Source organism: Schistocerca serialis, chromosome 10 (genome assembly GCF_023864345.2).
Source record: "Schistocerca serialis cubense isolate TAMUIC-IGC-003099 chromosome 10, iqSchSeri2.2, whole genome shotgun sequence".
Lineage (NCBI taxonomy): Eukaryota > Metazoa > Arthropoda > Insecta > Orthoptera > Acrididae > Schistocerca > Schistocerca serialis.
In genome coordinates this window covers 185,433,062-185,577,240 of record NC_064647.1, presented here as the reverse complement: position 1 = coordinate 185,577,240, position 144,179 = coordinate 185,433,062, and the positions used below count along the sequence as shown (strand labels likewise).

Sequence of the window (144,179 nt, the reverse complement as noted above, 5' to 3'; positions counted from 1 at the left end):
GACCTGGAGACACTGGAAAGTTTCAGATTTATACTGGTTAGACAGAGATTTAGGAACCATATTGTAAATTGTAAGGCATTTGTGCACTCTGACCACAATTTATTGGTTGTGAGCTGTAGATTAAAAACTGAAGAAATTGGGAAAAGATATAAAATTAAGTAGATAATATCTGAATAAGTTGAAAGAACCAGAGGTTGCTGAGATTTTCAGAATGAGCATTGGGCAACAGCCATACCATAGAAGACGAATGGGGAGCTTTATGAGATAAAATAGTGAAGGCAGCAGAGCATCAAATAGGTAAAAAGACAAGGCCTAGTAAAAATCCTTGGATAACACTAGAGATATTGAATTTCATAGACAAAAGGAGAAAATTTAAAAATGCGGCAAATGAAGCATGCAGAAGAGAATCCAAATGTTTTAAAAATGAAATTGACAGCAAGTGCAAAACTGCTAAGCATGAATGGCTAGAGAACAGATGTAAGGATTTAGAAGCACATTTCGCAAGGGGAAAGATGGATACTACCTGCAGGAAAATTGAAGAGTGCTTTGAGGAAAAGAGATGCAGCTGTATCAATATTAAGAGCTCAGATGGTAAACCAGTTCTAAGCAAAGAAGGGGGAGCTGAAAGATGGAAGGAGTATATAGAGCGTCTATACAATGGAGATTAACCTGAAAGCAATAATATAGAGTGGGAAGTGGATGTAGATGAAGATAAGATGGAGATATGATACTGCGAGAAGAATTTGACAACACTCTGAAAGATGTAGGCGAAACAAGGCCCCAGGAGTAGACAATATTCCATCAGGGCTACTGATGCCTTGGGAAAGCCAGCCATGACACAACTCTTCCATGTGGTGTGCAAGATGCATGAGACAGGCAAAATACCCTCAGCCTTCAAGAAGAATGTAATAATTTCAATTCCAAAGAAAGCAGTTTCTGACAGGTGTGAAAATTACCGAACAGTCAGTTTAATAAGTCATGGTTGCAAAATACTAACACAAGTTCCTTACAGAAGAATGGAGAAACTGGTAGAAGCAGAGCTCAGTGAAGATCACTTTGGATTCCAGAGAAATGTAGGAACACGTGAGGCAGTACTGACTCTATGACTTATCTTAGAAGGTAGGTTAAGGAAGGGGAAATCTGCATTTATAGCATTTGCAGACTTAGAGAAAGCTTTTGACAGTGTTGGGTGGAATACTTTCTCTGTGAAATTTTCTATGTTACTCAATATGTTCATTGAACGAGCAGTAAAGGAAGCCAAAGAAAATTTTGGTGTAGGAATTAATTCCAGGGAGAAGAAATGCTGATGGCATTGTAATTCTGTCACAGACAGCAAAGGACTTGGAAGAGCAGTTGTACTGCTGAAGACCACCACCTTCACCACCACCACCACCACCACAACAACAACAACAACAACAATGTTGTCTGATAGTTTCACACCTGTTAACTGTATTTGCAACCAACAATGTTTTCCTACGTTCTCTAAAATATATGGTCACAGTTTAAGCCCGCGATCAAAGTACTACAGTACACTGCCTGTCAAAAAAAGTGAAGCACGAAGAATGGGAGGAGGAAATGAAGCTTAATGTGTTGAGAGGCTTTCTGATGTTTTTTCAGTGATTATAATATTGAGAACTTTGCACTATGACACAATTTATCTGTATGAAGTTGCACACTCTTTGCCCTGGATGCACACATTGATTCAGTTTGGAAAGGCATCGTAATGCTGTTGTATCCTCTCCTGAGGCAAGCTGGCTTACAATTGTTGTGACTCATGAGAGTATCTCAACATCCGTCAGTTCATAAAAGCATGTGTACGTATGGACGAGCATTGTCCTTTTGAAAATATCACTGATCACTTCATGCTAACATGTCCCAATATTACTAGTGAGTTACAACAAAAACACATCAAAGATAACTTCATATAGTGTGTGTTAGACTTCCATCACCTCCTATCAGAAAGTTAGTTAAGCACAGTTGACGAATGTTTGTGGTTCGTCTTTTCTTAGTGTTTGTAACTGCAGTAGCATTGCTACCAGTGAGTGCATGTAGCACCTGTGAATAATTGCTGCCAAATTTCCACACTTACTAAGACTAAAAAGAGGCAAGTATCGATGATGTTCATGGATTATGTTCCTCATTAATAAACTTATTTTCAGACTCTGCCATATGCAGTGTATCCGTAGTGCTGGAAAGGGGGAGTGCAGGGTGCATCCTATAAGCCATCTGTGGATCTTGTGAATGTTAATATATTTTTTCATATCTGATTTTTACTGCAGCATCAAAGCTTTCTGACATAGCCTTGTCTGTAATTCTGCAGCATTTTCCCTGCTGGCATGGAGGAAGGGAACAGAACTGGTGGTAGTGGCAGCGGCAGTCTGGGCACCATCAAGGAGGATGCATTACATCTCGAGCAAAGCTGCGACATCTCCAAAAGCACATTTGCACATCTTCAGGACCTGAAGGAGCAGAAACACATGGGAAGTCATGAGTTTCTGCATTCTTGCAGTGTGTGTCGTAAAATATCTAAAAATAATGGTGGCTTGGAGAAGCATTCATGTGTTCACACAGAATGTCCCTGTAAATGTGAATTGTATCACAAGGTACACACAGCTTGTAGCAAACTGAGGAGACACTCACAGGTGCAAACAGGCGAACGTCCGTACACTTGTCGTGTGTGTCTCAAGACATTCACAGAAAGAGGTCACCTCAAGAGACACTCACAACAGCACAAGGGGGAAAGACCCTATTCTTGCAACATATGTCAAAAGAAATTTGCATATAGCTACAGCTTCAAGGTCCATGTATGTTTCCAAACAGGTGAACGCCATGAACGCCCATACAGTTGTGATGTCTGTCAGAAGAAGTTCACGAGAAGTGGCAACTTAATGAATCACTTGGCAGTGCATGTTGGTGAGTGTCCGTACAGCTGTGATGTCTGCCACAAGACATTCAAGCAAAATGTGAGCCTGATGCGACACCAGCAACTGCATGCAAGGTAATCCCCTTTTGGCTGTAACATATGTCATTGGAGATTAAAGACCAAACGTTGTATTAAGGTCCACATGGAATCCCACATCTAGTGTACAAGAAGACATCCTTAAGTATGCTGATTTACTATACAACTTTATCCTTTTCTTCCAAAAATGGCTGTTCCTTTCTGTTTGAGTAACAAAAGAGTGACTGTGTTAATGGTGCAGTAATTGCCTTAAACAGAAATATAACAATCTGTTGCTACCATTCATGTGTCAGTGCAGTGGCATACTTTTTATTGCACGTTCCTCTGATAAGTTAACAATTAAATTACAAGTGCCTTTTAACTCGACTGGTTGTGGGATGTTGTATCAGTTTGATGCATTACACTACAGGACACAAAAACTAGATAAAGTTACCCTCTTCCGAATATGAACATGAACCGTGTAAACACTCCACAGTATTAACAAGTGCATTTTCCATTTACAGACTATGCTTATGATATTGGTCATTGATGAATACGCAGCACCCAGTAACATGTTCACTCACATTCAAGCATAGTTTGCAACCTGTGTCTTTCATGGCGATCCTGCCGTAGTGTGATATGCACTGAATAGCATACTGTTTTATGCCAACACCAGATAGATTACCCACAAAATGTATATGATTTTGTGATTTTATGCATTTATAGAGGGTGCAGCAAAATGGTGTTCCTTATTTCAAAATAAAGTTTCAAACAAACATAGATACAAAGAAAATAATTTAATTTGTGTACAAAAAATACTATGCCATTTTACATTAGTTGGTTTTAAAAATTATGTCTGGTAAATGGTGTTCTCCATTGTTGCCACATTGATGAAGCTTTTACGAGAAGTTATCTATAGTTCTTCTTGCCATTTCCTGGATGTTTGCCTCCTTAAGTGCTCGTAGGGTTATGAGGTGATGGTTGTAGACATAGCATTTTATTGTCCCCAAAGAAACATTTACAAGGTGAGTAGACATAGCATTTTATTGTCCCCAAAGAAACATTTACAAGGTGATAAATAAAGTGACGCTGGTGCCATACAATGTTTCCTCAAGAAAGGAAAAATAAGGTATAGGGAATGCTGAGAAATGTGAGCTGTGGCTCTGTCTTGGAACTAGGCTTCTTCTCCTTCATAGTCCCCAACAAATTGGTTCAACTTAGGTGGAAGGAAGGTCTCTGTCATGTGACATTAGTGATTTGAGTCAACCGTTACTGTTACATCATCCTCTTCAAAAAAACATGGGCCCCACACAGCAGATTGGGGAACACTGCACCAGACTGTCGCTTGATGACTGTCAGTCTGGCCTGGCAACGGAAGACAGCAAAACAAAAGATGAAATTTTAAATTTAGCATTTGAGAAATCCTTCACGCAGGAGGATCGTACAAACATACCGCTGTTTGAGTCTCGTACAGATTCCCGTATGGAGGACATAGTGATAGACATCCCTGGGGTTGTGAAGCAGCTGAATGGGTTGAAAATAAATAAATCGCCAGGTCCTGATGGGATTCCAATTTGGTTTTACAGAGAGTACTCTACTGCATTGGCTCCTTACTTAGCTTGCATTTATCGTGAATCTCTTGCCCAACGTAAAGTCCCGAGTGACTGGAAAAAAGCGCAGGTGACGCCTGTATAGAAGAAAGGTAGAAAGACAGATCCTCAAAATTACAGACCAATATCCTTAACATCGGTTTGTTGCAGGATTCTTGAACATATTCTCAGTTCGAATATAATGAATTTCCTTGAGACAGAGAAGTTGCTGTCCATGCATCAGCACGGCTTCAGAAAGCATCGCTCCTGTGAAACGCAACTCGCCCTTTTTTCACATGATAACTTGCGAACCATGGATGAAGGGTATCAGACGGATGTCATATTCCTTGACTTCCGGAAAGCGTTTGACTCGGTGCCCCACTGCAGACTCCTAACTAAGGTACGAGCATATGGGATTGGTTCCCAAGTATGTGTGTGGCTCGAAGACTTCTTAAGTAATAGAACCCAGTACGTTGTCCTCGATGGTGAGTGTTCATCGGAGGTGAGGGTATCATCTGGAGTGCCCCAGGGACGTGTGGTAGGTCTGCTGTTGTTTTCTATCTACATGAATGACCTTTTGGATAGGGTGGGTAGCAATGTGTGGCTGTTTGCTGATGATGCTGTGGTGTACGGGAAGGTGTCGTCGTTGAGTGACTGTAGGAGGATACAAGATGACTTGGACAGGATTTGTGATTGGTCTAAAGAATGGCAGCTAACTCTAAATATAGATAAATGTAAATTAATGCAGATGAATAGGAAAAAGAATCCTGTAATGTTTGAATACTCCATTAGTAGTGTAGTGCTTGACACAGTCACATCGATTAAATATTTGGGCGTAACATTGCAGAGCGATATAAAGTGCGATAAGCATGTAATGGCAGTTGTGGGGAAGGCGGATAGTCGTCTTCGATTCATTGGTAGAATTTTGGGAAGATGTGGTTCATCTGTAAAGGAGACCGCTTATAAAACACTAATACGACCTATTCTTGAGTACTGCTCAAGCATTTGGGATCCCTATCAGGTCGGATTGAGGTAGGACATAGAAGCAATTCAGAGGCAAGCTGTTAGATTTGTTACTGGTAGGTTTGATCATCACGCGAGTGTTACGGAAATGCTTCAGGAACTTGGGTGGGAGTCTCTAGAGGAAGGGAGGCATTCTTTTCGTGAATCACTACTGAGGAAATTTAGAGAACCAGCATTTGAGGCTGACTGCAGTACAATTTTAGTGCTGCCAACTTACATTTTGCGGAAAGACCACAAAGATAAGATAAGAGAGATTAGGGCTCGTACAGAGGCATATTGGCAGTCATTTTTCCCTCGTTCTGTTTGGGAGTGGAACAGGGAGAGAAGATGCTAGTTGTGGTACGCGGTACCCTCCGCCACGCACTGTATGGTGGATTGTGGTGAAGTTCCATGTGGGTTTTCTGCTGGCAAGTAATGGAAATTTTGTTTATTTACAAAAGAAGAAATCAAAACAGCACCACAGGGTATATTGTGAAGAATTTTCTCACAAACAGCTTTGTGAGATTCCAAATCTCTCTCACCTAGTTGTTGGATAACCATCAGTATGTATGGGTGCATGTGCAGATCACTGTGCAGAATTCTTCTTACACTCCTATCAGACAGCCCCATAGCAGCTGCAGCTTTAAGTGATGAACACTTTTGGAGAGTGCTGGACAGACACTCACACATCATATTTTCCTGTTCTTTGTGATCTGATGTCAACCATTAGATTTTCTTTTCAATTTAGAACTTTGTACTCTAAAAGTTTGATACCCAAACTCAAATAGTTTTTCTGTCAGGAAAGGAATAATATCAGCCAAAATCAAACTGAATGCAAAACACTTGCTGTGTAATAATCACAGAACCACCATTACAAATATACTCCTCCACAACAAACACATTATGCTCACATAGCCACACCACAGCACCTGTAGAAAATGGTACTTACAGGTATGCTGCTGTCAGTAAATACCTCCTTCACATCAGTATCCCCACAACAACTCACAAAGTGGTCTCTTCAATTTGTTACTGTATTCTCATGATAAGCAAATTGTATTTATACAGCCATCACATAAAATTCTTGAATACGGTAATTTACAACAGCTTTTCAAATAAGCAACACATGGCACTACAGGCTTGTCAGGCTGCACAGTTTGCAAAGGCAACAAAAATGTAATTTGTGTGTCAAGCGTTAATGTAACATGTGTGTCCCCATTTTTGTCATGAATATTGTCTCCCTGAATAAAAAATGCACGAGGAAAGATATCAGTTTACCATAGTAGTTCTACAAGCATTTCTAGAAAAGTTGTAAAACTTTTTGTGCTGTCTTTTGTCAAATTTTTTCAGTTCATGTCTTCAGTACCAAAAAACTATGTCTAAAATAATTTAAATGCAAATCATGATCTCAGACACATTTCACAAGATCTTTTTTTTTAACAGAAGACATTGTTAACCCTTCATATGTAAATGTACAGTTTTTCATAACAAGTTATTCTTAACTGAGTTTAACAGCATACTTCACAATTTTATTGTCAGTTAGTTTGTCAATATGTAAATTATCTCTTTTAGAACTTCACCATTTGTAGCTGACAGATTTAATGTCCTTTTAAACTATCATAATGATCTTTAGTAGGTGCCAGGGAGCAGTTAGCAAACCCCCTAGCAGCAGTAACTGTGGCAGCAGCAGCAACAGCAGCAGGTCCAACAGCAGGGCTGCTAACACTGCCCTCACCTGGAAGGTCTACAGATGCAGTTTCAATGGCTGCCACAAAGCGTATGGCAAGAGTTCGCATCTGAAGGCCCATCTTCGGATACACACAGGGGAACGGCCATTTTCGTGCACGTGGTCTGGTTGTGGCAGGAGGTTCACCCGCTCGGACGAGCTGACGCGCCACTCTGTCACCCACACTGGCGAGAGGAACTTCTGCTGCCCAATCTGTGACAAGAAGTTTGTGCGCAGTGACCACTTGAGCAAACATGTCCGCAGGCATCAAACTTACGACCCGTCAGAACTGCGATGGCGACTACCACCTCAAAAGGCGTGCACCATCAATTCCACTGACAGTACACCATCTGAGGTGCTGTTTGATGGAGTGCCATCACCCTAGCATCTTCCGTGTGCTGCAAACCTTCTCTGAAGTATTTTAGAAGTTTATAAGTTTGCAGTGACTAAAATGTGACTGGGGATGTAGACTTAGAGTCCTCCAAAAACTTTAATAACGCTCATTTTACCCTAAAAAAGTGGAAAATCCAGTATGGAATGTAACAATACCAGAGAAGGAAAGTTGCTACTCACCACATAGCAGAGATGCCGAGTCACGATAGGCACAATAAAAAGATTCACACAATTAAAGCTTTTGGCCATTAAGGCCTTTGTCAGCAGTAGACACACACACACACACACACACAACACTCTGAGAGCTGTGACCACACTGTGGTGTGGTCTCAGCTCTCTGAGACTTCAGATGTGTGTGCAAGTTTTGTTTGTGTGTGTGTGTGTGTGTGTGTGTGTGTGTGTGTGTGTGTGTGTGTGTGAGTGCGCGCGCGCGCGCGCACGCCGCCTGCGCATGTGTGTATGCGTATGTGTGTCTACTGCTGACAAAGGCCTTAATGGCCAAAAGCTTTAATTGTGTGAATCTTTTTATTGTGCCCATCGCGACTCAGCATCTCCGCTATATGGTGAGTAGCAACTTTCCCTCTCTGGTATTGTTATTTTACCCTCTTTTCTTTTGATCATCTCTCCCTCTATTGCAAAGTGATGGGGCCCTACTGTCTTCCCTTAGGAACCAATTGAGAGAAAACCATGAAATGATACTGTTGATAAATGTCTATTACTAATAGATGTGTTAAAGTACTAGATTTATACCAGACTCATGTGTTCTCCCAGTTACTCCATTGTGTGTATTCATGACATGTGACTTGTTATAAAAACAATTTTTATTGTGTGGAATTAATGCATGAAATGTATTGTCAGCTGTCAGTATATGAATGTTACTCTTTCAAACATTTTGACTGGAAGCTCATTGGTACAATTCAGTCACTGTGTACATTATTGTGTATATACTTGAAACTTAGGCCTTACTGTCTTTTTATATTAGTGTAGTTAATCATGATTTTTCTGACAGTGGGGTGTAAGGACTCAGTGTAATTTGGTTGGTGTATTTGAAATTGTAATGTGGTTGCATAGGCCTGGACATGAAGTCCATCAGTCTTGAACATGTAGCCATGATCAAATTGGAGGCTACATACAGGGTGAGTCATAAATGAGGAATATGCGCAGCAAGTGATGGACTATTGTTATTTTTTTCTTCATGATGTCTTGTGTGTATGAAACAAAGGAAATGGTGAGCCATTTCATGAGAAATTGACACACCTCATGATCATGACATGTTATTCACACAGATGCATCACATGATGCACCAATGAGCTGATTTTATATGCCAGCATTTGAAAGATATGAGACAGAACAAGTCCAATTGTAGTGTATGTAGAACTGTATCAGAACTTGTGAACCACACATTGCCAGTGGTGACAGAGCATGCAGTCCCATGTCAGGAATGTTTGTCCTGTAAAACGAAAAAGCGATCATTGGTGGAAGGAAAGCCATGGTGTTCATGATGTGTTTATGACAGCACTATGCTGTTCACTCTGGCCGATACTTGCCATGCCAACAGCTGCTAATGGACATATCACAGTGTTACTACCATGGCAAGTTTCACAAATGAGGAGTACGCCCACAGCCACCTCACCTGTGGGTTTGAAGATGGAAGAGCTGACATTGCCAAACAGCTATATCATGAGAGGTTTCCTAACCATTACCATTCATCCACAAAAACATTTTACTCTGTAGATAGGCACTTGAGGGAATATGGAGCATGTGTAGCACCTCCAGGATTTAGTGACAGGGCCAACCATCGATGTACAGTGTGGATGCCTAAGAAAATGTGCTACAAACTGTTGCAGAAGACCTAAGAATAAGCACCAAGTCTCTCAACACTGTGGTCAGAATGTCACAGTCTGCTATTATGCGAGTACTGCACAGAAACCATTACCACACCTTTCACATGCAGAAGGTACAAGCATTGTCACTGGGAGACCACCAGAAAATTCGTCGTACAAAGTCAGAGGCATGTCCAGCATTTTTCATGAACAGTACTGTTCACAGTTCAAACGTATTTCATGAAGAAGGATATAGTGAATTCGCATAACTGGCATGAGTGGGCAGAAGGAAACCCTACAACACACTGGTTCAAGGGAACCAACAACAATGTGGTGTCAATATCTGGTGTGGTATTATCAATTGGTGTCTCATAGGGCTACAGGTGCTACCATGAAGGCAGACAGGAGAACGATATCTATGTTTCCAGGATGCTACTTTACAGGAATTGTTGGAAGATGGGAATTTGGTCTCTTGTATGAACCTGTGGTACTGCATGCTTGGGGCCCCGCTCACTTCAGTGGCACAGTGTGACATCACCTGGGAAGTTCCTTCCCTTCCAAATGGATTGCTCATCGAGGCCCTTTAGTATGGCTAGCTAGATCACCAGATCTTAATCCATGGGATTTCTTTTTGTGGGACCATCTGAAATATGTTATTTATGAAGGATGGATTGTTGATGTAAACAACCTTCAATGCAGAAAAAAACATGCCACTGATGTTATGCAAAGAGATATAGACATGATGGATCATGTTCAGCAATCATCTCTGTGAAGAGTCGAGCTTTGTCACATACACCATGGTCATCATTTTGAATAACACTTACGAAATGCCACTGCAGCTTCTGGTCATGTGTATTTATGTTAGTTAGATTTGCACAGTTTTATTATATTTGTTTGGATTAATTGAGACATAACTGAGTAGTCATTGTGTATTCTGATTCCTTGTACTCATTTCTGAAGACCAAATCTAGGATACAAAAACCAAACAATAAAAGATGCATACACACTAATACAGTTCCTCCTCACTTTCCTTTCCTTATGCCAACTACCCACAATACGTATTACTGGCTGGTGAAAACAGAACAAGATAGATGTGGAACTGTCATTGCTTGCATTGTCACACAGACCATCACTTGATGCCACATGCCTTGCCTACTAATCAGTGGCATTGAGTACCTACAACACTCACATGTTGTGTGGTGTTGCTGATCTTTCCTCTTGGCCTATGTTGGCACTTAGGAACACCCAATAGCCTGCCTCACATTTCTCGATCTTATAACATTCAATTGCATTGGCATTTACTGATGTAGGGACACGGCAAAAATGAATTCTTTTGTAGCCCAATGTATGACATTTTGTACAAAAATTTTTCCCCATCTACGACTCACCCTATATATAATGCAAATGGATTATTTGTGCTATGTTGAAAATATCAGTGATGGCATGAATAGATGTGTGTAAAATGTTGTGCATAAATTGTTATCCAATACTGAATCAGTTAGAAATGCTTGTTGTAATACTGTGTGGCTATAATTAAACTTTCCCTATTTAATACGTTATAACATGGAAACTAATTACCATACGAGTACCAAAATTTGTAGCGTTAATGTTCAGGGCATGGGGTGCATGATTTCCATGTATCACAGCACCACTGTCCAGTACCAACTATGGCCACGAGGTACCATGATCAGTCATCATGATTCATAGTCTCACATATCTGACCAGTTGCAGTACACTTTTTGACATATCAACATGAGCTAGGACAAAAGGAGCAGGCCATTACTGGAGAAGCTCTATTATCAAAACAACAACAATTCTGCAGCTGTGCTTCGAGAATATCGCTGGCTGAAAGAATTACGGAAGGGTCCTCCTTGTCCACCTGCTGTGCAGAGCCTAATGAAGAAGTTTGAATCAACTGGAGAACTGGCATTGCTCTGGTAAGAGGCCGATGACTGGTTGCATGAAAGGTGGTTGATGGAATCACTGTTGCTATGGCAGACAACACTGTGCAATTCCCGATCGTCAGGCAGTGTGCGTACTGTGTCACAACAGTTGAACATCCCATGCCCCACTGTTTGGAAGGTGCTTTGAACCATTATCAAATGGTATCCGTACAAGATCCATATTGGATGGCAGCTTGCACCACAGGGTGCACAATGACGTGTTGACTTCACTCTCCACTTTCTCACAAGGATTGAAGTTGATGAGGGCTGGCCCTGGACCATCCTATGGACGAACAAAGCTCATTTTTTTCTGATAGGTGAGGTGAACACACAGAATTGCTGAGGGTGGATATCTTCACCTCCAGTGACTGTGCATGAAGTTCCTCTGTATGGTGAATGTGTCACTGTACGGTGTGGCTTCACAGCTACGTTCATCAGTGGCCATTCTTTTTTGAACAGGTTGGCACTCAAGGACCAAAGACAAGCAGTGTTACTGTGATATGCTTTGCCAGCCTGTCATACCCACCCTGCAGGAGAGAAAGGCATTGAACTCAACAGGTTTCATGTAAGATGGGACCCCACTGCACACTGATCATGAAGTTCACCTGCTTCTCCGAAACACATTTGGAAACGATCGAATTACCAGTCGATCATTACCAAATGCGTGGCAGGCATGATCACCTGATCTCACTCCCAGTGATTTCTGGTTGTGGAAGTGCAGCATATCAGGAGAGGTAGCCAGCATACCTACAGACATACTTTGTTCTGCTGTGCAGAATGCAATTTGCTAAAAGTTAGGAAATTGTGGACATGGGACATGGGTAAATTGAAAGAACTAGAGGTTGTTAGAGTTTCATAGGGGTATTGGAAATCTTTGGAGTGAAGCAAGGGACAAGAATACAATAGAATACTGAGCAGTAGCTTCCAAAGATGAAATAGTGAAGGCAGCAGATGTTCACACATGTAGAATGACAAGACCTCATCAAAATCTTTCAATAATGCATGAAATGTTGAATTTAATGATGAAAGGAGAAAATAAAAGTGAAGCTGGCAGGGAATACAGACATTTAGAAATTGAGATTGACAAAAAATGCAGTACCTAAGCAGGAATGGGTTGGAGGACAAATGCAATGCTATAGATACATGCATGACTAGAGGAAAGATAGAAGCTGCCTACAGGAAAACTAAAGAAAAACCAGTACTAAGCAAACAAGGGGAGGGTGGAAGAAATATAAAGAGAGGCTATATGAGGAAAATGAACTTAAAGGCAATATTACAGAAAGAGAAGAGGAATCAGATTGAGATGAGATGGAAGATATGATACTGCAAACGGGATTTGTCAATACTGAAAGACCTAAGGTGAAACAAGGCCCCTGAAGTAGACAACATTCCCTCAGAACTACTGATATTCTTGGGAGAGAGAGTCATGTCTGAACTATTCCACCTGGTGTGTAAGATATACGAGACAGGGGACATACCTTCAGGGTTAAAGAAGGATGTAATACTTCTAAAGAAGTCAAGTGTTAACAGATGAGAATATTACTAAACCATCTTTGAATAAGTCATGGTTGCAAAATACTGACAGAAATTTTTGCAGAATAATGGAAAAATTGGTAGAAGCTGACTTTGGAGCAGATCAGTTGGGGTCTGGAGAAATTTTAGAATGCGTGATGCAATACTGACCCTATGATTTATTATAGAAGACTTAAGGATAACAGTTCATGACCATAACATAAGAAGTGGACATACAATTAATATGCCATATCTAGGCTTGCAAAGACCTATAACAGCTACAAATATCTTGGTCCTGTCTACTTCAACAAATTACCTGAAAATGTCTACACAGTGCCAGTAAATAAATTTAAAACTAGTCTTTCGAGGTGGATCAAAAGTAAAGTAATTTACTCTGCTCAAGAGTTCCTTGAGTATGTGACAAATGACCCACTTTCCTTGTGAGAATGAACTATAAATTAACTGCAAACCATGCATATGTCACACTGTGAACTATTTCATGTATTTATTGTTAATTATTTGTTGGATTATTTATTTGTCATTCACTGAACTACGTTGTTCATTTATCTTGTAATTGATCTATTAGGAAACTTCTTGTTATTATTTACATTTGCACAAACATGTATTGCATCCATCCTGGATTATTATATTGTAGTTAATAACATTTGTCATGTCAAAGTTTATATTATTATTATTGTTATTATTATTATTATTATGTAAATATGCTCAATGGTGGAATAAAACATTTGTATAAAAAGAAGAAAGCAAACTTACATTTACATTTTTTGTACATTTAGAGAAAGCTTTTGTCAGCACTGACTGGAATACACTCTTTGAAATTCTGAAGATAGCAGGGATAAAATTGAGGGAGTGGAAGGTTATATACAACTGGCACAGAAGCCAGATGGCAGTTATAAGAGTTGAAGGATATGAAAAGGAATCAGTAGTAGAAAAGGGTGTGAGAAAGGGTTGTAGCCTATCCTAGAAGTTATTCAATCTGTACACAGAGAGAGCAGTAAAAGAAGCCCAAGAAAAATTTGGAGAAGGTATTAGAGTTCATGGAGAACTTTGAGGTTTGTCAGTGGTATTGTAATTCTGTCAGAGACAGCACAGATCTTGGAGGAGCAGTTGAATGGTATGAACAGTGTCTTCAAAGGGTGATAATATATTAACTTAACAAAATCGAAACAGGGTAGTGGCCTATAGTCAAATTAAGTCAGGTGATGCCAAAGGAATTAGATTAAGAAATGAGACACTAAAAGTAGCAGATGAATTTTGCCATTTGGGTAATAAAATAATTGATTACAGCCGAAGTAGAGAGGATTTAAAATGCAGACTGGTAATGGCAAGAAAAGCATTTCTGATGAAAAGAAGTTTGTAAACAGCAAATATAAATGTGTTACAAAATAATTTCTGAAGGCATTTGTCTGATATGCCAATCTACAACTCTACTGAATAATGCTGAAGATTGATTGGGTAGAACACATAACTAATGAGGAGGTACTGACTGTAATTTGAGAGAAAAGAAATTTGTGGCATAACTTGAGTAAAAGAAATGATCGGTTGATGTGACACATTCTGAGACAACAAGGAATTGTCATTTTAGTATCGCAGGGAAGTTGGAGGGGTGAGTTAAAATTGCTGAAGGAGATGTTTGTAGCAAGTAGCTTCAAATGGGTGTGGGATGCAGTAGTTATTCAGAGATGATGATAGCATGGCCAGCTGCATCAAACTGGCCTTTGTACTGCAGACCACAACAGCAACAAATAAAAAAGGTTTACCCCAAACACGTAAGTAGTTTTTATTTTTGCACAGACTTTTCAAACGCCCCTCATATGCACTGATATGTGACGTATTGGCAGATTAGAACTTTGGGAGGTAGGAGACAAGGTACTGGTGGAAGTAGGTAGTTCAGGCAGTTGAGTATTTGCCCGTGGAAGGTAAAGGTCCTGGATTTGAGTCCCATTCCCACACACAAATTTAATCTGCCAGTATGTTTCCTTTAAAAATGGTTTTCAAAACATTCATGCAACCCACTATAGCATACTACACAGCTGTGTAGGACCAAGATATTTTGAATGTGTGCAAAGAAACACAGAAAAAATGGTTACAGGTGTGCTCGATTCATGGGACAGAGGTAAGTAATTGCTGAAAAAGCTAAATTGGCAGACACCAATTATCTCGTGAAATTCTGTTTAAAAAAGTTTCAAACTCTGTTTTAAGTGAAGAATCTAAATATATACACATTTAACTGATAGCCAAACACAAAATGCTATAAAAGGTTGTCGTTCAAATGTAAGTAGGAAACAACGCAACGAAATTAAAACAAATGTGTGCAGTGGCTCAATATGTACAAATAACGTCTCACGTAAACAATATCACACTTGTACAGTGTCATATGTGTTGTAACCATGGCTGGGACAGTCGTGGGGTTGCCAAGAGCAAAAGCACAGTGGGACCAAATGGGAGCAGCCCGCGAACATTCAAAACAAACGGGGAAGGACGGACATGAACGACAGACGACCGAGCAAGACCAAATGAACAACAACACACAAATAGCAATGGGGTCACAAGCGAAACCTCACAAATACACAATGTCCACTCGTACATGGAAACCAAGTAAACACGCTGCCTGTAGGCGAGATGACGATAGACTAACGCGAATATCAGACTGCCTGCTGAGCGAGATTCAGGAGCTTAAGTACCTGATAAAGTACATTGTTATTGGCCGCTGGGACTACGTGCTCCACTGTAGTGCCCTCACATTATCTGCAGGCCAGGAGTGTGCACCCAGCCACAGCTTATGGCGCGACAGCTGGAGAGACCTCTAGTGGTAATCGAGGTCCATGCCACCTGGCGTGGATTCGAAACCCGAGGCACTTGGTACCAGATCCCTCCCCCCTGAAACTTGCACATAGGGGCGGAAATGCCCTGGACAGTGCCAAGATGGTTGGCAGATGGGAGAAGACCCAGGCTCATCAACTGCTGGTGGCCTGGAGGAAGGGATGTCCGAGGTGTCCATGAAGGCAGATCCAGAGGTCAGGGCGGCAGAGGGAGTTGCTGATCCACCTAGGGATGGGGTAGGCTGGCTGCAGACCCGCAAGGAGGCAGCAACTGGGGGCAGTGGCGTCAACTCGAGAACCACGTCTGTACCCGAAGGAGGTAGCGGAGGAGGAAGCGGCGGTGGGAGTCCTGCGGGAGCACGCAGGTGGAGCTGGTTATTATGGTGGCGCTCCAACCCTTTCGACGTCTACACCGATGTCACACGCCACCCATGAGCCACAACGACTATGGTGGGCATCCAACCCGTCTTGCTCCCGTACACGTGGGCCACACGGCTGTTCCAGGGGTGTAATGCTGAGAGGGCCGGGAGTGGGGGTGGGAGAGGGATGGCATCACCAAATGGAGCGGGGTCCACGGCTGTCGCCCATGGAGGAGCTCCACCAGACTGCAGCCGTCAATTGGTGTGGGGGGATAAGTGCTCAAAAACAGGGTGAGAGCTGATGTGGTTGGAGACGTGTCAATTACCTTCGCCAACTGTTGTTTAAATGTGTTGTCAAGCCTCTCCACCACGCCATTGGAGGAAGAGTGGAAACGCAGGCTACGGATGTGTTTGATACCGTTGGCCTGACAGAAGTTGTGAAAGGATGATGCTGTGAATTGGAGGCCATTATCGGAGACCAATGTGTGAGGGCAGGCCCTCTAAGGTGACAACCTGGGCCAGGGCTGTGAGTGTGGCCTCCGTGGTGGTGGACGCCATGCGAATGACATATGGGTTTTTGGAGTAGGCATCAACGATATGTAACCACATGGACCCCAAAAATGGGCTCGCAAAATCGAGATGGATGCGATCCCAGAGCCAGCAAAGCACAGGCTAGGGTGCAAACAACTGAGGGGGACTTGCCTGGTGAAGTACACACACAGTGCACCCACAGACCAGGCGGTTAATATCACCATCGATGCCGGGCCAAGACACATGCCAGTGAGCCAAAACTTTCATGCTGGACACACCCCAGTGCACACAGTGTAACAAAGTGAGCACTTGAGGCCACAAATCCAGAGGGATGACCAACCAATGGGCATCCGACTCCTGGCTAACAAAAGGACATCATCGACCATGGAGAGCCTGTGGGTCAGGTGGCGCCAGGGGCTGAAATCGGTCCACATCTGACGAGTTATATAGGAGGGCCACCCATGGACCACGTAGCAGAGAACCTGCTGCAAGATAGGGTTGTGGCGGGTAGCCGCAGCAGTGTGCACAGCCATAAGAGGCAGACAGTCCAGTGCATCCCGGCGGGCGGAATCAATGTGAAAGCAGAGAACCTCCTGTTGGTCAAACGCAGGATCAGGGCCTGTTTGCAGACGTGAGAAAGCATCTGGATTAGCATGGTGGGCGGTAGGCTTATACCAGATGGTGTAAGTGTAATTTTGTAAAAATAACGCCCAGCACTGGAGATGTTGAGCCGTCCACTCTGGAAGGTGAGAATGGGGTCCAAAAAGTGTAACTAAAGGTTTGTGGTCCGTCAGGAGGGTCAAATTTCTCCCATAAAGATATGTGTGAAATTTGTGGATGGTGAACACGATCGCCAGGACCTCTTTTTCAATCTGGGAGTAGTTCCGTTGTACTGGGGTCAATGTCTTAAGACGCATAAGTGATGGGCTGTTCGAAGCCATTGGCATTCTGATGTGTGAGGATGGCCTCAATGCTGTATGTCGACAACCAAGGGGTGGTCCGGAAAGAAGGGAGTAAGGCAAGGGGCGGACTTCAGCATTGCCTTTAAATGGAGAAGAGCCTGGTTACAGGCAGGAGTCCAATCAAAAGACACACGAGATTGAATGTTTTTTTAAGAGAAAAGATTAAAATCGATCCACGGGAAATGGTGGGAATCCTTTTATTGATTGTTTCAAGCATCATCTATGTCAAGCTTATTGATGAAGCGGCTTGTGAAAGACTTCTACAATGATCACGGAACGGATATCATTTCTGTCATGCCGACGAGAATGTTGGTGCGGTTACAGTCGACCACACGGTAATGGGGATACGCACCATACGGGTCTCTGAACTTCCGTTTGAGGTCCCGTCTGAACATTTTGATTGATGCCTTTTGACCATACGGTACAGGTCTATCCCATGTGGCCAAAAAAGTGGTCGAGTTTTACCACATACCCCGTCTTAAATGGGGTGAGACAAATACGAATAGAACTGTGAAAGCATGTCCCCTCTTATTTGTAAATAGGGGGTTGTCAAGTGATTATAATCTATGATGGGCAACCTTGCACTTGCTTGGGGTGAGGGAAAGGAGGTCACGTCCGCTCGGAATGCCTCCAGTGATGTTTAGCGCAAATCCCGCGGGTCGACGTTCAGGCACCACAACAGATGACTGTATTACCAATGACCTTTATGAGGCCCTGAGAGAAGAAGTGAGGGAGATTTCTAATGGTTGCCAGCAGCTGCGCACTATAGAGAACATGGACACTAACAGATTGGAGCTCCGGCCACCGGTTCAACCATGGCAGACACAGGACCCCATGCAAGAGATGCAGCTGACGGTCGCTCCAGGCTCAACCATGGTGGCTGCCAGTGCTTCCACCAACAGCGTGATAGAACAAGCCCAAGATGGAGGATATGCAACCCAAACAGCCAATGTGGAAGCAAGGCAACGGAAACAGCGTTCGCCGAGGAGAAGAAAGAAATGTCGACTGACTTCTGCTGACGGGAGCCATAGTCCTGAGCGGACTGTTGTAAGATGTCTAACTGGAGCTGCTTCTGCTGCATGAGCTGCTGCTGTTGCTCCAGAAGACAGATCAGCTTCGCCTCTTTGTTCCGGTTGTGGGGTTGCCGAGAATGAAAGCACGGTGGGACCAAACGGGAGCGGCCAGTGAACAAATAAAACAAATGGGGAAGGACGGACACGAACAATGACGGACAACTGAGCAAGACCAAATGAACATCACTCATGCACAGAAACCAAGTAAACATGCTGTCTGTAGGCGAGATGTCAATAGACTAACGTGAATATCTGCTGAGCGAGAGGCAGGCGCTTAAATATCTGATAAAGTACATTGCTATTGGCTGCTCGGACCACATGCTCCACCGTGGCCCACTCACATTATCCATGGGCCAGGACCACGTGCCCAGCCATGGCTTACGGCGAGACGGCTGGAGAGACCTCTAATGGTAATCGAGGTCCATACCGTCTGGCGCAGATTCGAAACTCGCAGTGCTCGGTACCAGAATATGCACCAAATGTGAATAGCAAACAATCAAATGAAACTGAAACAAATCAGTGTTATGATCTAAATAGTCCTAACAGTGTTGCAAATATCACAAATGAAAATGCTGTAAAAATGCAGTGGCACTTTTCCAAGTACACCGGAAAAGGAGAGGAAAAGTACATTACGACAATGAAGCACATTCTCCTTTGAGTACTGAAGGGGAAAAATATGTTGAGACTGTGGCTCAAGAACACAAGCATTGATACAAATGTGCACTTCTAAGTACCAAACAGAATTATCTTGCACCTGGAAATTGTTTTGTTGTTGTTGTGGTCTTCAGTCCAGAGACTGGTTTGATGCAGCTCTCCATGCTACTCTATCCTGTGCAAGCTTCTTCATCTCTGAGTAACTACTGCAACGTACATCCTTCTGAATCTGCTTAGTGTATTCATCTCTTGGTCTCCCTCTATGATTTTTACCCTCCACGCTGCCCTCCAATACTAAATTGGTGATCCCTTGATGCCTCAGAACATGTCCTACCAACCAGTCCCTTCTTCTAGTCAAGTTGTGCCACAACTTTCTCTTTTCCCCAATTCTGTTCAATATATCCTCATTAGTTATGTGATCTACCCATCTAATCTTCAGCATTCTTCTGTAGCACCACATTTCGAAAGCTTCTATTCTCTTCTTGTCCAAACTATGTATCGTCCATGTTTCACTTCCATACATGGCTACACTCCGCACAAATACTTTCTGAAACGACTTCCTGACACTTAAATCTATACTCGACGTTAACAAATTTCTCTTCCTCAGAAATGCTTTCCTTGCCATTGCCAGTCTACATTTTACATAAAACTGAAAACAGATGATGCAGCAGGAAGGTTCAAAATTCAAGGACTAGTAAAACCAAATGCAAGCCAAGTTGTTGACAGTGTTGAAGAAGAATGCAAGAATCTATCATCAAACGACTATGCAGTGATTATAGGAGGTGCTAATGATGTGTATCACAATGAAACAGTTGTAGGAACAAAAGCACTGAAAGAGTCACTGGGTAAGCTAACACATACCAATAGTGGCTAAAACACCTCACCGTTATGATCTAATAGAACAATCATGTGTGAACAACGAAATTAAAAAAGCAAATAACATCTATGATTCAGTATGTAAACATTTCAAAAATGTAACAGTGATTGACATGAATGATATTTGAGACTGCTGCCACACCACAATTGTGCCCCTTGGCAAACCGTGTCACTGTAACAGAGCTTGTCATACAAGCCATGGTCAGCATCTAAATGGCGTAGGAAAGTCACTTCTAAGCAAAAAAATACATGGGATTGTAAGAGAAAAATTAAGCTCTGCTAATAAAACAATTTATAGGCTTCAGTTCAAAGATATGGTACAGGGAAACCCCCAGTAGTGACCAATTCTAACACAAGTTGGATTTGGTCACAACAGTTTTCAAGGGACAGTAAAGATAATGCAACAGAAAAAGCAACAAGTATTCCTCCCAGTAACAAAAACAATTTAATGTTATTTCATGTTAATGTACAATCCCTAAGACATAAAGTTAATGAGTTACAGTACTTGGCAGACAAAATTAACTGTAGCATACTGTGTATTAATGAACATTGGTTGCATGACTCAGAAATAGATATGTGTGTACCTTATGGCTACATATTAGCCACAAAATATTGTAGAACAAATATTGCACATGGTGGAGTTGCAATCTACATCAAAGAAAACTTAAATCTGCAGCATTCAGTGATAGACCTACACAAACATTGCATTGAAGGTGTATTTGAAGTAGCAGCCATAGTACTCACCAGCCTCTGATGAGGAAGTTCTTATAGAAAAATTAAGTTCACTAATCAAATTATTCACTAAACACAAAAATCACAAAATTTTTATTGCAGGTGACTTTAAAATAGATATAATGGAAAGTAGAAAAAATGTAAATGACATGGTTAACAACCTAAAGGCACTAAACTGCTACTGTATAAATGAAAAACCTACTAGACTAGATGCATGCCTTGACAATGTAATTAGTAATGTAAATCAGGATCAACTAAAGCATGATGTGATTAAGTTAGAGTTATCTGATCATGACGGGATATGGGTCAGAATGGGCAGTATGAACCCAGAGAGAACTAAACAGTTAGTCACTTTCAGAATACTAAAAGAGAGCAATATTGTACAATTGAAACATGAACTGAAGGTGGTAGATTGGCCAAATACACTACACAATATAAAATATCTTGAGGAATGTTTCTCTCTGTTTCTATGTATCATTAAAAATGCAGTGGATAGTCACTGTCCACTTATCACAAAAAGTTGCACCTCTAACAACAGAAAAAAACCTCAGCACTCTAACAAGTGGTACACTCCAGAGCTCAAGCAAATGAGGACACTGCTACTTATATGAAAAAATAATAGTGATAAAAATGAGGAAGCCAGGAAACACAATGTGACCCTCAAGAAGTTGTACAAATATGAAATAAAATCACCTAAATGTAAAGTAAATGATGAATATATTGCAAGCTCAAAAAATGCCTGTCAAGCAGCTTGGAATATAATAAAAAGTGAAATTAATATGAGCAAACATGAAGCCACAGTGCCTATAGATTGCAACATCCTTCACGAATATTTTATAAATTGTGCCAGCTCTCATTCTTCTTCTTCTTCTTCTTCTTTTGGTAAAAATAATTCTGATAATATTTCAGCTGCTGTAACTCTTCTTAAACAACAAGCACCAGCAACCAAGAAATTCTCTTGGTCAAAAATCACCTCTGGCCACATTATCAAATCTATAAAGAAACTTAAAAACTCAAAAACAGAGGACTATTATGGGCTTAGTAACAGTATTGTTAAATACATAGCCACTGCAATCTTAATGTCACTAACATATCTGACGAATCGCATACTTGAAGAAGGAATATTCCCTGAATGTCTGAAAATGACAGTTACACTCCCAATCTATAAGAAAGGTGACAGAAAAATGCCAAACAATTATAGACCTATATTAATAGTTCCCATTATATCAAAAGTAATAGAAAACTGCATACATATCCAAATTTACAATTATTTTGAAAGTAATAAATTATTGAGTAAGAACCAGTTTGGCTTTCGATTTGAACTATTGACAACCAAAGCAGTTGAATGCCTCCTTAGTAATATATATGAAGGATATGAAAACAAGAAACTCACTTGTGCTACACTGTTAGATTTAACAAAGGCCTTCGACTCAGTCACACATGAAATAATGATTAAAAAACTAGAACATTAGGGTATTGTAGATAAATCATTACAATTTTTTCAATCATTCTTAAGCAACAGGGTACAATTAGTAAAAACAAACTATCAAAAGTTAACACCCATGAAAGTAAAGAGAGGAATTCCACAAGGCTCAGTGCTTGGCCCTTTCCTGTTCATTGTTTACATCAATGACTTCTCAAATTATATGCCATGCAACAATGTACTGTATGCTGATGATATAACACTAATAACAGATGGAGAATATATGCAAGACGTCATAGAATACAACAAAGTAGTAACTGAAATGAGCAGTGACTGGTGCAGAGCCAACCTTTTATCAATAAACAAATTGAAAACTGAATAAATTTACTTCACCCTGAAACCAATTGAACAGAATACAAAAAAGTCAAGTTACTAGGTTTACATATAGATCAAAAACTTACATGGGACAGACACACAAATTATCTATGTGGCAAACTTGCTCAAACTCCCTTTCTATTACACAATCTGAGACACGTTATCAGTAAAAATCTGCTAATCTCCACATACTTTGCTTTTTTCCATTCACAACTGCAATACAGGGTACTTCTTTGGGACAACTTAGTGGGTTCAAGTACCATCTTCAAGTGGCAAAAGAAAGCAGTCAGGTGCATTTTCGGACTAGCACCAAGACAAAGTTGCAAAAATCATTTTAAAGAACTAAAGATAATGACACTACCTAGCATATACATTTATAATTGTTTAATATATGCTAAAGAGAACATAAAGAACTTTAATTTAAGATCTGAAGTGCATGTTCATATTACTCGAAATAATAGTATCATAGACCTACCATACACAAGGCTGACATTAACACAAAAGAGCCATAAACACCTTAGCTTGAAATTTTATAACAAACTCCCAAAGGCTGTGAGCGAACTACCAATGAATAAGTTTAAGCAAACAATAGAAATGTGGCTCAAATGTACGCCATATTACTCACTTGATGAGTTTCAGAACAGTGACACAAAAGAGATATGCTACATGAAACAAAAAACTGCCATATGAATTATACCTGTATGTTTGTGACAGTAATGTACCAACAAAGACATTTTACATGGATACGTAAGAAGTACCATAAATATATCTTGATACTGTCTCACTCCCTTCCCAACCACTGATTCCCTTTCGTGCCCCTCGACTCTTATATCTGCCATCTGGTTTCTGTACAAATTGTAAAGTCTTTCGCTCCCTGTATTTTACCCCTGCCAACTTAAGAATTTGAAAGAGAGTATTCCAGTCAACATTGTCGAAAGCTTTCTCTAAGTCTACAAATGCTAGGAACGTAGGTTTGCCTATCCTCAATCTTACTTCTAAGATAAGTCGTAGGGTCAGTATTGCCTCACGTGTTCCAATATTTCTATGGAATCCAAACTGATCTTCCCTGAGGTCGGCTTCTACCAGTTTTTCCATTCGTCTGTAAAGAATTCGCGTAAGTATTTTGCAGCCGTGACTTATTAAACTGATAGTTCGGTAATCTTCACATCTGTCAACACCTGCTTTCTTTGGGATTGGAATTATTATATTCTTCTTGAAGTCTGAGGGTATTTCGCCTGTCTCATAAATTTTGCTCAGCAGATGGTAGAGTTTTGTCAGGACTGGCTCTCTCAAGGGTGTCAGTAGTTCTAATGGAATGTTGTCTACTCCCGGGGCCTTGTTTCAACTTAGGTCTTTCAGTGCTCTGTCAAACTCTTCACGCAGTATCATATCTCCCATTTCATCTTCATCTACATCCTCTTCCATTTCCATAATATTGCCCTCAAGTACCTCGCCCTTGTATAGACCCTCTATATACTCCTTGCACCTTCCTGCTTTCCCTTCTTTGCTTAGAACTGGGTTTCCATCTGAGCTCTTGATATTCATCCAAGTGGTTCTCTTTTCTCCAAAGGTCTTTTTAATTTTCCTGTAGGCAGTATCTATCTTACCACTAGTGAGATAAGCCTCTACATCCTTACATTTGTCCTCTAGCCATGCCTGCTTAGCCACTTTTCACTTCCTGTCGATCTCATTTTTGAGACATTTGTATCCCTTTTTTACCTGCTTCATTTACTGCATTTTTATATTTTCTCCTTTCATCTATTAAATTCAATATTTATGCTGTCACCCAAGGATTTCTACTAGCCCTAATCTTTTTACCTACTTGATCCTCTGCTGCCTTCACTACTCCATCCCTCAAAGCTACCCATTCTTCTTCTACTGTATTTCTTTCCCCCAGTCTTGTCAATTGTTCCCTTATGCTCTCCCTGAAACTCTGTACGACCTCTGGTTTAGTCAGTTCATCCAGGTCCCATCTCCTTAAATTCCCACCTTTTTGCAGTTTATTCAGTTTTAATCTACAGTTCATAACCAATAGATTGTGGTCAGAGTCCACATTTGCCCCTGGAAATGTCTTACAATTTAAAACCTGGTTCCTAAATCTATGTCTTACCATTATATAATCTATCTGATTCTTTCTAGTATCTCCAGGATTCTTTCATGTATGGAAATGTCAAATCTATAAGTTGGTACAGGAGATGAACAAGGAATGCTCTATGGTGGGAAAAAGGGCATAGCTGCATCTGAGCAGAGTCAAAAGTGGCACAACTCCAAAAAATGTCATTTACTTCCTGAAAAAGACCATTCCTAATCATGCCAGCTTTATTGCTGAAAAGCTTGAAACAAATGCTGTTAATAACAGTTTCAAAGTTAGTCTTAACTTTGAGCTTATAAATAAAGTAATGGCCAAAAATGTTATGATACAGTTTTTTATTCCAGAGAAGACCAATATTCCTGTGAAATAAGCTTTTATGTTACAGACAGACACCAAGAGCAACTAAGTTTAAAGGAATCATATACTGCTCAGAATGTCACTCCAATAGTTATAAGCAGTGCCAATGAGGAATGTCTTAGAACTAAACTTGATGTATTATAATTTTTTCTAGAAGAAGTGAAGCCAGATGAACTATCTGTGTGAACATTGGTTATCAACACAAAGAGCTGATTACTGCAACTGTATTGAATACCTAAATTTGGTAAGTGCATGGAACAGTGAATACCTAAGTCTGGTAAGTGCATGGTACAGAACAACTTCTGCCTTTGGTGATGTATCTTTATATACCAACAGAAAATTCAGTGTTAAAAAGTTGACTTAAAAAGGTTTTGTGTGGACCTAGGTTTAGAACAGGTTGTTTTGGAGTTATTAGATCTTAATATAATTGTTTTCTCATAAGGAACCTCTTGAATGCAAGGTAGAAAAATACCAATTATGTTTACAGCATTTGACGTCCCACATATTGTCTACCAAGTAGCCACAGTACTGGCTGCTAAGGGCAACAGGATGTGGGACTGGAGGTATCCAATGGTGAACACAGCATGAGGCTATGGGGTGTAGCTGAGCTGATTAGTCAACGGGTAGCTCACAACAGTGCTACAGTACTAGTGGTGTGGATACAAAGCAGAGGAATGGCAATGACAAACAAAGCAAACATTGCACTATATCTGCAACGACAGCTACTGAAGTTTCACCAGAAAGGAATCCAAGGGATTTTTCAGAGCAAGAAAGAAGAGGCAGATGAAATATCTGCAAGACGAGTTCATGGAATGTGAGGTGTCATATATGCTCGACTGTATGGACAATGTACATGAGGAGTACAGTACAGTGATGATGATACACACTGAGACAAGTGAAAGTGATATTGAAACTGGTGCCATGTGGTTCATCATCCTTGTCAGACAGAGAGACACAAATCCAGGCTTCGCAGAAACACAGTAAAGGACAATCGTTTCCAAGGAGCAGGTGTTAAACATAATTTTGTACGTGGAAGATAATCTGCAGCATAATAAAAAAACAATTATGAACAGATTTTGAATAAGTCCACAGCAATATAACCATGTAGTGGATAAGAAAAACTATGGATAATCAAGGGAGGACAAGGGACACTTGTTACAAAAACTGGCATTTGAATGTTTCAAGCATGCTGGTACCATTTACAGGATGTGCTTGATAGTGACCTACCATGTTACACACATCTACATCTATACTCTGCAAACCATCATGATGTGCATGGCAGAGGGTACAGCCTACTGTGCCAGTTTTAGGGTTTGTTCCCCTTCCATTGACATACAGAGTGCTGGAAGAATGATTGATGGAATGCCCCCCCCCCCCTCTCTCTCTCTCTCTCTCTCTCTCTCTCTGTCTGTATTTGTGTGTGTGTGTGTGTGTGTGTGTGTGTGTTTTGTTTGCATGCAGCAATTATTCTAATCTTATCCTCACAACCCCTATGAGAGACATATGGAGGGGATTGTAGTATATCCCTACAGTTATCATTTAAAGTAGGTTGTTAATAGACTTTTTCAGGATAGTTTATGTCTATCTTCAAGAGTCTTCCAGTTCAGTTCCTTTAGCATCTCCATGGCATTTGTGATGGGATGGCTTAGTCTCACACTATCCTTTAAACAATCAGTCCACCTACCTGGATACGTTCCAGGTTGGCTGCCCCTTCACTCTGTGATGGTAGATACTGGTTTAGCCGACAAAAGCAGCACTGACGAAAATTCGACTACACCATAACTCCAGTCACTGGAAAATGCCTAACATTTCCTTTAAGTTAGTTTATTGTCCTTAAAACATGGAAAATGGCTATCAAGTCTGTATTTAGTATCCCAACACCAATTACACAATGTTATTGATTATACCTGTTACAAGTTCATGTCTGAAAGCAGCCAGATGATATTTAGTATGACCCGATATTTTCAATGTCCTAAACAGCCACTGACCTAGAACCACTTGTGAGTAAACACATTCAGTTACTCGGTAGGCTGCTTGTAAAGAATTTCTTGCCATAATGTCTCATAATATGCACAAAACACGCCACACAGAGTTTATGTACAACATAAAATGTTCTCCTAAAATCTCCCTGCGCAGGAGAGCTTCTGTAAAGTTTGGAAGGTAGGAGACGAGATACTGGCAGAAGTAAAGCTGTGAGTACCAGACGTGAGTCGTGCTTCGGTAGCTCAGTTGGTAGAGCACTTGCCCGTGAAAGGCAAAGGTCCCGAGTTCGAGTCTCGGTCGGGCACACAGTTTTAATCTGCCAGGAAGTTTCAACAGAGGTGATGCTTGCCTTGACTCTGTGATCACAAACCTAAATACTTGGAACAATAAGATGACTGTAATTCACCCAATGATTTCTGATCACAGAGTACTGGTCATGGAAATTTACACAAAAAGAGCTAATAATCAATCAAACTGTTTCCTGCATTCTAATTATGTATTCACAAAAAGGGCCATGAACAAGGAAACATTAAGTGCTTTTCAGACAGCATTATCTGCAGTAGAGTGGCAGCTCGGATACAAGTAATGGCAGTGGTTAATGCTTTTAAAGAGTTCTTTCAGACGATCGAAACCAAATTTGACTATATCTATCAACCAAAAACCAGAAAATGTTCTACAAACATTTTACAACACAGGAAAAATGGCTGAGAGAAAAAAACGTGGTATACTAGAAAACCAAAAAACATTAAAACCCGTTATAGCCATTTCAGTGACTGTTTTTTCTTCGCCAATGAAAAAATTTATTTTTGTGTTTTTCTTGTTCAAATGATTTATCTCAACATGTTCACTGAAAAAAAAAGAAATTACAAACATGGTTTTTGAAAAACATAGTGTTGTCATTTGACACCTGTGTCACTATAGGTACATATAACTAAAGAATGCGGTCAACAACTTCTTGGTAAAGAAATAATTAGTAAACCATTCAAGTGACTAAATTTATTGCAACAAATTACTGAATATGAAATTTTACAAAACAATTGTTATTTTTGTTCAAACAAAGTGTTATATGGCATTTGGAACACTGAACTCAGCTTCTACCAATGCATTTTTCTAATTTGCATCTTTGCTCCCTCCCTTCAGTGTAATGTGGCCAATGAGAAAACCTGTCATATCTGGTATCTGAAACTGGCCTCACCTCTCTCTGCAATGTTTTTACTGCATCCAATGTGGATTCTTCATCTTCAAACTCATCCTCAATCAACAGCGGATGTCCTCTTTTCCTCAAAGTGAAGCTGTTTTCCTTCTCCATTATCATTAAAGTTTCAGCTCCCTGATTTCTGAACTTCAGCAGATCCATTTTCTCTTTACATCCTTTTCCTTTGGCATCCAGACCTCTCAGCTATTGTAACAAGAGCTGCATATGGAGAAATTGGCCATATGAAAAATTACTTTTACAGGCCACTTCTTAGTTTTCATGCATATTCTGTACCGAGAGATCAAAAAATCAATTTTGTCAACATTGCCCATAAATGAACAGTAATCCCTTATAATGGCTGGTCTTGTGACCTTCAGATGTTGCTTCTGTGCCACATTCCACCTCTTTCCTTTATCGATAATGTCTGCACTCACGTATGAGGAAGTGAGAGTAACACCACTATTATCGGGCCAGTGAACAACACAGAGATCTTCTTCTGTGGTCACACAAACATTGACAGACCCTGTTCCTTCCTTCTTCAGTTCAGACTCGGATTTCAGTGGACACTTTTGTAACCAGTTTGCTCTGATGCTCCCATTGAAAAAGATCTTCTTTTTCAACAATTCATGCACCAGTGACATAGATGTAAAATAATTATCAAAATACAGTTTGTACCCACAGCCTTGTGGAATACGTTCACTCAGTTACATCACTATGGAACCACCAAGGCTCAGGTGCTTGTGGTCACTTCAAATTCCCATACTTTTATCCTGATATTTTTCAGAATCATATACATCCCAGAAACACCACAGTGAACAAAATCTTTTGGACCAACAGGGTTTGGTTTACCACAAATAAATTGCTTCATTACATTCCTTCCTTTGAAAGGGATCATTTCTCATCAGTACTTTGTCTTTCTTCTTGTATCAGACTGGTACAAATTTCCCTGATTCTACTTACCTGTAGCCTTACCTTCTTGCAATATATGTGCAATCTGAGAAATCTTAATGTACCCATCAAAACATGTACCCCAATCAGTTTTTGTATTTGAGAGTTGGTAAATTTCACTGGCACTCCATTTTCCTGCACTGAATATAAATTTATTTGTTGCGAAAGCAGTTCCAGAAAATCATCGGTGAACTATTCTGAAAAATATTCAGCAGGACTTCTTACTTCTTCATCAGCTGAAATATCTGGACCACTGGAAGTAGTGCCAAGAAATGTAAAAGACATTTTTTTCCATATGAAGTTACTGTGCGGCTGTTCATTTTCTGCTTGTGAAACTAATTTCTCAGGTTCTAGAGTGTCTCTTTCATGTTGTGAGGTCTGGCACTCCTATTGTGCTTCTTCATTCATCACATTTGCTGTATCTCCAAGAGTTTCAGGTCCAGACTCTTCACTGTCTGAGAGCTCTGAAAGTTCACTGGCACTCAGCTATAGTAGAATCTGCTCAATTTCCTCGTCAAAAAGTTTCACCATATCAGAGTCTGAAAAATTAAAATATTTACTCATATGATCTATGTGATGTGTGAAAATAATCAGAATATCAATTAAATATATTAAGAATGATTATCTTCCAAAATTATTTCAACTGAACATTAAAAATAATACCTACAAAAACCAGAATGTCCATGCCACATGAACGCAAGTCATCACAATGGCGTCAAATGACAACAACCAGATTTGAAAAAAATGTAGCTAACAACGTAACAAAAAAACATCACACAATAACCTTACCTTTAAGAAACTTGTAACACTTTTGTCTTCTATAAATTGTCGACAGTACCAAAACAGAAAGGAAAAAATGGAAGCATGTTCCACACATTACAGTACATGTAACACAGCATGACGAACATTCAACTGTTGACTTCCCTTTTCAAAGGAGATGAAGGTGCTCACGCCTTTACTAGATTGTCGTCATCCACCAGCAGCATGACAAAATGTAGACATTCTGTGTTTCCAATCTGCAATCGGTGAAACATGATGGTGTCAACTGAGAACATGATGAGCGAAAGGGCTACTGCTATTACATGATCATTTCAAAGCAGCAACAGATCCTTGTGCAAAGGAAATGTTTTACAGCAAATGTTTACAGGCAAAACGTCTTTGTAGGAAGGACACAGAAGAAGCCAAAAAGAAAAATAATGACAGGTCCATTGAAGGAGCTATCAACTCACACAAGGAAGCCTGGGACCTGATCAATGAACAAAGGAAAAAACCCACCTCTCTATTAAGCTTGTGCAGTTCAGATAAGTTCAACAATTATTTTATTCACATTGTGAGAAACACTGTAGGTGCAACCCCTGTCTGGAATATAGACCCTGCAGCTGCTGTAAGAAATGAAAACAGATGTGTTAGGTGAAATGGAGAAATAATAATAATTATAATATAATGAAGACTGCAAAATCTTAAAAGTCTTCTGACAGTCAGGATACATATGGGGTGTCCACTTATGTCCTCACAAAAATTATCCATGATATTGCTGAACCATTAACTATGGTAAGTAATAAATGTCAATCTGTTGTATTTCCGGTCTTGCATGGACAGTACCAGCTAATTATAATGGATGACCCAGGCATGGCAGCAAGCTTCAGACCAATATCAATAATTCCTTTTTTTGCTGAAGTCACTGAGACTGCAGTGAAAGGCCAAATCTCAATTTACTTTGAAATTAATGAACTTCTCTCAGATGCACAGAAAGGGTTCTATAAAGGCAAATCTACAAAAGCAGCAGCACTAAATCTTTGAGATAGAGAGAGAGCAGGGGGGTCCAGTTCTCCGTGCAAATTTCTGTTCTGGTTGTTCCGCCGTTTATTCTCATGATGGCTGATGGTGTTACGGACAACATTTTCTGTCAGTTGGTCGAACAACAAGAATCATTCACTATGGTGTTGCACCACCAATCACAGGTGCTGGACAATCAAACTCTGGTACTTCAATCATTGGCTTCTGTTTTGTCAAGTCAGCATGCTTCTCAGTCTGTGTCACCTGCTGTTTTGCCCTCCGTGTCTCCCATGGTTTATCTGCCTCCGTTTTCTGCACACAGTGAGTCTGTTGAGGAATGAGACACAAATCTGCACCAACACTTTCAGGCTTTTAGGATTACTGACACTATTTTACATCATGCCTTGTTCCTTGCATGGATACTGCCAACAATGTAACAAGTCCTATGTCAACTCGCCCCTTTGCAGGATCTGTCTCTTTAACGTTTGACCAAATGTGTGAACTACTTTCAAAATTCTACCATAAGCACACCCACATTATTGCATCACAGGTTGCGTTTTACCGATCGAACATTGGTGGCCGAGCTCCATGGGTTAAGTCGTCCTCGTCATTTTGTGTCTGGTGCGCATAAAGAGCTGTATGCTGATCAGTAGGTGACAGATGCTATAATCCATTTAGCTCCAGATCTTGAGGGATGAGAGCATGACCTCCAGGGTGAAAATCCACCCCTGTTTGAGGTTTTAGCTATTGCACAGCCATTCAAGGTGTTGTACGCTATGGATCACCAAATTGAGTCATGGTGTGAGGTATCAGCAATTCAAGCCTGCTCCACATCAAGCTTCAGATAGTTCATGGGTGGAAGACACAGTCACGGTGGTCTGCACACCATCACAGCATCAATGCGGCAGGCCTCGCACCCAGCAGCAGCGTACCAACAAAGTATGCAGGCCAGTAAACAGAATTCCACATTCCCGCTCTGCCCTTATTGTTTCAATAATCCTGAGTGCCCAGGGGGTCCAAATTCTGGACTACCTGTCGTAATTACAACAAAAGAGGTCACATTGCTTCTGCTTGTAATGCAAAAATTCAGCACAATGACCCTGATGAAGATATGGATGTAAATATTGTATCGGCTATTTCTGATGTGCCAAACAAGCTTTTCGTTGATGTTATGGTTTTTCATAAAGTTTTGCACATGCAAGTGGATGAAGGAGCTGTGGTAAGCTTGTTAAACTCATAAACTTATATGGACTTCAACTTCCCTCCATTTCTCCCTGTGTCACGGAAGTTAGGAAATTACAATAAGCAGAGTATTCCTATTCTCTGCCTTCGTGAGCTACAAGTCTAGCCTGATCACTTACATTTCTTGTTGTAGATAATGCATGTATGGAGAATCTTTTTGGATTAGATGCTTTTAAGTTTTTTGGTTTTACTATTTAAGATGAAGTGAATTTATTGTCTGAGCAAGTGCCATATACACAGATAGATGCATTATGTTCTGAATTTTCCCCTTCATTCTCTCCTGGATTGGGGTGTCCCAACAATTTTCAAGTGCACATTACCATGAGACCTCCTGCTTGGGCTCATTTTTTCTGGGCCTGTCCAGTTCCAGTGGTACTCAGGGAAAAAATCAAGGATGATGTAGATCAGCTCACGGAATCTGATGTTGTTCAGCCTAATGCATCAAGTGAGTGGTCTACCCCCTTAGCTTTAGTAAAGAATCCTTTGGGCCGGTTATGCCTATGCAGTGATTTTAAAGTTTCTGTGGATGCACAATCTGTAGTGGATACATACCCAATACCGCACCCAGACGAACTCTTTGCAAAGTTATCAGGTAGTCAATATTTCTCAAAAATTGACTTGTCAGATGCCTATTTACAACTCCCTTTAGATACAGAGTACAACATATGTTAGTTTCAATACCCCTTTCAGATTGTACCTGTACTTGAGATTGCCTTCTAGAGTCACCAGTGTTCCCGTCCGCCCCCGGTAGCTGAGTGGTCAGCGCGACAGACTGTCAATCCAAAGGGCCCGGGTTCGATTCCCGGCTGGGTCGGAGGTTTTCTCTGCTCAGGGACTGGGTGTTGTGTTGTCCTAATCATCATCATTTCATCACCATCGACGCGCAAGTCGCCGAAGTGGCGTCAAATCTAAAGACTTGCACCAGGCGAACGGTCTACCCGACGGGAGGCCCTCGTCACACGACATTTCATTTCATTTCACCAGTGTTCCCACTATTTTTCAATGTTTTTTGGAACAACTTACAGTATGTGTGCCAGGTTGTGCAAACTATTTGGATGACATTGTAGTTTCCGTTGCATCCACAGAGGAGCAGTCACAAAATTTCTGTACGCTTTTTTTTCTGTACTTGAAGTATACTGACATTTAGGAAAATGCCAGTGTTTTCAACCTTCTATCATTTATCCTGGGTTTGAAGTTTCTTGCGAGGGTCTCAAATCCCTGCATCAACCTGTTTCTGCTACTGTGTTTTTTCCGTGCCTTACATCAGTCAGAGAACTTGAGGCTTTTCTAGACAAAGTCACCTACTACCATAAATTTTAGTGTGGGGCAGTGACAATCACACAGCCGTTACACGCATTGCTGCTCAAAGGGCATCAGTGTCATTGGTTGCCAGGTTGTGAAACCATGTTTTCCACGATTAAGACCATGTTCCAGTCTTTGTCCTGCTTAGTGGCATACCAACCAGACCTCCACTTGGCCCTTGCAATGGACGCTTCCAGTACGGGTCAGGGAGAAGGGGGGTTAAGTGCTCATAGATATCCCAATGTCTCCAAGTGGCCTATTGCTTATGCCTCAGAAAAGCTGACGTCTGCTCAAACTAGGTACGCTCAGGTAGGAAAGGAAGCTTTGGCCATTGTGTATGCTGTTAAGAAATTCCACATCTTTCTCTGTGTTACCAAATTCCACCTGGTCACCAGACACAAACCATTGGTCTTCTTACTCAGTCCTTCTGTGTCATTACCAGATAAAGCAGCACATCACATTTCTCATTGGGATCTTTTCCTTTCATTCATGTTACAACTATGAGACTCATTTCCAACCTACCAATCAACATGCAAATGCTGATGTACTGTTCTGCCTGCTGGCAAGTCTGGGCACAGGAAGTGATCAGGAGGAATTGCTTTGTTTCCACATTGATGTCACCACACAGCAGATGGTAGACAGTTTTCCTGTAAATTCAGATCCCATTATACACCAGGTCATAACATTTGTACAACTCGGTCTGCCAGATACACCACTTTCTCATGTGCCTGACCCCCTCTGTAATTATTACATCTTTCAACATTGATTCTCTGTTATGGATGGTGTTCTTCTTTTGGACACGGATCACATGGCCACTTGGGTGGTGATCCCCTCAGTGCTTCATTTAGAGGATCTCCACTTCATACATGCAGACTGCTGGGGTGTATCATGAACAAATGCATTGGTCTGTCGACATGTGTTTTGGCCCAGCTTGAACAGTGACATTACCCAACTGGTTGCATCCTGTTCACAATGTATGATGCACCAAGCAGCTCACTAGGTGTTACTGTCTCCCTGGATGACTCCATTGCATGCGTGGGCCTGAATACATGTGGATTTTGCTGGCTCCTTTCTCAATGCTTATTGGCTGTTGGTCATTGATGCATATTCTCATCTCCCATATGTCGTTCATTCAATAATAGCCCACAGTTTTCATTACAAGTGTTTGCAGCATTTTTTGATTCCCATAGTATCCTTCACATCCTCGCCCCACTGCTCCATCCACATTCTGAGGTGCTACACCTAGAGCGAACAGATGAAAAAGTATGTTGCCAACTCTTCATCTGGCATTGCCTTAGATCAGTTACTCTTCTCATATCATTTCATGCCATTTGGTGAGAAGTGATCAGCAGAGCCACTCCATGGGCAGCAGCCAAGGACACTGCATCCTCCACCTAGACAACAACTAGTGCAGTGCCACTCCTCTTCCCTCTGGGAGTGGCTATCTGGGTGCACCGCTTTGGACTTTACCCTAAATGGATTCCAATTGTCATCAGCAGTTGCCCAGGCAGCATTTTTGCAATATCCACATGGAGGATGGTCTCCACTCGAGGCACCATGGTCTGCTTTACCTTTGCATGAATGCATGGGGGTGCCACCTGATGTCACACCAACACCTCTGTGCCCATCCATGTCGAGTGTTGCATCACCTGCTGCTGCCAGTTCTCCACTCACACACAGGCAAGTGAATCTATCCTAGGTGGTTGAACCAGCAATTTCTCTATTGCTTCTAACACCACTGTCAGGGATTCCATCATCTGTTCCTGAACATCAGCACCACGAGCACTATCACCAGAGCAGATACCTGAGGTCGACATGGAAAGAGCCCCAGTGTCACCAGTGTTGCCATATGGTTTGACATAGGAAGGTGGCCACACAATGTATCCATGACCAAAGCACTTCAGACTGTACACTCCCAATACAGAGCCCAGTGGATGAGAAGTACAATCCTCTAAGGGTACTGCTACAGCTATTTGTGTGTGTAATTGGCTCCTGCTGAAAGTTACTTAAATAGTGTTCAAGTTGTTACTGCTTCCATGGAATAAAGTTGTGTTCAGTTTACTGGCTGTGTTGTACTTATACCTAATTACAACAGTCACTGGCATAAAGCACAGTTTTGAAGACGCTAGCACTGAAACTTCGTGACCTTACCTTACTGATAACCTTCAGATCTTATCTGGAAAACAAAAAACAGCTAGTATCAGTCCAAGGAGCACTATCATCTGAATGGAAATTGGAATATAGGGTACCACAGGGACTGATAATGGGTCCCCTCCTGTTACTAGTTTTTATAAATGACTTAAGCTCTTGTAATATGCAGACAATACAACTTTATATTCAAAAGGTATCAATGCCAGCAAGGCTCAAGAGGAAGCAGATGCTTTGTTTGATGTAACAAAAGAAAGGTTTGTTATAAACAAAATGAAAATTATGAGGAAAAATGGAAAAATTGATATGTAAACTCACTGACAGAGGATACCTAAACTGTGCAGGGATTGTGAAACTTCTGAGGCTCATGGCAGACAGCAAACTACATCTACATCTACATACATACTCCGCAATCCACCATACGGTGCGTGGCGGAGGGTACCTTGTACCACAACTAGCATCTTCTCTCCCTGTTCCACTCCCAAACAGAACGAGTGAAAAATGACCACCTATATGCCTCTGTACAGGCCCTAATCTCTCTTATCTTATCTTGGTGGTCTTTCCATGAAATGTAAGTTGGCGGCAGTAAAATTGTACTGCAGTCAGCCTCAAATGATGGTTCTCTAAATTTCCTCAGTAGCGATTCATGAAAAGAATGCCTCCTTTCCTCTAGAGACTCCCACCCGAGTTCCTGAAGCATTTCCGTAACACTTGTGGTGATGATCAAACCTACCAGTAACAAAGATAGCAGCCCGCCTCTGAATTGCTTCTATGTCCTCCCTCAATCCGACCTGATAGGGATCCCAAACGCTCAAGCAGTACTCAAGAATAGGTCGTATTAGTGCTTTATAAGCAGTCTCCTTTACAGATGAACCATATCTTCCCAAAATTCTACCAATGAATCGAAGACGACTATCCACCTTCCCCACAACTGCCATTACATGCTTGTCCCACTTCATATTGCTCTGCAATGTTACGCCCAAATATTTAATCGACGTGACTGTGTCAAGCGCTACACTACTAATGGAGTATTCAAACATTACAGGATTCTTTTTCCTATTCATCTGCATTAATTTACATTTATCTATTTTTAGAGTTAGCTGCCATTCTTTACACCAATCACAAATCCTATCCAAGTCATCTCGTATCCTCCTACAGCCACTCAACGACGACACCTTCCCGTACACCACAGCATCATCAGCAAACAGCCGCACATTGCTATCCACCCTATCCAAAAGATCATTTATGTAGATAGAAAACAATAGTGGACCTACCCACACACTTCCCTGGGCACTCCAGATGATACCCTCACCTCCGATGAACACTCACCATCAAGGACAACGTACTGGGTTCTATTATTTAAGAAGTCTCCGAGCCACTCACATACTTGGGAACCAGTCCCATATGCTCATACCTTAGTTAGGAATCTGCAGTGGGGCACCAAGTCAAACACTTTCCGGAAGTCAAGGAATATGGCATCCGTCTGATACCCTTCATCCATGGTTCGCAAGATATCATGTGAAAAAAGGGCGAGTTGCGTTTCGCAGGAGCGATACTTTCTAAAGCTGTGCTGATGCATGGACAGCAAATTCTCTGTCTCATGGAAATTCATTATATTCGAACTGAGAATATGTTTGGGAATCCTGCAACAAACCAATGTTAAGGATATTGGTCTGTAATTTTGAGGATCCATCCTTCTACCCTTCTTCTATACAGGTGCCACCTGCGCTTTTTTCCAGTCACTTGGGACCTGACGTTGGGAAAAGATTCGCGATAAATGCAAGCTAAGTAAGGAGACAATGCAGTAGAGTACTCTTTGTAAAACCGAATTGGAATCCCATCAGGACCTGGCGATTTATTTATTTTCAACCCATTCAGCTGCTTCACAACCCCAGGGATGTCCATCACTATGTCCTCCATTCGGGAATCTGTACGAGACTCAAATGGCGGGATGTTTGTACGATCCTCCTGCGTGAAAGATTTCTCAAATGCTAAGTTTAAAATTCCAGCTTTTGTTATGCTGTCTTCCGTTGCCAGGCCAGACTGATCAGTGAGTGACTGGATGGAAGCCTTTGACCCGCTTACCGATTTTACATAAGACCAGAATTTCCTTGGGTTTTCAGCAAGATCTTTTGCTAAGGTATGACGGTGGTAGTGGTTGAATGCTTCACGCATTGCTCATTTTACAGCAGCATGAATCTCTACTAATTTTTGCCTGTCCTCATTCTCCGATCTTTCTTGTACCACGAGTGCAACTGCCTTTGCTTCCTGAGCATTCTCTGAATTGTGATGTTAAACCAAAGTGGGTCTTTTCTTCCGTAACCCACTTTTTCAGCACATACTTGTCCAATGTGTGATTTACAATGTGTTTAAAATTTGCTCATAATTCTTCCATGTCCATTGTACCGGAAGTAAATGAAGTCGATTCATTTACTAAGTGGGATGCTAACAACTGCTTATCTGCTCTTTCTAGTAAGAATACTCTCTTAGCCTTTTTGACCAACTTTTTAACTTTCATAACCATAGTCGTAATGACAACATCATGATCACTAATCCCTGTCTCAACACTGACACCGTCGATGAGATATGGTCTGTTCGTAGCTACCAGATCTAAAATATTTCCATTACATGTTGGCTGTCGATTTAGCTGCTCAAGACAGTTTTTGGATAACGTGTTCAAAAGTAATTCACACGAAGGCTTGTCTGTACCACCTGTAATGAATCCATAGACATCCCAGTATATACTAGGTAGGATGAAGTCGCCTCTGACTAATATAGCATGATCTGGGTACTTCTGCGATACAGAATGTAGACTCCCTTCGAATGATTCTAGAACTGTCACAGTGGAACCTGGTGGCTGGTAATAACACCCCACAATTAACTTTATTTCCCCTAGCCCTGTTAAACGTGTCCAAATAACTTCACAATCATACTCTACTTCGACCTCAGTAGATACAATATTTTTGTCAACTGCAATGAAGACACCATCTCCTACGGTGTCTAATCTGTCTTTCCGATACACGTTCCAACCCTCACTGAATATTTCAGAACTTCTTATCTCAGGGTTCAGCCAGGTCTCAGTCCCGAGAATAATTTGCGCGCCACACGCTTCCTGGAGGGGTAAATTCAGGAACTTTATTCCAAACACTCTGAAAATCTTGATAGCTGAGGTGTCTTTATACTGAGCGCGTCCTGATTTCCCTGCCTGCAAGACCCCAATGCACATGTGTGTGACCAACTGTCACAAGCCATATACCTCATGAGAAAACTGAAGCATGTGATAACTGATCAGCATCTCCTAATAGTATATTATTCATTGTTTCACAACCATATAAGCTATGGCTTGTTACTATGGGATGTCCACCCCTGGTAGCTGAGTGGTCAGCATAACATAACATCAATCCTAAGGGCCTGGGCTCAATTCCCAGCTGGGTCGGAGATTTTCTCCACTCAGGGACTGGGTGTTGTGTTGTCCTAATCATCATCATTTCATCCCCATTGACGCACAAGTCGCCAAAGTGGCGTCAAATCGAAAGACTTGCACCCAGCGAACGGTCTACCCCATGGGAGTGCCTTGTCACATGACATTTACATTTTACTATGGGGTCACTCTCAGGGTGCAAGAAAGTATTATTACTCCAAGAAAAGAAATAAGGATCATAACGTCAACTAGGAGTGAGGAGCACTGCAGACCACTATTCAGAACATTGGGAATAATCACTATTTGTAGTCACTATGTCTTTTGTACACCTTTCACACTAAGGAGCATCTACATTCCCTTAGCAAGAGGCATGACATACATGACCACAAAAACCCGTAACAAAGGGAGCATAAATGCACGAACCTGTCGACTGTTCAAAACAAGATATAGCTTTTCGAACACTGCCCTGAGAATGTTCATGTCAATACCCATGGGAGTGCACATTCTCCCATTGGAGATGTTTTACTCCACCCAAGAATTTTTTTAGTGTGAAGAAAGTGTTGTATTTCCTGAACTTTTCCCAAATCAAGTGAACCTGTCAGAGAACTCAAATGTCAATAGCAGCTTTAATGTATATATAGTAAAATGAGAGAGAGCTACATACAGCTGTACTTTATAATTAAATGATGGTGGCATCTCCTTGGGTAAAATATTATGGAGGTAAAGTAGTCCTCCATTTGGGTCTCTGGGTGGGAACTACTTAGGATGTCATCATCAGGAGAAACAAAACTAGCATTCTACAGACTGGAGCATGGAATGTTAGATCCCTTAATCTGACAGGTAGGTTAGAAAATTCAAAAGTGAAAGTCAGTAAATGGAAGTCAGACAGTGGGAATTAGTAAAGTTTGGTGGCAGGAGGAACAAGACTTCTGGTCAGATGAATATAGGGTTATAAATACACAAGTAGGTTTAATAATTAATAAGAAAACAGAAATGTGGGTAAGATAATATGAACAGCATCGTGAATGCATATCATAACCAAGAGAGACATGAGGCCCACACCTACCACACTAGGTCAAATTTATATGTCAACTAGCTCCGCAGATGAAGAGATTGAAGAAATGTATGATGAGCTAAAGAAATTATTCAGGTAGTTACGGGGGACAAAAATTTAATTGTAACTGGGGGCTGAAATTCAATAGTAGGAAAAGGAAGAGGAGGCAAAATAGTAGCTGAATGTGGAGAGGGGAAGGAATGAAAGGGTAAGCCACTTGGTAGAATTTTGCACAGAGCATAATTTAACCATGACTAACACTTGGCTTAAGAATCATGGGAGAAGGCTGTTTATGTGGAAGAGACCTGGAGACACTGGAAGGTTTCAGATTGATTGTATAATGATAAGACAGAGATTTTGGAACCAGGTTTTAAATTTTAAGACATGTCCAGGGAAAGATGCAGGCTCTGACCACAATTTATTGATTATAAACTGTAGATTAAAACTGAAGAAACTTCAAAAAAGTTTGAAATGAAGGGATGAAACCTGGATAAGTTGAAAGAACCAGAGGTTGTGAGTTTCAGAGAGAGCATTACACAATGATTAACCAGAACAGGCAAAAGGAATACAGCAAAAGATGAACTGGTAGCTTTGGGAGATGAAATAGTGAGGGCATTGAGGATCGAATAGGTGAAAAAGACAAGGTCTAGTAGCAATACTTGGATAACATGGGAGATATTCAATTTAACTGGCAAAAGGAGAAAATATAAAGATGCAGCAAACTGAAGCAGGCCACAGGTAATAAAAACATCTAAAAATGAGATTGATAGGAGGTGCAAAATGGCTAAGTAGGAATGGCTAGAGGACAAATGTAAGGATTTAGAAGTACGAAGTATATATCACTATGAGAAAAATAGATACTGCCTACAGGAAAATAAAAGAGGCCTTTAGAGAAAAGAGAAGCAGCTATATGAATATCAAGAGCTCAGATGGAAAATCAGCCCTAAGCAAAGAGGGGGAAGCTGAAAGGTGGAAGGGTATATAGAGGGTCTATAAATGGAAGATGAACTTGCAGGCAATATTACAGAAATGAAAGAGGGCATAGATGGAGATGAGGTGGGAGATATGACAATGTGAGAAGAATCTGACAGAGCACTGAAAGACCTAACTCAAAACAAAGCCTCAGGAGTAGACAACATCCTGTGAGAAATACTGATAGCCTTGGGAGAGCCAGCCATGACAGACTCTTCCATCTGGTGTGCAAGATATATGAGACAAATTAAATACCATCAGACTTCATGAAGAATATAATAATTGCAATGCCAAAAACAGCAGGTGCTGATGGGCGTGAATATTACCAAACTATCAGTTTAGTAAGTCATGGTTGAAAAATACTAACACAAATTCTTTATGGAAGAATGGAAAAAACTTATAGAAGCCAACCCTGGGGAAGTCCATTTGGATTCTGGAGAATTGTAGGCACACGTGAGGCAATACTGACCCTACAACTTCTCTTACAAGGTAGGTTAAGGAATGGCAAACCTACATTTATAGCATTTGCACAGTTAGAGAAAGCTTCTGACATGTTGACTGGAATAGTCTCTTTGAAATTCAGAAGGTAGAAAGGAGAAAATACATGGAGTTAAAGGCTATTTACAATTGTACAGATACCAGACAGTAGTTATAAGAGTCAAGGAGCATGAATGGGAAGCACTGTTTGAGAAGGGAGTGAGAGAGGGTTGTACCCTGTCCCCAGTGTTATTCAATCTGTGCATTGAGCATGCAGTCAAACCAAAGAAAAACTTAGAGAAGGGTATTGAGGGAGAGGAAATAAAAACTTTGATCAGTTTACTCATGTTGAACTCGAAGGGACAATCTGCAGTGATGACTTAGGAGAAGGACTTCTTAGCTCAGATTTCTATAAAAAAAAATTTATTGTAGATAACCGGTTTTGGTAAAACAAAGTTACCATCTTCAGACCTTCATAACGGGTACTGATACAGAGGACCACAACCAAAAAATTAAACCGCTTATGTCGTCACTCAGCAAATGGTTCAACGAGAACAAACTGATTATAAACATACAGAAAACGACATACATCAACTTCAGACTCTCATCCCAAAAACAAGAAATGCCTGATGTGATTCTAAATAACCAAGAGCTTATGTGTGTGGACTCTGTCAAGTTTCTTGGCATATGGCTTGAAGGAAATCTTAAGTGGGAGACTCACACAAATTATATCTCAAAAAAGCTCTCAACTGTGTGTTACATTTTAAGGATACTCAAAAAATCAGTAAAAAAATCTGTTCTCATACATGTATATTATGCTTACTTCCATTCTACATTACAGTATGGAATCATATTTTGGGGGAACTCACCTGGAGGTAGATATATTTTCAAAATGCAAAAAAAGGCAATACGCATAATATGTAATCTAAGGCATAACGAATCATGCAGACAACATTTCAAAACAAATGGCATTATGACACTGCCCTCTGCTTACATTTATAGTATCATCTCATTTGTCAAGTCATACCTGTTAAACAATGACTGCACACTAAAATTCAATGGAGATATTCATAACTATGCAACAAGGCAGCAATCTGACCTACATATGATTCAGTCCAGAACTACCTGCTACCAAAAAAGTGTTTTAAATGTTGGGATACAAATATATAATAATTTACCCAATGAAATCAAAGCAACAAAGAACCCAAGAGCCTTCACACATAAGTTAAAAAAATATCTCTTGGACCATTGCTTTTATGCAGTTGATCATTTTTTTTGAAAGGGGTTAAAAATGTAAACAATATGATAAATGTTCAATTAGGTCTGAAAATTATATACTGTGCATGTCTATGAAATATACTGGATTATTATATACTGTGCATGTCTATGAAATACACTGGACTACTTTATTATTACATTTGTATTGGCTGTTTGTATTTTACCATACAACATTTGTATTTACTGTTTTGTTAAAGATAGCTAACTTCCTCATTGCAAAATAATATAAAATCAATTTATTAAATATTACTTGCAAATATGTTCCCTTGACCTGTCCAATATCGTATGTACAACCTTACAATTCTATGATTTGTATTAACTGTTTTGTTTAAGATAGATAATTTCCTTGCTACAAAATAATGTAAAAATCAATTTGTAAAAATTACTTGTAAATAGCTCTCTTGACCTATCCAATATCATATGTACAGCTGTACAATACTATGATTGCCTGGATTAATAAAAATACAACACAATAAAGATTATTTTAAACATGTTATGCCAGCTAAGCAGAAAATCTTTCCATTGAATTTCTAGGTACAAAAAACATGAAATGAGCGATGTGTTGGCGCAACAAAATTACAATTTGAGTAATTTTAATTTTGATGTGCCAATGAATTGCTCATCTACCATTTTATCTACCTGAAAATTTAATGGAAAGATTTTGTGTGTAGCTGGCACAAGATGTTTGTAATAACATTGATGACAATCTGAAGACTGTAATTTAGTTTTAACAAAATTGGTTAGACCTATCTACAACAAAATTTTTTTATAGTGGTCTTGGCTAACAAGTTCTTCTTCTCCTAAGCAAAAACTTTTGAGGTTTGCTGATGACCTCATAATTTTGTCACAGACAGCAAAGGACTTAGAACAGCAGTTGAATGCAATGGAGTGTCTTGAAAGTTGGATGTAAGATGAACATCAATAAAACCAAAACAACGATAATGGAATGTAGTTGAATTAGATCAGGTAGTACTGTGGGAATTAGATTATGAAACGAAACAATTAAAGCAGTAGATGAGTTTTGCTATTTGGGCAAACAAAATAACTGATAATGTTCAAAGTAGAGAGGATATAAAATGTGGACTGGTAATGGTAAGATAAGTGTTTCTGAAGAAGAGAAATTTGTTAACACTGAATGTAAACTTAAGTGTTAGGAAGTCTCTTCTGAAAGTAGTTGTATGGAGAGTAGCTGTGTATGGAAATGAAACATGGATGATAAATGAGTTAGCAAAGAATAAAAGCTTTTGAAATGTCGTTCTGTAGAAGAATGCTGAAGATTAGATGAGTAGATTGTGTAACTAATGAGGAGGTACTGAACAGAACTGGGGAGAAACAAAATTTGTGGCGCAACCTCATTAGAAGAAGGGATTGATTGATAGGATACATTCTGTGGCATCAATTTAGTATTAGAGGGAATTGGGGGAGGGGGTTAAAATCGTGGAGGTAGACCAAAAGTTGAATATAGTAAGCAGGTTTGGAAGGATGTAAGTCACAGTAGTTATTTAGAGATGAAGAGGATTGTGCAGGGCAAGGGACACGGAGAGCTGCATCAAACCAGTCTTCGGACTGAAGACCACAACAAGAACAATAAAATGCTTAATCTCTTTTTTGTATTGTTACATATTATTTATATATATTAATTTTGTAACTTCTGACACAGTCTATTCAGCAATGACTGTCGAACAACAGACACTTGGTAATAAAGAAATGGTAATATGTCACCTTCCTAAGGACTGATCACATAGGGTATAATTTTTGTATACTGTTGGACTACTTGCCACTACAGTGCAACAAATCATACCGCAAATGACATTTTGTTGATCACTGTAGTACACTGTATGAGTAAAACTGATGTGTTGGCAAATGTGCCAACACCTTGTAGATAGAGGAGGCCGAAATGCACGCTATCTAACGCAGACGGGCGTGAATTCTGGAACAGGGTAAGTATTGAATGCTAATAAGAAAAGTATGCAGCTCCTCGAATACTTAACTTTTATTTATCCTTGTTGTGAATACAGCATTCTTGATGAGACATTTCATACGATAACTATCAAACTATGTAAGGCTAATGGCGCCTTGCTAGGTCGTAGCCATGGACTTAGCTGAAGGCTATTCTAACTATCTGCTCGGCTAATGAGCGATGCTTCGTCCGTGTAGTCGCTAGCAAAGTCGTCGTACAACTGGGGCGAGTGCTAGTCCGTATCTCGAGACCTGCCTTGTGGTGGCGCTCGGTCTGCGATCACACAGTGGCGACACGCGGGTCCGACATGTACTAAATGGACCGCGGCCGATTTAAGCTACCACCTAGCAAGTGTGGTGTCTGGCGGTGACACCACATTCCCCCCCCGTAAATCGGCGAACGGTCGTGTTATAAGGCTTCTGCCCGCCGTGGGGAGGACCCCATGTTGACGTATGCGATGAGGTGGGGAGCCTAACAACAGGCGAGGCTGTGCCACCCGCACCCGGCCATTCGGTCCGAGGGGAGCTAGGAAACGCCTGAAAACCTAGTCCAGGGTGCACATCAACATGCGGTGTATGCGCCCGTAATGAGACAGGAGGGGCCGAAGGGTCGACCTCCATTGCGTCGGGGTATCTGACGCGCGAAGACGCCATGTGGTCCGGAGTGGGCAAGAGTTCCATGGCGGACGACAGCTGGTCACGGGACGCGATCGGCGGCGCGTGACCCACGGAGGCGCTTGGCGGCTGCAGCGAAGCGTCGAATGCGGGCGGCGCCGGCGGGAGAACAGGCGGCGGCGGCGGCTGCGGCGCCGCGTCGCCATGGGGCAAAATGGAAGGCATCGTCGGTAACACCTGGGGATGAGGCGAGCCAGTAGATGGGTCCCCAGGGCGCTGACCGGACGGCACCGTCGCTGAAAGCAGACGGGGAGCAGCAGAACCCGTGCGACGACAGAGGCACAGCTGATTGAGATGCCGACGCACCTCACCAGAGGCCCCCAAAACCAAATACATCGCGCGGCCGAGGCAGCGAAGAATGCGCCCTGCGAGCCAATGCCGTGAACCTCGATAGTTGCGATAGAATACAACGTCGCCTGGAGCAAAAGCAGAAGTCTGCCGCTGCACAGGAACCTGATGCGGCGGGTGCAGCAAAGACATCAAGGTTCGATGAGGACGACCGTGGAGCAACTCAGCCGGCGAGCGACCATCTCGGGGCTGAGAGCGATACGATGACAAAAAGAGCAACAACGCGTCCTCCCGAGAATGCGACTCTTTCAACTTCAACATCTGTGACTTGAAAGTCCGGACCAATCGTTCATCGGCACCGTTTGACTGAGGCGAAAACGGCGCGGATGTCAGATGTTGAATACCATTGGCCTGGCAGAATGACTGAAATTCTGCGGACAGGAATTGTGGGCCATTGTCGGAAACAATAGTCTGCGGAAGACCTTCAATGCAAAAGATAGCAGACAATGCTTGGATGGTGGCAGAGGACGTCGTGGAAGACATCCGGACAACAAAAGGAAAATTACTGAAGGCATCTACCAGAACCAACCATCGAGCATTCCAGAATGGACCAGCAAAATCGATGTGCAAGCATTGCCAAGGGGAAGTGGCTTTTGGCCATGCAAAGACTTTCCGCGGCGGTGCGGATTGTTGTTCAGCACACGCCATGCAAGAAGAACATATATTCGTAATCGCAGCATCGATTCCGAACCAAGTACAGTGCTGACGAGCAAGTTGTTTCGTTCGCACTATACCCCAATGTCCTTGGTGAAGAAGCCGCAAGACAGAGGACTGTAACGAACGTGGGACCACGACTCTGGACTGATCATTATCAGAACGCAACAACAAAACACCACGTCGAACAAAAAGTCTCTCCTTGTGAGCAAAAAATCGGCGAACCAACGGATCCTCTATCCAAGACTTTGACAAAGGCCATTGCGTAGCAACAAAACGCAAAACGGTAGCAAGGACAGGGTCAGCAGCTGTGGCTGTAGCTACATGACGAAAATCAATTGGAAACGATTCGACCACTTCATCGGTTTCCGAATCAATGAACATGCAAGCAAGTTCGGAAGAATCGAATGCTTTATCCTCAGCAACAGGCAAACGGGACAACGCATCGGCGTTTCCGTGCGTAGCAGTGGACCGATACAAGATATCGTAGCGGTACTGCGAGAGGAAAATAGACCAGCGAATGAATTTCTGCGCTGTACGCGGAGGTACAGGCTTGTTCGGATGAAAAAGCGATGTCAAAGGTTTGTGGTCTGTGATGATGGTAAAGTGACGACCATACAAGAAATCATGGAACTTAGTAACACCAAACACGAGAGCCAAAGCTTCTTTCTCTATCTGTGAGTAATTTCTTTGCGCAGACAAGAGCAGTTTGGACGCAAAGGCAATAGGGCGATCATGTGATCCATCTTTGTGCGCAAGCACAGCACCGATCCCGAAATCCGATGCATCTACCATCAACAAAAGGGGTTTCTGGGGATCGAATGGTGTAAGGCAAGTATTAGAAAGCAACGCCGATTTCAACTGGCGAAAGGCGCGTTCGCATTCCGTCGTCCAGACGAACGGAACAACTGTACGGCGTAAGCGATGAAGCGGAGCTGAAATCGAAAAGGCATTGCGCACATTCACTCACACCTTGTGATTCCAAATCGTGGAATGTTGTTGCGACCTTATCACGCAATGCGTGTGGAACATTGCGCGCTCTGAAAAAGTTCGGTTGTGCGTTGACTTTCAGTTCCAAATGTGCTTCATAATTCTTAGCGCAACCAAGGCCCGGTGCAAAAATGTCTGCAAATTTTTCACACAGACGAGAAACACTGTCTGAAGGCACAGTCTGATTCACTGATAGGACCTGATTTACAATAGACATGTTAAACAACTGAAATAAATCTAAACCAAACAAGTTCACTGCAGTAGAAGAACGAAGAACGTAAAATGACACAAGTTTTGTTTGTCCCTTATATGTTGCAAGAAGGGTGCACTGTCCTAACACAGGGATAAGCTGTCCTGAATAACTTTTTAACTGAACATTTGGGGCACGCAACGGAGGTTTGCCCAGTTGTTTGTACGTGTCGTGATTGAGCAATGAAACTGCAGCTCCGGTATCAAGCTGGAATGGTATGACCTCGCCATTAAAGTCCAAATCTTCAAAATGTTTATTGTCCTGCTGACGACAAGAGTGACTGTCTCATGCAATTTGAACTGATACAGGTACAGCAGCACTTGCTAATTGACGTGATTTCCGGCGACGTCGACGCACACGTTTTGTGGGACGAACACAGTCACTGTTAGAGAAAGTGACACTGGACGAAGTGGAATTAACTACATGAATGTCCATGGGCGAAGGTTCACGAGCCTGAGTGTCCTTGGGTCGATTCCGGCACGAAGCAAAGGGCCTGGAATGATTGTGATCGTCTGATCGGAGCTTTTTCTGGCAAACACTTTGAACATGTCCTTTCTTATTACAGAAAAAGCAAATAGCTTGGCGTGACGGGCAATGTTCACGCGAATGTCTAGTAGCACACCGCGGGCATGATTTCACTGCATTTGTGTGCTGGCGTGGCACACCTGGTTTAGAGCGTGGCGGCAGCTGCGAGGACGTGCGCGAGGGCAGTTTACTGGGCCGCGCAGCGCACCCGGCGGGCCAGTTAATGTTACACACGGCTGGCGAAGTTTCAAAAGATTCCTGAGCACAGTCAAGTGTGTCTTGCCTATCCAATATGTCTATCACTTGTTGAAGGGAGGGATTAACTAGTTTCAAAATTTGTTCCCGTATGCGAACATCAGAAACGTTCTGTGCTATTGCATCACGCACCATAGTATCTGAATAAGGAAGGCCACAGTCACATTAAAACGCACAATCCCTAGTAAGGCCTTGCAAAGTTGCAACCCACTCCCTATTAGTTTGACCGGCCGTACGTTTTGTACGAAAGAACGTATACCTTTTTGCAACGACATTTACTGTTTCTTTGAAATAGGCGTCCAAAGCCGACAAAATTTCTTTGTAGGACAGAGTTGCTACGTCGCGTCGGGGAAACAATTTCACTATCACACGGTACGTTTGCACGCCGACACAAGACAATAAGTGAGGCTGCCGCTCGTTACCTTGAATTCTGTAGGCAGCGAGATGAAATCCAAACTGGCGTGACCATTCCGTCCAGGATTCCACGTCTGGGTCGTAGGGCCTAAAAGGCGGTGCAACTGTGAGTTGTGGCTGCGGTAGCGGTGAAGCGGCGGCTGCCGCATCGGTTTGAATGGCACGTTGAACCTGGACGAGCTGTCCAAGGGCATCCAATAACGCCTGCATCTGCTGATTCTGCAAGCGATAAAATTCGGACAGTACATCTGGCGAAGCCATGACACAAGTAAATGTAAGCAATTAGAAAGAACAAGACTCTTTCCGTTGTCTCGTCGCCAATGATGTGTTGGCAAATGTGCCAACACCTTGTAGATAGAGGAGGCCGAAATGCACGCTATCTAACGCAGACGGGCATGAATTCTGGAACAGGATAAGTATTGAATGCTAATAAGAAAAGTATGGAGCTCCTCGAATACTTAACTTTTATTTATCCTTGTTGTGAATACAGCATTCTTGATGAGACATTTCATACGATAACTATCAAACTATGTAAGGTTAATGGCGCCTTGCTAGGTCGTAGCCATGGACTTAGCTGAAGGCTATTCTAACTATCTGCTCGGCTAATGAGCGATGCTTCGTCCGTGTAGTCGCTAGCAAAGTCGTCGTACAACTGGGGCAAGTGCTAGTCCGTATCTCGAGACCTGCCTTGTGGTGGCGCTCGGTCTGCGATCACACAGTGGCGACACGTGGGTCCGACATGTACTAAATGGACCGCGGCCGATTTAAGCTACCACCTAGCAAGTGTGGTGTCTGGCGGTGACACCACAAAAACTTTGTGTTTTTGGAATATGCAAGTATAAATATTATATCCACAAACATTGGAACACTGAAATTAAGATGGCAGTTGCTCAATTTGTCACTGTGAGCCATCCACAGCGTGTGCAGGGCATGTGACTTAGTCAGCCAATTACAGTGAGCATAACTGACATGTTCCAGGCAGCCAATTACAACGTAACTTTTCTGTCATGCACGCACAGCCAAATTAATGTAATTACATTATGATTAAAGAAACAAGCAGAGCTATGCCTTCACATGTAATTTCAGTTGTCACAAATATTGCCTTTTTTTTTTTAGGAATGTGGTCAGGCTGAGATGTAAGAGCACAGTTTGAATTGCTGCAAATAAATTCCTATTCTTGTTTGCAAGAAATACTTTAGCTGCTTTTTCCAAATATTTACGATTAGCGAGAGTATGTTTAGGTTGGACATGTCAACACAACTTAAATTGCTGGGAGTGGGACAGTTGACATTTATATTGTTTGATATTGCGAACATTTGGGTGATGTTCTCCGAATACACCGCAATTTCCTGGAATGTTGCGAGGCTGTTTTTGGTAGTTGTTTTTTCAAGTATTTCACAATTTCTGAAGTTGTGGTTAGGCTGGAACACAAGAACACAACTTGAACTGCCCCTAAAAGGCTGGGTGTGATGACAGATTAATTTGTAGCGTAGCCAATTGTCTAGGTTAGGATCGAAGTTAAAAGTTTGGTTGTGAGTTGGCAGAGCCAACAAATGCAGAAGCAAAAAATCTGGTTTTGGTGACAGACTGATCTGTAGCATAGCCCTAGGTCTAGATTATTTTGGGAAGAAACAATTTGTTTGCGAGTTGGCGAACCTAACGACTGTGAAAGCAAAGCGCCTGCTTGTAGCACAGTGACAACGTCAGGGTATTTGACTACTTTCTGGAAATCGTCTCAAACGGTTCAATATATCGTTTTAGCTCATAACATTTCTTTCCCTCATGAATTTCAGTACCGATGTATAAATAGGAAATGTAATTAATTTGAAAGCTCGCTATAACGCTTCATATTTGAGCCATGTGATGTCTCTGACGTCACTGGCTAGCAAGCTGTTCCGTGAAGCTCACTGACAGTGGTATCTTGTTTTGGAATTTACGTTTCGAAAAATGGGTTACAAATGGTGTATGGTATCAAAGTGTACAAATACCTCTATAAAAAATCCTGAAAAATTATTTTTGTATGTTCCAAAGAATGAGAAGATGCGTAAAATATGGTTTACAACTCGCTCGTAGAGATCCAAATGAGATAGCGGTCTCGACGTGTGTTTATTTCTGTGAGGATCATTTTGATGTAAGAAAACGCTCCATATGAAACTACTTATCCTATTAGTTGTCTACGCCTTTGAAGTATTATCCCGGTTGCAAAGGTGTAAAGTATAATTACGTACAGGTTAGTGTGTTTATGTTTACTTTTGCGAAGTAGCTCGTCACGATATGATACGCTAACCATATATATCTAGTTAAAAGTCGTTCTCTAAGCTACAAATTTCATATTGTTTTGTACCACCATAAAGTATTAAGCTGCGCTTACAGCCGTCAGTTTTAATATTTACAGCACTGATGCATTACTTCCGTATAGTACCTTATGGTTGATTTGCGTTTCCAGAAACGCATTTTCGAGAGCATCTGATGGATTAAACTACTGAAATTCAAAGTTCATAACATGCATCCGATGAATCAGATACGGTGGCCTAGTCCAAAACTATTACTGCGAAATGCAGTTCAGCAGTGAGGGAAGTAATTCATCTTAGGTCACATTCACAACACGTTTTTAAAAAGTAGTGTTTTCAGGTAGACATCGTTGTACTGGCGTATTGGAAAGTATTTCGCAAAAGTAAATAAATAATTTACAATAGTATTACTAACTAATCACGAACCAGTTATGCATTCAATTTAACGATATCAGTAAAGGATTTGCTACCAGACTAGAAAAATTCATGTGGTCTAGTGTCATTTGTAACTGAAATTTCATATTACAGCTAGAAAGGGATGTTGAAAACTTCTACCAGTACAGATTGGGCTTCAGTAAAAAATTACTTTTGGTGAAAGGAGTTTTGCCATCGAAATTACACTGCCAACAAAATCGCAGCAAAAGATTCAGTGATTGTAGTACATCCAGAAGACAAAAAAATTGCTTTGTTCGAGAATGTGAAGCAACAGCTCAGTCAAGTTCAGAAAATGTGATTGCTACCAGTAACGAAAGTGTTGGTATTGAGGTGCAAAATGGTAATGAATTAGTGTCCATAGTTAAATGACGAGTTGTTAATATAATAGTTGCCAAATTGTTATAATGTGTGAATTCTTATAATTTTTCATTGCCTATTGTGTTTCAAGTAATGTATAAAGAGAAAATATTTTGTATTTTCAGAATCCTGTAATGAAATAATAGCAGAACATTCTGCAGCGGCTAATAAACGTATAGGCCTTCAGATAAATTTGGAACCTTATTGTAGAAGCAAGTCAGTACCGTGCCTTTCGGGGAAACGACCGTCTTTACTTTCCATTCCACTAAAGGTATGTTGCAGCACCGCTTTGCTAGGTATTTAACAGCGCTTTCCGGCTCTTTTCTCTGTCACAACAACGAATGGCATTCCACTTTTCACGTACCACTTCGAACAACAGTTCTTTTTCGCATTGGAGTACACGCAGCTTAAGGACCACGTACAGTTCCGTCACTTATTTTTGTAAATATGAGTGTCAATCGCAAAGAACACTACCATACACGAATCAACAATAGGTTAACAATGGGTACGGCGCACAATAGTTGTAAGGTTGGCAGAGGGAATAACATTTCGGAGCACCGAGAAGCCAGCCGATTTCTTCTAAACACAGAGGGGCCAGGTAAGAGTGCGCGATCAATACAATTTTTACGTTACTTTTCGACATCCACTTTATTCCTCTTTCATGTCTAGTATTTTCGTCGTTTGTGTATTGGCGGATTGAAAAAGTGATGTGATGGCTGGTTACTCCACGTGTCACAGTCGACCACAGTCAAACATGTTAGACTGTGGTCTGACACTATGCTGCGATACGCTTCCTTTCTTCGGTTTGTTGTGTTACTGTACATTGGCAAGAAGTGCGATACCGGTATATAAAAACACAATCCCAGAAAGACAAAAACAATGACGGCGCACAAAGACATTTAAGCATTCATTCTTCCCAGTTTGCAGTGTGTAAGCCTGGATTTAGTACTATGGGGAGAAGAGATAGTATAACAACGAGACTCTTCCCGTTAGCTTCGCGGGCGTATGCTAGTTAACTTTCCTAATATTGTGTGACCATGTTTTGCAAAACTGATTAGTTAAAACATGGCGCACAAGCCCATCAGATTGTGTTTGTTTTCCATGGACCATCCTGCTGGTTTGCCTTCATGTCATTAAAGCTACATTTGATAATGGAACCTAAAGCGAATTTTTATCATTGAAATCTTGTGTAGTAATACAATACTCCTTTCTTAAGATGTATATTTTTCGACACACTACATGAATGTAAATTTGTATCATTGTAGTCTTGGTATAGCAACACCATACCCCTTTCTCAGAACATATGATTTCCGACTCTACAAATGCAACATCATCTAGCAAATGCTGTTATCTTATCGACATATGTCGGTTGCGGGTTGGACCTCCCTCGTATCACACGCAAACAAAACGTAAACTGTCAGATGCTGTTGATGTTTTCATGTGGAGGTTAAGAAAATTAGAAGGAATTTTTCAGTGAGAACTACTGATTTACGTTCCAAAACAATTGGCGTTGGAGATGGTAAGAAACAATGTCGAATGAGTCGTTGAGGTTTATTCGCCAAACTCTAGTGGTCTCTCTCTCTCTCTCTCTCTCTCTCTCTCTCTCTCTCTCTCTCTGCGTTCTCGTAATTGGCGCTTGCCGCAACAATTAATAATTTGCTGTAATCGTATCGAAGACTGTAATGCTTCAGGTTTGTATGATAATGATAACAATGAAAACTAATAAGAGAAATTCGATTTATAAGCCTGTAGGCTATACTTTCTAAGGAGGTAATGCTTTCTACACCTAGCAATGAGTGCTTAAAAATTTTGTATTTCGTGTCTCTTAATCTATTAGACATAAATTGAATTAGATGATGGGGGCAGTATTAACCCTTTGGCATAATGTAAACATATACAGTAAAATGAAATGTGCTCGAGTATAAAAAACTGATTTATTTTCGTCTCTTTGCTTTTTAATGAAGACCGCCAGTGTGTTGCAAAATTTAACACAAAAATTATTCACATACATTTACAAAAAAGCTTGTTTTGCTCATTTATGGTGAGATGTGTTGCTTCTTTGGTGGTTAGCAGCTGTCAGAAAATTCTAAGGCTGTCCTGATACTTAAATTAACACACTTGTTTGTAAATACTGGGGTTGTTTTTGGAACATGAAACTTCTGAATGGAGGTGCTGTGTTTCCAAGGAAGACTGTGTGTTGGCATACAGTGACTATGTTCTGAAGTGAAATAATGCTTTTAAATGCAAGTGGTAGAATCACAAAAGTATTTGCCTGTATAATATGTTGCAAGGAACTAGAAAAAGCCACAGTAGAGAGGAAGTTGAGGTTAACTGAAATTCAGGTTTAATTGGACCATCACATTAATTAACAATTCAAGAGAGAAAATTGTTTTTTCATGCCGTAAATTTGACCATATACCATATGCCAGGAAGACAAGAGATAGAAAGAAATGAAAATCAACTGTTCTTACCTGTTAGATGCAGCAGCAAAAGACAGAAGATGAAACCAGTTGTCAAAAAAGCATCCAGTCAACAAAGTAAAGCCTTCAGTCAAATGCCAAATATTGGAAGAGGGCAGTAGCGATGCTCATTATGTGAAATACATTGATTCCTCGGATACTGATATGTACACAAGTAGCGATGAAAATGTTGGGCTGAGGTTTACAGGTGTTCTGCCATCTTACATTTCCCGGGCGATCCTTTGTAACGTTTTATCAAATGTTGAAACAGTGAAGGAGAAGATTTCATTGTAATCAAAGCACAAGGGAAAACTGCCGTGAGTGATCACTGTTAAGTTGCTCAAGTATGTAAGATGTACGATGATGGCTACTAAGTAAAATGTTTTACTAGAGTTGTTTCTACTACAATTTGAAGCTGCAGATGATGATGATGATGATACCTTTGTTGCTTCAAATAAAGTAACTGCCAGCCATGGCATTAGGGCCCATTATGAAAACATGATTTGGCTCTAGATTGACATTGCTAAATTCACTGTGCACTAGTTTAGTTATTTCCATGATTTTCATTGTTAATATACTTATAAAGGTGTATTTACCATCATTATTAATGTTGTTGCAATAAATTTTTGTATTTAGGACCCTGCAATTCATTTATTTAACAGAAGGGTCCTTAAACCCTGACATATGGCCCAGTTAACTCAGCCCAGGGTTGCCACAAGTTCTGGAAATCAGGGAATTTCTTATTTATTTATGTATTTATTTTTTTACTGAGATGTCATGCATTGTTGCTGGCTGGGTGCAGCTGAGTACGAGAGTTGCTTACCTACTCCCCCATTCTTACTGCTTCTCCCCTGTCCACCACTATGGCCAAAAATTTATTTGTGAGTGTGTGGTTGTCTTTTCTGTGCGCCTGTCTGCGGGCCTGCTAATCTGAAGCCCATCATTTCCCACTAATGTGCAGACCTGCCTGTCAGATATAGTCTCCTGATCTGCCTGCAGGTCAGGTCTGTTTGTGGGTGATTTTTGTGGTTCATCCATGGACGCAGGACTGCAGTCGTCCTTGGCAGGTCAGAGGCCATGGACGATGGTTTCCAGGAATTACGACCATGTCACTGCAAGTACATTGTACAGTGTGGCGTTTTATAGACATTTTATTTATTCTTGTACATTTTGACAATTCAAAAGTATATATATATATATATATATATATAATGTGTGTGGATGGATATGTGTGTGTGTGCGCGAGTGTAACCCGTCCTTTTTTCCCCCTAAGGTAAGTCTTTCCGCTCCCGGGATTGGAATGACTCCTTACCCTCTCCCTTAAAACCCACTTCCTTTCGTCTTTCCCTCTCCTTCCCTCTTTCCCGATGAGGCAACAGTTTGTTGCGAAAGCTTGAATTTTGTGTGTGTGTATGTATGTGTCTGTTTGTGTTTCTATCGACCTGCCAGTGCTTTAGTTCAAGACGCCTACTTTTTTCTGAGGTTATTTCTGAAATCAGTTAATGTATTTTAAATCTGCCATACGAATCCAAGGAAATGCATATTTTTGTCACCAAATGTGTTTCGTTTCATTGGAATAAAATAACATAATTGGTCATGATGAAACATACATACCATTTGGATGCTTTCTCTGTCTAAAAACAGAACATTGTGAAAGATGTTGATGTTAGTACTTAAGCATTTTGCTCACATGTTTAGAAATGCAGAAGTCATTACATTTTTTTGTCAACTTACGTCTTTACGTACCATTGAGATCTCAATACTTGTCTGGAAATCAGGAGAATATCTGGGAATTTCACTTGGAGAAACTTGGGGAAACCCTGCCAGCCACAGAGATGAAACGGTCCAAACGTAGGGTCAAAGTTCTTCTCCAGTCCTATAAAATCTGTGTTAGATAATAAAAAAATGAAAGTTAGATAATAAAAAAATGAAAGTGCCTATAGTTTTTGTACATGTTTTCCTCCAGATTCACGAATAGAGGTTTAAAAAGACTCATTCTTTGAGTAAGGTTTCAAGGGAAGAAAAAATATGTTAGTTTAACTCCAGCTTCTTCTACCATCCTGGACACACATGTGCTGCAAATGTTTCAGGTAATTCTTAGAGCAAAACAGACTGAACTTAATCTTTGCAAGTTTCATTACGGGATCTTTATATAATTTAATTTGTGTCGGTAGTTTTGTAAATTATGTTTTTTGTGATACTTTCATTACCCAACACTGGATTTAGGTCTTCATTCTGTTTTATTTTCACTTTTTGCATCAGCTTATCTTCATTTGCATTGCCATCGTTTTAATACTGAAAGAAGAGTAGAACTCTCTCAATAGTTGTACACAAGGATTTCTTTGCATCATTTGCAACTGCATGGCTTTGGTCGCATTATCTGTTCATACCATGTATATAAATGAGAAACAGTATGAGACCTTTCTTTGTGTCCAATACTAAACTGATTTTGTGATTGAAAATGACTGACATCAGTCCTGCAATCTCTGTTCTGTTCCAAAACATTTTTTGGTTTGTCCTTAGATATCAAATGCATCCAATTCTAACTATGGAATTCTTTTCTGGGGATCACAGATACAAACATGGACACAGTTTTCAAACTGCAGAAAATTATTGTAAGAAAAATAACTAAAAGTAATGGTCGAGCTCATTACAAAGAACTATTAAAAAAACAGGGTGTCCTTACTGCTCCAAGTGAATCTATGTACCAGCCAGTTGTGTATATTTGGGAAAACATTAACAAGTATTTGACTAATAGTCCTATACACAGTCGCGGAACAAGAGTCAGTTTGGACTTGCATTTACCAAGGAAAAACAAACAAAATTCAAAACAGGATTTTTTCTATCAGAGAATATAATTGTACAATAAATTGTCCAAGAAAATGAAACTTTTTCTAAATATATGTTTAACTTCTTACTTTTATTTATTTATTTTCAGATAGGAAGTCGTACAATCTGTGTACCAAGTTTCATGTAAACATTCCTCTTGCTAAGACATCCACAACTGTTATTCATCACCAATGATAAAATCTGCTACATTTGTAAAAATTGTATTCCTAAAAGGGAAAGCATAACTCAAATTCAGGACCTTTGTCCCATCTTCAGGTGCATGTGAAAAATTTTAAATCAATAACAACACCCATCCACATTTTTAATGCAAGAAGAGCTAAACAGAATCAATAGGAATCCATTAGGAAAAACCCCAATATATAGATTAAAATATGAATCCATACAAGGTGCATAACTGAGTTAAAAATAGATAAAAATGTGTTAAAATAGTGCATCCCTAGTACAGGGCTTGAAACAGGAGATCCTATTTGATCCTTGGCCTGTCGGAAAGCCCCTTGTACAGCAGGACCTGCATAAATAGAGAAAGGTGCCTGGGAGATTCCATGGTGACTCATGTTATATTTTGAAATCAGTGCTTTATTATGTTGGCTTTTTGTCAGTCTATAAACCGATATTTTCTTTTGTAAATCGTCATCATCATTATCATACATTATGTTATTCAGGCAAAGATCTTGAATTGATACTTAAGCTGGAAAGAGCATTAAAATTAAAAAACAAGAATGTAATTTATATTGTGGCTCATGTTATGAATTTGGGACACCCTATTGCTAATGTACAATTTAGGTCAAAAGTGTCCGCAAACTATGAGGATTGTGGATCTGGTTTTTATCACGGAAAGTGCAAATTAGGTTGCAGATTTCAAAAAATATTTATACTATGTAAAATATTGTCATATATTGAAAAAAGTGTGTCACTCAGTGTTATGTGACTCATGTTACTTGCTACTTATTCTGGGAAAAACTTTTCCCTGCAGGCAGAGAAATGAAAATATGACACTATTTACCAAGTAAGATAAACTTAACATTAACATTTCACTTTTTTAACACTATTACTAATTACAAAAGCATGACATCTTGGGAAATAAACTGTAATTTTAATTAAGTCAGAGAACTGAAAATACCTTCCTGCATTGACAACATGACGTGGATTAATTTTCTTTATAATTTTGTCCTGTGTGCACAGAATTTCATCACATTTTGCAGGCCAGATCCACACTTCATTGCACTGAGTAGATAATAATTTCAAAAATTGCACATACTTCTCCAGCATAGAATTTACCATTATATTCTACTTTGTACCAGTCTCTAATTTTTGCTCTTTCGTTTCTTCAGTATGATCTGCAGCAGGGAAATTCTTTGGAGACAGTAGATATGTTTGTAGTACTCATATCTTGTAGTACCAGTCTCTAATTTTTGCTCTTTCATTTCTTCAGTATGATCTGCAGCAGGGAAATTCTTTGGAGACAGTAGATATGTTTGTAGTACTCATATCTTGTAGTGAAACCAGTGAATGCTTTTTATGTTTGGTACTGATGATGCTGAAGAAAATATTCAAGCCAGATTAAGTTTTACATTGATTCCTTGAATTTCATCAGTAGACATATGAAAAACATGTGCACATAATTGTGATACTTGCAGCTGCCTGAGCAAAAGCGGATGCATCACCTATTACAAATTTTTGCCTTTTTACTGCATTGCAGACTTGCCGTTTCGCAGCTGCACAAATTCCATTTTCAGGTATAGTTGACAGTACATTGTATACAATCACAGTGTCCTTGGAGTGAAAATACTAACTTGTGCTTGTACCCAGTGTGCACTTTGCACCTCATCTTGATTCTCATCTTGATTAACACAAGTGTAATTTTCAGTAAAATCAATAAGCAGCAATGCATACTTCTTAGAATCTTGGCTCAGAACCATTTCCTTTTTCTGATAATAAGATGCAGATTGAATTCTCTTTGTTTAGCAATGAAAAAGAAACTGGGGAGTTATGGAAAAAATGTATTTCACTGTATCAGCTTTAGAGCCATTTTTTTCCATCTTCCAAACATACCACAATAAATTCACAATTTCCAGCTTCTGACATGTCACCTTAATTCTGCCAACAAAACTCACTGGGTGCATGGCATATGATAGCCGATACAAATGTGTTTCTGTCATCTGGAATATTACCAAGTTTCTTATGAAGGCTGCTGATAGTGTTTATGAAATTTTCATTATATTTATACAAACATACGTTATGTGGTAGTTTGCTGCTTAATTGAACATGTGGTGGCCATATTTCCCTGTGTTTTCTAACTTTCACCCTAGTTTTAGCACTTCTTTCTTCTAATAACAGTCATTGCTTATGTTGACTCATCTGTTGTTTCTGCTTCTGATGACTTCTTCTAGTTTCATCCAGATGCTTCTTCTTAAATTCTTCATATTTTCCTTCACTTTTTAACTTTTCCCTCCTCCTTTTCTGCCTTTCTGCTGTTGTTAAGGCCATCCTTTTTTTTTTTTTTTTTTGTACAATGTTGGTTGAAATTGGGAAAATTTTAATAGTGATATTAGTAAGACCTTCACACAAAGAAGTAAATTACTGAACAAGATGAATTTAGCTCTTACATTCATCTTAATATAATAACTTAATTACAGGAAAGCAGCTCATGTTACATGGAGGTTCATGCTGTTGTATTATATTATTTATCCTCACATATAATTTGCCTGCTTCAATTTTGTACTGTTGGTGCAAGACGTGGAGCTATGTCATTGTAATGTAAATAATGATATACTAATTCTTACCTGCCAATTAGTTGAAAATTACATGAAAAACATACGGCCTTATAAAAATGATTACAAATTATGGAGGGAAAGCAATAATGGGCAACAAACCATTGTTGCTATACAATAAAAGTCTAGGCTTTTCAAACAAAATGTAAAAAGTACCAAATTTTAAACATTCAAAAATCATAAGTATGCCCTACTTTACACAGAATATACCCTATCGATTTAAAAGAGCGGAAACTGCTGTTGAATCAGATATAGAACATTGATTGCTCAACATCTCATTATAAAACTAACTATTTTAATAGGGACCTTTATCCCTTTATGTAGGTCTTCCTCTGTAATAGGCTTTCTTACAGCCCAAGGGTCAAAGAGTATCTGCTGTTTCATGCCTTGTACCAGGGATCCACCATTTTAACATATTTTAACCTATTTATGCATCATTTACCGACTCACATTGTAATGTACGTATCGGGTGTTTTTCTAATGAATTACTGTTCATTTTGTTCAGCTTTTGTGATGGTTAACAATCTTGATGGGAGCTTTTATTGAATGATGCAGATGCACCTGAAGATGGGACAAAGGTGCCAAAACCAGGTTATGCTATCCTTTTTCAGAAATGAATAATTTTTGCAACTGTAGCAGATTTTATATTTGACAATTATGTGAAACCATTCCAGATGTTCCAGAGTTTACTTTGTAGGACCCCCCACCCGCCCTCCAACCCCTGTCAGGTTAGGTGTTATCAATACTGTCATCCATCAACCAGTGATTTCAAATAATGTGGATTTGTCACCACGTAAAATATATATATATATATATATATATATATATATATATATATATATATATATATATATATATATATATATATATATATATATATATAAAGATGAGGTGACTTACCGAACAAAAGCGCTGGCAGGTCGATAGACACACAAACATACACACAAAATTCACAAAATGTGTTTGTGTGTGTGTTTGTTTGTGTGTCTATCGACCTGCCAGCGCTTTTGTTCGGTAAGTCACCTCATCTTTGTTTTTATATATAATTTTTCCCACGTGGAATGTTTCTTCTTATATATATATATATATATATATATATATATATATATATATATGAATATAATAGAGGGAAACATTCCACGTGGGAAAAATATGTCTAAAAAGAAAGATGATGAAACTTACCAAACAAAAGCGCTGGCAGGTCGATAGACACACAAACAAACACAAACATACACACAAAATTCTAGCTTTCGCAACCAATGGTTGCCTCGTCAGGAAAGAGGGAAGGAGAAGGAAAGACAAAAGGATATGGGTTTTAAGGGAGAGGGTAAGGAGTCATTCCAATCCCGGGAGCGGAAAGACTTACCTTAGGGGGAAAAAAGGACAGGTATACACTCGCACACACACACATATCCATCCACACATACACAGACACAAGCAGACAAGCCTTTACAAATGTCTGCTTGTGTCTGTGTATGTGTGGATGGATATGTGTGTGTGTGCGAGTGTATACCTGTCCTTTTTTCCCCCTAAGGTAAGTCTTTCCGCTCCCGGGATTGGAATGACTCCTTACCCTCTCCCTTAAAACCCATATCCTTTTGTCTTTCCTTCTCCTTCCCTCTTTCCTGACGAGGCAACCATTGGTTGCGAAAGCTAGAATTTTGTGTGTATGTTTGTGTTTGTTTGTGTGTCTATCGACCTGCCAGCGCTTTTGTTTGGTAAGTTATATATATATATATATATATATATATATATATATATATATATATATATATATATATATATATATATATATATATAAAAAAACAAAGATGAGGTGACTTACCGAACAAAAACGCTGGTAGGTCGATACACACACAAACAAACACAAACATACACACAAAATTCAAGCTTTCGCAACAAATTGTTGCCTCATCAGGAAAGAGGGAAGGAGAGGGGAAGACGAAAGGAAGTGGGTTTTAAAGGAGAGGGTAAGGAGTCATTCCAATCCCGGGAGCGGAAAGACTTACCTTAGGGGGAAAAAAGGACAGGTATACACTCGCACACACGCACAGTCATTCCAATCCCGGGAGCGGAAAGACTTACCTTAGGGGGAAAAAAGGACAGGTATACACTCGCACACACGCACATATGTGCGTGTGTGCGAGTGTATACCTGTCCTTTTTTCCCCCTAAGGTAAGTCTTTCCGCTCCCGGGATTGGAATGACTCCTTACCCTCTCCTTTAAAACCCACTTCCTTTCGTCTTCCCCTCTCCTTCCCTCTTTCCTGATGAGGCAACAATTTGTTGCGAAAGCTTGAATTTTGTGTGTATGTTTGTGTGTCTATCGACCTGCCAGCGCTTTCGTTCGGTAAGTCACCTCATCTTTGAGAGATATATATATATATACACCTGTGATTTCAATCAAACTTCATACATACATGACACTACTGGCAAAACAAATAGCTGGGATAAAACACTACTTGTGCAATTGGCTTACAACATTTTTTTGGTTGTTGTGATGGACTGATGGGCAGTGTAAAGTGATTTCTATTGTGCCCTGATATTGTGAAGTTTCTAATGTGATTTGAGGTATTAATAACAAAAAAATTTCCATCCAAAATCACTTATTCCTGTGGAGCTACCAACAGTTTGTCAGTTTTTGCTTTGGTTTTGTTTTCATATTAATATGAATTAATTCACCAATTAGTGATGTCATCTGTTGGTTGTTACGTGAGGCTCGTCGGTCTGCCATGTTAATGAAGTCATCAGTTCAACAGTGTTTTTTACTAATTCCTACATTGCTCCAAGCATTCTAGTGATTTGCCTAAAAGTTATCACCCCCCCTGCCCTTCATCCTTCTCTCTTTCCCCTTTCCAGCATCTCTCAGCCCTTTGAGTACTATGACTTTCCTAAAACACACATGCACACACGGGAGTCACTGATTATGTTACAAACTTTCAGGCATGAGGGATGATGGAGAAGGGTGATTGTATCAATTTGAGGTGAGGAACCCTGGTCCAGAAATGACCAAGTCAAAAGTTATAAGCTAATATCATTTTGATACCTCTGACAGTGGACCTCTTCTACTGCAGATACTTTTCTTTCAATATTTTGGAAGGAGGTAGTATATACCAAATCAAGAAAAAAATGTGTAGTAAACATGGCATCTAAGGTGCTTACCCTAAGGGCTACGAGCACGAGATGTTTCACAGTGGCAAAGGTGAAAAAGTCCTCACAGCTCATAATTCATACATTTTAGAGCTCAAGTTTCAACATTTTTTTCCCTTGTTTTGGTACATACAAGCTCCTCCCAATATATGGAAAACAAAGAGCTTCTAGTAGAACAGCTGTGTGTCACAATATTGGAGGTGAACAAGTGCTCTTTTAAGATGTGCACTGTAGAACTCATGTTGACCGGACATTTTTACCTTGTTTTGGTGTAAGGAACCCATCCTTAGAGACTGTAAAGGGATTTAGTTACACTGTGTGTGTGTGTGTGTTTCTTTCAGATAGAGAACCTCCGTTTTAATGAATCGCTGTGGACTCAGATATGTTTTCCTTAAATGGGGGTTCTGCCTAGGTACATGGAAGGAATGACATTCAAATTTGAAATTCCGAAGTAAATTTAAAACATAAATGTCAACTGTTCGAACACACAGGTTTTCATTTACAACATGAAATGTAGAATCAAATGCATCAGTTCTTAATCATAACAGACACACCTGATATTCTCCGATTACAGTGCCCTCTACCACAAATGGGAAACAGTTGTTTGAGTAAATCACACATATGAGGGTGGATTGAAAAGTTCTTGGAACCAAACAGGAAAAAAAAAAAAAAAATTACTTACATCACTGAAACTTTTTAAATTTTTCAATGTAGTCTCCTTGTAGATTAATGTGCTTTGTCAAATGATAGTCCAGTGCCTTGATCCCATCTTGAAAATGAGTTTCCTCCATGCCTGCAAAATAGTTGTCAACTCCGTCTGTCAATTCTTCTTTTGAAGTGAATCTTCGTCCACAAAGAAAAATTTTCAGTTTTGGGAAGAGATGGAATCAAGCCATCAAGCCATATCAAGTGAATAAGTCGGGTGTGGCAACAATTCATACCTTAGTTCGTGTAATTTTCCCATGGTGGCTGCACATGTGTGCAGGCGTGCATTGTCTTGATGGAAGATGACTTTCTTCCTTGCCTAACCTGGCTTTTCTTCATGTATCTTTTGTTGCAATTTGTCCAGGAGGTTAGCATAGTATTCTCCAGTAATTGTTTGCCCAGTGGGGAGATACTCTACAAACAGAATCCCCTTTGCATCCCAGAACACTGATGCCATGACCTTTGCCGCCAAAGAAATTGTCTTTGCTTTCTTTGATGGTGGGGAATCAGCATGTTTCCACTGCTTTGACTGTTGTTTCGTCTCTGGGTCGAGTAGGCACCCAAGTTTCATCTGTGGGCACAAACAATGCGACGAAGCTAGCTGCCTCCTTAAATTCGTTTTTTCATTTTTGACTAATTACTATTAACATTCGTGAGTATAATCTGCATTTTCATAAAAGAGAAAGTTTGGTCTTCAGTTTTAAAGGATATAGCACCAGATCTAATTTTGTGCTTAGTTTTGTGTATGTAATTAATTTGCTAATTCATTTTGATTATTCCTAGTTAATATCTTTTGTTATAGGGTTAAATCGGTAATTGTTTTGCAACTTAAATTCTATTGTTGACTTATAAACTAATGTAAATTCTGTAATAAAGATAAACATTTGGAAAAAGAATCACTAGGCTTTTTAAGATATTTATTTGGCTCTATTCGGAAACCTGTTAGGAAAGCCAGCTTTTAATTAATTCCAGTTTTGTCAAAAGTATTGTTTGTATAACTATATCTGTTAATTTCATCATTTAAACAAATAATTCAGCTTAAACCTAGTAGTAGAAGAAACTGTTAAAAAGGAAGAATTTTTCCATTCATTTAGGTGATTGAATGAAGTATGTTTTAATTGTAATTTCTGTAACTTTAACATCGAACAGTGTATAGTTTCAGTACCTATTATTGTGATGATATATAAAGGCCCGGTTTTTAGTCCCAAGACAGTCAGTCCACGGCCGAGTTTCAGACAAGAAACTTCTGTTGGTTAGAACAATAATAATGCATCAACTTAACTGTGAAATAAGTGTAACACAGTTAGGCCATGTATTAAAACAATGACAGTGTCTGTTCAATACATACCATATTATTCTGCAAGCACTGCATGGTTAGATTTTTTCTGCTCATAGATATTTAACAGTAAACTATTGTAGCAGGATGCTGATGTTTGCCTGCAACCTATTAGTGAGGCTTATTAAAATTTGCCAATAGTTAACTGGCCATATTAGCTGTGTATATTGGGGGGTTGTGGACAGTGAAAGTAAAGAACTGTGAAACGCTACTGTGCACCTGTCCTCTACATCATTTATAGTAGTCAGTGTTGAACTTCCACCTCCTATTTTTCGGCCAGTATAACAATGCAGTACATTGACACCGAAGACCATCAGGAAAGAAATAAAGCAGGCGAACTTCACAACCGGTGCAAAAAATCTTGTTCATTTCTTCTAAAAGGGGCCAAATATTGTTCTGGTATGTCCATTCTCATGTATTTTTGATCCAGCGTCAAGAGTTGCAACACCCATCTTGCAGATAATTTCTAATTTTTCTTTTGAAATATAATATACCCTTTCAGATGACATCTGGCAAGCGGGAGCAATTTCACACACTTTCAATCGGCGATCCTCCACGACCATTTTGTGCACTTTTGCAATGATTTCTGGAGCAGTGGCACATCTTTGCCAAACACTGTGTAGATCATCATCCAAGCTCTCCCAACCAAATTTGAATTCATGTGTCAACTTGGCAACAGTTGAATATGAATGAGAAGAATCCCCCATTGTATTCTGGAAATCGGCATGTATGTCCTCCGCTTTCATACCTTTCTTTATGAAGTGCTTAATCATTGCTCGAGTCACAATTTTTTTTCCATCTTCGCAAATCACTATGTGGTAACAACACAGAGCCATACCACCACAGCTCTCTTCCAGGAGCACTGATGTGGCATGTGTTTACAGACACAACAGTCCAATGAATATCACATGAACAACTCATTGTGCTAGTGCTGACCTCTTGTGGTGATTCCGAGAACTTTTCAAACCACCCTCTTATTTCTTGGCATAGAATCTGAATATGCAATAAAGGGGGTGGGGGATTCCCACTTGAAAATATGAAGTTGACCACGGGGGTGGCTGGTTATGTGGTGGCCAGTTGTAGCACAGACCAATGTCCTCTTTACAAATATGAACTTCTTATCTAGAATTTATTTTATTTTATTTATTTATTTATTTTTTTTTTTCATTCAGTGTTTCATTTTCGAGATATTTAGTTATCACAAATTAAAACAGTCACCATTTATACTTGATAGACAAAGTTAGTTACTTATCGCAAGTGTCGGGCTTCACACGACACTTGATTAAATAGACAGCACATGAGTAAAGGTTCTCATCTCTTTCATGTGTATCTGTTGCACAAATACTATCCACTAGTGCACTAGATTACATCCATTAGTAATACACGTTTCTCAATTTAGTCAGTTATGAGTATTGAAACTGCCTGTCTGTTTTAAGTTTGAATGTATTGCCTTTGCAGTGACATTATAGTCACCATGTTCTTAATGTTGTTTGTCACATGTTCACTATGTCACTGGTCAAAGCTGATGACCGGTATCACAATTTCCTCTCTGTCCGTTATGTCTTTCTCCAACAGAATGTTTCCATCTATTAGGGCATATATTTACTAAGTTTTATTCCAGTAGCTCCTAGTGTTCCAGAGTTACACTGATATGTCACTACATTCCCATCCCATCCCCACAAATAGAGCTGCAAGAATTGCATTATTCTGACAGTATCTTTTTTCCCTTGTGGACGTATCACTCCCCAAGACCTGTGTACTAAATTTGGTTGAAGTTTCTCCTTGCCTTTGGAAACTATGCTTTCATGTCATTCCAACATACTCATCACCTTTCCTAATAGTTCTTTGATTGTGTAAGTCTCTTAGTGTTTTTTTCCAGATATTAAGCCATGTGTAACAAATTTGGTGGCTTCAGGTGTTCTCGAGTTGCGCTTTCCAGTTGTCACTGAATGTCATCAGTGCTGTCACCGATCATACAAGCAACCACAAAAAGTGTAGTGTACCTCAGTTTGATTATTTTTGTGTCAACACCTTCTCCTCCACACTTGCCCTCCCACCTCACTCCTAAGGGTGCAGGGGTTGTCTTATCCTAACATCATGTTTCACCAGATAATAAGTTATACATTTATCAGATTTTGCTGAAAGTGTTCCAGGCATTGCCAAGTTATGGTTGTGTGTCATTTTCCCTACCCAATCTCCATAAAGAAGGGCCCTACATTTTATGAAAGCCATTCACGTGCTGTGCTTGTTCACAGTATGCTGGTAATGTGTCTCTATCAAGTTGGAGGCAACCAGTGGGGTATTGATATGGTAGTCAGTGGTAATTTGCTAACTAGATAAATTTTCGTGCCACTTTATGTAAATACAGAAAATTTAGATAGCGCCATCCGCTCTAATTCATATCTTTTGCCACTACAACAAATATTTATATTTCATACAAAATCATTAATTACATTTCAACATAAAAAAGCATATGAATATATGTAATAATTGCTGAAGTCATATTTGTAATATCGGCAATATTGTATCATAATGCGACAAAAAGAAAATCGGTCCAGATCGCGAATGGTGTTTATTTTTTTGATTGACATAGTTTATTTTTTTGATTGACATAGAATGAAAAATGAGAGAAAACTCATTGCCTTGATGGCTATTTAATCTTGGATTATTGCTGGAGTATTACACAGCTGCAACATGGTTTTTATGAAGGGAGGTTAACATCATTGACACACTGTCAGTTACATTATAGTTGACTTGGGGCATTTTTGACAGTTCCTACCAGGTAGAATTATACAGATTGACCATTTTTTTTAATAGTTGTATATTTGAGTGCTGAGATGTTGGATAAGGAAATAAGTACAGGGGGAAAGAGAGTGTCGGACTCTCACCTCTAGTGATAATCTGAAGTACTGATTTTTGACTTCTTGTTATGGATTGACAAAATACCACAACCAACAATAAACTGTGGGTTGATGAGTGACCCATAAGGCACAGCAGACACCTCTCAGAGCCTCTCACAAAGAAATCATTGTACTCTATCAACCACATATTGGTCATGAGACACTTGCCTGTGAGTTCATCTGATAGTGTGTATGAGGTGCCCTCATGACAGTGTATGAGTGGTAGTCATAAAGTTTTAGTGTTATCGTGAAAAAATAAAATTACTTAATGCAGGAATGTGTTTGCAGTTGTGGTGCACATTGGAGTCCCTTAACCACAGCACCACAAAGGCCACTAGGGCATCCAAATCAACTGTCACACAATGTTCACAAAGAAGTGTTGTGTGGTAATTCATTTTCGGCAGCTGCAGAAATGTCACAGCTGAGTCACGACAATCCAGCACTAAAGAAGTCATATGGATTGACCTTAGAGAGCTGCAGCATTTTTGCTCCTGCTGAAAAAAAGTTACTGCACAACACACTGCTTTATCAGTGCGTTGTGCTATTCTCTCTCAGTTCCTCTGGTGGCATTTGAATGTAACAGCTCATTCTTCATATGATTCCGAGAACTGATTTAGCTTACCTTTCATGCAAAATGATCTGATTCAGGTTGCTTAATTAACTGTTACATCATTAGGTAGGATCCATGTAGGTAATTTCACTTTTGAACAATGAAATATAATTTTCAGTAACATCATGTCAAGTTTCTCATCAGTCTTGCATCCATCCACTGCAGGGAACGTATAATCAATTTGTTTGGTTACAGTTAGAAGCATTCTGTTATGAACAATCAAATAATAAAACATACACCAAACATACTGATTTTATAATGTTTGAAACCTGTAACTACTCGGATTAACATACTAAAAAGTCAGCTTAATATGCAATTGGTAATCATCACAACATAATTACTGAAACACATAAAACAAAATCTTATTGATGATATAACCAAAGTGATTATTTGGACCATTCTAATATTTATTGAAATTCTATTCATATAAAAAAAAAATGTACGCATATTTGAAACCAGAAACATGTTAGGAAGATCTGGAATGGGGTAGTTATAGAACAGTTAACAACAATGTAATCAGCATTATTTATTCAAATCATTTCACTTATTTTTCCATGAAAAAGACAGATGTGTATTCGACATTGTATAGTATTTTATGTAATTCAACTGTAATCACTGAACGATAACATTTTCTGTAATAGTGAACAACTTCTGCAATAGTTATTAAGAAAATTACAATACATGATGGTGTTCTGACTGCCAGTGACTGTATATAAGGCCCATGAGGAAAAGTGTAGTACAGTGTAAGATCTTGATCAGGACTCTGTGACATAATAAATAGCACATCTGAAACAAGAACTGTCCACACTTTTATTGAGAACTGTGCAGTTCTCCTGCTCATTTTCGCTTTACAAACTTCCACGAAACAGTATCTGCAGTGGAGCATCAACAGCAAGATAAGATGGCGATGTTAATTATTATTCTGAGAAAATACTGAGTTACCTCCACCAAACTGCACATTAATGTTACGAAAAGATGATTAACTTCCAGTTTGTTTTCATTTTTGTGACAGTGTCTTTTATCCCCAGTGTAGCAGGTACGCCACATGTCCTTTGGTACTCTGGCACAGCGACACTAAAGTGTACTTGGGCTGCAGACATGTACCTGCTAACAAACAAGAAGTTAACTAAAAACTTTATTTGTTAACTTTTATTTGTAATGATGGCCAAAGTAGGGAAGATGTAATATGCAGACTGGCATAGCAAGGAAAACAGTTCCAAAAAAAGAGAAGTTTGATAACGTGGAAAGTAAATTAGTGTTAAGTATTGTGTGGAGATCTTTGCAGTGTAGCCTTGTATGGAAGTGAAGTGTGGACGATAAACAGTCCAGACGAGAGGAGAAAAGAAGCTTTTGAAAGTTGGAGCTGCAGAAGAATGCTGAGCATTAGGTGGGGAGGTAATTAGTGAGGTGGTACTGAGATTGGTAAGTGAGATAAATGGGGGAAGGGGGGAGATGAACATTGTAGAGGGAAACCAAGAATTCACTACAGTAAGCAGGGTCATATGTTGCCATAGCTATGCGGAGGTGAAAAGGTTTCTGTGGGATAATAGCTTGGAGAGCTGTGTCAGACCAGTTTACAGGCTAAAGACCACATGTTTCCTTTTTTGCAACAGTAATTAATATTTATATAATGGAAGGAAACATTCCACGTGGGAAAAATTATATATAAAAACAAAGATGAGGTGACTTACCGATCAAAAGCGCTGGCAGGTCGATAGACACACAAACAAACACAAACATACACACAAAATTCAAGCTTTCGCAACAAACTGTTGCCTCATCAGGAAAGAGGGAAGGAGAGGGGAAGACGAAAGGAAGTGGGTTTTAAGGGAGAGGGTAAGGAGTCATTCCAATCCCGGGAGCGGAAAGACTTACCTTCCCGCTCCCGGGATTGGAATGACTCCTTACCCTCTCCCTTAAAACCCACTTCCTTTCGTCTTCCCCTCTCCTTCCCTCTTTCCTGATGAGGCAACAGTTTGTTGCGAAAGCTTGAATTTTGTGTGTATGTTTGTGTTTGTTTGTGTGTCTATTGACTTGCCAGCGCTTTTGTTCGGTAAGTCACCTCATCTTTGTTTTTATATATAGTAATTAATATTTTATGTTTACCCTTCACACGCGTTACACTCATCTGAGTCAAGTTGAAAACTGAACCCAAACCGGTGGTGGATACATATGGGGGCACATAGGGTGCGCACCCCTGCTTTCGGGGCTGCTCGCATTGCCATCTGCACTGGCCCCGTCAGCCAGCCCGCACGCTATTCATTCATTTTTTTCATCAGTCAACTCAACTGAATCGAGTTATCGAGTAGTTGTACTTCCCTACGTAGCACGCATGTCCACGTCATCATATTTTATACATTTCTGTCTGGCACATAGATAGCTAACACATACCTACGAGCAAAGTCGCGGCCATTGTAGTGATCTCGATATGTTATTCTGTGTGGCAATTGTTCGAGAAAAGTCGTGAATATTCTACTGTTTTCTTGTACAGAGAACCTTCGATAGGTGCGTTACAAATATGGACTATTTGCTGAAGAGGAAGCTAGTTTACATTCAGAAGCATAAACGTCCTTAATGATTGTGATTCTGTTACGCAAGCATTGTCTGTTTGTCCTAGATCTGACTGTCCTACTTTGCACAGGCTGTACAAAATATTTGCTTGTCTAACTGCATCTATTGCTACAGCAGAAATAAGTTTTTCAGTATTGCAGCATACAAAGACGTGACTGAGGTCGACAATGGAAGAGGATCGACTTAATGGCTTAGCTCTATTGAACACTCGTCCTGACATTGATTGTCCTATTGACGATGTAATTAATCAATTTGCCAGGAAGAATAGGTACATAGAATTCATCATTTAAGGAAGAAAATCACAATTGTAACTTTTTTATATCATGATATGGCATTGTCTTGTCTATGTATATAATCAGTTTAGATTAAACTTTCGTAAACTTTGCATGTGACTTGATTATTTTTTTATTACAGTAAAAGTAAATTATTTTTTACTATGGTAAAAGATTTTTTTTTACGGTAAAAGTAAAGGTAGCTCAAGATATCTTTAGCGCCCCCCTCCTTGAGGTTTTTCTGTATCCACCACTGACCTGAACACCTTCCAACTCATAGTACTCAAAGATGGTACTGTAGTTAGTGAATGAGTGAATGAATACTGCATTTGTTAAGAGGAAATTGGATATTTCAGAAAAAATGTAGTGCCCTTTTAAGTTACTGTTGTGAGGATGGATGTGCAAGCCGTTGCTCTCACCACATCAAGGTTCTCAAGAGGTCTCCAGCTATGTTTTGGCCCCATAATGAGACACTTAAGTGTACATTTCTAGTGTTCTAACCTGATGACCATTTTAGTTCCTGCAAATAATATTTCTCACCCATTTTTAGGAAGAAAAGGTCAGTACTTTTGAGATCCCTGTTAGTACATCGTGCACTGGTGTCACCGTAAGGTGTGCACGCTTCTTGCCTTAGATGTTGTTCTTCACTGGGGTCCTTTTGCTGAGCTGCTTCCACGCTGCACCCCCCCCCCCCCCCCCCCCTTCTTCCCCTCCCCCTAAGTTCTCCTTCAAGTGCTTCATTTTAATAACACAGTACAGATTTTAGCCATGATGGCAAGGTCAACAGCACTGAAATAGACTGTTACATTTTCTCTTTTGGTATTACAATTTTAGTTGAATTTCCTGAGGGTTGAGGAACACATTACTATGCTGTTTAGTCCATTTATAACCATCATAATCTGTATTCTTGTTTCTTGCATTGTTCTTGATAACATGTTTTAGACGTTTCTGCTCTTTCCTTGCTCCTAAAAATAGTTCCTTGTGCCCCTCCTACTTCTACCAAATTAATAGTTCCTGACTGCCCTTACACATAATTTGAATAACATTTCGTGTTGTGTATTTTCAATAGACTTTAGCCACCATTTCATGATAGTGCCTCCTTATTGTGTTCTTTGTTTTCTAAATTTTTAACATTTCAGTAACATTTGATGTTGACACAAGGCCCAAACTTACCCATAATGGATGTAGGCAGGAGAATAATGGAGGTGGCATGCAATTAGTGTATGACCAACAGCGTAACCTCGAATCTCATAAAAATTCTTTTTATATAACACCAAACAAATGTGGCTCACTGTTATACAGCAGGTGAGACTCCATGTGTGAAGTTGCTAGGCATCCAGATGCATAATAAACTGAAGCGGCACTATTTCAAGGATAAAAGCTCAATTCTGCATTCTTTGCACCCAGAAATCCTTTTAAGTGTGTTGAGCTGCACTAGCATGCTTTTACTTAGTATTGTCTTACAGCACAATTTTCTGGGTATTGCAATTAAGTTGAAAGAAGTTTTCAGTATACGCAAGCGTGCAATAAGAATATTGTCTAAAGTTGAGAAACATAAGAGAACTTGTGATTGTTACACTTACATGATGATAAATTACTTCGGAGTGGTATCTGTACTTAATGACAAGGGTGAATTTAGGATGAACTCTGCAATTCACTACAACAATAGTAGTGATAAAATGACTTCCACATAAACTATTCATTCCTCTGTAGGGCTCAGAATGGAGTTTTATACTCTGATGCAAAGGTTTATAACAGGTTGTTAGTAGAAATCAGATTGGAAACCTCATAACTTGAAAAGCAGAGTAAGGGATACGTATCAGAATATTGCATTGTGTTACACAGACACTGAGTTTGCGAGTATATAGCCAGCTGACAGTGTTCTGTGTAAAGTAATTATTTTGTTTGCAGTATTGTATAAAACCAACAGCTGAGTGCTATAATGGAACAAGCAGTGGCAGTTTTTGCAGTTGCTGTTTTTCTCCTAATATGAACACTTAAAATAATCTAGAAGTAGTACCCAGAGCTGTCCGTGTGAGTACATTAGCACTAGTCATAATTTGTTGTTAGTATACGTTGTGGAAATGAGCTGCAGATGCTGTTTGTGCCTATTAATGTACAACTTGATTTATTACAAATGCCTAAAGCCTGTGTTTTATTATGTGATTTATGCTAAACAATGTGTGAAATGAATTAATAAATGACAGTTCTTTCAATTGACCGTTGCTCTTCTCTCTAATGTTGTGCTAATGTGTCGGGCCTGTTATCTGCTCACAGGCATCTACAGGAGAGGAAGCGGCACATGCACTGTCTGGCGAGATAGAAATCAAAGAGGAACCAGTAAGTATATTAATGGAAATATTCATTGTGGCTTTTCATTGGTGTATTTCTTTTTGTGCAGCCATCATTAAAATATTCAGTCCATTGTCTCCCCAACAAATCATTGTGCACAGGTAAAAAGTAGGTGTATGGATGTACACATGGCTACTGCTGTGTGTGTGTGTGTGTGTGTGTGTGTGTGTGTGTGTGTGTTTGCTTGTTTGTTTGTACCTTTGTAGGTAACTGTATGCAGAATTGAAGTTCCATAAAGGATAATAAGTTGTTGGCCTATTAGTTATGTTATTTGTGAAAAGATAACACTAAGAATATAAATTCAGAGATATCCTACTTTGCTACTTAAAACCTTTTGAACTTTAATCAAAAGCTGAGCAGAAGTATGGCAGTGCCTCAGTTTCATTCATTTCACTCGCACATCATGTTGAGTGTTCCCATAATGGAAAAGATTCTTTTGGGATGTGGCATGAATAAAGTTATACATTGACTGCAGCAGGCATTGCTGTAAAGTATACTAATACCAAAACAAGTCTCATGCTGGCCTATTAATGCTGATAATTATGAAACATACAGACCTGTGAAGCTCTCCTGTTGATCAAATAAATCTATGACCATTTGTTCTGCTCCTCCTTGTATACCTTCAATAACCTCAGTTATTCCTGTTTGAAATTTGTTCCACACGCTTTAGCGATATTCTTAGATGGGACACACTGATGCTGTTAAACAGTCTCTCTTTTACATTGCTTTGAATTCATGTTGATATATGACAGAATATTTTCGCAGGTGTTTTCAGTTAGTGCTTAATTTAAAATAACTGCATCATCCACAAAAGTCTGAAGGTACTATTAATATTTTCTGCCAGATCATTAATGTACAACATGAATAGCAAATGTCCCAACACACTTCCCTGGGGCACACCTAAAGTTGCGTCTACATCTATCCAGTTGATATTCCATCCCGGAGTTTCTTTTGCTTGATTTCAGTTTTACTTCCAGTGTTCCCCTGCAGTGTTTACAGAGACTAGTTACTAACATTCCATTTCTTCTCCCTATAGTGATCCCCTACAATTGCGTCCTCTCTGTCTAGAAATGCTCTGTCCGGTCACAAATTACATCGTAATTACCTTACTTCGTGTTACTCTGGTGCTGAGTCAAGTGCTACCTGAAGACTCGTATGTTGTTTCTGTGTTAAACATAAATTTAATTTTATAGAATTCCTTTCTGTTTTCAAGACCTTTAATTCTCATGCTGCTCTATTCTTCAAGAATCAGCTGAGAAATTTGGAAACTGAGGTTGATATAAACATAAATGTTTTTACTAAAGAGTTATTTGGGAGGGTCGGACATCATAATCCCCATGGATCGTCACCCACATCCCCCCCCTCCCTTTTCTCAGATACGCGCTTGCCCACAAGGAATATTGTTGCTTTATGACATTGTCAGTATTTATTCCTAAATTCTTGACACTTTCTACAACACCACTATTTAAGTGAATGCATTGTGCAACATTTCAACACAACACAAAGAACTTGATAGTTACATTGACCAATCTCAGCAATAGCTGAAACTATTAGTGCCTAAAATTTCTATAAGTATTACATACATAGCATCCAGATCCTTCTAGAGCAGGATGTATTTCAAATGAATTTTAGTATTGTCTTAATTGAAATTATTTTTCAGGTATAATTTTCAAAATGTTTTCTGGAAGTAATTATGTATACAAATATAATAGAGGGAAACATTCCACGTGGGAAAAATATATCTAAAAACAGAGATGATGTGACTTACCAAACGAAAGTGCTGGCATGTTGATAGACACACAAACAAACACAAACATACACACAAAATTCAAGCTTTCACAACCAACGGTTGCTTCATCAGGAAAGAGGGGAGGGAAAGATGAAAGGATCTGGGTTTTAAGGGAGAGGGTAAGGAGTCATTCCAATCCCAGGAGCAGAAAGACTTACCTTACTTTTGTGTGTATGTTTGTGTTTGTTTGTGTTTGTTTGTGTGTCTATCAACATGCCAGCGCTTTCGTTTGGTAAGTCACATCATCTTTGTTTTTAGATATAATTATGTATATAGATATTTATGTACCTAATAATTAATAATGAAGGTTGCAAATTTGGACAATATAAAAATTATCGGCTTCTTGTCATTGTATAATTGTCAGTTGAATTATTGGTAATAAAACTAGAAAAATAAAAAAAACAAATTTTGTTTGCATAAAAACTGAAGCATAATAATATTAGTTTCACTGTAAAGTGCTTTTTGACTCATTTAGTTTAACATTTGTGATTACTAATTTTTGTGGCTGAAGACTAATGTTGCTAAATGGATTGATATGAAAAATAAAATGGTGTGCTGGTGATCAAATATATACAAAATTATCTGTAAATGTGTATTGTATAGTTTAAATATAAAAATTAACCCACGTCAGGCCGAAATTTAGGCAGAATCGAATAATCAATTGAAGTATGAAAGTTCTGAGGAGGCAAGATTCATTAAAAGTGCTGAACTGCTAACCATTCTTTTTGTGTATCAGTCTTAGTGGATGTACAGCTTGCTTAATATGTGAACTGAAGTTCAAGTCTCAACCCTGAGAAATAAGGTCTTGTTATGTGCAGAATAGTATAATAATTTACTATTGTGCATGTAATTTTTTATTTTTATTTTGGGTGTCTGTCTGAACCCATTCTGTTTCCTTACCTGCAGATATTGACTGACCCCTACCAGCAATCACTGGAAGAAATTGAACAGATCTTCATAAAAGAAGAGAACATTGTAAGTATTACTATCTATTCTTTTCCACATGTGTGGTAGCATTTTACTCAGTTTGTAATTACATGGTGTGTCTTGTATTGATGTTCCTTTTTTAAATTGTGTCAGCACAAAAAAAAAAAATGATAATATACTGCAAATTAATGTATGTGTGTAAGACTTGTTCAAAAAGTGAGAGACAAGTTACTAGATTTCATGAGGTTTGTAACTGTCTTACTCACGAAGTTCTAAATTTTCCTGTACTGAAAACTGCTGTTATCACCAGTGTTATTACTAAATCTTGTGTTCATTCTTACCATTGTTAACTGTAGCTGAAGAATCTAGATGATGACTATTAACAATAGCGACTGTAATGGCGAAAACAGGTTTAGATTAGAAAGGTTGATTTAATAGGTGACAAACTTCAGTAAAATTCACCTTTCAACAGATCATCTTAAAAGAGAATATTGCATGCAATATTAGGAATAATCTCCCTAGTTGATATCCTGTAGGAATCTTAATTACTGTTACCTCAGTATTACTTTCACAACTGTCCTGTTTGGTAGGAGCCGCTCTCCATTTGCATCTGTCAGTTTGTGCCGGTGCCGAGCCGGCTCAGCCAGCATTGTTAGATTAAAAAAAAAAAATACCCTTTTATTATCAGTAATTATGGATTTCACTGGTGCACTGCTGTTTTGTAATATTGTGCCTGAGCAATAGTAACAAGTGTATAATTGTGAAGGAATAAATACCTAAAAATTAAATAGATGATGATGTGGGCTTGGTATGCTCGTAGGTTTTAACAATAGTGTTTGAACTCACATCTTGTAGGTGGCTCTATGGGAGAGGACGAAATAACGCAACAGTCGCCTAATGTAATGTAGGGGCACCTGTACTGCCCTCAGAGTTCTTGAAAATGACACACACACTATTTCTGTTGTCATATAAGGCCCCAGTGTTAATAGGAGCCCTTTACAGTGGGCTGTTCTGTGGGTGATTATTAATAAAACATTAAACCAGTGTGTCTGAGGAAACAAAAAAAATTATTTTACTTTAACTTTTGGTGTTTTGAGTTTAGAGGAATTGTTTCCTTTTCATGTTATTTCCTTCTCTGATCACATTTTTTTTCTTTTTTGTGCATCATAGCAGTTTAAATACATCCATTTGTTTTCCTAATGTTGCATACAACTCCAGTGTAACAATTTTTGTAGTCTCAAGTGTAGCTGTTCCTCACCTTTCTTCCTTTTTCAAACCAGAATCATTGTGATTTTACCATTAAGTTTAACTTGAGCAACAGGGAATTCTCAGATCCTCAACTGATTGATAAATATACACAATTCTTCAAGTGCCTCATCTTCAAAGCAACTGGTGATCATTAGCGTGTTCTGCTGTGTGCCCATAACTTTTCTGAACAGCAATTCTTTTTTCAACCCAAACCTGGGTTCTTTAGCTAGGATAATGTTTTATGTCCGGGACCACATCTGGGGACTGGTGATATTTATTATGGTGCATTATGTTGCCAAAGTATTAGAATTTGCTTTTCTTGATGGTATTGAGAATTTTTAAATTTTTGCTCATGCGGTGCAGTACTTCCACATTTGTGACTTCATCTGTCCATTGTATCCTCAGTATTCTCCGATATGCCCACATTCAGATGCCTCCAATTTATTACTTAATATTGTATAGAATTACCTGTGCATTCTTACTATTACATAAGAATACAAACAGTTACATGTCGTAATTCTTAGGCAGTGGGCATAGGACAAAAAATCTTGATATGGTTTCATTGTGGTTCTGAAATGGTTCCAAAAAGACACAAATTGCAATGAGACACTCGTATTTTTGTGTTTCAATCTGCATCTGATACTATTTGGGTGTCAGTACATTCTGCATTGTGTAAACTTCTGAAATAAGAGCTTAACAACCACAAAAATATCACTCTACATATTGTATAACATTTATAACACACAAGTATTATAAATAAGTTACTTTCACATGAGAGAGTTCACCACATTAAATTATAGGTGACATGAGAACGTATGACTCTTTTTAATACGCCAATTTTTCTACCATCAAAATATGTAGTTGCAGCTGTGACAAACATGTCATTCGTATGGCTGCGCTGTCTCCTCACAGTGGTTGATGGGATTTGTACCATCATTGCATGTAGTTGCAACTGTGATTAGCTGGTACAAACATGTTGTTCGTATGCCTATACCGTGTCCTCACGGTGGTTCCTTACAAAGAAATTCTTCCAGTTCTTGTAAAGATACTGGAAGATAACTGCAGGTCTGAAATTACGTTTTTAAAACAGACCACAGCGGCTAGGCAGTATTCAGACCTGTGGATTGTGGACACCTCATGTGACCTGTGTTCCGTGAAGTTTTGGGTACTGCTGTGTGTGTGCATAACAAGCTGCCACAATATTTCAGCACTGTCTTCTAGCCACCTTCAGGTATATATCATTGCACCAAGTTGCAGATATCTGGCAGTTCACCTGAAATTTCATAGGACGATATCGAGGGTGAGATATTGTGTGAAAAGCTTGTAAGGGTGTTACAGGGTAGGTTGTGGTTAGAAATATTGTTAAAAAATTTTATATGCTACACCATTTCTGAGTTAATTAACATTGAAGTTAGCTGTAAAGACTGTTGTGTGTGTAGTTTCAAGCAGCCCACCATATACAGTTAGTGTCAGCTGTTCTCAAGCATAAATAATAGTGCATGAGACTACTCAGCCGTTGGCTCTGCTTCAATCCTTACTGCCGCCCCGTGACCGATTTTTGTATTGTTCTCTCGTTTGGTATTTGGAAATCATAGGAAAAGCAGGTTTGGTGACCTCTCTTCTCCAGAGGACAAATTTACGTAAAAGGAAGAAAATGAGCATGGAGCACAAGCTGTACTTCCTTTCGGAAAAAGACAGACTGAAAGAATGGAAAATATGAAATGCAGAATAATATACGTAAAGGCAGCTGGGAAGGAAACTGATGTAGATTTTTTTCTACCAAGCATGTGTATGGCTAAGAGTACATCCCACTGCTCTGTTATAGGCGAGTCAAAAAAGAAAAAAAGAGTAAGCAATTTAAAGATGGATGTACAGCTTAAAAATGAGAAATTAAGAGTGTCACACCAGCCATATTATTTGAGACAGGTGATCCTGGGAGCATGATGAGTGTCTTTTTAATATAAATTTATAGTACTGTCCCAATTTCATACTACCTTTTTATGTTCCTTGAAAGTAATTTGACATTTCAATGAAAACTACTCATATTAAAATCTTTACCTCTTTGCTGCCCTCAACCTGTTGATGGTGGGGGTGGTAATGAGGGCTTTAACTGTCTTCACTTCAAAGGAGAAATGTGAAATATATGAGGTATTACTTAACCTTCCAAGATGTGCAAAAATGTAATGAGTATTGCAGCCTTGCAACAATGAAAAAAAATATATTTCAGCTAAATTTATCCCAAGATGTGGAACTGAGGAGAAAGTAGCACATACAAAGATGTCAGTGCATGTTTGCAGTTGCATTGATGGGTTTCTAGTGCATAGATTTTTGTACATCAGTTTCTGTAAGTTGCAAAACCTGTGCAAACTGATCGACACTTAATGTGGAATAAAATCTGAATATTGGGTCATCATTTAGAAGTTGCTTCTTTGGTAACTTGAAGAGCGAACCTTTCAGCTTCATGCACCCGTTGTCTGTCACTCGCAAGCAGTTGATCTTCCATATTAGAGCCACATTTTATGCCTAAATTTCTCAGGACTTCCAACCTTCCTATCACTCCATCATTGAAACATATCACTGCATCTAGTACACCAACTTTTAATGTATTTAGTCCTACAAAAACATTCTTGGGTAATCTTTCCCATATGCAATGGTTGAAACTTTCATTTGTATTCTGAGTGACCCCATGAAGACATTTACTAAGCAAAACAGCTTTACTCTGGTCTCTAAAAATTGATTTAGTTTCATTCATAACAGGCTCAGGAAGAGAACACGTATGATGGTATATTTGACCATTTCTTTTGCTTTTTGGTAACCACACCAAGATTCTGCTCCTTTAGGGCAAAGTCCGTGAACAACTTGGTCATCTGTGGACAACTTATGTAAGTAGGTGGCCGATACTGCTTTTCTCATTGCTGTAACATCATTCAGCGGTGCAGTTCGTCTAATGGCCAGTCCATAATAACTCTGAAGAGGGTCTGTTTCAGTTGCCGTCAATCTGCCTTGGCCAGACAGAGATTTTTTTATTAGATAACAACTTTCCTTTCACTTCTCTTTGTAGCTTCCTTAATCTAGCACCCATTCTCTTTTGCACATGTCCACAACACTCCAGATTTGTTACCAAGGTATACCATAAACATTGAACTCATTAATTTTATTGTAAGCTTTAGAGTCCCCATTGCCTAGGTATTTTGTATATCTAATGTTATAAATGGGCACTGACCTCTGAAATATTTTTAGAGCTCCATCACACTCCATACCTCCACTGTAACCATGATAATTCTTAGAACACTGATGTTCATTATGTTCTTTGATGTTACCATTGCAGGTGTGTAAGTACTTAGATAAGCACTCAACATCAATAACTTTTGCATTCTCCAGAGAATAAGCACTCAACGTCAATAACTTTTGCATTCTCCAGAGAAGTAGCACTTTAAACACCATTCGAGGGTCGATGTCCATGACGTTGCCATGAGCCATCAAGTGCAACAATAGTGTCCCTGAGTCCACTAATATTTACAGTTTCTTTTACTGAATGTTTCATAGATGCTTTAGACACAACTGTCAAGGCACCTAAAAATATTTTTATGTACTTGCTGAACCTACTGGGAGGAGGAGCCAATGTCCATCTAACCAAAAAATGTTTGAGCAGCCTTTTTTCCTTTTCCTATTGCATGCATTGCGTACACTAACTTCAAATTCACATAATATGAAGTATGCACTATGCACGAAGTCATTTTCAAGGTAGATTTATTGCAGGATCTACACAGAACAACTAATTTTGACGCTAAACCCTTCCTGCTACTTTGTTTTTCAGTTATTTCCAGACAGCCGACATCATCACATTGTTTCCTTTATCAAAGAAAATAAGATGCCCACATCAATAACAATAAATCCACTACAAACAGCGTCATTGTTAACACAAAAATGTGAATTACCAGGAGGCGTGCCATGTGGGAGTTTCTTCCCTGAAGAACTGATACATAGGTTACTGTCAACAGTGTGGCTTGCTTTGTTTGTGAACTGGTTACCACAGAATTTCCTTTTATTTAATTTCTTGATGCATGGCATAGTTCGTATTTATTGCACACTAAAGGATATGTACTTCCACAAATATATATATAGCACTTGGGCAACAAACTTTCAGTAACACATGGACAAACTGCTTCAGCGAAACAATAGTAAATACTAGGGAAGATAATCATTTACAGACACTAGAAAGCTGCACTGTTACCAACATACACAATGTATCATACGTATATTCGCTGGAAACAGAAAGCTCAGTTATTTTCGAAATAATATTGGTTTCTGTAACAGAAATAAAGGGGCCGTGGTGGCATACATGACCAATTTTTAAAATTTGCTATATATAGGTCATTTTTCGTTTGGAACCCTATACTGTATATATCGATGTAATCAGGAGAGACTATAGAATTTAATAAAGTCATAAGAAAATTTCGGTTTTTCCACCATTTATAAGTACCCTGTATCCTTAATACAGTCTTTTATTATAACATTTTAAATGGGCACACAACTATGTAGATGTATATTCACCTAAGCAAAGGTACTCTGTGGCTTGCTCTGTTGTCTTCCCTGATCATGTCCTCAAGATCTGGTTACCTAAGGAATGCATTTTATTTGCTGCTGAATTATATGCAATGTTTAGGGCAATGAAACAGATGAGCTGTGTTAAGACTGCTATGTTCAGAATATCTAGGACTTCTTCTTGCCTGAAAAGCCTGAGGATGAGGTGTCTTTATTCTGGGTATCAGAGCACATAGGTATTAGGGTAAAAGAAGTGGCAGATGTAACTACCAAGGAGGCATGTCATGATAATCAGATAGTTCACTGTGCCATCCCCCTACATGCTGTCACCTTGTTGTTGAGGTAGACGATCATGTGTTGATGGGAAGAAGATTGGCTGGAACTGACCGGCAGGAAGCTGAACTTCTAGTCAACTCCCTGTCTGTGGCGTACCTCCTTCCAGGCACCCAGATGGGATAAGGGCCTGTTCACTTGTCTCCACTTAGGACACATCCGTGGGACACATTGCTTCTGGCTCCAGCAGTGGGACCCTCCACTGTGCGGTGCTTGTGGCATAGGGATCACAGTACACCACATTTCAGTAGTTAGTGTGTTTTATTTCCAGACAAGAGGGCAGAGGCTAATTTACTGACATATTTGCTTTCTATTTTAACAATGAAATGGATGTGGTACAAGTTTTAAGGTTTTGTGAAGTGTCCAACGTGTTTCCTAAAATTTTCAGAATGTTTTTTTAATATGATTTATCAGTGTGGCTGGCTCACAAGGGTCTATTGTAAGTGATCAGTCAGACATTTCCATGTGTAATTATTTTAATGTCATTCTTGTGTTTAATGTGTTTTAATTGCCAGTTTTAGAAAATTTAACCAATTTTATGTAACAATGAAAATAATCTGTTATTGATAATATAATGTGAATGGACAGATAAAAAAATCTACTCACAAAGTGGCGGCAGGAGAACACAACACACACGAAAGGATTTAACTTTCACAAGCTTTTAAACCCAGTGGCTCCTTCTTCTGGTGGAAGAGTTGAAGGGGGAGGAAGGAGGGTGAAGGAAAAGGACTAGAGAGGTTTAGGGAAAGGGGTACACTTTAGAAAAGTCACCCAGAACCCCAGTCCAGGGGAGACTTACCGAGTTGGACCAGAAGGAAAGGTGGATTCCTTCTCATCCCATCCAGGAAGTGTCCCCTGACTCTGGGTTCTGGGTGACTTTTCTAAAGTGTACCCTTTTCCCTAAACCTCTCCAGTCCTTTTCCTTCACCCTTCTTCTTCCCCCTTCAACTCTTCTGCGAGGAGGCGGAACCACTGGCTCCCAAAGCTTGTGGAAGTTAAATGTGTGTGTGTGTGTGTGTGTGTGTGTGTGTGTGTGTGTGTGTGTGTGTGGGCGCATGCGCGCAATCATCGTAATGGGTAGTAAAGAGAAAACTACTTCAACTGAACATGCATTAGAATTCTTCTAGACAACTCACTACTGTTGAACATACCCCAGAAGTGTGGCTAAAATTGAATGGACTGGCACAATGGCTGTGATAAACAGTCTATTCATGTAGTCAGTGTTGTAAGGAAGAGGCAGTTACATTGTCAAGCTGCTTATTGCCACTGGTGGTTGTTAAATGCTTGGCAGGTGCCTAACCCTGTGGGTGACTGCTGATGGGGGCTGTGAGACGAAATATTACTCGTGACTTTTCTCAGTGTTCCAGTTATGACAGGCTCTGCTGGTCAGTTCTTATGAAATAAGACAGCAGATTCATGGTGGACGAGGTTCCTAACTTAGTTCATGGAAATGGGAATCTGATGTTAGCAATATTTGTTCACCAGGAGTCGTTTTCTTTTTACGTAATGTGAAATATATCGTAAATATTTCAATGAAAGCCAGCACCCCCCCCCCCCCCCCTCTCTCTCTCTCTCTCTCTCTCTCTCTCTCTCTCTCTCTCTCTCTCTCTCTCTCTCCCCCACTATCACCTCCACCTCCAGAACCATGACCACTCCCCTCCCTCCGGATGGGACACACTCGTCATTTTGAGGATGGATTCTACAGACGGTGGATAGTTTTTAAAATGCAGTAACATGGAGAAAATGTATTCTTTTGCTCTAAGCACTGCATGTCATATGTTTGTCATCATTGAGTTCGGGGTGAACCTTGTGACAGATATTATAGTGACAGCTGTCAGTTTCTCATATCATGTAGAAACTAACAGGTTATACACTCATTGTGGTCAGCTCTTCTCTGCCATTTGTTGACTAGGAATAAGAATTCTGGTTTGCAAAAGGTCCCAATTTTCTTTGTGTATGCATATATTTAATATATTATTGATGAGGCTAAATTAATTGATGACAGGTTGCTCCAGTTGCTGGTATATTCTTTATTTAGGTCAACCACTGGTTTCACCATTCAAATCCTGGCCATTTTCAGGTGAATCTGAGATGTGTGCACTTTCCATGTGGCAGTACTCTGTCAGCATTATTACTGTCTTTGGTATTGTCTGATGTGATTTCATCGATTTGTCTTCAGAAGAGGATAACGTGTTGAAGAAGCAGCTTCAAACGACTTACATCTTGCAGTATTGCCACATGGAAAGTGCATACACTTCAGATCCACTTGAAAATGGCCTGGATATGAAGGCTAAGGCTACTGGTGGTGGATCTAACCAGAGAATACATCAGTAACTGGAGCAGCCTGTCATTAACTGGATATATCCTTGTGAAACAACAGTCTATACATGGAGAAACTAATAAATTAATTAAATTTGTGTTAACTTTTGCAGAAATTGGAAATTCCTGAAGATCTCGAGGCATGTGATCCACTGCAGTTGGAGGAAGAAGTAAGTGAATTTGTATTTTGAGTATTTCCTTCTTATGTAAGCTAGGTATAAGTCCCATTATTAATAATGTAAGCAGATTAGCACTATAATGTGATCAAAATTGCTTGATAGTGGACTCTTCATGTGTTAGAACTGGTTTCCTACAATCAGGGTGCTCATTGCCAAGCCTAAAATGTTTGTTTGTTTGTTTCTTCCTGGCATTCTTTCTTGATATGTTTGGATCCCATATCGGGGGTATGACACATTTATTTTGTATTTCATCACACGTGATCAAAACAACAGAATAAAACACACAAATCATGATGATGAAACACGCACGTTTCATACACAGTAATAACCAAACATTACTGGATATTTCCGCAAAAAACGCGATCAAGTGTCACATGTACAGTTGTCATAATCTCAGAGATTGGCTTTTTTAAATATATGATTCATTAGCTTGTGGCTGATTTGGTGCAGTCTTCTATGAGTTCCTCTCTGTGCCAACTTCCTCAGCTCAGAGTAGCGCTTGCAACTTACATCCTCAGTTATTTGCTGAATGTTTTCCAATCTCTGTCTTCCTCTGCCGTTTTTGCCCTCTAGAGCTCCCTGTAATACCATGGAAGTTATTCTTGATGTCTTAACTGATGCCTTATCATCCTGCCCCTTCTTCTTGTCAGTGTTTCCCCCACATTCCTTTCCTCTCTGGTTCCGTGGAGAACCTTCTCATTCCAACCTTACCAGCATTCAGCTGTAGCACCACATCCCAAATACTTTGATTCTCTTCTGTTCTAGTTTGCCCACAGTCCATGTTTCACTACCATAGAATGCAGTGCTTCAGCTGTACATTCTCGGAGATTCTTTCTCAAATTAAGGTATATGTTTGATACTAGCAGACATCTCTTGGCCGGGAATGTGCTTTTTTCCAGTGCTACTCTGCTTTTGCTGTCATCCTTGCTTCGTCTGCCATTGGTTATTTTAGTGCCTAGTTGGCAGAATTCCTTAACTTCATCTACTTTGTGACCATCAATCCTGATATCGAGTTGCTTGTTATTCTCATTTCTGCTGCTTCTCATTACTTTCGTCTTTTTTCGATTTATTCTGGATCCCTATTCTGTGCGCTTTAGACTATTCATTCCATTCAGCAGATCGTGTAATTCTTCTTCACTTTCACTCAGGATAGTGATATCATTAGTGAATCGTATCTGTCCTTTCACTTTGAATTTTAATTCCACTCCAGAACATTTATTTTATTTGCATCATTGCTTCAATGTATACATTGAAAAGTGGGGACAAAAGACTACATCACTGTCTTACATCCTTTTTAATCTGAGCACTTTGTTCCTTGTCTTCCACTCTTATTATTCCCTTTTGGCTCATGTACCTGTTCTATATTACCCATATCTCGCTATAGCTTAATACTATTGTCCTCAGAATTTCGAACATATTGCATCATTTGACATTGTCGAACACTTTTTCCAGGTTGACAGATCATATGAACGTGTCTTGATTTTTCTTTAGTGTTGCCTCTTTGGTGCCTTTACCTTTCCTAAATCCAAACTGATCATCATCTAACACTTCTTCAGATTTCTTTTCTATTCTTCTGTAGATTATTCTTGTCAGCAACTTGGATGTGTGAACTGTAAAGCTGATAGTGCAATAACTCTTGCACTTGTTAGCTCCTGCAGTAATTGGAATTGTGTGGATGATACATTTCCAAAAGTCAGATGGTATATCACCATACTCATAAATTCTACACATCAATGTGAATAGTCTCTGATGGAGTATTATCTATCCCTTCTGCCTTATTTGATTTTCAGTCTTCCAAAACTCTTTTAAATTCTGATTCTAGCACTGGATCCCCTCTCTCTTCTAAATAGGCTCCTGTTTCTTCTTCCATCATATGAGACAAATCTTCCTCCTCATAGAGGCCTTCAATGTACTCTTTCCACTTATCCGCTCTCACCTCTGCATTTAACAGTGGAATTCCAGTTACACCATTAATGTTACCACCCTTGCTTTTCTTTTTCTTTCCTTTTTTTAATTTCATCGAAGGCTGTTTTTACTTTCCTGTATGCTGAGTTACTCCTTCCGACAATAATTTCTTTTTCGATTTCTTCACATTTTTCATGCAGCCATTTTGTCTTAGCTTCCGTGCACTTCCTATTTATTTCATTCTTCAGTGACTTGTATTTCTGTGTTCCTGAATTTCCCTGAATGTTTTTGTATTTCCTTCTTTTGTCAATTTTTCTTTCCAACCTCTGTTATTACCTTTTTAGAGATGTCCACTCCTCTTCAACTGTACTGCCTGCTGAGCTATTCCTTATTGCAGTGTGGCATCGATAGGTCATATCGACCTTAGACAACGTTAATCTTTGGGACTCAGGTCGCTCATCCAAGCCGCTATGTTAATTCAGTCTGTTCTTATACCTTGTACTGTTTGCATGTATATGATAATTGTCGAAATATATGTATGTGCAGATATTAGTGTGGACAGTTTATTCTGTATACTGCTATTCGTATCCTGTTCCCATAGCAGTATTTATAGTATTAGAGAACTTTAAGCATGTCTCTTCATTCCTTGGTGCTTCGATATCCCCCACTCCCCACCTTTACACATAGATTCTTCGTGACTAATCTATTAACCTCCAGCATACATTAGGTAAACTTTTTATGGTATTGTGTGAAGCTGAATTTTTGAAATCAGCAATTCACTGTTGTAACTAGGTCACCACAGTCATAAATATAATCCCATTATATAGTATTGTGCTGTAGTGCAGTGGTTAGCATATTCACCTCATGTACAGAAAGTCGTAGGTTCGAATCTTGTCAGAGGAACCAAATTTTTTTTATTTTGAAATCTACGTAATAATAAGAGTTTGATTGTTATTTTTATTCAGTTAATTTGTTTAAATTTAACTTTTTATTTCTAATTCTTTGCCACATCATTTTTCATCATCTTATTGATTTTTTATATTTGTTCTTATTTTTCTTCTATTATTGCTTTTTCATTTGGAAACTGCCTGTGCCACCCATAATATGCAACCAAGTGCCAGCGAGGACTGCTTATCAGTTGGTAATGCAGCAGCTCAAGTATCCAGTGTGAGAATGGTTTCATGTGACCAATGACTGCAAGGAACTAACTTTTAGCACTGAAACTGGATTTTTTTGTCTTTGAGTTCGCTCATGAAGGTTAACTTTAATCGCTGTGAACAAGCGGTTGTGCTATATACTGCATACAGTGATGTGCAGAAGGGTGCTGAAAACATTTTCAAACAAAAGTTAGTCAGTATTTTTCATAGAGTCATAAATATAATGAAAGGTGTGGGTTACCATTTTATGAAAATATAGCTTATGCAATGTTTATCTGCAGCAGTGTCAGTTAGTGTGCAACTGATATACAGGGAAGGAAAAACATTTTTATTTTATAGCCAATTTTGGTGTTACCTTTTGCATATTTCAATTATATTTTCCTATGTTTCCTGCTGGCTTGTTTCTCTTTACTGTTATTTGTTTTCCTCCTGTTCAACCATTTTCAACATTATGTTGGAAATATAATATGTGTCATTTACATTATATTTACTACACCATGCAAATAACTTTTATTTACATTACACCAGTGGTTCCCAGCTTGGCGGCAATTACCCCCCTGAGGGATAAAATGAAATATTCTGAGGGGTAGAGACTAAATAATCTGATTCTGTTTGTCATAAAACTAAATTATTTTCAAAAGATCATTTCTGTTATCACAACTTTGTAAGATTAATAGTAATTATACAAGTTATCAATAATTAATTAGTAACATTAATGTGGTGGAAGTTATATACTCCACACATGTGCTTTCTCCCATACAGCACTGGTGTTAAAAGTGAGACCTATATGTAACAAATGCTAAATATCTCAAGAAAATGTCTTCTCCAAGTTGTAGATATTACCTGCAGTAAATGAATTAATTGACAGCACTACGCTATAGTGCTGTACATATTATTATTATTATTATTATTATTATTATTATTATTATTATTATTATTACACAAAGAGTTAATAGCATAAGTCTTCCAATATCTGTCATATCAGAAGTAAGGAGACCAGCATTCAAGTGATTTATGAACAGTAAATATGGTGCACACATTTTAACTTGGTTGATTTTAAATAGGGTTGCAATGTGCAGGGTAACAAGTGCCACAATGCAGAGGAATAATGCAGGGGAAATTTGTTTTGTAACAAGCATCTACCCTCATTGTAAATAGTTTGCTTTCTTATTTGAGATAGAGTTGTGGATAGTGCTTGGGGTGCACCACAAATTTCTTTCTCATTCATTCTAACACACACGCAAGCATGTGCCCACACATACACACAAAAAAACTACGTATCACTCATATTTCATCATTTAAAAAATTCTACAGTTTAGTTAGGTGCTTAAGTTGGTGGTAATGTGTCTGTCTATCTGTGTGTGTGTGTGGGGGGGGGGGGGGGGCAGCAGTTGGCAAGGGGAGGGTGGGAGGTCGGGAGTACCGGCTAGTGTTAAATTGCTCTCAGGGGTAATACTTTAAGAAAGGTTGGTTACACAGATTTGAGAAGAAAATAGGGAAAACAAAACTTTTATGCTTCACTTGATAGTTAAAGATAAAATTAACAATTTAATGCGAGTAGATTCTTGTACAAACACAACAGATAGCTTTTCAAATGACAGCATTGTCACGATTTTTAGATTATCTTCCAAGTTTTTGGCACCTATCTGTCAACTTTTAAATGTGGTCACAGGCCTCTTGCTCTCTGCATTGGAAAACAGAATCCAAAAAGCCATCAGTGCCTCAGCTGCAAACTGCTGATTATCAACTTCTGTGACCTGTCTCAACATTTTCTCATTGCATAAACATTTGCTTTAGCAAAATTCTGAAGAGATTTATATCCCTTAAGAATATCTGCGCTACTAAGAGCAGTCATTCAGAATAGACTGCAAGAGCCTTGCTGTGTCCACATTAATGGAGTTCAAGCTTATTGTCCTTAACTTTGGAGACTGACTTGTTTTGATCCGTGGCCATGAGAATTGACAGCCTCATCTGAAGATGCAGCTAAGTACACTTCAATTCCCTCTTAACTTATGTATGGAGCACTTGCTTCTTTATCTTTTTTAAAATCTTGTTTGTTTAATCACTAAAAATTCCTGTGTCCACAATACTGGAACATTCTTCAAGCCCTTTTAGCTTGGAATGAAGTTCATGCAAAGTGGGATATTTCAATGTCTCTAAGAAAAGTCATATTAATTAAGTCACAGACGTGCTCTTTAATGAATGTGGCCTCCACTAGAATCCAGTTCAGTTCATCGTCTGACACGAATTGACATACTCAATGCCTGCATTAGACAGCTGTGGCATATCAACACTGTGGAAGAATTGAATAATTTCGTCAAAATATTCTGCCATGTAACAGTTCCAACATGTTAAAACTGGTAGAGTAATAACCTTGGCATCTCTGTTCCTTTCTTGCAGAAACTGCAAATACAATACCTCTTCTTGATGTTCGAAATAGTATTCTTTAAATTTTTTGACATTATGTTCATCTTCGTAAGTTCCTTTAAAAAATGTCCACAGTCAGACACTACTGAACATGGTTGAAGTGATCACCTGTGACTGTTTTCATAGAGTGAACATATTTGTTCATGTATCAGCTCGCAACTGTTTTCACATTATTGTACTGTATATTGTATTAATGAAGAACACGCAATATTGTGTGACAAATTGCGAGTTTGCTGCCATGAGAACATGTACATGTTTGTAACACACCATTTCTGCTTATTGAAAACTTCAGTGGTTCTCAACAACAGAGTGAAAAGACAAACTTCCTCTTCAATCAGTGGTTCCTATGATAGTAAAAAGATATCTTTTCCTGCTAGCTGCTCCATTACATCATTTTTTTTGTCATCGTTTGGTAGGTCACATCATCTTTGTTTTTGGATGTATTTTTCCCACGTGGAATGTTTCCCTATCAATTATTTAATTAGTTATATTATTTGATACTGTACTAGAAAAATACTTCATTTTATTAAAATTAAATTTTAACTTTAATAGTGTGAACAAACAAAACACTGCTCACTTTCAATGAATCCGTTCATCTGCTGATAAAAATCTTAAAGGGTTGTAGTTCTTCTGGAAAACCTGGAATTCTCAGGGAATTACAATTTATCTGGAAAAATAAGGGGAATATCGGGGAATTCTGTGTATTTTTAATGTGGCATTGGAATTTAATTCTATTGTAAATCACAAATTTTAAAGTATGGTACTTAATATTTGAAAGCATGTTAGTTACATGACTATTATTCCGTATAAACTATTAATGTTTTAAAATTTTGGTCATGCTACTGCTTATGGCTAGTGTATCTTGGGCAAGAGGAAAGAAAAGTCTTTATTGTTAAGATGCTTGATCCCCACTCACTGTAAATTACCATGAGCTTCTTATAACGCCCTCTTGTTCCCCATACTTGGAATTCTCAGGGGATCCTTTTTTTTCTTTTCCATTTTTTTCTGAGTAGTCACCCTGTCTAAGTTTTCTAGTTTGTGGAGTTGAATTTTGACCTTCAGAAATGTTTCCACAGTCCTTTGGCTCAAATATCCAAAGTTACCCTTTTTTTCCTTTTTCACAGTATAAAAATTAGCAGTAATTAGCAGCAGTGCTAATTTGAGATTGCTACTTTATTTGCAAACTGGACTGCTTCAATTGGTTGTCCCCTATGCTTTTGACTTTGTGTATGTTTCAAAATGCTGTCTTTGTGCTATTATGGAATTTTCTATTACAGTATTTATGAAACACTTCCGTTTTGAATTCTGATGCCATATTGACAGCAGTCACTGCAGTCTTTGATATTTTCACAGTCATCAATTATTTTAGCACATGTGTTCATCATCAAGATTATCATACAATGAAAAGAGACAGAATTTGTTCTTGTCAAAGATTTTCAAAGAATTTTGGAGAAAATATTGATAGCATTGCACTGCTGCAAACCTTAAACATCTGTGTAAAACAGATACACGACCAAAAACAATGTAGCACATCACAGATTTTGCAGTATTTCATTAGAAACTGCTGATTTCAAGCTGGTGGCCACATTCTCGTTTAAACGAAATGATCTGCCCTTACTATTACAGTTACCTTATGACTTCCTTTTTTCACAACAAATTTTATCTGTAACTGGTATATTTTCTGAGATATTTTTCTGCAGAGGTGAAGGTGAGACTCTTATATATTCATATTGTGAAGATCATTGCTCATCTTTCACTTTCAGCAATTTGAATGCTGCATAGACAAAGGTGGGTTTTCAGGCTGTGTGGCACCCAGGCTTTGTGAGTTGTGGCACCCAGGCTTTGTGAGTTTGCAGTAGACTCACATGCACTTTCCAAATATTAGGCTGCATGCTGTTAAAAGGCATAAAGATGGATACTTAAAATGCTAAATTTATGTAAATAATACTGTGCTTGTAATTTAATTACACTGACCAACAGTGAAAATGTTTTGGACTCAAAATAGTTAATTATCATGGCTGAATGAAAAAAATCACCATAAAAATGACAGATCAGCTTTTGCTGTGGAGATAAAGTGATATTTTCTTTTTATAGTCAACGTTTTCAGTTTGGGGGAAATTTTGTTTTCGGAGTTAGCACATCTGTCCAATAACAAAATGTAAATGTTCTTAAGCTGTTTGTAAGTCATAAACATAGATACTGTTGCTGTGACTGTGAATTTCATGTAGTTTCTGGTATAATTAAAGCAGAACCTTTGGTTTGAGAGTGCTTTTGCAGTGTAAAATTCATAAAAATGCCACAAAAATGTGTAAATAAAGTGAATAATTTTTGTTACATTTGTGGTGAAATAACATTTTCCTCTCAGAAACGCAATCTGACACCTCTTGTGAAGACTGCCTACCAGCATTATTTCAGTATGAAAGTAGGGGACAGGATACGTCTTCAGCTCCGTATATATGTTGCAACACATGTTCAGTTACACTGTAAGAATGGCTGAAATAGAAGAAACGACCTATGGCTTTTGCTGTGCCTATGGTCTGTAGGTTCCTGCCAAACCATTCAGTGAGTGTTATTTTTGCTTGACTCCACCTATAAAGCCAGGATTGTTTAGGAAGAAAAGAAGAACAGTTCAGTACCCGAATCGTCGATCTGCAAATTGTCCCATTCTGCATTCAGGTAGTTTACCAGTTCCTACTCCATCCAAAAATTGTGAGTTTGAAGTAGTAAATGAAGACAGTGTGGAACAAGGAGGAGGGGAGAACCATAATAGCCTTCCACATCCTGCGACCCTGAGTTTTGGGAAAAGATGATAAACTGCACAGACTGAGTCAAGCAGAATTTAGTGATCTTGTGAGACACCTTGACCTGTCACAGGAGAAGTCAGAAATTCTTTAGTCTTGGCTACAGCAATGGAATCTTCTCGAAAGTGATGAGTATAATGGCATATTTTAATAGACATGTATGGACATTATTGGATGAACCATCACGATATTTACGAACAACTACAGAATGGATGAATGCTATTCAAGCTAATAATTTTAATTATGAACCAGTCTTTCATAAAAAAACATACTGGGGAATTGCAATGACTTTACCATTAAGAACTTTTAGTTTTAATGGAATTGCTGAATGGTTCTATCCAAATGAAAATAGTACTTGGTTAAGAAGTATTTATCAGCCTTTATATACAGCTACAAATGAATATATGCATCATGATTATTATGAAAATGATGATTTTGGACGTATTTTTAATAGATTTTGACTGGTATCGTACAGAACATGTATATTATACAAATGTGATGCATTGTTTAGAACATACTGAATGGCAATTTCATCCATGGAACTTTTGGGCTGGTACACTTGACTTCTGGTATATGATTACATTCATATTCTTTGAATGGAACACAGAAATGTCATATTACTCATAATGTTGAAGATGGCGAACACATTACTCTTCCATACAATTATATAACTTTATGTAAACGATGTCATAGTGAATTTCAAAAATGGACCTACTATGAAGTAAATATAACTAATATCGATAATTGGATTCACCATGAAAATGATATATCACAAGATAATAAACATGACACACGAACAATGAATTTTAATACATTGACTGCAATTGGAGAATATACTACATTTCTCCGCGCATTTCATACTGAATGTGATATACTGTGGTGTAACAGATGTGGAATACAATGTTTTTATATTACAACTGATATAAACATTACTAATGATCCATTACGCTACTATAAAAACGGATTAGATGAATCATTCGAACACCTATGTGAAACTTCTCGTGTTTCATATCACGAATCTAATAATGGAGAAGAACAAGAAGCTTAAATACTTCAAACCAACTCAATTTGAAGTAAACATATTTTTTGATGGCATGTCTAAAAGCAAAACCTGAAATACATTCAGACAATTCTGATCTGTCTAACGAAAAGCATAGTTTGGACCCCATTACCAACCCCAACAAAGAGGATGATGATGATGATGCAGAAGATGATGATAATAATACAGATGGACTCGTAAGTGGAAAAACTAAAAGAACAACTTGAAGTTATAACCGAATTTATAACACTTTTGATAAAATGTCTACTTCTATTCAACACTTTGGAAGAAGCAATGAGTTCTATTTGCACTTTTGCAAGTATCACGAAGAAAGTAGTCAATAGTGGAATTTTAGACATCATGGAAAAGATACAAGAAATAATGGCTGCTACTACTACTATTCAAAACTTGCCATGAAAGCTATGGAAACACAAATGGGAGATCTCACACATTGTATCTACATCTATGACCAATATAAAAAGTGTTATAGTTGCATTGAGGAATTTCTACGAAAAATATTTGAACGACCAAAGACGTGTGGATTCTTTATGTTCTACATCGAAAAGATTAAAGAGGCAGGAGAGCACATCCACATCATCCACGCTTGTAACAGAACCAACAGACAATGGCGATGCGAGTTCTGGTGAACCATCAATTATCACCTTGGGACTCCCAAACACAAAATGGTGGGCCAATATAATGGAAGAAGAGACCAAAAAACTATCATCGAGTATTTACGTCGCTAACAACGAGGGGTTCGGTTTCATACTCTTAACACGACCCTCATCCTCAGAAATACATACTACAGTTACAAATATATCTTACGAAGCAAATAGCATTGAAAGAGAAATGGAATTGGTGGAAATACCACATTCAACATCACATCAGTCACATCAACTTGGAGAATATTTAGGATCCCAGAGCACGACTGTTACAGAAATTCATCGAGGAGGAACACAACTACCTGGAATGTTCAAAAAAGAGTTAATCACACTATCAGACAAACTCTCTTTTTCGAACCTCCTTTTGCAATTGAACGGAGTCTTACAGGTTGACACAATGAGACCTTTGCTGTACATTCTTGTCACTGAAGAAGTACTGTGAATTGGAGAAAATGAAGATGATGTATACATAAATGCATATGCTGACGACATAGCCATAGTATCAACAGATATGTAGAAGCTGCAGAACATTGAGAAAATAGATAAGTGGTGCAGTGAACACAAGCTATGCATAAACATAACAAAGATTGAAATGGTGATTTTCAGAAAAGGAGGCAAAACACCCAAGAATGCGAAAATCAACATCAGAGGACAAAGAATAAAAATCTCATCAGACTTTAAATACTTAGGGGTGACATTGCAGCCAACAGCCAAATGCTTCACAAAACGTACAACAGAACGTGCAGCCCACGCAATAATAGCAATACAGTACATCAAAAATATCTGCCTACTCAGTCTAGAAATGGCAATGAATTTATTCAATGCAAAAATCTTGCCAATCCTGGCCTACAGGGTGGAGGTTATATGGGGCCATCTGACAGAAAGAAATCTAGAAACACTAGAAAAGGTAAAATCGACTTATCTAAAAAGAGCACTAGGTCTCTCAAAGAACAACAAGATCTAGACTAGTGTACCTGCAAGCGAGAGAGAGACATTCCTAATTGGACATCAGACTTCGATAGATGATGCCACATACCAGGGCTTCCAGAAATCAACTGAAGATCATGGAGGACAAACAAGAAAAAGTATGGTCAGAGTTCTATGGCACTGAAGCAATTACGAACCGCTCATGGACAGCACCAAACATCAAACTACAACATGTCGTAACTAGATTTTCTAGTCACGGCTTTCATCATCTAATTTGCAAAAACAAAACTTATCATGGTCCAACCACAACAAGTGTGTGTGAACTTTGTAACAAAGCCTGTGAACGATATCACATAGACCTGAGTAGTAAAAGAGTGAAATCTAAAAATGAATAAACAAAAATGTAAATGTAAGATGTTAAGCAAAGTAATTGTATATGGCTATTTGGCTGCAATTTATTAAATAATAAATAAAAAGAATGGAATCCCTATAGAGGAAAATATACGTTCGAAATTCTCATAAATACTATTTCAAATATTATTTGTTCACCTGTACACAAATGTAAAGAAACTACTGAATGGTTGCAAGATTCTAAACTTGCTATTATGAAAGACGAAATTATTGATAAAGCTATTCATCATGTATGTATTGTACTTTCTAAATTTTCTGCAAAAGAAATGTGTGGATATATTCAAAATTCTAAATATATATATATCTAAAAACAAATATGATGTGACTTACCAAGTTTGGTAAGTCACATAATCTTTGTTTTTCCCACATGGAATGTTTCCCTCTATATAGAAAGCTTGAATTTTGTGTGTATGTTTGTGTTTGTTTGTGTGTCTATCGACCTGCCAGCGCTTTTGTTTGGTAAGTTTCATCATCTTTCTTTTTTTATATATATATATATATATATATATATATATATAGATAGATAGATAGAGGGAAACATTCCACGTGGGAAAATATATCTAAAAACAAAGATGATGTGACTTACCAAACGAAAGCGCTGGCACGTCGATAGACACACAAACATACACACAAAATTCAAGCTTTCGCAACAAACTGTTGCCTCATCAGGAAAGAGGGAAGGAGAGGGAAAGACGAAAGGACGTGGGTTTTAAGGGAGAGGGTAAGGAGTCATTCCAATCCCGGCAGCGGAAAGACTTACCTTAGGGGGAAAAAAGGACGGGTATACACTCGCGCGTTGAGGCGGAAGTGCAGAGGCAAAGATGTTGTTGAATGACAGGTGAGGTATGAGTGGTGGCAACTTGAAATTAGCGGAGATTGAGGCCTGGTGGATAACGGGAAGAGAGGATATATTGAAGAGCAAGTTCCCATCTCCGGAGTTCGGATAGGTTGGTGTTAGTGGTAAGTATCCAGATAACCCGGATGGTGTAACACTGTGCCAAGATGTGCTGGCCGTGCACCAAGGCATGTTTAGCCACAGGGTGATCCTCATTACCAACAAACACTCTGCCTGTGTCCATTCATGCGAATGGACGGTTTGTTGCTGGTCATTCCCACATAGAATGCGTCACAGTGTAGGCAGGTCAGTTGGTAAATCACGTGGGTGCTTACACACGTGGCTCCGCCTTTGATTGTGTACACCTTCCGGGCTACAGGACTGGAGTAGGTGGTGGTGGGAGGGTGCATGGGACAGGTTTTACACCGGGGGCAGTTACAAGGGTAGGAGCCAGAGGGTAGGGAAGGTGGTTTGGGGATTTCATAGGGATGAACTAAGAGGTTACGAAGGTTAGGTGGATGGCGGAAAGACACTCTTGGTGGAGTGGGGAGGATTTCATGAAGGATGGATCTCATTTCAGGGCAGGATTTGAGGAAGTCGTATCCCTGCTGGTGTAGTGTTGGCAGAAGAGCCAACACTGTGTTTCTAGAGGAGGCCGAAATGCACGCGTTTAATTACACGCTGACTGGCGTGAGGTCTGGAACAGGACAATATCTTGAGAATTGCAAATAAAGTACGTAGATGATGTAATACTTAACTTTAATCCATAATCGGTGTACATCGCTCTTGTACAGATATAATCTCCATTTTTACTATACACTGGTAATGGCGCCTTGCTAGGTCGTAGCCAATGACTTAGCTGAAGGCTATGCTAACTATCGTCTCGGCAAATGAGAGCGTATTGGTCAGTGTAGCTTCGCTAGCAAAGTCGGCTGTGCAACTGGGCAAGTGCTAGTAAGTCTCTCTAGACCTACCGTGCGGTGGCGCTCGGTCTGCTATCACTGACAATGGCGACACGCGGGTCCGACGTATACTAATGGACCGCGGCCGATTCAAAGGCTACCACCTAGCAAGTGTGATGTCTGGCGGTGACACCACAGCTGGAGAGCCACATTCAGAGTCTGATCCAGTCCCGGAAAGTATCCTGTCACAAGTGGGGCACTTTTGTGTTTCTTCTGTGGGAGGTTCTGTGTTTGAGAGGATGAGGAAGTGGCTCTGGTTATTTGCTTCTGTACCAGGTCGGGAGGGTAGTTGCGGGATGCGAAAGCTGTTGTCAGGTTGTTGGTGTAATGGTTCAGGGATTCCGGACTGGAGCAGATTCGTTTGCCACGAAGACCTAGGCTGTAGGGAAGGGACCGTTTGATGTGGAATGGGTGGCAGCTGTCATAATGGAGGTACTGTTGCTTGTTGGTGGGTTTGATGTGGACGGACGTGTGAAGCTGGCCATTGGACAGGTGGAGGTCAATGATGTGTCGACAGAAGTGCCGACACAGTGTTATTTTGAGGGGGCCGATAGGCACGCTATCTAACGCAGACGGGCGTGAATTCTGGAACAGGATAACTATTGAATGGTAGCAAGAAAAGTACGTAGCTGCTTTATACTTAACTTTAATGACTCCTTGTGATACATCTCTCTTGACTATACAAATGCGACTCGTAAGATACATGCACTGTTACAATTGGCGCCTTGCTAGGTCGTAGCCATGGACTTAGCAGAAGGCTATTCTAACTGACTCTCGGCAAATGAGAGGAAGGCTTCGTCCGTATTGTCGCTAGCAATGTCGTCCGTACAACTGGGGCGAGTGCTCTATCGTATATCGAGACCTGCCTTGTGGTGGCGCTAGGTCTGCGATCACACAGTGGCGACACGTGGGTCCGACATGTACTAAATGGACCGCGGCCGATTTAAGCTACCACCTAGCAAGTGTGGTGTCTGGCGGTGACACCACATTCCTCCCCCGCAAATCGGCGAACGGTCGTGTGATAAGGCTTCCGCCCGCTGTGGGGAGGACCCCATGTTGACGTATGCGATGAGGTGGGGAGCCTAACAACAGGCGAGGCTGTGCCACCCGCACCCGGCCATTCGGTCCGAGGGGATCTGGGAAACGCCTGAAAACCTAGTCCAGGGTGCACGTCAACATGCGGTGTATGCGCCCGTAATGAGACAGGAGGGGCCGAAGGGTCGACCTCCATTGCGTCGGGGTGCCCGACGCGCGATGACGTCATGTGGTCCGGAGCGGGCAAGAGGTCCATGGCGGAGGACGGCTGGTCACGGGAAGCGATCGGCGGCGCGTGACCCAGGGAGGCGCTTGGCGGCTGCAGCGAAGCGTCGAATGCGGGCGGCGCTGGCGGGAGAACAGGCGGCGGCGGCGGCGGCTGCTGCGGCGGCGCGTCGCCATGGGGCAAAATGGAAGGCATCGTCGGTAACACCTGGGGATGAGGCGAGCCAGTAGATGGGTCCCCAGGGCGCTGACCGGACGCACCGTCGCTGAAAGCAGACGGGGAGCAGCAGAACCCGTGCGACGACAGAGGCGCAGCTGATTGAGATGCTGACGCACCTCACCAGAGGCCCCCAAAACCAAATACATCGCGCGGCCGAGGCAGCGAAGAATGCGCCCTGCGAGCCAACGCCGTGAACCTCGATAGTTGCGATAAATTACAACGTCGCCTGGAGCAAAAGCAGGAGTCTGCCGCTGCACAGGAACCTGATGCGGCGGATGCAGCAAAGACATCAAGGTTCGATGAGGACGACCGTGGAGCAACTCAGCCGGCGAGCGACCATCTCAGGGCTGAGAGCGATATGAGGACAAAAAGAGCAACAACGCGTCCTCCCGAGAATGCGACTCTTTCAATTTCAACATCTGTGACTTGAAAGTCCGGACCAATCGTTCAGCGACACCGTTTGACTGAGGCGAAAACGGCACGGATGTCACATGTTGAATACCATTGGCCTGGCAGAATGACTGAAATTCTGCAGACATGAATTGTGGGCCATTGTCGGAAACAATAGTCTGCGAAAGACCTTCAATGCAAAAGATAGCAGACAACGCTTGGATGGTGGCAGAGGACGTCGTGGAAGACATCTGTACAACAAAAGGAAAATTACTGAAGGCATCGACCAGAACCAACCATCGAGCATTCCAGAATGGACCAGCAAAATCAATGTGCAAGCGTTGCCAAGGGGAAGTGGCTTTTGGCCATGCAAAGACTTTCCGCGGCGGTGCGGATTGTTGTTCAGCACACGTCATGCAAGAAGAACACACATTCGTAATCACAGCATCTATTCCGAACCAAGTACAGTGCTGACGAGCAAGTTGTTTCGTTCGCACTATGCCCCAATGTCCTTGGTGAAGAAGCCGTAAGACAGAGGACTGTAACGAACGTGGGACCACGACTCGGGACTGTTCATTATCAGAACGCAACAATAAAACACCACGTTGAACAAAAAGTCTCTCCTTGTGAGCAAATAATCGGCGAACCAACAAATCCTCGATCCGAGACTTTGACAAAGGCCATTGCGTAGCAACAAAACGCAAAACAGTAGCAAGGACAGGGTCAGCAGCTGTGGCTGTAGCTACACGACGAAAATCAATCGGAAACGATTCGACCACTTCATCGGTTTCCGAATCAATGAACATGCAAGCAAGTTCGGAAGAATCGAATGCTTTATCCTCAGCAACAGGCAAACGGGACAACGCATCGGCGTTTCCGTGCCTAGCAGTGGACCGATACAGGATATAGTAGCGGTACTGCGAGAGGAAAATAGACCAGCGAATGAATTTCTGCGCTGTACGCGGAGGTACAGGCTTGGTCGGATGAAAAAGCGATGTCAAAGGTTTGTGGTCTGTGATGATGGTGAAGTGACGACCATACAAGAAATCATGGAACTTGTTGTTTGTTGTTGTGGTCTTCAGTCCTGAGACTGGTTTGATGCAGCTCTCCATGCTACTCTATCCTGTGCAAGCTTTTTCATCTCCCAGTACCTACTGCAACCTACATCCTTCTGAATCTGCTTAGTGTATTCATCTCTTGGTCTCCCTCTACGATTTTTACCCTCCACGCTGCCCTCCAATACTAAATTGGTGATCCCTTGATGCCTCAGAACATGTCCTACCAACCGATCCCTTCTTCTGGTCAAGTTGTGCCACAAACTTCTCTTCTCCCCAATCCTATTCAATACTTCCTCATTAGTTATGTGATCTACCCATCTAATCTTCAGCATTCTTCTGTAGCACCACATTTCGAAAGCTTCTATTCTCTTCTTGTCCAAACTATTTATCGTCCATGTTTCACTTCCATACATGGCTACACTCCATACGAATACTTTCAGAAATGACTTCCTGACACTTAAATCAATACTGGATGTTAACAAATTTCTCTTCAGAAACGCTTTCCTTGCCATTGCCAGCCTACATTTTATATCCTCTCTACTTCGACCATCATCAGTTATTTTGCTCCCCAAATAGCAAAACTCCTTTACTACTTTAAGTTCCTCATTTCCTAATCTAATTCCCTCAGCATCACCCGACTTAATTAGACTACATTCCATTATCCTTGTTTTGCTTTTGTTGATGTTCATCTTATATCCTCCTTTCAAGACACTGTCCATTCCATTCAACTGCTCTTCCAAGTCCTTTGCTGTCTCTGACAGAATTACAATGTCATCGGCGAACCTCAAAGTTTTTATTTCTTCTCCATGAATTTTAATACCTACTCCGAATTTTTCTTTTGTTTCCTTTACTGCTTGCTCAATATACACATTGAACAACATCGGGGAGAGGCTACAACCCTGTCTTACTCCCTTCCCAACCACTGCTTCCCTTTCATGTCCCTCAACTCTTATAACTGCCATCTGGTTTCTGTACAAATTGTAAATAGCCTTTCGCTCCCTGTATTTTACCCCTGCCACCTTTAGAATTTGAAAGAGAGTATTCCAGTCAACATTGTCAAAAGCTTTCTCTAAGTCTACAAATGCTAGAAACGTAGGTTTGCCTTTCCTTAATCTTTCTTCTAAGATAAGTCGTAAGGTCAGTATTGCCTCACGTGTTCCAGTGTTTCTACGGAATCCAAACTGATCTTCCCCGAGGTTGGCTTCTACTAGTTTTTCCATTCGTCTGTAAAGAATTCGTGTTAGTATTTTGCAGCTGTGACTTATTAAGCTGATAGTTCGGTAATTTTCACATCTGTCAACACCTGCTTTCTTTGGGATTGGAATTATTATATTCTTCTTGAAGTCTGATGGTATTTCGCCTGTTTCATACATCTTGCTCACCAGATGGTAGAGTTTTGTCAGGACTGGCTCTCCCACGGCCGTCAGTAGTTCCAATGGAATATTGTCTACTCCGGGGGCCTTGTTTCGACTCAGGTCTTTCAGTGCTCTGTCAAACTCTTCACGCAGTATCATATCTCCCATTTCATCTTCATCTACATCCTCTTCCATTTCCATAATATTGTCCTCAAGTACATCGCCCTTGTATAGACCCTCTATATACTCCTTCCACCTTTCTGCTTTCCCTTCTTTGCTTAGAACTGGGTTTCCATCTGAGCTCTTGATATTCATACAAGTCGTTCTCTTATCTCCAAAGGTCTCTTTAATTTTCCTATAGGCGGTATCTATCTTACCCCTAGTGAGATAGGCCTCTACATCCTTACATTTGTCCTCTAGCCATCCCTGCTTAGCCATTTTGCACTTCCTGTCGATCTCATTTTTGAGATGTTTGTATTCCTTTTTGCCTGTTTCACTTACTGCATTTTTATATTTTCTCCTTTCATCAATTAAATTCAATATTTCTTCTGTTACCCAAGGATTTCTACTAGCCCTCGTCTTTTTACCTACTTGATCCTCTGCTGCCTTCACTACTTCATCCCTCAAAGCTACCCATTCTTCTTCTACTGTATTTATTTCCCCCATTCCTGTCAATTGCTCCCTTATGCTCTCCCTGAATCTCTGTACAACCTCTGGTTCTTTTAGTTTATCCAGGTCCCATCTCCTTAAATTCCCACCTTTTTGCAGTTTCTTCAGTTTTAATCTACAGGTCATAACCAATAGATTGTGGTCAGAGTCCACATCTGCCCCTGGAAAAGTCTTACAATTTAAAACCTGGTTCCTAAATCTCTGTCTTACCATTATATAATCTATCTGATACCTTTTAGTATCTCCAGGGTTCTTCCATGTATACAACCTTCTTTCATGATTCTTAAACCAAGTGTTAGCTATGATTATGTTGTGCTCTGTGCAAAATTCTACCAGGCGGCTTCCTCTTTCATTTCTGTCCCCCAATCCATATTCACCTACTATGTTTCCTTCTCTCCCTTTTCCTACACTCGAATTCCAGTCACCCATGACTATTAAATTTTCGTCTCCCTTCACAATCTGAATAATTTCTTTTATTTCATCAAACATTTCTTCAATTTCTTCGTCTTCTGCAGAGCTAGTTGGCATATAAACTTGTACTACTGTAGTAGGTGTGGGCTTCGTATCTATCTTGGCCACAATAATGCGTTCCTCATGGAACTTAGTAACACCAAACACGAGAGCCAAAGCTTCTTTCTCTATCTGGGAATAATTTCTTTGCGCAGACGAGAGCAATTTGGACGCAAAGGCAATAGGGCGATCATGGGAGCCAACTTTGTGCGCAAGCACAGCACCGATCCCGAAATCCGATGCATCTACCATCAACAAAAGGGGTTTCTGGGGATCGAAAGGCATGAGGCAAGTATTAGAAAGCAACGCCGATTTCAACTGGCGAAAGGCGCGTTCGCATTCCGTCGTCCAGACGAACGGAACACCTGTACGGCGCAAGCGATGAAGCGGAGCTGAAATGGAAGAGGCATTGCGCACATATTTATGATAATAGTTAATTTTACCCAACACACTCTGTAGCTGTTTCACATGCTGCGGCGAAGGCAATTCTTGTATGGCACGGAGGTGCTCTGGACTCGGATGTATGCCTTGGGCATTAATGACATGTCCCAGGTATGGTAAGTCACGAGCAAAAAACACACATTTGTCCTTCCTCAAGCGAAGACCATTTTGTCGCAAGACCTGAAGTAATGTTCGTAGGTTCGCAAGATGATCTTCTTCTGTCTGTCCGGAGATCACTATATCGTCCAGATAGTTGGCTGCAGTAGGGACCGACGCACAAATAGTTTGTAAATATTGCTGAAACAATGCAGGGGTGGATGCACACCCGAATGGCAGTCTTTTGAATCGGTACAATCCAAGATGCGTGTTAACCACCAATACGCGCTGGAATTCGTCGTCCACCGGTATTTGCAAGTACGCATCGGCTAGGTCCAACTTTGAAAAATATTTTCCCGGGCACAGTTTAGCAAAAAGATCTTCCGGGCGGGGCAAAGGAAAAGTAGCAGTCACTAGTTGTGGATTCACTGTGGCCTTGAAGTCCACGCAAAGTCTCAATTTTCCGGAAGGTTTTGGCAAAATTACTAAGGGTGAGGCCCAGAGAGAAGCTTGCACACGTTCAATTACACGCTGTGATTCTAGATCGTTTAATGTTCTTGCGACCTCATCACGCAATGCGTGGGGAACATTGCGCGCTCTGAAAAATTTCGGTTGCGCGTTTACTTTCAGTTCCAAATGTGCTTCATAGTTTTTAGCACAACCTAAGCCCGGTGCAAAAATGTCTGCAAATTCGTCACAGAGACGAGAAACACTGTCTGAAGGCACAGTTTGATTCACTGATAGGACCTGATTTACAATAGACATGTTAAACAACTGAAATAAGTCTAAACCAAACAAGTTCACTGCAGTAGAAGAACGAAGAACGTAAAATGACACAAGTTTCGTTTGTCCCTTGTATGTTGCAAGAAGGCTGCACTGTCCTAACACAGGAATTTTCTGTCTGGAATATGTGGTTAGCTTAACATTTGCGGAACGCAACGGAGGTTTGCCCAGTTGTTTGTACGTGTCGTTATTGAGCAATGAAACTGCAGCTCCGGTATCGAGCTGGAATGGTATGACCTTGCCATTAAAGTCCAAATCTACAAAAAAGTTTATTGTCCTGCTGACGACAAGAGCGACTGTCTCGTGCAATTTGAACAGACACTGGTACAGAATCACTTGCTAATTGACGTGATTTCCGGCGACGTCGACGCACAGTTGTTGTGGGACGAACACAGGCACTGTTAGAGAAATTGTCACTGGACGAAGTGGAATTAATGACATGAATGTCCATGGGCGAAGGTCCACGAGCCTGAGTGTCCTTGGTTCGATTCCGGCGCGAAGCAAAGGGCCGGGAATGGTTGTGATTGTCTGATCTGAGCTTTTTCTGGCAAACACTTTGAACATGTCCTTTCCTATTGCAGAAAAAGCAAATAGCTTGGCGTGACGGGCAATGTTCACGCGAATGTCTAGTAGCACACCGCGGGCATGATTTCACTGCATTTGTGTGCTGGCGCGGCACACCTGGTTTAGAGCGCGGCGGCAGCTGCGTCGAAGTCCGCGAGGGCCGGTTACCGGGCCGCGCACCGCGTCCAGCGGGCCGGTTAATGTTACACACGGCTGGCGAAGTTTCAAAAGATTCCTGAGCACAGTCAAGTGTGTCTTGTCTATCCAATATGTCTATCACTTGTTGAAGGGAGGGATTTACTAGTTTCAAAATTTGCTCCCGTATGCGAACATCAGAAACGTTCTGTGCAATTGCATCACGCACCATTGTATCTGAATAAGAAAGACCACAGTCACAGTCAAAGGCACAGTCCCTAGTAAGTCCTTGCAATGTTGCTACCCGCTCCCTATTAGTTTGACCGGCCGTACGTTTCGTACGAAAAAACGTATACCGTTTTGCAACCACATTAACTGTTTCTTTGAAATAGGCATCTAAAGCAGACAAAATTTCTTCGTAGGAAAGAGTTGCTACGTCGCGTCGGGGAAACAATTTCACTATCACACGGTAGGTGGACACACCGACACAAGAAAGCAAAAACGGCTGCCGCTCATTACCTTGAATTCTGTAGGCAGCTAGATGAAAGGCGAACTGTCGGGACCATTCTGGCCACGACTCGTGCGCCTCATTAAAAATGCGAAATGGCGGTGCAACTGCATGGTGTGGCTGCGGTAACGGTGAAGCGGCGGCCGCCACATCGGTTTGAATGGCTCGTTGACCCTGGACGAGCTGTCCAAGGGCATCCAATAATGCCTGCGTCTGCTGATTCTGCAAGCGATAAAATTCGGACAGTACATCTGGAGATTGTGGCGAAGCCATGACACAAATAAATGTAAGCAATCAGAAAGAACACTTTTCCTTTAAGCCGCGTCGCCAAATGATGTGTCGACAGAAGTGCCAACACAGTGTTATTTTGAGGGGGCCGATCGGCACGCTATCTAACGCAGACGGGCGTGAATTCTGGAACAGGATAACTATTGAATGGTAGCAAGAAAAGTACGTAGCTGCTTTATACTTAACTTTAATGACTCCTTGTGATACATCTCTCTTGACTATACAAATGCGACTCGTAAGATACATGCACTGTTACAATTGGCGCCTTGCTAGGTCGTAGCCATGGACTTAGCAGAAGGCTATTCTAACTGACTCTCGGCAAATAAGAGGAAGGCTTCGTCCGTATTGTCGCTAGCAATGTCGTCCGTACAACTGGGGCGAGTGCTCTATCGTATATCGAGACCTGCCTTGTGGTGGCGCTAGGTCTGCGATCACACAGTGGCGACACGCGGGTCCGACATGTACTAAATGGACCGCGGCCGATTTAAGCTACCACCTAGCAAGTGTGGTGTCTGGCGGTGACACCACAGTCAACATCAAGGAAAGTGGCATGGGATTTGGAGTAGGACCAGGTGAATCTGATGGAACCAAAGGAGTTGAGGTTGGAGAGGAAATTCTGGAGTTCTTCTTCACTGTGAGTCCAGATCATGAAGAAAGCGCTGGCACATCGATAGACACACAAACAAACACAAACATACACACAAAATTCAAGCTTCCGCAACGAACTGTTGCCTCATCAGGAAAGAGGGAAGGAGAGGGAAAGACGAAAGGACGTGGGTTTTAAGGGAGAGGGTAAGGAGTCATTCCAATCCCGGGAACGGAAAGACTTACCTTAGGGGGAAAAAAGGACGGGTATACACTCGCGCGCACACACACACACATATCCCTCCACACATATACAGACACAAGCAGACATATACAGAGGCAAAGAGTTTGGGCAGAGATGTCAGTCGAGGCGGAAGTGCAGAGGCAAAGATGTTGTTGAATGACAGGTGAGGTATGAGTGGCGGCAACTTGAAATTAGCGGAGATTGAGGCCTGGTGGATAACGGGAAGAGAGGATATATTGTAGAACAAGTTCCCATCTCCGGAGTTCGGATAGGTTGGTGTTAGTGGGAAGTATCCAGGTAACCCAGACGGTGTAACACTGTGCCAAGATGTGCTGGCCGTGCACCAAGGCATGTTTAGCCACAGGGTGATCCTCATTACCAACAAACACTGTCTGCCTGTGTCCATTCATGCGAATGGACAGTTTGTTGCTGGTCATTCCCACATACAATGCGTCACAGTGTAGGCAGGTCAGTTGGGAAATCACGTGGGTGCTTTCACACGTGGCTCTGCCTTTGATCGTGTACACCTTCCGGGTTACAGGACTGGAGTAGGTGGTGGTGGGAGGGTGCATGGGACAGGTTTTACACCGGGGGCGGTTACAAGGGTAGGAGCCAGAGGGTAGGGAAAGTGGTTTGGGGATTTCATAGGGATGAACTAAGAGGTTACGAAGGTTAGGTGGAAGGCAGAAAGACACTCTTGGTGGAGTGGGGAGGATTTCATGAAGGATGGATCTCATTTCAGGGCAGGATTTGAGGAAGTCGTATCCCTGCTGGAGAGCAACATTCAGAGTCTGATCCAGTCCCGGAAAGTATCCTGTCACAAGTGGGGCACTTTTGTGTTTCTTCTGTGGGAGGTTCTGGGTTTGAGAGGATGAGGAAGTGGCTCTGGTTATTTGCTTCTGTACCAGGTCGGGAGGGTAGTTGCGGGATGCGAAAGCTGTTTTTTTATATATAAGGAGGAATTATATAAGGAAACATTCCACGTGGGAAAAATTATATATAAAAACAAAGATGAGGTGACTTACCGAACGAAAGCGCTGGCAGGTCGATAGACACACAAACATACACACAAAATTCAAGCTTTCGCAACAAACTGTTGCCTCATCAGGAAAGAGGGAAGGAGAGGGGAAGACGAAAGGAAGTGGGTTTTAAGGGAGAGGGTAAGGAGTCATTCCAATCCCGGGAGCGGAAAGACTTACCTTAGGGGGAAAAAAGGACAGGTATACACTCGCACACACGCACATATCCATCCACACATACAGACACAAGCAGACATATTTAAAGACCAATGTCTGCTTGTGTCTGTATGTGTGGATGGATATGTGCGTGTGTGCGAGTGTATACCTGTCCTTTTTTCCCCCTAAGGTAAGTCTTTCCGCTCCCGGGATTGGAATGACTCCTTACCCTCTCCCTTAAAACCCACTTCCTTTCGTCTTCCCCTCTCCTTCCCTCTTTCCTGATGAGGCAACAGTTTGTTGCGAAAGCTTGAATTTTGTGTGTATAGTCATCATTTTGATAATGATACTGACATATTCAGTATTTCATTTCTGATCTTTTTCATGCATTAAATAGAACTGCTGGCAAAAAGAACTGTTTGCAAATACTTGGTCCCCCTAATTCATTGAAAACTATATTTGCTAGAATAGTTGGATCTGCAATGTTAAATACTCGACATTGTAATAAAGTCTCTACAAGAATTTACCCATAGAAGACTTGTCATTATGGATGATCCTAATTTTGCTCATGATCAACTTGAAACGTTTAAAACAATTTTTTGTGGTGATTCAACAAATGTTCAAGTTAAATTTCAACATGATTATATTATTCATAAAATACCCATTTTGCTTGTTGCAAATCATAATCATTTTAGGGAAGAGTTTTGGGATTATAGAATATGTAGATATACTTGGAGAACATGGAATATTTATTTACAAAGAAATATGCATCCAATGACGTTGTATACATTATTCAGTAAACATGGTTTATTATATTAAGGCATATCTTCTTTTACAATTTCCCCGTCATCGGTAGTTTCCATTTCTTCTATATCCTGTTAAACAGGAGCTTGCTTACGTTTATTCTTTCTATATGTTTTACACACTTTAGAATACTTATAATCTTCCAATTGACATTTTTCTTCTAATGTTGAATCTTAAATTTCTTAGGAGTAGTAGTTTTTATTACTGGAACAGATGGTTTTACAGTTGCTACGTTAGGTAAAGGAGTAACATTAGGAGCATGAATACGTTCAACATCTTTCTTTTTTGCTGTATTAGCTTGTTCAATTAAATAAGATGCACTAGTTTGAGAAGTTTATGGAACAAAGATATCAGAGAATGTCACATGGAACTACTTCTCTTTTGGGAGAAGAAAAACAATCTTGTTTGCTGCGACATTGACGGCTTGATGACATCTTTGAATTTAAACCATGATCCAACTGAATGGAGGCTATTCATAGACTCCTCCAAGCTTAGTTTGAAAGCTGTGTTACTTCACAATGGCAATCGTTTTCCTTCTATTCTTGTTTGTCATGCGGTTCACATGAAGCAAGTATGACAACCCTCGACTCAATCAGATATCATGAACACAAATGGAAAATCTGTGGCGATCTAAAAGGGATGCGACAGGGATACACAAGACATTGCTGCTTCTTATGTATATGGGTCAGTATGGCTAGGAAATCGCATTATATTAAAGCAGACTGACATGCAAGAAATCTTAACCCTAGTGAGAAAAGTGCCATTTCCGAGCATCTCGTGGACCCAAAAGATGTTCTTCTTCCACCCCTGCATATAAAGCTGGGTGTGATGAAAAATTTTGTCAAAGTTATGAGCCAAGAAGAACAGTCTTTAAGTACATAAGAGAGAAATCTCCAAAATTAAGTGATGTAAAAGTTAAGGAATATATTTTTATCGGGCCACAAATTCGAAACTTGTAAAGGATCCTGCATTTGACTAAGTTTTGGCGGGGAAAGAAAGGGAAGCTTGGGAAGTCTTCAAGAGAGCTGTCTGCACATTTTTAGGCAGCAAAAGAGATGATAGCTACACTCACTTGGTGACAGCACTCCTGCAAAACTACCACAAACTTGAATGCAACATGTCCCTTAAAATCCATTTTCTCCACCCCCACCAAGACTTTTTCCCTCCTTATTGTGGAGCTGTCAGTGATGAACATGGAGAAAGATTCCTTCAGGACATTTATGTTATGGAACAAAGATATCAGAGCCATTGTAACGGTCTTCGTGCAGGGATGCTCCGAAACTCAGTTACAAGAGGCAAGCTAAAAGACGACAGTCTCATGCAGCCACCACAGCTGTTCTGCACATCCCCCTCCACTAGCAACTGGCAGCCAATAATATTCCTTCTCATTCAGAGCGGGTAGCAGTGAGTTACAACTAGACAGCGAAAACCTCACTCCTAGATGCTGCACTATTTACTGCATTTAAAACTTTTCCAAACGTGAACTTGAAAACTGGTATCCTGCTGTTGACATTTGAAGACACAAGAATGGACTCCAGAACCATGTGGTGTCAGCAGGAGAACTGTAAAGAGAATTGTAAACAAAAGTGTCATAGCTGTAGGAACCATAGAAAAAGTTGATTTCGTGTTGCCTGGAAAGCATTGAAATCACAAGGAACCTATTACACAAATGGATGGTTAGAACAACAATGTTTTAAAGTGCTCCATGTGAATGATGAATGCCCAACACCACAAAAACGTGTTACAGTTATACAGGAGAAAGTTAGCTTCAATGATAAGTGCTTCACCAACGTAAAGAATTTTAAAAGACGTTGGTTCCTGATATATTAAGAAGAGAGTTTTTAATTCAAAGAAGTGACATAGGTGGAGCACAAACTACATCCCATATAAAGATTCATGATACAAGAGGAGGAAGTAGTTCAACAGTGTATTACCTTGATGATACATGGGTCGATTAGAATCATTCCAGGAAGATCTGCTGGAAAATGAGTGATGGTACTGGCAGTTTTAAAGTTTTGATAGGAATAGGTTCTCGGATAATTATTCTGCATGCTGACTTTTCATCCGCTTTTGATTCTTTACGTGTAAGAAAAACAGCAGTGACTACCATTCGGAAATGAACCCTGTCAGTTTCATGATGTGATTCACAGTTCTTGTCATACCTTGCTTTGACGTCGGCCATTGCCATTTATAATTCACCTGTTACAGAAAAAACACCAAGTATAAACACCAGAAAAGCGGATATTTTTCCATGGCTTAAAAATATTAAGTACAGTATAAACCAGACTCGTTAATTTATACAAGTCATGCGACAGAACATACAAACATGACTTCCTTGCACATGAATGGGCTCACACAGTTTTACGTTTACCCATGTGTCACTGTCAATGTAGCCCTATGGAATTAATTTGGGCAAAATAAGGCTATGTAGGAGGAAAAATAATTCAGGATTAAATTCACTGAATCGCTTGTGCATGAGGCAATAGACAACATCCCACCTGTACATGGGCACAGTCTGTGCAGCATGCCGAAAAGCTTCAGAAAGAATGATTTGACATGGAAGTGATGATGGATATAAGCCTTGAACCTATCGTTGTAAATTTACAATCAGGTTGTTCAGAAACAGATTCGAATAGAAGTGTCGGTGGTATTGCGATGTACACTTTGGAACAAAGTAATAATATTTCTCAGTTTTAAATGCTCTTTGTTTAAATAATGTGTTAGCCAACATAGCAGTTGCGTACATAATAATGAGAACTTCCTAGTGCTTTTGATTAGGACTTTGTAGAATTATGCAGACTATAATGTTCAACATATGGCCCAAGGAGAAGTTAAGCTTCTTCCACCATGGTGTATGCTCTAATAACACGCGAGAATGCATCTGCATAAATTCATCAAAAGTCCAATATTTCCATCTGTAAACCCCTGCCATTTTCAAGGCATGAATTGGATAAGGTCCTAAAATGACGACAGTAACTGTTACTTATCAAGATATCGGTCATTTTCATTGTTATCGGTCATCATTCTCTGCAGTTATTCACAGGTGGTTCATTGTTTTCTTCAATACGAGAGAAGGAAAGTTGCTACTCACCATATAGCGGAGATGCTGAGTCGCGATAGGCACAATAAAAAGATTCACACAATCATAGCTTTCGGCGATTAAGGCTTTTGTCAGCAGTAGACACACATACACGCACGCGCACACACACACACGCGCAAGTGCAACTTGCACGCACATCTGCAGTCTCAGAGAGCTGAAACTACACTGCGGGCAGCAGCACCAGTGCATGATGGGAGTGGCGACTGGGTAGTGGTAAGGAGGAGGCTGGGGCAGGAAGGGGGAGGGATAGTATGGTGGGAGTGGCGGAGGGTAGGAGAGAAGGTGCAGAGGGGGTAAGTAGCAGAAAGGAGAGAAATAAAAATAAAAGAAATTAAAAAAAACTGAGTGTGTCGGTGAAATGATGGCTGTGTAGTGCTGGAATGGGAACAGGGAGTGGGCTGGATGGGTGAGGACAGTGACTAACGAAGGTTGAGGCCAGAAGGGTATGCTTAATGAAGTGTGATTTTGAGCTCATTGGCAACAACTTTCTACCTGCTGCCCCACCCCCCTCCCCTCCTAGATTGCAGTCTTTGTATGCATTAATATGCATTAATTTTGACATCCCGTAGCACTGATCATAGAGGATTGTGTTTATCAAATTCATAGTTCTCTTGTTTGTCTATTGCTATGCATAATAAATAACAGGAACCCATCTGCCTATTTACGTGCATGTGTGGAGTGTGCGCACATGCACGTGCCACCTTTCGTACTAATATTGTTCTCGATCAGACAGTTGTCTGCAGCACTTTCGGTGAGAGAAGTAGAAAACAAAGAAGAGAGTGACGGGATGCATTTGCAGATAAGGACAGAGATAGATATTTCCCTGCAGTGTGAAGTATTTTCTCCCTTGCTGGACAACACCTGCAGCCGCTTCGCAATACGTTGGCAACTGCTCACAACATTTGCAGAATTGCCTTCTATCGCAGCCACATTGCAGAAATGTTGACATCAATGCTGTTGCCACCAAATTTTACCATAACATATAGCCACTCTAAATACACCTTAAGGTCTGTTGTATGGAAGGTGTATGGTTGACTTTGGGTTATTGAGAGAATTCTAGAAAAGTGTAGCTCATGTAAAAGGAGGTCATGTATAGAACAGTTGTACAGAAGTAAGCGTTACAGAAATGCTCCATGAGCTGAATGGAAATTCGTGGCAGGAAGATGACGATCTTTTCATGAAAGACTAAGGAGGATGTTTAAAGAATAGGCATTTGCGACAGATTGCAGAATGATGTTACCGACACCAATCTATACTGCCATAAGGGCCGTGAAGGGAAGATAAATCAGGGTTCAAACAGAAAGGTATAGAGTCTTTTTCCCTCAGTCCATGTGTGATTGGAACTAATAAAAGAATGATTAACTATGGTACAGGGTGCCCTCTGTCATACACTATATAGTGGCTGTGGATTATATATGTAGATGTAGGTGACGTCAGTGAATCTGTGAGTCCGACTTATTACTAGAATTCAACGCAACTGTTTCACTAGATTGGCAGAAAAAAAGTGAAGCATGAAATTTTGTGTAATATTAGTATTTTTGAATACATTAAAAGAAAAAGAATGTTAGCTGTAATTGAAATGTTTCTTTCACTACATACCATGTTAACCTGAGTACAAGATGTAAATTTCTTTTCCCATAAGAGTCTTCTTGAGAAAAATTTATTTTTCACATATTCTTGGTAATCAAAATTACAAAGTATTTCATTGAACTACAGTATCTGCCTAAACAGTTAACATTACATCAATGTTAAATTTAAAGTATATATTGATTGTCAACATTTTCATAATACAAAGAGAAATAAAATAAATGAAAAGAAATGTTTTACATTAATTTGAGGACTGGTTTCTTTTCTGCATTTTTTAGCTTGCTGAGCCTGACAGTGGTATAAGGATTTTTAATAACGATCCTAGTTACACAGCTGTGAAATATATATCTTTGTTATCACAAATATTTGCCTGTTTCTTTTGAATTTGTTGCGAATTCTGAGGCTGTAGTTACCATGGGATCTGAGAAGACAGCCGTTTTTATCTGAAAATAGGTACATACTAAATTTTGCATCTGTACTGATGTGAGAATGTTATAATGTCTCTTGCATCCAAGCATATTGTCTGCCCCTACTTCGACTTTTACCATCTTCTGCAGAAATGAATACTGTTGTAGTGTCCTTGCCAATGGATGCAGCCAGAGGTGATGCATGGAGACTGTTCATGATTGGCACCATGGTCAGTACTTTGAAATTCACCACAAACCACAAGTGCGGACCAATCATCAAATTCCATTCCACATGTTCGACGTTGATGTACAACAGTCCTAGTACAGAGTTCCAGGACTGCCAATAGTAGCTGAGATCAGTGTGCAAGACTTAGTCTATAAGTGGAGCCGCCTGTAGCTCTTGCATAGGGACAGGTGTTACTACAGTGATTGACAGTGTGGCATCCAGGATGGACGTAGTCTTGTTGACATTGTGTTCAGTAATGCACCTCTTGATGCGCCACTGCTTAGTCGTATCTGTCTGCAAGGACGTCCAATGAATTGCTGTACAACTTTAGTTAAGTACCACAGCACAGTCTACACCTACATCTACATCCATACTCGGCAAGCCACCTGACAGTGTGTGGCGGAGGGTACTTTGAGTACCTCTATCATTCTCCCTTCTATTCCTGTCTCGTATTGTTCGTGGAAAGAAAGATTGTCGGTATGCCTCTGTGTGGGCTCTAATCTCTCTGATTTTATCCTCATGGGTCTCTTCGCGAGATATACATAGGAGGGAGCAATATACTGCTTGACTCCTCAGTGAAGGTATGTTCTTGAAACTTCAAGAAAAGCCCATACCGAGCTACTGAGTGTCTCTCCTGCAGATTCTTCCACTGGAGTTTATCTATCATCTCTGTAATGCTTACGTGATTACTAAATGGTCCTGTAACGAAGCGCGCTGCTCTCCGTTGGATCTTCTCTATCTCTTCTATCAACCCTATCTGGTACGGATCCCACACTGGTGAGCAATATTCAAGCAGTGGGCGAACAAGTGTACTGTAACCTACTTCCTTTGTTTTCGAATTGCATTTCCTTAGGATTCTTCCAAAGAATCTCAGTCTGGCATCTAAATTTGTAAATTTGTTTGTGTGGTGTCACCGCCAGACACCACACTTGCTAGGTGGTAGCTTAAATCGGCCGCGGTCCATTTAGTACATGTCGGACCCGCGTGTCGCCACTGTGTAATCGCAGACCTAGTGCCACCACCAAGGCAGGTCTCGTGATACGAGAGAGCACTCGCCCCAGTTGTACGAGAACCTAGCTACCGCCCAGTTGTACGAGAACCTAGCTACCGACCAGATGTACGAAGCCTTTCTCTCATTAGCCGAGAGACAGAATAGCCATCAGCTAAGTTAATGGCTACGAACTAGCAAGGCGCCATTGGTATCAGTGCCTATAGCTTACGAGTATTCAAGAGAGATGTATTCCAAGGACTAATAAAAAGATAAGTAATAAGCATCTACATACTTTTCTTCTTATTCATTTATAAGTTCTCATGTTCCAGACTTCACGCCCGTCTGCATTAGCCTTGCGTGCCCTATCGGCTACAGCGTAGTCTAGCTTGCCTTTTCAGCCATCTCAACTTCACGGTGTCGGCCCAGCTACCGACACAACAGTTTGCACTGTCACGTTTCCTCCATCCACCTCGGAACTCCTAACCCTAATACAACACATGCGAGCCTTTCTGCCCATATGACCTGTACTCATCAACCTGTACAAATCAATTGATTTTAAAATCAATTCAATTCCGGATACAAATGGCTTCAGGCAAACTGTTCCTAAAAACCCAAAGTACAAGTATAGATTTCCATGATTAGCAGCAAGATGTAATTTGCTGCCCACTCGCTACTCCCCCTTCCCGCACTCGACTAGTTCTCAGCCAAGCTCATGTTGCTGTTACCTCACCAACCTTTCTGTAGTGCTGTGTTTTAGCAACTGTGAGAGAGACAGAGTGCAATATCTTCTAGGGTGCAAGACATATGTAACAACAGCAATGAATACATAAACCAAAGATCCCAATCACAATTCAGTCCAATTCTTGAGCTTTTGCTCGTCCTGCAGTCTACTGATGTATGTTGGCACTTTTTCTACAATGGGTCTTGTTGCTGTAATTTATTCTTATGTCAGCAGTTAGTCAGTTTAATATGACTTATTTCATTTATTAGGTATTTAATTCTGGATTTCCTTCTCGTTTCATCTTAACATCACCATGTCCTAAGGCTGTTAACTCACCTGATATTCTAATACATTAACAGCGACTGAATTTCTCATTTGCAACCCACTTACTAAGTCATTACAGTCTCTTGCAATCAAATAACATATTGATATCAGTTCAGAACCAAGTAATGTTTTTTGAAGATCAACAACTGTGCTTTTGAATATTATCATTACTTAAAAAGCAACATTAATTTTACCTTTACTAAAAAAGCAACATTAATGATTGTACCCAATATTCATACATGTATGAGAACTTTTACTGCAAACCTGTTCAAATACAACAAGAGTCTGTAAGATGATAGAATTTAGTGCTGTTTCCTCTTGTGTTTCACAAAACTGTCAAATCTTAAGCAGAGCAAAAGATCATTGTTGTGGCCAGTTCATAGATTCTCACGTATCCCCTGGAATAGTGCCGTGCGAGTCAAATTTCACGTGACTGTTTGAGCAGTGCCGTTACTGGATAGAGTGCATCGGTGTATCGGGAAATGCTAATATCATTTGTGCATCCCTGTCCTTCTGAATTTTGTAAATGTAAGACAACATCTATATACTCCATAAAACAACATAAAATTGTTAACCTCAGCAATAATAGTTTAATCTGTGGATGTAGGACAACCCTGTAGTTTTCGAATGGCGAATTTGAGAAGAATTGGGTAAATATGGTATGTGGCACCTGTTGTTGATCATCATTAGTGTTCTTGCTCCTCCCACCTGTAACTGCAGCTCGACTGGCACAAGTAGAAAGACTTTAGGTAGTGACAACTGTGAATGTAGATAGGAACACCCACACAGGGCACGGGACAGTGCTGAGTGCACATTCACTTGTCACCTCTCTTCACTTCTGCTCGTCTCCCACTTCAGATTCCTAACTTGGAGCCATTCCCATCCACCTCACTTCCACACACCAAGCAGTGCAGTGACTAAGGCACTGAATTCTCTGTGGGAGGACTGAGTGTTGAATGCCCATCTTACTGTCTTCACTCGTGTTTTATGCAGTTCTCAAAAGCAGAGCACCCACCGGAGTGAGGTGTCAAGTGACGTGGTGAACTACAAAGCATTCATCTGCCTTGTGTCTTCAGATGGACCACACAATCTTGTGCAACAGTGTTTTCTGGACTCAAGCTACATAGAATGCTGTGCCACAACCAAATGAGCACATCGTGCTCCACAAGCTCTGCTACTGAGAGTTCACAAATGTTTCTGCTTTGGTTGTGTGACTGCCTCTGTAACATTGAAAATTAGAAATCATCATCATTCTACAGTTCTAGTTTCTTGGGTGCTATTAATGAGCCTCTTCAACTTTCTTGTGCATGTATGACCTGTCACAAAGATCATCATCCACTGTTCTTCCTCTGGCAATGAGGTCATCCTTGATAATGTCCATCCAACTGGTTTTGGGTCTTCCCACAGAGTGTTTTTCATCCACTTATCTTTTCACATTTAGTTGGGAATGGCTTCTAAAGTTTCAAAAGACTGTAAATCACTTAATGTATGCTTAATTTTTTATTTTTGGTCAATCAGAAGCACCCTTTTTTTATTTTTGGTCAATCAGAAGCACCCTGGACCATACTGTATATCATCCTCTTGATCTTTTTCCAAGTTTTTTCTTCTTTCTGGACTCTTGGTGTCCAACTGTGCTGCATACTCTGCTTTATCAATGTGAACCCTGTCCATCCATTCAAGTTCTCTGATGCAGTTTGCTCCAGGATTAATTCCCCTCTGCTGTAGCACTTTCATCCTACCAAGTTGCCATTGTTAAAAGCAATAACAGCATAATTGACTCCCACTTCAATGTCTTCATTCCAACAAAAACATTTTTTGGTAAGAGAGTCCATATAAGATTGTTGAATGACTCATTGGGATTTTGAGTCTGACGATGCAGATTCTTCCTCAGTAATTCAGGATTTGCCAGATCTCTGTAAATAGGTTTTATGATATCCATGACTGCTGCTGGGATGGAATGTTTATGGCTGTATGAACTGTTTGAACTGTTTGAGTACTGGGCATTGCAGTAATTGCACCATGAATCAGGTCCAGGAGGGCTAAGGTGGTGTACTGCTTTTTCATCAGTTGATGGTGTCTGGAAGAAGGTAACCCATACTGCCTGCTTCATTTTCAACAAATCCTCTGTATTATTTCTACTGCTGTAGTTCATCAATCATTTTGTCTGTCAGCCTGCCACAGAAAGTTTCTTGTCTCTAAGACTTTGTTTCAACTTCCTTAACCTGGTGCACACCCTCTTCTGGACATGACATTTATAACACAGCAGTCCACAGCTTACCATATAAAAAATTACCAATTTTATTAGCTCTTGATGTAATGCATATAAAAATTTTAACATGATTATATTTTAAAATATAAAATAAAATACTTCCCATGTGAATTTATAAGTGATATATATACCTTTGTTTGGAAAATTGCAAATTTTGTGATGAGATAAAAATCCGAAAAAGTGAAGGAAAAAAAATTTCCGTTCTAACTCCACTTAATTCCTGCACTACAGTGTTGATCAAGCTCATAAAGCTGAAAGCAGTTTTTAAAATGAGATGCTGCACCATCAGTCACATTCACTTGTTTAGGAATTGCATGGTCTCCAAATGCTACATCATCAATTATCATGCTGACAGCATAGCATGCTGTGCACTGTCATGAATGAGAGCATCACTGACAATAGCAAAACAGTGTGATGTTACAAGGAAGTGAACAACACATGTGAATAGTGATATCTGTGATGTGTGCCAGTGATAACTCTGAATTTCATTCTGCAAAGCAACAGACCAGCTCTCAGCAAAGTCAAAATGAAGAAGTCATGTGTCAGTATTTTGGGATGTGGTTGATTTTGCTTCTGCTATGGCCTGTCTCTGAATCCTCCAGATATGATGGTGAGCTACTCCTTCCATGACCCAATACCTAACCTCTGTAACAAACTTCTCTGACTCTGCTGTCTTCTTCACCTACTCTCCTCCCTCACACAATACATAGGTTAAGCCATTGTCAATATCCTGAAGGTGTAATGCTTCAGCAAAGGTGTAATGCTTCAGCAGTCATCACTACAGCAGCAGGACACATTGCACACCACTGCAACTAACATTTAACTTGGGCTCTTGACATACACACATAAGCATCAGGTCCATCTCTGTGTAATTCTTTTCTGAGACTCTGCTTGTGGCGAAACATACACATTTCAAATTAGTGCAGTAAATTCGTGTGCATACTTCCTCTACTGGCTGCTGTTTTACACATTTTGGTCATAAGGAGTAGAATTTTGTGAGACCAGTTTTTAAATTTCGGTTCTCCTTTTTAATTCGGAGGTATGCTTTGCTTATTGATCTTGTTGTATATCTTTTTACCTTTTAACTTTTTCACCATTTTCACTAGCAGAGATAACATCACTTGGTTAGGACTTTGCCTGCTACAATCTTTGTCACCACTTAGGTAATATTCCAGAGCAACAGTAAGTGTATCATCTTGCGATGGATGCCCACAGTAAGAATCTGGGCACGCCCAAATACCTTTCTCACTCGCTATTGTACGAGCTTTTGAAATCAAATAATCTGAGGAAATGGGTATGTATTTCTGATATGCTGCTTAGAGTAGTTACCTGTTATAGGTGTCAGTAACTGTGCCTTCCCAGTATAGGTGGCTGCTGAGACAGCAGTATTTAGGTTTTGAAACCACATATCATGTACATATCACTATCTTCAGGTTCTGCACCAAGTGCATCTACACCTCACACTTCACAAAGTTTTGAAGAAGAGATTGTGTAAAACTTGTTTCAATTTCTTCCACTTTCCTTTTTACATACCGTTTTCTTCTTGTGCGTCTTACCTTTCCTGGACATTTAAGGAGGGATATAGTTGGGACTACAGCAGAAAAGCTAACATTCAATGTATCAACAACTTCACACCCAGGAATATAAACATCTGCACAGTCTTCTTCAGTTTCACATTCAGGTGTTGATCATTTACGTGGGTTGTCACTAAATTTCTTCTTGTAGTGAGTGTAGCAATTCCTTCCAAATGGATGTGACGCTAATCTGCAATACCTCTGACAGATTTCCAACAACTGTGAAGTGTCTTTCACTTTTCTTAGACACCACCTTCATGTGTTTTTCTTCACTCTTTCAGTTCTGTATTTCCTCACTGACATTGTATCCAACAAAAAGTTGAAGCCAAACACAAAATTTGATGCAGAATGGTTGATGTGCAAGTTCTCACTTGTCTGTTTTAAACAGAAGAGCACTGGAAACAGTGTTGCCAACATGCATATTTTACATTAGAAATTCAGTGATGTGAAATATGTAGAATGTTGAAATTTTTTTATCACTTTACACAGAAGAATTGTGTTTGCATCAAGTCCTAACATATTAACCAAACAGTATTTTGTGTAATTTTCAAAAAGTTTTTGGATGGGTTTGTGGAGTAAAATATTCATAAAAACTTGTAAAAAAGCATTTTTTTTTTACATTTTTTAGTAATAAATATTTACATAAGACAGACAGCTGGATCAGAGAAGATACTGTTTATAATTACATTAGTATCTGGCAAGATGACAGAAAAGATAACATTCTGTGGCCTTCCAAATGATAAGAAAAATAATTCTTAAGTGGAAAAAATAACTTAAATGTCATATTTTCTTGTCTTAAATTTGCAAGTTAAAGGAGGGAGCTTTAACACAAAACATCTGCCAGGTCTCCAGTATGAGTTATTTACAATTTTCAAAGGGCTGTACTATTTACAAAAATTAAATTAAGATAGAACAAAAATACTTTATTACTGAACACTTATGACATAGAGATCTAATATATTTTTTTCCAGAGAAATTCTTTACCACCAGTGGACATGATCTGTATGATTTGCCATGAAATGATTCTATTGCTCTCCTTCCAGTGTTAAAAACAACTTTGATATGTTTGCTGCATTTCATATGCAGCAATGTCGTTGTTGTGGTATTAAGTAGAATGTTAAGTCTGAAAACGGGTTTGATGTTGTTCTCCATGCTACTCTAATCTGTGCAAGCATCTTTATGGTCTCCCTGAACCATTTTTACCCCCCACCCCCAACATTTCCCTCCAGTACTAAACTAATGAGCCCTTGATGTCTCAGAATGTGTGCCATCAACTGATCCCTTCTTTTGGTCCAGTTGCCACAGATTTCTTTTGTCGTCATTTCTGTTCAATACCTACTATTTAGTAACCTGATCTACACATCTAATCATTAGAATTTTTGTGTAGTACCATATTTTAAAATCTTCTATAAAGTGTTTATCGTTCATGTTTCACTTCCATGCATGGCTACACTCAATACAGATACTTTTGCAGATGGATTCCTGACACTGAAATCTGTATTCAGTGTTAGCAATTTTCTCTTCTTCAGAAATTTTTTTATTGCAATTGCCAATCTATATTTTATATCGTCTCTACTTCGGCCATCATATTTTGCTGTCTAAATAGCAAAACTCTTCTTCTACTTTAAGCATCTTGCTCCTAATCTAATTCTCTCAGCCTCACCTGAATAATTCGACTACATTCCATTATCTTTGTTTTGCTTTTGTTGATGTTCGTCTTACTTCCTCCTTTCAGGACACTGTCCATTCTGTTCAGTTGCTCTTCCAATTACTTTGCTGTCTCTGACAAAATTTGACAAAATTATCATGTCATTGGCAAACCACAAAAGTTTTTATTTCTTCTCCTTCAACTTTGATTCCTACTCAAAATTTGTATTTTGTTTCAGTTACTGCTTGCTCAATGCAAAGATTGAATAACATTGACGACAGGCTACAACCCTGTCTCACTCCCTTCTCAACCACTGCTTCCCTGTCATGCCCCTCAACTCTTATAACTGTCATCTGGCTTCCCAGGTTGTAAATAGGCTTTTGTTCCCTGTATTTTACCCCAGCTATCTTCAGAATTTCAAACAGAGCACTCCAGTCAACATTGTCAAAAGCTTTCTTTAAGTCTACAGATGCTGTAAATGTAGGTTTGCCATTCCTTAACTTATCTTCTAAGGTAAGTTGTATGGTCAGTGTTGCCTCGCGTGTTCCTACATTTCTCTAGAATCCAAACTGATCTTTCCTGACGTCGGCTTCTACCAGGTTTTCCATTATTCTGTTAAGAATTCATGTTAGTATTTTGCAACCGTGCCTTTTTAAATTGATTGTTCAATAATATTTACGCATGTCAGCATCTGCTTTATTTGGAACTGGAATTCTATATCCTTTTTGAAGTCTTGAGGGTATTTCTCCTCTCCCATACGTCTTGCACACCAGTTGGAAGAGTTTTGTCATCGCTGGCTTTCCGGAAAGTCATGTACTCTCAGAACCTTTTTTCGACTTAGGTCTTTCAGTGCCGTGTCAAATTCTTCACGCAGTATCATATCTCCCAATCTCCTTTTTATCTACATTATCTTCAATTCCTATAATGTTGGCATCAAATTCATCTCCCTCATATAGACCATGTATATACTCCTTCCATATTTCAGCTTTCCCTTCTTTACCTAGTACTGGTTTTCCATGTGACCTCTTGAAATCCATACAGTTGCTTCTCTTTTCTCCAAAGGCCTCTCTAATTTTCCTGTAGGTGGTATCTATCTTCCTCCTACGAAATGTGCTTCTAAATCCTTACAATTGTCCTGTAGCCATTCACGCATAGCCATTTTGGACTTCCTGTCAATCTCATTTTTTAGATGTTTGTATTCCTTTTCACGTGCTTTGTTTGCTGCTTTTGTACATTTTCTCCTTTCACCAGTTAAATTCAGTGTCTCCCGTGTTATCCAAGCATTTCTGCTAGGTCTTTTTTTACGTATTTTATCCTCTGCTGCCTTCACTATTTCATCTCCTAAAGGTATACATTTGTCTTTTACTGTATTCCTTTCCTCTGTTTTAGTCAGTCATTGCCTAAAGTTCACTCTGAAACTCCCAACAACCTCTGGTTCTTATAACTCATGTAGGCACCATCTCCTTAATTTCCTGCCTTTTTGCAATTAACTTTAATCTGCAGTGCATAACCAATAAATTGTGATCAGTTTTCACATCTGCTCCTGAAAATGTCTTACATAATATAATCAATTTGAAACCTACCACTGACTCCAGGTCTTCTTGCCACTCACATTGCTCTTGTGGCATGGCATTCTTAATGGACGTCTGAGAAGAAATGGAAATATTAATCCAATGAGATCCTAAGCGTAATGACAGTTCAAAAATTCATATTTCTTTATGAATTTTAATTCAGTACTCTTAAAATAGTAAGTACCAATATTGGAGAAGGAAAGTTGCTACTCACCATATAGAGGAGATGCTGAGTCGCGATAGACACAGCAACAAGATTCACACAATTATAGCTTTCGGCCATTAAGGCCTTTGTCAACAATAGACACACACACGTAAACACAACTCACACACATCTGCAGTCTCAGGCAACTGAAACCACACTGCGAGCAGCAGCATCAGTGCGTGATGGGAGTGGCAACTGGGTGTGGGTAAGGAGGAGGTTGGTGTATGGATGGGGAGGGATAGTATGGTGGGAGTGGTGGGCAGTGAAGTGCTGCAGTTTAGACGGAGGGCAAGAGAGAAGGTGGGGGGGAGGGGGGGGGGCGGAGCGGAAAGGAGATAAATAAAAAGAAATTAAAAGACTGGGTGTGGCAGTGAAATGACAGTTGTGTAGCGCTGGAATGGGAACAGGAAGGGGGCTGGATGGGTGAGGACAGTGACTAACGAAGGTTGAGGCCAGGAGGATTAGGGAAACGTAGGATGTATTGCAGGGATATTTCCTACCTGTACAATTCAGAAAAGCTGGTGTTGGGAAGGATCCATATGGCTCAGGCTGTGAAGCAGTCATTGAAATGAGGGATACCATGTTTGGCAGCGTGTTCAGCAACAGGGTGGTCCTCTTGTTTCTTGGCTACAATTTGTCGGTGGCCATTCATGCGTACAGGCAGCTTGTTGGTTGTCATGAATGGCCACCGACAAACTGTGGCCAAGAAACAAGAGGACCACTCTGTAGCTGAACATGCTGCCGAACATGGTATCTCTCATTTCAATGACTGCTTCACAGCCTGTGCCATATGGATCCTTGCCACCATTACCAGCTTTTCTGAATTGCACAGTTCGGAACTTTCCCTGCAATACATCCTACATTCTGTTGTGCGTCTCCAGCTGAGCCAAGACACGTGTTTGCTTATTTTGACTCCTCTTTAACTGAGTGAAGTTCCTGGGAAATCTGGTGATGGCACCTGCTGTGTTCTCCTCATAAGAACAAGAAAAAGAGATTGGACAGATGGACAAATCTCTTTGTATGAGGAGGAAGAGGTGCCTCTCTACACGAGGTGAAAATACCTGACTAACTCCTCCTCCACTCTCCTCCCTTCCAGTCCATATTTCTGCAATTGTATCCTATTTGCTCCCTCAAAAGAAATATGTGTTTCCAGAATCCCACAATTTTTAGTCTACTAATGTATGTTTTATCAGAAGTATGCGAGTTTGAAGGCCAATACTGGGCATCCCTTCTGTCTTTGTACACATAACTGGTGTCAGATATGCTCAGAAGTGTAGTTGGATTGTAATTACACTGGTGTCCATTACAGTTTTCTGCACCACTACTGGGACAGGAACATGCTCAATAGTAGTGTCATGTGTTTGGTACTTTCCTTAGTTTCCGGAACTGTGATAATATTTCCCAGATTTTTGGAAGTCATTGCACTTTTGAAAGTTATGAGACAGTAGCATCTTCTTCTGTGTAGCCATGAAAAAAAAATTAAATTTTTATTTTAAGTACCCATACGTGCTGCTATATAACTCAGTGCTTCCCACTTAACAAATTGTATGTGCAACTGGATTTCCAAATACTCCACTCCTTTCTGCCAATCCCCCATCTCGTAGAGTAGGAGTCTTCTTGTAAGGGATAAATTTTTATATATCATGGTGTACAACAAGCAGAAATTTATCAGACTGAACATACTTGTTTGCCTTTCTGTTTTTCATCTTAAACTTAAATTTCTTTAAAATTAATCGTCATCCATCCATGATTGGGCTTGCACCCTATTCCTTTTTCTTGAGTCGCGCCATTGCTTGTACAGTCACCCTCCACTGCTTTTCCCAAGGAGATAATACATTATCATTTTCGGCTGCCTTCTTTCTTTTGCCCCTCTGTACATGTTGAAGGCAACAAACATAATCAACCAAGATGGGGCGTAGGGGAGGGAGGGGGGGTCCAACAGTAGTTCAAATGTTCCCATATAGAGTTATGTGGAACATTATGGCATCCTTCAACATTTTGTAGAAACCACATTTCATCAGTGTGAACACTGTTCTTATAGTTTTGCAACTGTCCATGTTTCAGCACCATACAGTAGCAATGGATTTATTTTTATTATAATTGTAGTTATAATTGGTGGTGGTGGTGGTGGTGGTGGTGGCAGTGACAGTAATAATAGTAGTAGTAATAGTGATGTTAATCCTTTCAGGAACTCAAAACTGAAGCAGAATCAACAGGTCATGGCAGTGAACCAGAAAGGTATTGTATTGTTTCTTGTAGTTTCTATTTTTCCTCTGTAGTTTGGAAAAAACCTTTCTATTACTTCTCTGCATTGACACTATTGTGATTAATTGAAGCATTCATGATAAATCTTCACATGTTGAAAAATTCTTGCTGGATAAAATACTGCTGCCTAAGATTTATGACATTACATTGAGGTTCCACATCTGGATCTGTTCTCTGCAAATCACTGCAGAGTGAATGGTTGGAGGTACTCCCTACTGTATACCACATATTAGGGTTTCTTCCCATTATATTTGTATATGAAAGATGGGGAGAATGATGGTGTGAGTGCTCATACACAGTGTAATTTGCCTAATGTAATAACTGAGCCCCTATGGGAGTGATATACAGGGGTTGTAGTATGCCCCGACGTTCATCACCTCTTGAAACTTTGTATGTAAGTTTTCTCAAGATAGTTTACATCTATTTTGAAGCATCCACCAGTTCATATGTTTCAGCATCTCTGTGATTCTCTCCTGTAGGTTGAACAAACCAGTGAACATTTGTGCTGCCCTTCTTTGTGTACCTTGAGCAACCTGCTACTCTTATTTGGTACAGGTGCCACAAATTTGAGTGATGAAATACAGGGTGAGTGGGGGGAAAAAAGAAACTTTAGAAACTGGCAAGGCACATCTAGCACACAACAAGAATCAGTAATCAGTTATGAACCAGGGCTTGCAAACACCACGAGAGGGCGTTGCAATACAAACACGGGTGGAGTGCATGGAGACCGTCACCATTCACGCCGTGGAAGCATTGAGAATAGCATGGCTAGCCACACATACCATGAAATGGCTGAGATGGATTTGATTTATGGCATAGCCAACTACAATGGATGAGAAGCCGTATGATTGTATCATGTGAAATATCCTGACAGAAAAATTCCATGCCACACATTGTTCGCCACCCTACATTGCCAACTGTGCGAAACCGCTCCTTCCTTGTGCACAAGCCAGATGCTGGTTGCTAATGAACAACATGGACAGTTGCATCGTAAGAAAGCATTCTCAGACATATGCAACCATACGCTGTCTACAAGTACATGAGGTGTATCCCGCACCACTGATATCCCCCATTCTTTCTTCTGGTGCGTTGTACATGATGAAGGACTGCATCCGTTTCATTTCCAATATGTCCAGGCATTGCAATCGGGAGACTACAACAAGCACTTGGGATTTGTGCAGTGATTTCTGCAAGAATCTGCTGCAGACTGAAGCTAACAGCAAGTGTCCTCTTTATTGATGGACTGTATTCTCACTCTGAGGGTCTGCTGAACATTAAAAACCTGCGTACGCGGATGGATATGAACTAATGTGCTACATGTATGCATGCCTCACAATGCAAATTTGCCCTTAATGTATATGTTGGCAGCATTGGAGACCGTTTAATTGGGCCATACATTCTACTGGACCGACTTGATGTTTGCACGTATCTTGTATTCTTGCAAGAGGTTCTGCAGGACATGCTGAATCATATTCCCATACCTGTTCATCGCCGCATTCAATTTCAGCATGATGGAGCCCCTGCACATTTAAGCAGACAACCTTTCCCAGCTGCTGGATTGGTCACAGTGGACCAGTCACATGGTAGTCACAATCACCAGATCTGTCTGTGGGGATATCTGAAGCGCCTTATGTATGATACACCTGTCACATTGCTGGAGGATCTGCGGGCAGGATTGTTGCAGCTGCAAGATGTATTTGAGATACACCAGCTATCTTTGAAAGGGTGCAAAGTTCAATGCAACATAAATGTTGGGCATGTCTCAATGAACCTGCACAAAACTTTTGAGCATCTCCTGTAGTGGGCATCCATTTGGTAGCATTTGACTAAATAACTGCAACGCCAATTAGTAGCCCCAAACGGCCTTTGCAGCACCCTGGTACCAATGTGATTACTGGTACTTGTTGTATGCCTGATGTCCCATGTCAGTTGGTAAATGTTTTTTTGAATCAGCCTGTATAATGTGTTGCATAACAGTTTTATAAGCAGTCTGCTTTGTAGACAGCTTGAATTTTTGTTATATGCTGCCAATAAACTGAATTCTGCCATGAGCTTTACTCACAACTGAGCTTATGTGGTAGTTTCATATACTGTTGGTGGTGGTGGTGGTGGTGGTGGTGGTGGTGGTGGTGGTGGTCGTGGTCATGGTCATCGTGGTCATCTCCATTTTCGTCTTCATTCTCGGTCTTCAGTCCAAAGGCTGCATTGATGCAAGTCTCCACTATAGTCTGTGATGTCTCTGTAAAATGACCACAACCTACATCCCTGTGAACCTGTTTACTGCATACAGTCATTGGTCTCTCGTTACAAGAGGATGTGACGCCATATAGCACAAAATACAAAGTGCACACACATGACTTTTAAGCACTTAAACCATATCAACAATGTGATTCTTGAGTTTCTCCTGGCGTATTTGATAATCAAAATATCCACGGGTGTACTGCCGGTCTACAGTGTCCAACGGGGACAATATTTCGGCGATCATACATGTCGCAATCATCAGGTGAACTGACGGACTGAGCTCCTGTGAACGTGCCGGTACGGCTGCTCAGGGGGATCTGGGTTTGGTCGCGGTGACGCCTGATTTAAATACTCTCCGCCCACGGCGCACTCCCTCCGCTGTCCGCGCCCCGCACCACAGTCGCGCGGTAGAACAGATTGCGACGGCGTCTGAGATGACGTCAGCGTCTGCCTGCCGTGGTCGTCACAACTATACGTTTGCTCGGTATGCATCGATGCCGTGAACACCAGAGGCACACTCGACTGATGTATCCGAGCAAGTTGGCAGTCGCTGAACATTGTTTATCGGAAAATCACGCTATGGAATATGAACACACGAGGATTCTGGTACAGACGTCGAGATACTGGGACAGCGTTGTTAGAGAGGCCATCAAAATTCGCACCAATGACGACCTCATAAACCGTGACTGTGGCTATAATCTTAGCAAGGCTTGGGAACCAGCGATTGGGTTAATCAAGAGTAAACCGAGGAAACGTATAGTTGTGACGACCACGGCGAACAGAGCCATCACACCGACGTCATCTCAGACGCCGTCGCAATCTGTTCCACCACGCGACCGTGGCGCGGGGCGCGGACGGCGGAGGGAGTGCGCCACGGGCGGAGGGTATTTATATTGGCCGCGACCGAGCCCAGTTCCCCCTGAGCAGCCTTAGCGTACGGATCTCCATACCGGCACATTCACAGGAGCTCAGTCCGTCAGTTCACCTGATGATGGCGACATGTATGATCGCCAAAATATTGTGCCCGTTGGACACTGTAGACCGGCAGTACACACGTGGATATTTTCATATCAACAATATCTCCAATCACTAATTTTTTAAATAATTTGCGATTCATATCCACAGATAAACTGTTCAAGAGACACAATTGTTGCACAAGTGAACAGCAAGGGCAAGAAAGGGCAGTGTATGATGTTTCATTAGAGACGACTTCCATCAATCAGGACTTCAGTTTGTTTGCATTAAATATTTTATAACAATTCCTGCAACACAACTCTTATGATTATTTTTAACAACAATGAAATAATTCCTTCTTTATTCCCTATAGTCATCACAAAAATACACCATGTACACCTGATAAAAGAACAGTTAATACATTCAGGCACTTTACGGTGATGACTAGTATTTTGTTTGGATAGAACTGGCATGGAGTAAGAAATGTTCGTGGCCATTCTTCTGCATATTTGATCAAATTTGTAAAATGTGGGGATGCAAACTGAAAATGTAGAAATGACTGAAGTTTAACAATACGGTTTTGCTGTAAACCTGAAATGACAGAGGTGTGAAATTTTCTGAAAAATGCTTTACACTGTTGATTTTTTTTTTTCTTCTCTGGGAGGCTGAGCACACTATTAGCTCTTCGTGGAAATTGAATTATATTTCATTGTCCCCCTAAAGACACAGGTGTTATGTCTACTCCAAGAGTGCAGCAAAAGCAGTACATTATTTTCTACAAATGGTAAGAATACGTTTCGGTTTTATCACTGAAGATTATTCTCTTTCATTTTTACAGATTTTGCTACATTGATTACAAGACTTTTTCCAATTAATAGACCATTTTCGTAATTTTTGCTCCTCATTGAACTTGATGTTCCAGAAGACAGAAAGAAATCTGCAGAAACAGTAACCCACTGATACTGACCATGGGCGTTGTTGTATACGAATGTGCCGAAGCACTCATTGACTGCACAAGCAACTCTGTGTGGTTTTCGCTCAAAATGAAAATGAGTGTTTTGCACAAAATCTTACTGACTGGCTTTACATGCAGCTTTTACGGAATAACAAGAAGCTTTGTCTTCACGTCAACAATGAATGTCTCTCTAGTATTACCTGTTAATGACATCTCTACACATTCACTTGAGATAATGTTTGTAATATTGTGATTACCTTCCCTGTGTAATTTCTGAATCTGTTTAACCAGGTAGAAGCAGCCTGAAAAACAGTAGTGTTCCCTGGGTTGCCACAGGTTCTGGAAATCAGAGAATTTCAAATACAGCATGTAAATATGAAAAAAAAGAAAAAAAACACTGGAAAAGTCTCATTTTTGTCTCAGTAGATGAAATAGTTTGTTTACATAGATGTCGTGCTGGCTGGGTACAACTGAATATGTGCACAACTTCCCCACTCTCTCATTCCTACTGCTTTTCCCCTTCCTACCGCTCCCCTCAGCTTATGGTCATTGCTGCCATCACTTCTTGCCGCTAGCCTAGCAGCTGCCGACGAGAGACAGAGACATAAAGAGTGGATTGTTTCGATCTGAATCTCAGAGACTGTAGACGCAGGGGCAGGAGACGGCGGTCATGTGTGCATGAGTTGTATCAGAGTGATTGTGTGAATGTGTGTGTGCTCTAGTTTTCTGACAAAAGCTATGACTGAAAATTTAGTTGTCAGAGTGTGGTTGTCTTTCCTATGTGCCTGTCTGCAGCTCACCAATCTTCTTTAATTATCTTTATGGTGAGTTGCTACCCATTCTCATTATTACTGATTTTCAGAGTATGTGAGCAAGTTACCTGTTATGTGGATTGATCATTGTGATTTCATTTCCTCATCATGCTGTCTGTGGATCGTGGATTTCCATGATGGACCAAAACTAGAGGCCGTTTCTACAGGTATCTGCAATGGATTGGGCCTGCCGATCTGAAGCCGTTCGGTTCTCACTAATGTGCAGGCCCTGCCCGTCAGATCTAGACTCACCAATCTGCCCGCAGGCAGGGTCTGTTTATGTGTGGCATTAATGGAGCAGATTTTCATGGCTTATCCATGGGCCCAGGACTGCGGTGTTCTTCAGCAGACCAGAGACCACGGGTGATGGATTTCAGGAATTACGACTGTCTCACAAAAAGTACATTGTATAGTGCGTTGTTTTATAGACATTTTATTTGCTCTAGTACATTTGGCACTTCACAAGTAGTTTATATGTTAGAAAGTATGGATAATAAGAAGAAGAAAATGGTGCCAGTCGCTGGCAGTTTGTACGCTGTGTATTCACATATTTCTCTAAAGAAAAGTCACACAACACCTTTAAAATAATTGATATTACAGGGTGGATAATAAACTGACAATAACGAACATAGTAGAAAAAACATTTTATTGGCGGTCACCTGTAATGTTTGATTACAAAATTCTTCCCAGCCTTATACACTTCTTTCAAGAGGCCAACTTTTTTCTGATCTCTGTTGGTTCATCAGGGCCAGGGGACATCAGCTGGTAAGTAATTTTCAATGTCAATAAACTTCACCAACAGCTACATACTTAAAGATATTTTATTTTGAAAACAACCTGTTTTGGCAATTCATTTTGCCATCTTCAGGCTCCATACGCTTTTATCCAAATGAACGAATTTGTCATACAGCAGCATAAATCACTACGTCATGAATTCCAATTGTTGCAACACAATGTTGTTGCTGTCACATCTTCATATGAAGCAATTGTATCATGATTGGAATTAATGGTATCCAGTGATTTATGGTGCTATATGGCAAGTTTGTTTATTTGGATAAAAGTGGTAGGGGCCTGAAGATGGCAAAATGAAATGCTGAAACTGGTTGCTTTCAGAATAAAATAAAATATCTCAAAGTATACTGCTGTTGGTGGAGTTTTTTGACATTGAAAACTTTTTTCTGAGGTTATTTTAAATCCGTCTTGTGACTCCAAGGAAATGCGTATCTTTGTCACCAAATGTGTTTTGTTTTATAGAAATAAAGTAACTTCAGTGGTCGTAATGAAACACACATACCATTTGGGTTGCTTTTTCCATATAAAAACAGTTCATTACAAATGATTTTTATGTTAGTACCTGCAATTTTTACTCACATCAGGAAATACCATATGCTTGCAATAAATTTTTATATTTGTATTTTTATTTTTTTTAGACGTTTCCTTGTTTGCACTATTGTTTCTTGTACCATAGATGCAGAAACAGATAGTCAACTTAGGTCTTAACTTACCCTTGAGATCTCAAAATTTATCAGGGAAAAATGCTAAACCTTGTCTGCAAATCATGGAATTTCAATTGGAGAAACTTCTGGTAACTCTGATAGTTGTATTTTCATCTTGACAATACTGTTGTAAAGAAATGCACTCATCATTTCAATCCAAGAACAAAATATTATACTGCATCAGTAAGAATTTTCAAGTAAGAAGAGTATATGAGTTAAACTTCTCTATTTGTAGCTTATTCTGGAAACATATGCCTGATATTCCTAATAATTGATTTTGATATCAGTGTTCTATCATTTCACAAAAGTTACTATAATACTAGAGATGTGAATTGACTTGGTTTAAAGTGTGGTGCCCTGAGTAAATCTAAAAGGGTAGCAAAGTTCTGATGTAAATGTTCAAACCATGGTGAACATTCAAGCTTATTACAGTTACATTTTAGTCTGGTGCATAAGTTCATTCAATTTTTTCCATAAGTTTAATAAACAAAACAGATACACATAACAGATAATATATTCTCCTTTACTATTTACAGCAGTCTACCAATGGTGGGGTAACTTTTCAATTCCATGACTGTAGAAATCCCCCGGTTTTGAGGCGAAGAACTCGTAGAGCCATGTTCGGAGTGCTTTTTCATCTGGAAAGAAAGTTACTTGAAGGTTTATTGATAGAGAGTGGAAAAGTTGAAGATCTGAGGGCAGATTATCAGGTGAATAAGGTGGCTGTGGAATGACTTCTCAACCCAAATACTGTATAACATTTTTTGTCACTCTAGAAAAATGTGGACAGGCATTAATCCACGAGTCATTTGATGACAAGCAAGCAGAGATGCACTTGCTGGGTTTTTTGATTTTGGCTTAGACCATACAGTACCCGTACAAACAATTTTTGAACCTTCCCTATTGCCCTATTGCATACAAATGCCATACATTGGTGGAATGATCGCATTTTCCAATTCTCTAGTAAGCTGGTGTGAATCATTGTTGATTAATAACTTTATAAGCGATCTTCATCAGGCTCTGAAGGTTTTCCTGAACGTCGAGAGTCACTAATGTGAAAACAATCCTCCTTAAAACGAGAAAACCGTTTTCTTGCTGTGCTCTGACCAATGGCATTATCCACCTAAATGGTGCAAATGCTTCTGACTGCCACTGTACTCAAACAAAAGAATATGCTGGAAATGTTCCAATTTCTCCATGTGGCTCTCCGTTTTATAATGCCCATAGCTCCACTAACTTTCTCCAAATGACAATATGTAAACTCAAATAGTGACAGTGAACTACTAATAAAAAAGGACAGTCAATAAATAAACCACAGCAACCAGAATACCAATGTGCAAAACAAAAGCTTTGTGAGCTTATGCACCAACCTAATACTTTTGCATCACCAAAACTCTTTCCATTCATTAGTTCTCCATATTTCACAATTCTCAAGAAAAATTCATTTAGCAGATGATTAAATCTGTGGTAAAAGTGGAAAATATTTGTATTCTCGTTATGTGCACCATGGCTGCACAGGCTAAACACACTTTTTCATCATAACACATCCCTACATCTGCAGTGAGCTACAAGATAAAGGTTTTTGAAGATAAATCCATGTTGTTCATTAGACTTCTATCATCCTTATGACAGCAGAGGAAAGTTTGTAGGCTGTGTTTCCTTGTTACTTACATGTAAATCCTGTAGATAATCTGTGCCATATTTCTAATCTTTTTCAGACCAAAACCAAGCAAGTATCTACAAGGTGTCCTTGTAGTCTTTCATGGTGACATGCCTGAATAAAATCTTCACAGTTTACAAGCCTTGACACTTTAAAGAAAACACTTGAGTTTCATGACTGCCTCCACCATGTTCATCAGGAGTAAAGATTACTGACTCTGGGAGCTGTCAAAGTGTTCCATTTCTATTCACTTCATTCAGTGTTGATTAGCAGTCTACCTATATAACTTCTGCAAATTAGAAGTTTGAAATATATGTCAATGTTTGTGTGAAGATAGACTTTAGTACTGTCTACTGCCACAGATCGTGTTACTGGCTGCCCATAGGTAGTGATTGCAGCAGCACTTGTTCTGGCTTGTGAGTATACTTGTGGATTAATTTTAATTTAAATTATAATATTGAAAATATTTATACTGGTGGACATCGGTAACAGAATGTGGAAGAAGATAAGCATGGGGAACGGTGAACAGTGCAGTTTTTCGGGAGGAAAGCAGTGACTGCTTCAGACATCCACAATAGTCATATGTGAGGAAACTGCACTAAGTTGCAGATCTGCGATTCATTGGCTATCAGAGTTCAAAGACGGCAGGAACTGTGCTTGTGCTGAAAAGTGCAAAAGCACTGGGGGTCCAGAAACTGCATGCAAACCAGACAATGTCCAGCATGTCAGTGATTTGATATTGGGCACAGGCGAATCATATTTGATGAACTAAAGACAACAACAGGTCTATCACACCATGAGAACTTGAGGATGAAGTTGTGTGCACAATGGCTGTCTTATTTCCTCACCATTGTGCAGAAACATAAGACTGTGGAAATGTGCCATCCATTGAGTCCTTTTGAGTGTCTCATCACCGTCGACGAGCCATGGTTCTTCCATGAGGCACCAGAAAAGAAACGCCAGGCAATGGAATGTGTTCTGAGATTGGGAAGGGATACTGCTGCTGCACTGGCTCCCTCTCAGTGTGACCCTCAGAGATGATTGGTTCTGCCTGTTCAGTGCGCCAACTCTGCCAACACACTGCCACTAAGGAAAATGGGGCCGCGGCATCCTGTTTTAATACAACAATGTGCAGCCACATGCCAGTCACCTACCCATTTCCAGTATTTGTGAACTAGGGTTTACTGTGCTCAATATCCTCCATATTTGGTGGATCTTCCTCCTAGCGACAATGCCATATTTAACACTATTAAAGAGGTCATGAAGGGTAAGAAGCTCACCACTAATGATTAACTGCGTGCAGTTGTCCACAAAGTGGTGCTAGGCCACCCCCAAAGAATTGCTTGCTGTGCAGATATGGACACTGCAAGAATGATGGCAGAAATGCATTGCATAGACATTGGTGGGGAATATCTGTAATATAATTTCATTCATTTGTTCAGTAAATGGCTCCTGTGAAAAAAAAAAAAAAATTGCATTGCCAGTCACTTTTTGAATGCTCCAAGTGTAAGTCAGAGTGCAGCATTTGTAACTTTAAAGAGAGGGCTGAAGTGATGTGTGGCAGGCGAGGTGGACATCTCCAGTCTGCCATGGGACTGATGACATCAAGAAACCACATTAGAAATTGCTGCTCCCACCTTCCTACAAGCATCAAGCATCTGCCTGTGCTTTCACTCGATTTTCAAAGCCTGCCCCGCTGAGGGTGTGCCTTTGGTCACTGTTAAAAATGTCGCATTTTATTCTAATCTCAGCCAACTCTTCCATAACGGAATTCCATGATGATGACGTAAGTGCCAAGACTCTTGTATTTTCGAATTGTATTGATGTTCATTCTCCAGGTAATGTTCATCTATGGCCGACTTCCTAAGCTTCCTGTGTTTAATATATCAGTGTAAAGCTCAGTGACATTGTGATTTATGTGACCTATATAGATACTGCCGCATTCGCAGGAGATACCACAGACAGTGGCAACTTGCGAGAGCTATGCTATCTTTAACAGGGTGTATCAGGTCTCATTTCTTGGAGACTGGCCCAATCACTGGTCTCAGTCCACGTCTCTCCAGTACGCCCTACCTTGCTTCTCATCAACTCACAGTATGGGAAGTGTGCAGCTGTCTTGGTCTCTTTTGCTGATTCACCAGGAATTGTTCTTCATCAGTGGCACCTAAAAGCATTTGCATTGTCACCCTTGTTGTAACCATTTGTGAAAGAGCCCAAGCTTGTTGTATTTCAGCCACACTGTGGACAATGAGGAGGACCGTAGGACATGTGCTGTGGAGACATGTACTAAGACCAGTTGTCTGGCCTGCCTCCAAGATTCAAGATATGTTACACTTGGCTAAAGACAACATATCTCTTAGAGTGCCCTGTGTGTATGGTGATCCATTGCAAATACAGCAGTGCCTATGTAGGTCAGAATAATCAGAGTTTCTGGGTGTTGTACCGAGCTCAAGAGACATATTAAAAAAAGGAGCATGAACATCATGTGGAAAACAGACATAAAACACAATTTAAAAGGATGGAAGTCTTGGCTCCTGTTTCACCATATTTGCATTCCCTTATGAAGGAGACTGCCAAGTTTAGAACAAACGACAATTTTAAGACACCAGGGGTATGCACATAGCAGGATATGAGGGTAGGCTTTAGATATTAGCTGAAAGTGAAGACAGATGCTTGACACTTATATGGACGGACAGTGGCACTTTCAGATGTAGTGCTGGTCCTTCACGCCACCTGTCATCAGTGCCACAGTGAACTGAAGCTGCCATGAGTTTCTCAACTCGCCTTATGCACATACCTCACTTCAGCCCACTCTGGAAGGTTCCAGATGCTGCAATTACGCCTATGTAATTGGAACACTTTGCCAGCCCTGGCTGTCAATGGTTTTTAATCCTGATGATGGGGTAGGTGGCTGACAATAAAGTATCCTGTTGTGGTATGGTGCAAGCAGAAAACAAGAAGGTGCACAAGTAGCATTAAACAGTGAAAGTTTATTTTTACAAGAAGGCAAGAAAGAAAATGTGAACAACAGTAAAGAAATTCTCCATAAAGGGAGTGTAAGAGATGCTCCTGATATATGAGAATAATTCTCACCGCAGATACAGTTCCAGGAAGGTGCAAAAGAAAGTTCACAGTCTGCCACCCTAGGTTATATTGCCATAGGTTAGGTCGGAATCGGTCACTATTACAATTGGCGGTTGCACTGGCATGTTCCTGATCCTGGTGATTATTATTGGAGACTTGTATGTCCCTCGGATTCATGATCAGTTTCAAACTCGGATTCAGACTGTCAAAGCACTGCAGGCAGCAGTCCTATAAAATGCACCCAGCGTGTGGAACCCAGGAAGTGGCCAGAGTCATGTAGCTTCACATCTACGAGATAGTGCTGGCTGTGTTTAGTGATCATAGTGCCATCGATACTGCAGCAGATGTTACAGTGCAGTGGAGCTGTGTCGGCTGCAGGGGCGTGTCAGGGTGACAACCTGCTGGGCAATGCTGTGTCGCATGTGTGCTGGGTCATCAGACACAGCCATAAATTGTATTCCTCTGTGCTGAGTCATCAGACACAGCCATAAATTGCATTCCTCTGTGCTGAGTCATCGGACACCACCATAAATTGCATTCCTCTGTGCTGAGTCATCAGACACCACCACCACACGCTGCATTCCTCCGTGCTGGGTCATGAGGCACCACTCATACTCTGCAGTCCGCTGTGCTGGGTCATCAGGTACCACCTTTACACTGCACTCCTCTGTGATGGGGCATCAGAAACCATCTGTACGCTTTTCAATTTGGAGGGAGATGGTGAAGCAATCTCAGTGCATAGATGGTGGTCTTGGCTGAGGCGGCAGCCAAGGTCACAGCACTCATCTTCCCCATGCAGCAAATGGTACAACCAGTTGCAGTATGTGGAATGGAGAACAGGGGCACTGGCAAAAAGGCCAGGGATGCAACCAGGGCCAAATGGTGCAGAGCAGCATCGAAATGAGGATATGTGATGTGCCACGAAGGTGCTTGTTGGGAAGAAAACTCTGTGCATGAGAAGAAGCAGATGTTCTAGGGCTGAAGTAGACAGCCAATAATATGGATGTAGCAAGGTTAACAAGCAGAAAGGAGGATGGTGAGTGGGTTATGTGTGCGCATTGGTAGGCGCGGGTGGGTAGGCAGCGGGCGTACAGCTAAAGTGCCAAAAGCAAGGTCAGAATCGATTGCTAAGACAATCGGTGGTTGCACTAGTGTAGTCCTGGTCTGGGTGTATGGTATTGGAGACTTGCCATATGTCACTCAGATTCAGGTTCGACTTCAGATCAGACTGCCAGAGAGCTGTAGGTGGCAGTCCGTGGTCTGCCCAGCATATGGGTACCAGGAAGTCGCCAGTGTCGTGGCTTCATGGATATGGAATAGTCCTAGTTGTGTTTGGGGATTGCAGTGCCCTTGTCAGTGCAATGGATTTCACAGTACAATGGAGCTGTGTGAGCTGCAAACTCGGCAACTTGCAGGACAATGCTGTCTGGCATGTCTGCTGGCTCTTCAGACACCAACTATACACTGCAAACCTCTTCCCTTCAGTGGGGGAAGGTGAAGCCATCTCAAGGCGTAAACAGTGGCTGTGGTAGAGGTGACAGCCAAAGTCAGGGCAATCGAAAACTGCATTGTTGCATTTTAAGAGACGCAGCTTGTAACCCGAGAAGATTTTATTTAAGTATCTATGATGTTAATGGATTATTTCATTCATTTATAAGTTTATCCTCAGACCATGCAGATTGCCCTGCATCTTAAGACATCTGGGGATCTTGTCCATGTTGATATAATCCTAATTTCCTAGAGAATTCTGCTATGAGAACATTTTTTGACACAGTTTTTTCTCTGTAACTCTGCAGTGTTTTCGCCGTTGGCCTGGAGGACGACAACAGAACTGGTGGCGGTGGCAGTCTGTTTACACGATTTGGCCTACCTACAGGAATGGGCAACACCACAGAGTGCACCATCGAGAAGGATGCATTCTGTGAGGTGAAAAACGGGGGAAGTCACGACACTCTATATTCCTGCAGTGTGTGTCCCAAAACATTCAGAACTAGGCTTGGCTTGAAGACACACTCACGGTCACACGGGGGAGAACGTCCCTATAAATGTGAAGTGTGCCACAAGGTATTCAAGTTTCGCAGCAAATTGAGGAAACACTCGCAAGTGCACACGGGGGAACGTCCATACACTTGTGGTGTGTGCAATAAGGCATTCACAGAAAAGTGCCACCTCAAGAGCCATTCGCGACAGCACACAGGGGAACGACCATATGAGTGCAGTCTGTGTCAAAAGAAATTCTTGTATAGCTCCAGCTTGAACATCCATTTACGTCTGCATACTGGAGAGCGGCCGTTCGCCTGTAGCGTCTGTCCTAAGACATTTACGCAAAGTTCTGTGCTGAGGAATCATTTGCGAATGCACACAGGGGAGAGGCCGTACAGTTGCAGAATTTGTCATAAGAAATTCTCGCAAGAAAGCAGTTTGAAGAATCATATTAATGTCCACACAGGCACCCGCCCATACAGTTGTGATTTGTGTCAGAAGAGCTTCAAGAGCAGAGGCAGCCTCTGGAACCACTCGGTAATACACAGCAAACCGTCTCAAGACCTTCAGACAAACGTGTAGTCGGATGAGACACTCGCAGCTGCACTCCAGCTAACGCCCTTTCTGCTGTGACGTGTGTCATAAGTGATTTAATACGAGGCATGACACTGAAAGCCACACTGAATCTCACGTCATGCGTGGTGAAAGAACTCCTGAAGTATGCACCTTTATTATAAAGCTTTGGCAAAAAATGGCTTTTACTCTCCGTTAACGATAGCGCTACACTGATTTGCCTTTTTTTGCTTTAGACAGCTAACTGCCTTAAACAGAATGGATATTACGAACTCAAGGCAAGAGTTGGTCAAGAACATGGAATAATGTAGTGCCGTGACATGCTTCTGATTCTCTTTCCATCTGTGAAGCTATTAGACCAATGCGCGAAACCTAAGGACGAAAATAGATTTCCCATGATGTGTCACTGCCAAGTAACATAGCCTGATGAAACTTTGAACATATATGGGAAGAACACCTGTTGTATTGTACATTAAGTAACTGAAAGAAATACACGACAAGATGAACAAAGGAGACGCGGTGTATTCGAAGATAACGCGAGGGGCGTTCAGTAAGTAATGTAACACATTTTTTTCTCGCCCACTTTCGGTTACAAAAATGTGGAATTTGTTGTGAGACATCGTGAATATTCACTCTGCAACCCCTACAGTTCCATGCAGTTCCGATAGCTGGCAGCACTGTAAGGTGAGCATATCATCTTGATTTTTGTGAGTTATCGATGTGCATGTCACAGAGAGAGAGAGAGAGAGAGAGAGAGAGAGAGAGAGAGAGAGAGAGCAAGTTGTGTTGCAGTTTTGCAGTTAATCTTCGGTCGTGCTATGACACAGTCTTTGCCACCGCGCAGTCTGGCAAGTTCTTACTGAAGTATGGTAGGTGACGGATGTATTCAGAAGTGCTGTGTTGACTTGTGATTCTATCTGTTGCGAGAAAGATTTATTGTAAGGGACAGGAGAGATGAATTGAATGAATGATATATTGAAAGGCGAGAAGAATATAAAGTTTGAGTTTTTTTTTTTTTTTTTTTTTTGAGAAGTAGCTTGAGGTAAGACAGCAGCACTATGCATCTACTTAATCGGAATGATTATTGTCAGCTAGTTAACTTTGTTCGCTTTCTCAGAGCTAAGGAAAGACCACTCCATTTCCCTCAATTATGCATTTACATAACTGATAAAGCTGTTTGATTTTTATGGAAATTCTCTGTTAATAAAGTACTCTTTTTAAATCATTGATCACTTTGTTAAGCATAGTATTCTTCAGACCAGTTTTATACATGTAAAGATTACGCAAAATTTTACCCTTGTCCTTTTGAATACATATTTCATTCTAAAATCGTTGTCTTGGAATATTATTTTATAGGATTAGTTACTCTCCCCATTCCTCTGTTTAAAGAAGGTTTACCATTGTGTTGCACCATGTGGTATGCAACAGTTTGAATATTGTGTGGAAATTTTATTTATTTTATTTTATTTATTTTTATTTTATTTATTAGCTTAGACGCGGCCTGCTTGCTGTTTGTTATTGTGCGTTCGAGAAATCTGCAGCAATGTCAAGATGCGAGGTAAGTGGAAATTTTGATTAGGGCCAGGTAATTGTTTAACTTCAGTTGCGCATTTAATGAAGGCCAGTTACAGTTCAACTCAATTACGTTCAGTTAAGTCGAAGGTTGGCATACGAGTTTAAGTTGGATAACAGTTTGTGGGTACATACACCCATGATCAGAAAAGAAACAGAACATCTTGAACAATTAGTGATGGGACATACATACTCACAGGACCTGTATGTTAGTATGACTACCATGTTGGCCTGAATGTTCAAGGTGAACATTGATATTGTGACACAACACCACCTATCGGTAAAATGTGCCTGTGGCTCCCAGCGTTGCTGTAAACCGAATTATTATTGGCGCTGTTAATCAAGGGACATAATAGTAATAAAGATTTTCCTTTCAATAATTGTTTTTTATGAAAATGTGTTTGTCAAAATACTTGTTGTTGCTACTGTATATATAAGTTACTCTTTCAGTTTCTGAGTGCAGCACGATCACGTGAGTAACAGTCCACGGCCACCGTATGGAGCGTAACACAAAGCTTTGACCACGCGGAAACGACAGTTTGTCGTACATACTGCTTTCATTCGTGTCGTTGCGTTTTGAGACCGCAAGTCATGTACTCGTGTTTCATACAAGAGTTTTTGCACATGATGCCACACCTGTTCACACTTTTCGACATATCAGTTAAAGTAAGTGTAAATTTTATTCTGCATTTTCAGTACCAACTTGGTTGTCTACCACACCACATTAGTGCAGTCGCACAGTTTTTGTTATTTTGATCTCAAAGTTCATGTACTATAGCTTTCTATGAAAGTCCGTAATAGTACTGTCATTCGGTTTCACTGTTAAATTTAGATTACATAAAGCCTTGTTATCAGATCACTGATGTTGAAAATATTCGCTTTGTGTAAAGTCCAAGACATTGCGTTTCGATGGGTGTGTGATTTTTTTTTTTTTTTAACGCGCATATTTCATCGATCAACTTTATTTACGTACAGTATGAAGATGTTAATACATACGAGGTTTGGAACTTAAATAGCGACAACTATTTATTCACAACCGATACAAAATAGTTACATGTTTGCACCTGTTACTGTTCTTCAAAGCAGTCACCAGCGTTGTGTAGAAACCGTTGCCAGAGATGTGGAAGGTGTAGTATACCGTTAGCAGAGCCTGTTCCGTTGATGGTGCGAATGGAGCGGTCTAGTGACTGTCGAATCTCTGGAACAGTCTGAAGCGAATGCCACGAAGTGGTTCCTTCATCTGCGGAGTCAAATCAAAGTCACAGGACTTAAGTCTGGCGAGTATGGTAGATGGTATAGTACTTCCCAGTCCCATCGACCGGACAGAGCAGCCACAGCTTGCGCTGTATGCCCCGCACATTGTCGTGCAAAATGATGGGTGGGTTGCGCAGAAAGTGTCGCCGCTTCTTTCGCAAAGCTGGTCGCAGGTGACACTCCAAAAAGGAACAGTAATACTGTGCATTGACGGTCTGCCGCGGAGGAACGTAATGCGTTAGGATAACACCATCAAAGTCGTACACGAGAATCACCATACCTTTAGACCGCTCCATTCATACCATCCAGCCTCTGCCAACGGTATACTACGCCTTCCACATCACTGGCAACGGGTTCTACACAACGCTGATGACTACTTTGAACAGTTGTAAGTAAATAGTTGCCACTATTTAAGTTCCAATCATCGTATTTACAATAATTCTTGCTTATAATCTTTAATAGTCGCGATGCCGACAGTGTAAGGAATATTTGTGTAAGGAATATTTGCCTCACAGTTTAGTTCATCTCTCCACTAATTCATCCTTTGATAAATCTTCATATACTGGAAGAATTTCTTTCTGTACGTCGGGGTGCAGTGGAGTAGGGTGCAGTTCATTTTATATTCCAAGGCCTGTTCGTTTCTGCCAGTCACACCAGGTGCCTTCTCCCTCTGGGCAATACTCGTGTCGAGGATTTTCATCCGTGGAAATCATATGATGGTATGTCGCCCTATCTGTGCTCGAGCCTGTACCCGATGTGCATTCGGTTCTATGCTCATAAAATGTAAACGAATGCGAATTTCACTTTAACATTTTGACAGCGCATTCTTGGATAGTTTTTTATGTGATATTTTATTTATGCAATAAATGCGATTTTTTGAACCTCCTAATGTGGTTTCCCCCCTTAAACTTTTTAGTTCGTATTCTAGTTTAGTAACGTTCTTCTTATACAGCACACACACAAACACACACACACACACACACACACACACACACACACACACACACACACACACACACACACTAAAAGGCA

At 40.3% G+C, this 144,179-nt stretch overlaps 2 protein-coding genes and 1 non-coding gene across 6 annotated transcripts; all 3 read left to right on the top strand.

Annotated features, from left to right (window-relative positions):
• The first annotated feature begins 2,780 nt into the window (after positions 1-2,780).
• LOC126425286 (Krueppel-like factor 16) lies at positions 2,781-7,800 on the top strand. The gene is made up of 2 exons (XM_050088258.1): positions 2,781-2,998; positions 7,160-7,800. The coding sequence occupies exons 1-2, from the start codon at positions 2,889-2,891 to the stop codon at positions 7,635-7,637; spliced, it is 588 nt and encodes a 195-aa protein (XP_049944215.1). The 5' UTR covers positions 2,781-2,888; the 3' UTR covers positions 7,638-7,800.
• Positions 7,801-27,413: 19,613 nt separating this feature from the next.
• Trnas-uga (transfer RNA serine (anticodon UGA)) lies at positions 27,414-27,488 on the top strand. The gene has a single exon. It is a non-coding gene; the product is annotated as a tRNA-Ser (tRNA).
• Positions 27,489-53,110: 25,622 nt separating this feature from the next.
• On the top strand, positions 53,111-141,334 carry LOC126425221 (zinc finger protein 271-like). 4 transcript variants are annotated; one of them, XM_050088178.1, is made up of 6 exons: positions 53,111-53,668; positions 74,050-74,112; positions 76,820-76,888; positions 85,399-85,455; positions 126,487-126,536; positions 139,562-141,334. In XM_050088178.1, the coding sequence occupies exons 1-6, from the start codon at positions 53,666-53,668 to the stop codon at positions 140,328-140,330; spliced, it is 1,011 nt and encodes a 336-aa protein (XP_049944135.1). In that variant the 5' UTR covers positions 53,111-53,665; the 3' UTR covers positions 140,331-141,334. The 4 variants fall into 4 exon arrangements, with proteins under 4 accessions (XP_049944135.1, XP_049944134.1, XP_049944136.1 ...); XM_050088177.1 differs by lacking the exon at positions 53,111-53,668 and adding an exon at positions 53,767-53,840; XM_050088179.1 differs by lacking the exons at positions 53,111-53,668; positions 139,562-141,334 and adding exons at positions 53,775-53,840; positions 134,740-134,953.
• The last annotated feature ends 2,845 nt before the right edge of the window (positions 141,335-144,179 follow it).

What these genes read in the sequence shown, in the direction of transcription:
- LOC126425286 (XM_050088258.1), top strand. Translation starts at nt 2,889, where the DNA reads ATGAATCACTTGGCAGTGCATGTTGGTGAGTGTCCGTACAGCTGTGAT. An exon ending in CACCAGCAACTGCATGCAAG is followed by an intron (nt 2,999 to 7,159) that starts GTAATCCCCTTT and finishes AATGATCTTTAG; the next exon opens with TAGGTGCCAGGGAGCAGTTA.
- LOC126425221 (XM_050088177.1), top strand. An exon ending in TCATAAAAGAAGAGAACATT is followed by an intron (nt 76,889 to 85,398) that starts GTAAGTATTACT and finishes TAACTTTTGCAG; the next exon opens with AAATTGGAAATTCCTGAAGA. An exon ending in CATGGCAGTGAACCAGAAAG is followed by an intron (nt 126,537 to 139,561) that starts GTATTGTATTGT and finishes GTAACTCTGCAG; the next exon opens with TGTTTTCGCCGTTGGCCTGG.